General features: G+C 39.7%; 2 protein-coding genes and 1 long non-coding RNA gene across 10 annotated transcripts; 2 read left to right on the top strand and 1 right to left on the bottom strand.

The window, feature by feature from the left end:
- Positions 1-58,085: 58,085 nt before the first annotated feature.
- Positions 58,086-112,268, bottom strand: EFCAB11 (EF-hand calcium binding domain 11). Of its 5 annotated transcripts, none has more exons than XM_083350220.1 (6): positions 111,709-112,250; positions 106,999-107,094; positions 103,008-103,053; positions 101,575-101,676; positions 100,571-100,661; positions 58,086-58,455 (listed from the first exon to the last, which is right to left on the bottom strand). In XM_083350220.1, the coding sequence occupies exons 1-6, from the start codon at positions 111,784-111,786 to the stop codon at positions 58,362-58,364; spliced, it is 507 nt and encodes a 168-aa protein (XP_083206346.1). In that variant the 5' UTR covers positions 111,787-112,250; the 3' UTR covers positions 58,086-58,361. The 5 variants fall into 5 exon arrangements, with proteins under 5 accessions (XP_083206346.1, XP_083206350.1, XP_083206349.1 ...); XM_083350224.1 differs by lacking the exon at positions 111,709-112,250 and adding an exon at positions 111,322-111,400; XM_083350221.1 differs by lacking the exon at positions 58,086-58,455 and adding an exon at positions 71,256-72,384 and having other exon boundaries at positions 111,709-112,268.
- On the top strand, positions 58,416-59,081 carry LOC310632795. Its single transcript, XR_014490915.1, has 2 exons — positions 58,416-58,520; positions 58,577-59,081. It is a non-coding gene; the product is annotated as an uncharacterized lncRNA (long non-coding RNA).
- Positions 112,269-112,562: 294 nt separating the features above from the next.
- On the top strand, positions 112,563-143,782 carry TDP1 (tyrosyl-DNA phosphodiesterase 1). 4 transcript variants are annotated; one of them, XM_083350215.1, is made up of 15 exons: positions 112,563-113,508; positions 114,911-114,954; positions 115,711-115,766; positions 116,993-117,089; positions 118,452-118,486; positions 125,215-125,307; positions 127,968-128,138; positions 128,560-128,638; positions 130,529-130,711; positions 131,658-131,706; positions 131,788-131,854; positions 132,905-133,012; positions 133,693-133,795; positions 138,643-138,751; positions 141,284-143,782. In XM_083350215.1, the coding sequence occupies exons 1-15, from the start codon at positions 112,989-112,991 to the stop codon at positions 141,355-141,357; spliced, it is 1,788 nt and encodes a 595-aa protein (XP_083206341.1). In that variant the 5' UTR covers positions 112,563-112,988; the 3' UTR covers positions 141,358-143,782. The 4 variants fall into 4 exon arrangements, with proteins under 4 accessions (XP_083206341.1, XP_083206343.1, XP_083206340.1 ...); XM_083350217.1 differs by lacking the exon at positions 130,529-130,711; XM_083350214.1 differs by having other exon boundaries at positions 131,658-131,854.
- Positions 143,783-144,179: the final 397 nt, after the last annotated feature.

Below are 144,179 nucleotides of genomic sequence, written 5' to 3'. Positions count from 1 at the left end.
CAGTTTGGCGGGTCGAATCCCGAGTGCCACATAACAGAGTGAGCGCCTGTTACTCGTCCCAGCTTCTGCCAACCTAGCAGTTCGAAATCACGTAAAAATGCAAGTAGAAAAATAGGGACCACTACGGTGGGAAGGTAATAGCGTTCCATGCACCTTTGGCATCTAGTCATGCCGGCCACATGACCACAGAGATGTCCTCGGACAAGCGCTGGCTCTTTGGCTTTGAAACAGAGATGAGCACCAGCCCCTAGAGTCGGAAACAACTATCACGCATGTGCGGGGGAACCTTTACCTTTACCTTTACAGAGCACTTATAGAAGCTGTCCATGCATACTTTAAGATCCTCCCTCCTGCAGGTACTTGACACTGGGCCAAGATAGCTCTAAAACTAAATGCTTTGTATAGTCAACAAGTGCAAGGCATATTTCAAAATCCCTTTAAAGCCTTGAACATAAAATACCCGGTATGGAAGATAACTATGACTAAAGAATCCCAATAAGGACAAAACCAGTTCAATAGTGCTTTCTTCAGGTCAGTAGTTAATATAACATCTAAAGGGTTAGGACGCTGAGCTTGTCGATCAGATGGTCAGCAGTTTGGCAGGTCGAATCCCGAGTGCCACATAACAGAGTTAGCGCCTGTTACTTGTCCCAGCTTCTGCTAACCTAGCAGTTTGAAAGCACGTAAAAATGCAAGTAGAAAAATAGAGACCACTACAGTGGGAAGGTAACAGCGTTCTGTGCGCCTTTGGCGTCTAGTCATGCTGGCCACATGACCACGGAGACGTCCTTGGACAAGCGCTGGCTCTTCGGCTTTGAAACGGAGATGAGCACCAGCCCCTAGAGTTGGAAACGACTAGCACGCATGTGCGGGGGAACCTTTACCTTTAACGTTATCCTGAATGTACTTCAGGAATTCTCTTGTGCTTGTCACTGGAAGAACATATTGGTATGTATGTTATTAAGATAAGAGAGAAATCAACTGTTTTAGTTATCTCTTTGGATGCCAAGAAAACAAGGTTATTCCAAGGATCTTGAATACCTGATTATTCCTAACAGCTTCTCTTACTGACTGTTTAATTTTGTGAAATTTAACTGCAGGTATACTGAAGCTAAATCCATTTCTTTGCTAAAATACTTAAGAATAACTTGATATAAAATTAATTATTGAAAGTAATTTAGTTGAATTTTAAAGACTATTAAATAAAATTTATCTTCAGTGAATCAGCTGAGCAGAAAATAGAGACAGCTGTAGGATTTTGAAATCTTCAAGCACATTTTGCTATATTGATCTTAGCTCTTCATTCTCTTCGGCAAGCCTGAATATGACAATTCCTCTCTTTTATTAGAGAATTAGTTCATCTAGGTGAAAATTTTATGCATTTCTATAAATAGTAGTAAAATGTAAGAACACCTTTTAAATTCTGCTCTATAATTCCAATGGGTCTTGGATCTTTCTGATGTCGGCAGCCATTTTGCAGTGCTACTGTAATAATTTTACATATTTTGAATCATTAACTTGTCTTAATCAGAACATTATTCTAAGCTTATTGCTTTAAAAAGGATGAAAATGTAGTGAGCTATATGCTTTTAAATAAATTTAGACATAAAGGTAGAGAATGGCATTTTAATAGTTCTTGTTAAAAAGCTATCTACCAACAGAAATGAAAAGATAATTGCCTGAGAATGTGGAGAGCTGTGGTAAGACAGAAATGGGTAATTCTGGGCCAAATGGCTAAAAAACATTCCTCCAATTACACACTCATATCATGTTCTTTCAGAAATGTGATGTCCGTGTTTCTTCATTGAAAGGCTGCCTTGTATTGACTATGAAGTTAGCTGGTGGCCAAGATCTTTCTACTAGAGTTATTTAATTCATCTTGCTGTAGTTCAGTTGGCTGATAATTTGAAGAAAAACATTCTTAAATCTCTGGGGTAAGTATGATGCTGCCAGACTGTAAAGAAACACTTAGTTGGGGGTGGGAATGATTTGAAGAGTATGAGCTTGTTGGTTTTAGAGGTTATTGTTGCCTTTTGTTGGCTTTTAAATGAAATTTGGCTGGTGTATTTGCATCAGAAAAAGAATCTTCTCTGAAGCATTCACTGTAAGCTCTTTGGCAGTTTTGTTCAGCTCCTCACCAGTTCTTTGTTTTCTTTGTTGTAGTTTTACCACAGAGGAGAGAAAGTCTTCTCTGCAGGAGAAAGTGCTTCGCCAGGATGCTAAGGAGGGACAGATGCAGCTCACCTAGCTTTTGTAATCCTATCCTCACTTCTGCAGACAACATCCTACATCCACCCAAATAAGCATGTGAATTGGGCTTCTGGGAAGTAAAGACTGTTGTCTGACCATATTTAATTATTTGCTTTCTTTAAAAATATTTATTTAAACATTTTAATGAAATAGTAAACGGTTTCATGCACACATTTAGCATTAAGGGCTGATAGAGGCAATCAGCTGACAAGTTTACATAAGAAGTTACATTTATGCATTTAATCATTGGTTTGAAACATTGCATCTTAAATGTGTTGTTCATTTGCTTGTTTTCATATGATCAAATGGAGTTCTTCACATTGCATATTTTGTAACAACAAGAACATTCAAATATGTGCTGACACAACTAAATTCATTATAGATTTCAATAACATCCACTGTATAATAGTTCTGCACTATATCTATGAATTGAACATGTAAAGTTTATAAAGGTGTGATGGATCCAGTATTGGTATGGCTGCCTCCCGAAGCGGCAAAGGATACAAAGAGTTGCTCATATCTGGATAATATGAGTAACAGGTATATTCAAATAATCCAGATATTTATTATACTAGAAAAATTAGTAGTAGAAAACTACTACTTTCCTGTTCAATATCTAGTTTTGGAATTGAAAATAGGCTTATCATATCCACAAGAAATTTTAACCGAATGGTGAGAAAGACATGGAAGTGATTGTGGAGCTGGCACTGTGTATTTTAAAGACAGCATTGAATCCAACAAATAAGAACTTTGAATTAAGGCAACATCTCCCCAGAATTGTGGGTGAGGCTTTATAGCAGTAATTCAAAGATAGCATTGGAGAACACTTGTGGTGTCATTTTAAAAAAGATTTGTCCATTGGAATGGTAACCAAAGGCCTGTTTATATAATGCCACTCAACATTTGGACTAGTCCTCCTAAAGAGATGTGTTTATGCTATTCCAGATAGTTTTAGAAACTGTATTAAACTGCTTTATTACACGAAGCATGTTATTAAATGAACTGGTTAACTTCTTAATGGCTATTTTTATACATAGTATGTTATTATGCTTATATTAAATGGTATAACACCTCTTCTCCGCGAGCTGCATTGGCTTCCAGTTGCCCTCCGGGTGAGATTCAAGGTGCTGGTGATGACCTATAAAGCCCTAAATGGCATGGGCCCGGATTATCTGAGGGAACACCTGCTGCCAGTGTCAATTTCCCATCGTCCTGTGCGCTCCCACAGGGAGGGCCTCCTCTGGGTACTGCCGGTCAAGGATTACCGGCAGGTGATCCCCAGGGGGAGGGGATTCTCTGTGGGCGCACCTGCCCTATGGAATCAACTGCCAACGGAACTTCGGATTGCCCCTGACCTTCGTTCGTTTCGCCAGGACCTAAAAACCTGGCTCTTTGAGCTATCTGACCTGGACTGAGGGGTTTTAATGATTTTAAATTGTGATTTTGACTTATTGGGGCTATACTTAATTTTATTTTATTTTAATTTTATATTATATTGTTTTTAAATTCTGCCCTGTAAACTGCCCTGAGTCCTTCGGGAATAGGGCGGTATATAAATCGAATAAATAAATAAATAAATAAATAAATAAATAAATAAATAAATAAATAAATAAATAAATAAATAATATTTTGTAATGCATGTATTTTAATGGAGTCATTCTTAGGTTAAAAAAAATCCCAGGGGGCTGTCTTGTAAACTGATTCTAGATATGCTGTTTCATGTTGTATCCATTTGCAAGCATCCTAAAGAAACCTGTAGGTCTGACATCCTTCAGCTTTTCAGAAGGCAGAAAAAACAATGTTAATGGTCTTAACCATTCATTTTTGTCTGTACATTTTTTTCTATTTAACTATGGCAGAAAAGCACTCTCTTTAGAAGAGAATCTTGTCTTCATCTAAATAGAGAATCCATATTTCTGTTAGCTTATTATAACTCTTAACAGTCATTCATTTAAAAATCTATATCCCTGATTCATTTGAACCAGCTTGAAGTTCCAAATGTTGATACTTGTTATGCTCCATCTCTATTACCTTTAGAGAGTTTTTTAATTGCCTGATATTTTCTCACGTTAAAGATGCTCTGTATACTCAATTCTTTATTTTTTTTCTTGAGAAGCAAAATACATTTTTCTTAATTATTTTCCTAAATACTACTGTATTGCTTCCTAAAATTATTCTGATGGAGATATTGTCTTATTTAATTCAGAATGATAATTTGCCATGTGTGGAAAACAATGGTTAGGTTCACCCACTGTACCTTGGTTTATTTTATAAGTCATAATTGATTGCGTTCCGGCAAAATGCTAAGCTACAAATAATGATTTACAAATCAGAATGACTGGCTTCACACCACACCTTAAGCCACAAATGAAAGAATCACATTAAGCTTTGGCTTAATCAAGGCCAAACATAACACAGCTAGCTTTAAGTACTGCAGTTCAATGTGCTACATTTGATTTTATCTCTTGAGGAGGCCCATTTAATCTCTTATAGGTTATACTTCTTACATAGATAGATAACCACCAGTTAATTCCAGAAAAAAACTCTAGCCTTCCAGTTCACAGTGACTACTACAGCATTTTAAATAAGTGCTGCCTTTAAACCAGCAATGTAAGCAGATCTCCCCCTTTCCTTTCTCATTTTATTTTTAGCCTGTTCTTTCTTGTTCCCCTCTCCCTGTTCCAATTCTTCTTCACCCTATGCCTTCAAAAGCTTCTTTATGGATGTTAAAGAAGAAATGGCTTCCAGATTAAACATTATTACAACCTGATAGTTTTGAAGTTCTGATTTTTCAACATTTCAGAAATTAAGTGTTATATATTGAGTGTTAATTGTTAAACAGACAGCTCAGCTGGGCATCAGCTGTGTAACACCTGGCAACAACAGGTGGCGTCGTAACTCCAGTCCTATTGGTCAGGCCATTCTGGCAGGACCCTTTTAGGATGTGGATTGGTCGCCGGCTTGCCGGCAACAGTATTTAAAGGAGCTGAGCTGTGGAGACTCTGCCGGTTCCATCCACAATAAACCTGAGCACTGACCCGGTGTCATGTCATCTGTTCCTGATCGGTCTACCCACAATACTTAACAGTGGCAACGAGGATGGGATTCTGCTTGTAGAGCTGAAGCGCTAGCTGAGTCACTAGAGCTGAAGCACGAGCGAACGCGAGAAAGGAGGGAAGAGAAAACTCTCCCGACTAAATTCCTTCCCGGCAAAGAGCAGTAACCGGACCAGGACAGAATGACCCAAATCGGACATGTCCGCGAGTTTGATGTCCGTAACCCGGGACAATGGGAGTCCCACTTGGGACAAGTTGAGAGGTATCTCTTCATGAACAAAATCACAGAAGATAAGGCGAAGGCAGCAGCGCTGCTATGCACTAGCGGGCCAGCTGTGTACGAAGTAGCTGTCGAGCTATGCATCCCAGATCCTGTCACGGCACTACCCTACGCTGACCTCGTCAGCAAATTGAGCCAACACTTCATGCCTAAGAAGTCTGAAATCTACTGGCGACTCCGATTCATCCAGAGGAATCAACTTCCAGGTGAATCAGTGATGGATTTCGTGGCTGCCGTGCGACAAGCCGCCCGAATATGCAGATTCCCCGACCTGGAAGATCAGATTCGGGACCGAATTGTGTTCGGCCTGAGTGACGATCACCTCCAGCAAAAAATAATCGCAAAACCAACCCTGAGCCTGTCAGAGGTAATCAATGAAATTATGGCTCAGGAGGTGATCAATGAAAAGAACGCGCTCAGACACAACAGTAACCTGAACAGCTCCGTGCATCAGGAGAACGCTGCAGCCAGCGGAGAAGGGGATCAGGCCAACAAAACAGAAATCGACGCTATTCTCCAGAGGCTGGAGAAGTTCAACAACCGACGTGACCACATCCAGACGCAAAAGAAGCCGGTGGGGGCCAACAGAAACTCGAGAGTCCCAAGCCGCAATGCAAGTGGGAACAGCCAAAATTGTGCCAGCTGCAGGGGCAATCACCCCAGAGCATCCTGCCGGTTCCACGGAGCCAAATGCCATGCATGTGGTAAAACCGGCCACATACAGTCCGTCTGCCGACCCCGAAACTGCGACAACGTAAACGACATCGATGAGCAGCCTGCAGGTTCCAGTACCCCCTTTGAAACCCCAGGGACCTGGGCACCCCAGATCATAGAAAATTTGGAAGTGGCATGCCAGTCAGCGATCCACCCCCTGCTCAAACCAAAAATCCAAATCACTATTAGTATAGAGGGAATCCCTTGCCAAATGGAAGTGGATTCCGGCTCGCCAGTTTCTTTAATTTCATCTGAGACCCTTTCTTTAATTTGTTCTAAGAGCAGGCAGCGGATTGGCATAAGACCCACCAAAATTAAACTAACGGACTTCCAACGTTCCCTGATTAAACTAAGTGGACAAGCCACTGTGTTTGTCAAATATAAGGGATTCCAGGGTCAGCTAGAAATTCTAATCACCAAGGGGAAAAGACTAATCTAGTGGGCTTAGATTAGTTTGAGGCCCTGGGCATTTGGCTAGGGGGAATAAACAGCGTCCAATTTAATAGCCTAGATTCTGTCTGTAGCGCGTTTACAAACGTGTTCGGGGGGGGTTGGGAAAATACACCGGGCCCCCAGTAAAATTGAGACTCAATCCAGAAGTCCTGCCCGTTAGAATTAAAGCTAGGAGGGTCCCGTTCGCTTTAAAAGAAAAAGTTGAAAGCGAGTTAGATAAATTAGTAAGGCAGGGAATTCTGGAACCCGTAGAAGGGGGGGAATGGGAAACTCCTATTGTCACCCCCCCTAAAACCGAATGGTAAAATAAGAATTTGTGCGGATTATAAGGCCTCAGTAAACCGGGCCTTGAATCCGCATGCTTACCCGGTCCCCTTGGTGAAACACGTCCTCGCAGCAATACAGTCCAGTGCCATCTTTGCCAAGCTCGACTTGGCGCAGGCGTATCAGCAACTTCAGGTTTCCCACAAAACAGCTGAAATTCAAACAATTGTCACACACAAGGGAGCCTTTTGCGTAAATCGTTTGCAATTCGGAATCGCTGTAGCTCCGGGGATTTTCCAGGAAATTATGGAAAAAACGCTGAAAGGTATCCCTGGTGTGTGCCCGTATTTTGATGATGTGCTGATCGCCGGGGAATCGGAGACACAGTTGGCTGACAGGCTGAGAGCAGATTCAGGACTTAGCAGATTCAGGACTGCCGGTTTGAAACTACAGAAAGACAAGTGCTGTATTGGGGTAAAGTCAACCGAATTTTTAGGGTTTAGGATAGATGCGCATGGCATCCACCCCACCAACTCGAAAGTAAGAGCTATTAAGTTGGCTCCTACTCCTAAAAATAAGGCGGAATTACAGGCATTCTTAGGCTTGATTAATTTCTACCATTCATTCTTACCCCATAAGGCAACTATTGCAGAACCTCTGCATAGGCTGCTAGACAAAAACGCCCCCTGGAAATGGTCCACAAAACATGACAATAGTTTCAAAACCCTAAAACACTTGCTCTCTAGAAATTCAGCTGTCACTCAGTTTGTCGAAGGAAAACCTGTATGCCTGGCATGCGATGCCTCTCCTTATGGTGTGGGCGTGGTACTCAGTCACTTAGAAGACACAGGGGAGCAAAAGCCAATTGCCTTTTACTCCAGGACACTTACACCAGCAGAGAGGAACTATGCGCAAATTGATAAGGAGGCGTTAGCCCTCGTAGCAGGGGTTAGGAAGTTCCACGACTACCTGTATGGTAGTAAATTCGTCATCTTCACTGATCACAAACCCCTGTTGGGGTTATTCACAACCAACAAAATAACACATCAGATACTATCCCCCAGAGTCTTACATTGGTCCGTCTTCCTGTCTGCCTACTCTTATGACTTGAAATATAAACCTGGAAAGGACATGGGACACGCGGACGCACTAAGCAGGCTGCCCCTGTCCATTGTCGAGCCAGACCCTGCCCCGGCCTGCAACATCATTACCATTCAGGAGCTCCCTGACTCCCCCCTCCAAGCCAAGGATATAGCAAGCAGCACAGCTAGCGATAAAATCTTAATCAGGGTATCAGCATGGGTAGCCTCAGGCTGGCAGGCACAGAGCCCAGGAAAGGACTTTCAACCATACTTTACCCGAAGAAATGAACTAACTTCACATAAAGGATGTCTAATATGGGGAAGTAGGGTTATAGTCCCTGTCAAACTGAGAATTAAGGTATTACAGGCATTACATGAAAGGCACCCAGGCATTGTTAGAATGAAAGCCCTGGCCCGCAGCTATGTTTGGTGGCCGGGTCTCGACAAAGAAATTGAACGGCAGGTTGCGGGGTGCTATCAGTGCCAAAAAACCAGGCTTGAGCAACCACACCACCCAGGGTATAAATGGGAACCAGCTTCTACGCCCTGGTCAAGAATTCATATTGACTATGCAGGCCCCTTTCAAGGCCACCTTTTCCTTATAGTTGTGGACAGTTATTCTAAATGGTTAGAGGTAGTGCCTGTGTCTAGCATGACCACGTCCAAAACTGTGCAGGTGCTGCAGGGGCTCTTTGCAACACATGGCCTACCTGATGTCATTGTGTCAGACAACGGCCCACAATTTACATCTACTGATTTTCAGGCTTTCAACAGAGCCAACCTGATTAAGCACATCACATCTGCCCCCTTCCACCCGGAGACTAACGGCCTTGCAGAACGCATGGTAAGGTCAACAAAAGACACCCTGAAACGAATTATTACCGGAGACTGGCATCAAAGACTGGCACAATTCCTATTAAGTCAACATACCACTCCATCCACTACCTCCGGCAAAAGCCCAGCTGAACTGTGTTGGGGCCGACGCCTCATTACTAAACTGGACAGACTGCACCCTGACCGTGTGGCAGCGGAAGTGGAGCAGCGCACGACCGTGAAGGAGCTGACAGTGGGGGGCCATGTGTGGGCCAGAAATTACGCTGCTGGGGATTTTTGGGTTCAAGGGGTGGTGATTGATAAAACTGGGCCACTGTCATATGTTATTGAGGGGGAAGGGGGCCGACAGTTTAGAAGACACTTAGACCAGTTACGGAAATGGGCCCCAGAAAACCAGCACGAGGGTGAGGCCAACATCAGAGAGTCAACATTAGGCCCTGCAATCACATTAACACCTGAAAGGCCCTCACAAGTGTATATGCCAACCACACATACCAGGGATAGACCAGAGACTAGTGAGGCATCTCAGAACCCGGGGGAACAGCTGTGGGACCCCGATCCCAGACCAAGGGATAGCAGGGAAGAACTTAGCCAGTCTCCAGATGGGGCAGAGCTGCTGTTAAGACGTTCAAATAGAATCCGCAAGCCCCCAGCATATCTGCAGGATTTCGTAAGGTCATAAGTCATCCACAAGGGAATGAAGAAGAGTTATTATTATTGTTATTTGTTCTTGTTGGGGGGGAAGGGAATGTTATATATTGAGTGTTAATTGTTAAACAGACAGCTCAGCTGGGCATCAGCTGTGTAACACCTGGCAACAACAGGTGGCGTCGTAACTCCCGTCCTATTGGTCAGGTCATTCTGGCGGGACCCTTTTAGGATGTGGATTGGTCGCCGGCTTGCCGGCAACAGTATTTAAAGGAGCTGAGCTGTGGAGACTCTGCCGGTTCCATCCACAATAAATCTGAGCACTGACCCGGTGTCATGTTATCTGTTCCTGATCGGTCTACCCACAATACTTAACATTAAGTATTGCCCAAAAGGAATGTGAGATGAAGTTGGGAGCAAGGAAGGCCACAGAGGGACTTGGTAAGTTTACTCCTCTATTTATTTCTTTTTGTTCCTTTATTTATCTCTCCCTCCAAAATGGATTCTAGAAAGTTTGGCTGATGGTCTTGAAGAATTCCAAAACAATTTGTCCTTCTTGACTGAAAGGAAGAATTTGGCTCTGAGGGTTTTGTCACTAACTTTCTTCTGCCCAATGCTGATACCTGCACTGAATTTTCCTAAGAATTTGGCGACTTAGCACAGGAAGCTATTACTTAAATTATCCACTATCCTTCAGAGCCTTAGCAAAATCTACTGTGTTTCCCTGAAAATAAGACCGGGTCTTTTTTTTTGCCTCCAAAAGTGGCACCAGGTCTTATTTTCAGGTGGTGTCTTTTTTACTCACCTCCTGACTGACAGCCCTGCCCAGCCGGTCCACTTCTTCTGCAGCCGAAGGAGCAGCTTCATAGCTGCAGTGGCCTTTCCAGAAATGCAGGCCTGACTGAGAAATGCAGATCTGGCTGCAGAAGATGCCTCAGAAGAAGTGGGCTGATGAGGAGAGGCCTAGCTGCAAGGTAAGTGGATGCAGGGCGCATGGGGCAGATCCACACCCTCACCCCTGCCCTAGCTTGATTTTTAAGGGTGTGCCTCATCCCAAAACTAGGGCTTATGTTGGGGGTAGGGCTTATGTTAGGCCCACCCCCAAAAATCAAGCTAGGGCTTATTTTCAGGGTAGGCCTTACTTTCAGGGAAACAGGGTAGATAGCAATATCTACTAAAGCTATCTATAGTCCCTGATTAAACCTGCAGACATCAATAGACTTAAAAGATAGTCTATTATAGGACATTTTCCTGGGAATGGAGTTCATATTTGCCACTGACTAATTTCAGTGCACAGCCACTTTCAAAAAGAGAGGTGAAAAAGTTGGTCAAACTAAAGCTTGGGCATGCACATACACATAAAGCTTTCTCCTATGCTCCCAGCAAGAATAATAGTGGCTATTGTTCCATCAATATTACCCCATTTAGCATCGCATTCTCAGCTGGGTTATAGGGGAGGTGAACAGTTAATCCCAATTAACTAAACTATATAATTATTCCCAAAGTGACCTGGTCTGATTTGAGACTGAATTCTCTTTCTGTATCATGCAGACTTCTCTGAAAGTCAGCTGCCTATTCTGTGGAAATAATGCTCTCTGGTCTTCCATCACTATGGCTGTTCTAACTTTCCCATATCTACATGAGAAAGTGAAAAAGAAACAAATTGGTGGGATAGCTAGGCATCCCTGAATCTGTCTATGATGGCTTTGGCCCCACTGGAATTGTGTGGATTTTAAATGCTTATTAAAGAAGCAGGAAGGATGGAAAGAAGGGACATCCAGGAAAATTATAACCTGACCACTGGTCAACCAAACAAACCATGCTACACAAATTTATTTATTTATTTATTTATTTATTTATTTATTTATTTATTTATTTATTTATGGGACTTATATGCCGTCCTATCTCCCGAAGGACTCAGGGCGCCTAACTACAATAAAATACAACGATACAAAAGTTAAAAAGAATTAAATTAACAGCCCCAATAAAATAAATTAAAATTGAAGTTAAAAATTAAAAAACATTTTAAAATCCCTGTCATCAGTCCAGGTCAGCCTGATGGAAAAGAAGTGTTTTAAGGCCGCGGCGAAAGGACCGGAGATCCGGGGCCATCCGGAGCTCAAGAGGAAGTTGGTTCCATAGGGCTGGCGCTCCCACAGAGAAGGCCCTCCCCCTGGGGGTCGCCAGCCGACATTGTCTAGCCGATGGCACCCTGAGGAGGCCCTCTCTGTGTGAGCGTACTGGGCAATGGGAGATCGTTCCCGGCAGCAAACGGTCCTGCAAATATCCCGGGCCTAAGCCATGTAGGGTTTTAAAGGTAAGTACCAGCACCTTAAATCTCACCCAGCTATATGGTGCTAACTCATCCAGATCTGATGGCATTGTTGAGTAAACATAGCCAACAGCCATGGCTAGATTTGTGTAACATGCTACATGTAAAATATGGTTGTCATTTTATGTCTCAGTGTGTTGTGTAACTTGTAGCCAGAGTGGGTAGTTTATAATCAATGTGTTATGCAAATCTAGCCAATTATATTAATCCAGTAAACCATGGCTGACAAATATTATACAAACACAGTCATTATCTTAAGATACTATGAAATCACATGTACCTGTCCTCTCCGTTTCTCATTAAGGGAATGTCACAACTGGTGTAAAAAAGTATATTTACATGTGACATTTTGCCACTGTAGAATCACATGCATGTGGATAACTTTTCTCAGCTAATTAATACGTACCAGGTTGCTGTTAACAATCATTAAGAAAAAAGAAGATAATACAGTGGCCTGTGATAAAGCTATAACACAGAATGAATCTGAGCATCTAAAAACATGACAGAAAAATTAAATGAATTTAAATCATATGAGATCAGTCACTAAGATTTTTTTAAAAAACAAATTTCTTTTGGGTTTTTTTTCTTAAGGGATTAATACTGTCAAAGAATCGTTAACTGCAAACATCTTCTGTTGACTCAGGTAATTATTATTACACAATTGATCAGGGCAACTTTTAAAAGCAGACAAAAAGCACAATCTGTCATTGAGTTAATTTTATTTGTATCTTTATTAAAAATACCTCCAGAAAGATGCCTCTTACACCAGCATATTCAGCGGAAGGTTGAAACTAACCCAACTGATTCATGTGTCTCTTTATGCATGTGAGAAACCCAACTTTAAGGATAGGGGAAGGATAGTAACAGAAATCCCATTTGTTGAATTATTATAAAGTATTGAAGAGATAGATTAGATTAGATTAGATTAGATAAATGGATACTATTTCTTCATCTTTAAAAATAGATTTTATTTTTTAGTAATAATAGTTTTAAATATTTACTGACTGTTGTAATTCAGTAATTTGGAGGTTAGAGATTATAGGTTAATTTTTAACTAAGAAAGCTCACATTCATTTATCATTTTATGGGATCACACCACTGCAAAACCACATCCTTAACTAATGTCATTCAACAGTAGGAGTGACTTTGGAATCTCAGTTCAACAGATAATTTTCTACTTTGTTCCCCAGAGCTTTCACATCAGAGCTAAAATTTATCATTTGGTTGTTCAAAGCAAACATCCTGAAAAGGACTTCCAGTTTGCCAACGCTCCGGTTATGGACGTCTGGAGGACGGCTCTTGTCTTCCACGTCCAGTTTTGCATTGCTGGGGGGGCCTAAAAGGGCCAAAGAATCACTCTGGAGGGGCGACCAGCAAGAAAGGGCCTTTGCAGAAACGCAGGGGAGCCGCAACCCCCCGTTAGTGCTTGCATTCCCTTTGAACCGGCGGACAAAAGACCGGCCATAACAACATGGCTGGTTACTAGGCTGCAGACAGCTGAAGTCACTCTTACCACCAGGCAACATTAAAGCAGCGTGGAAGAGACTGGTAATATTCCTCTCTGATATTCCAATCTTCCTTTCACCTAAATAAGCTGCTAAGTACTTTCCCCCCTGTGGAGAGGGAGGGGGAGTTTCAACCTTCAAAAGAGTGGCGATCTAGCCTCCAGGGGTTTTTTTTTTTAAAAAAAAGTTGAAAAAACGAATTGACCTCAACTAGAACTTTATAATTTCTGGACTAAAAGCTTTTGACTACCTACTTCTTACTTCCTACTTTTATTTGAAAATTTGGCTTTGTTCTTCCAAAATAGAAGAAATAACTGAAAGAGATTTACAGATAGTACCCTAAAAGAAACAGAAAGGAAATTCTTTAAGCGCTTGGGGGACACTCAGTGGCTAAACTTGAAATTGCAATCTGACACTCTTAAAAAAAAAAGCAAAACAGAGAGAGAAGAAATGTGGCTGACTCCTTAGAAAAACAAGATAAGACTAACCTTCAACACCAGATGCGAGACTTCACCATGGAAGAAATACAAAAGCAAATCTATGCTATGATGAAAATAACCTACCAAACTTATCAGTTCCTGTCTTCAGCCGGCAATGAAATAAGAGCTTTTGGAGGAAAAATAGAAAGTGTCTTGGAGAAGCAAACAAATTGTGATTACAAGTAATAATTTATTGGGGCAGAACATAATAGAAGAAATTGAACAATTAAATACATTGATGGAAGAATTAACTACTCAACAAGCACAGACATTTGAAGATAAAACTGAGAAACAATTAGAAGAAAAATTACACAGTCCAGGACAACTATATCAAGAGATGAAAATAATGAGAGGACTTGGTGCTTTTATTGGACATATTGGAGAGTCACTTCAATACAATATAATAATACAAGAATTCTTTGATGACCCTGAAGCAAAGAAGTGAAAAATGATATGGCAAAGGAAAAAAGCAAGAATAAGATTGAAGAAGAATGGACATATCTAAGAGGCCTGAAACGGAATAGTAAAATAGACAGGATTGTATCTGGATTATGAGAGATTGTTTTGATTAGTAGATTAAAATACTACCTAATTAAAAACAAACAAACAAGCTCAGATGTATGAATATTAACAGTTAAATTGAAATATTGAGCTGTTCAAATGAAATTGATTAAGATGCATATATGTTAAGAATGATATAATGTAATCAACATACTTGGATGTAATGATATGAAAGTATGTATTAAATGTTGAAATGGGAGAAATTTATGGCTAATTTTTGATATGTGGAAATTATAATGAAAACAAGAATATTATATTGTATTACCAACTTGTTGATATGAAAATGAAATAGATAAGAAGTGTATTTATATTACCAGGTATTAGAATTGTGTAAAGGGAAGGGAGGTCACCTAGAAATATAAAAATGAGAAACTTTAATATCAATGCAAAATTAAAGCTGAAAATGTATATAAGGTGTTTGATGTCTTAAATATGGAATGTTAAAATATAAAATATATTAAAGTATTGATAAATGTAAGAAAGCTACTAAATAACTGATGGATAACAATAAGAAGTATGTTTATTTAGATAAGAGATAATATGTATTAAAGGGAAAAAAAGAGGAAATTCTGGTTATAACAAATTGGAGATTTGTAATAATATGTATTTGTACAAAACGGAACTATTGTAACCCAGACACCATGTTGCTTTTTAAAGATACTATTGTAATATTGGAAAATCAATAAAAAACTTATTAAAAAAATCCCGAAAAGGCTGAATTTTATTTATCTCTTCATTCTACAAATCTGGGAAACTATAACTCTTAGTGGAAGAAGATCAAGAAGAATTGCGTGCTTAACAACATCTAACCAAGTGGTTAGAATAATCCCTCTCTCTCTTCAATTAACTCTATTTGGCCTAAAAACTAAGATTTTATAAAACAAATGATATGTAACTAGCTAAAAAGTTCACATGACATAGTAAACCACAAACTGCCCGATCATTCATAATATATGAATAGTGACTTATACACTTTAAACTCAGAAAACTGACTTGAGTAGAACATTTATGAGCTGATCATGGATACCATGTAACCAAAGGAATTACTTAACTGATTTTTAAACTTATATTTGTAATCTTTTGCTTGTGAATTGCCTTTCCTTGGTCTCCTTATTTTCCTTCCCCAAAATGTATTCCTTTTTATGCCTAGAGATTTGAATACATTGTTTTAAATGGGGAATTTCTCAATAAACCTTTCTCATTTGCAAGACTGCATGGTTGCACAGCTACCCCTTGTGTTCACAGGTTTTGTTCCATGTTTCTGGTTTTAGGCAGGAAGATCTAAAGAGCAGGGCTGAAGGTAGAAGGCCTGAACAGAAGGGCTAAATGTTGTCCAATTGGATAGACCAAGATATTCAGTATTTTCAACCTGTCTACTATTATTGATGCACTTATGACCATCACAGTGTCCCCCACTGGTCATGTGATTAAAATTCAAGTTCTTGACACTAGCATGTATTAACAATGACAGCAGTGTTCCAGGGTCATGTGATCACCATTTGTGACTTTCCTGGAGGCTTCTGTCAACAAAGTCAATGGAGGAATTTGGGTTTGCTTAATAACAGTGTGATTCGCTTAATGACCACAGTGAAAAAAGCAAAAGTGGATATGACTCACTTAATGATCGCTTTGTTTATCAATTGAGGTTTCAGTCCCAATTGTCGAGGACTATCTGTAACAGTTCCAGGATGAACTGTGATGGTCATGTAGAACATAGACTCTTGACAACTATATAGGAAATATAGTAGGAGCTATAACTTAGAAAGCATATTTTACATGTAGAAGAACCAGTTTGGTGTACTGGTTAAATGTTGGCTTAGAAACCAAAAGACTGTGAGTTCTAGTCCTGCCTTAGACATAAAAAAAACTACAGTAACTGGCCCACTTTGAGGTAGTCTCCTTCTCTCAGCCCAACTGACCTCATAGGGTTGTTGTTATTGTGGGGAAAATAGAAAGAGGAAGTACTATTGGTGTATTTGCTGGCTTGAGTTACATATGAAAAAAGGTGGGATAAAAATCTAAAAATAGAGTTCAGATTCAGTCACTGCCCTCTCCAGGTATGCATGAAATAAACCCATATCTGAAATTCTGTCATCGCCAACAATGCTCCCCATATTTCTAAACTGCATGTCCAAGTCAATGTCAGGGATAAAATCAATGGATTGAAAAATAAGTGCTCTGATTTTTATTCAGATGAACTAAAGCTACGTGGCCCAACAAATCTGATGCAGTCCCCAGGAGGCGAAATGGAAATTTTATACCGAAAACCTCAGATAGCCAGCTGAATAATATGAAAGGTTTCCTCGATTTCTGATTATCCCGTGAGAAAGCTCTTGTTCTGCCAAGCCATTTTCCCAGTCTTTTAATGCTACCTTATAAATCACGTTTTGTGCAGAGTGCATAATCTTACCTTGTAATATGCTGCTGGAAATGAATCAAGCCCCATTCAATAAAAGGCAGCAAAATAGATAACAAAAAGAGCTGGCAGATCATGGGGGAAAACAAATCTGCCATTCCCTTTAAAAGACAAATGTTCTGACTTGATAGCAAATTGGCTACTTTATTTTCTTTGGGAAATTGAAATTGCACATTCCTCTGTAACTGGTAGTATAGCTTTATAATTAATAGTTATTGCTATACCTGTATGTGTGTGCCTCCAAGTCAGTTTCTGACTCCTGGCAACTGCCTGGACTAATCCCTGCAGGCTTCTTGGCAAGGTTGTTAGGAAGTGGCTTGCCATTGCCTCCTTCCTAGGGCTGAAAGAGATTGACTGGCCCAAGACAGAAAAAAATTCACAGATTCCCACAATCTCTTCTAGCCATCCAATGCCTTAACCACCACACCAAACTGACCCTCTACTACTATACTGATCTTACATTCATTCGCTTTTATAAAGCCAATTAAATTAAATTAAGTCAGCTAAATATTGATGGCTCTCGTTACCTTTTTTTTTTTTGCATCATATATGATGATAGCCACATATGCTATAGATGAACTTTATGCTAGGTGACAGCACAAATGTGACACCCACATCTCTGTTGAGTAAATCAGTGTTTTAGAATTAAATGAGAAAAAGAGAAAAGTATATCATACAGAATTTCATATATTGTCTTATCCTGTCTTTTCCCCTAACACTATACCATAATTCCTTCCATTTAGCATTGTTTTATCTCAAAAAAGGGATAAATTAAAAATTAAGATGAGAAGAATTCGACATTGGTTCATTGCAAGCATTGAGAAAGTAATGTCACATCAATAATATCGATATTAATAATGTTGCTGCTTTGTTGGACAACACAGTACTCTGGATAGAAACTAAAGAGGAACTTTCTGATGAGAAGCATAGTACTGGTAGCCACAAGCAGCCTCAATAGCACTTTTCCTATTATAATAGACAGGTGAGCAAAGAATTTTTATTTTAAAAATTGCATCAACTGTAATAGGATAGAAATAAGCCCAGCTAAGCTACTTAACCCCAGATGAATTTCTAGCTTTATCAATAAGCACTGCCAGTTTAAGTATATACTGCTCTACCTTAAGGATGTAATTTTCTGCTTCCTGAGATTTATGCTCTGTGATAGCAATTCCAGATCTGGGCTGCAAAGTCCAGGTGACCATTCAAAAGGCAGAAAACTCTTTGTTGCTAGTGACTGTCTGGATTTTTCCAGCCCAGATTTAGTAACCCTGGTGATTGTTTGCTTATTTATCACCTCTTCTGCTTGTATATCACGAACAAATAGATTTTTATATAAGTCCCTTGTACTCAGAAGCTCTTGTTTATGTAAAGCAGCCCTGGGGTATAAAACAATCTACTGCAGACACTGAGTAGGAGTTTCACCTGTTTTGGAGTGGCTAAATAGGAAGAAACAAACGAAGGAACACCCTCCTCCAAGCCTGTTGCTCTTGTTGATGCAATGTCAGCTGAATGGTGCATTATTTCCTGAACACACCCCTGGGAGACTTGTGTTCAGGTGAATAGGCAAAGAGGAGCTTCCAAAGTGTTGCCATCTGTGACTGTCACACTTTAGCCACAACCAGCAGCCATGGTTTGGCAAGAGGCTAAAGGATGTCAACCAACAAAACAAGAGCTTGTTGTAAAATAAAAGCATTTCTGAGTTATTATATACCTCCTTGTAAAAAGAAGAAATCTGGTAACGCCTTGAATTATATAAAAAATATCTGCAATGCTTCTATGCACTTTTTAAATTGCCTCTGTGAGCAGGCACCATTACATAACCATAACTCCACTGAAAAGATGAACATTTTGTTTCATGTTGATGGAAAATTAAAATGAAATTAAGAAAAGGTCAAATCCAAATGCAAACTAGATGGTCGAATGCATTGATATAGACACAATATTCAAGCAGATAACAATCAGGTATAATTGAAATCTGGAAGGAATGAAGAATGTTGTGAAACACAAGACTCATTTGTATTAAAAATTCAGTTGATTTCATTTACCACAAACAGCAAATATAAATTGATTAAAATGAAATTAAAATACTAACCAATTAAAGAAATCTGTGATTTTGTTATTTCAAAATGCCAATGTTATCCAAGAAACTCCAAAGCTATGAATATATGAAAATAATATTGTTCATGCTATAACCAAGAATATGGTAATGTTGTGAGTTGTGAAAGAACCATTATCCAGAAACAATTGGTAGGTATAAAATTGATCTGTACAGGTATGTAAGGGATCTATGTGCTATTGATATATAGAATTTATAGTGATGAATGGTTGATGGTTTCAACCTGGTCATCATTGTAAAGGCAAAGTTGTTTCCTCAAAGGAATCCTTCTATAGTTTATAGGACAGAAAACTGAATGAAGATGTACTCCAGGTACTATAGTACAGTACCGTATATTTCAACCAATAAAAAGATTTAGAACCCTAGCAAGGTCAGATTGTCTTCCTATATCCATTATAAACAGCTCCAAAAGACTTATCACTGGCTTGCAGTCTTCCAGTCTCCTGTGTGAGTGTCTGGGATAAAATATCTTGACTATATTTAGCAAGGCATCCCTTCTATCTTTTGAGATATTCATAAATCAGGACTTCATTCCTTCAGAATTCACTGAAATATCTTTCTTGTAAAATACTTGTCCCACTACCTTGGACCATAATGAAGGATGCTCACAGTCAAATTCCAAAATGAGGTCAAGTGTTTTGTTTTGTGCGTCAGAATGAGGTATGCCCAATTGTCCTTCAAGATGTTTCTCTTCTATCTTTGAAGCAGTTATTTATATGGGTTTTTTTTGTTTAAAAAGACATTATCTTCATGTCCATTTTACGTGCATTCAAGCTTGCAATAAGCTTTTTTTTCTTGTTCCAAATAACCATTTGAAATCAAACCACAATTTAGAGAAATGGCAGCTTAGATCAACAGAATTTATACTGGTTAAATGCTTTTGTAATTCCCACAATACTTACTGTAGCTCTCTTTGTTGTAAGTAAGGAATTCAACTAAAAGCAGGGAAAAATGAAAACAGAAAAGATTTTTTCTAAAGCAGGATTATTTTTATTGAATGAAAGTATAATCTCATATGATGGTCTTTTCCTGCTGGAAAAATGGGTAAAGTTGGTAAAATATATAAAACACACTCCCACCCAATCAGAACACAGCTAAGCCTCCACCCACAGAACACACCCCCTCTGGCAGTTTAAAAAAGAAGAAAAAACAGCCACTATCACACACTTCTCCCAGAAGAACGAAACTGAAGTCACCAGCCTGAGGATGACGGATGAGATTTCGTTGAAATGTTACCCTGATACCTCCAATTCTACGTGGGAAAAACCCGAATGACCAAAGATCTACATACAAACACCCGCGAAAACCACAGAAAACAAATATATATATGGTGGCTTGGTGGGTTAGGATGCTGAGCTTGTCGATCAGATGGTCGGCAGTTTGGCGGGTCGAATCCCAAGTGCCGCGTAACAGAGTGAGTGCCTGTTACTCGTCCCAGCTTCTGCCAACCTAGCAGTTCGAAAGCATGTAAAAATGCAAGTAGAAAAATAGGGACCACTACGGTGGGGAGGTAACAGCATTCCGTGTGCCTTTGGCGTCTAGTCATGCCGGCCACATGACCACGGAGCCATCCTCAGACAAGCGCTGGCTCTTCAGCTTTGAAACAGAGATGAGCACCGGCCTCTAGAGTTGGAAACGACTAGCACACATGTGCGGGGGAATATATATATATATATACTATAGACAATATATATATTGTCGATAGTAACTAGAAGAATTTCTGAAGTGGTATGCCTAAATCATTGTGTATTGTATAAATGAGAACAATCTTGGTGTTGTGACATGCAGAGTGGTAGAGATAAAAAGACTTCAGCTGCCTTAAAAGGTCTTTCTCACATTCTACTTCTGCTCCAAATTTGTATACACTGTTCAATAAAGGGTCTTCAAATGTCCAATCTTCTTGCACTAATTAACATTCTATCTGGACATCAGTCTAATGCACATGTGGAAATTAGATTTTTAGTAAGGAGACAAAAATGATATCATGTAATACAATTATTTTCTACAGTGGGCATGGGAACATTTAATATCATTTCACATTTAAATTTTTGTACCTGATGCTCAATTTATTTGGAGAAAAAATGTTTCAAACTAATTAGCAGATTAGCTACTCCGTGGAGGTGAATACAATATACATTTTAAGTAGCTTAACATGGAAACAGAAATATCTTGATGCAGCTGAAATATCTTTCTTTGAGCCTTCTATGTTCCAAGATCATTGTTGCAGACTTGGGTATATCAGAAGAAATATAAAAACAAACTGAATGCAGTAAAATGGGCTACTTAAGAAGAATGTGTAGTAACACAAGAGAATGGCTTAAGAATGCATGGATGTTGAATGAATGCAGATTGAAATTAAAACCAAAGGACTTAAACAAAAGCACAATGAAATAGATCATATCAAGGAAATCATGGAGTGTAGAGCAAATATACAAAGTAAAAAATGAATGGATTGAGAAGGAGAGTAAGACTCAGAAAGTTATAGCCAGATGAATTTTATAATATCCTGAACAAGTGGAAAGATGTTTAAAGAACTAAAGGCCATGTATGAAGAATTGTATGAAGTGGTGCAAGCAAAGTTGGCTGGCAAGGATGGAAAGGTATGGAGAAGTAGAGCAAAACTGATGGTGCTTTTTATGATTTTTGTTTTTATTTCAGACTTCATGTCTTCATGTTTGCAGAACATTATTTATCGTGAGAGGGAATAACATGACCAGTATCAATTCATAAAGAAATGATTTGCATTTTGCTTTTATTCTTTTCCATTGGGCATTTTGCTTTGTGGATGTCTAAGTCTAATGGCTGCTTTTCCCTCCAAGTATGGCAACTATTTGAGGGGAAAAAAATCAGGATAAAAATGCATGAAATAAATAATAAAGAACAGGATTCCCTTGTGCTTTACTAGGATTCTTTTCCATGTCAGAGCACTGCTGTATGGAGGGATGTAAAGCTTTTGAACATTGTGCCTCGTTGTTTCAAACTTTTGAGATATCTTTTTCCCCTAAATAAATATGTTGATGTTTCTTTCATAATCTAAGAACTGGGCTAGGACCTAATCTCATTGATTTAATGACTATCTACTTTTGTTAACTGAAACTGTTTCTTTGGCACATTCTAAATAGCTCTGGTGTGTGCAACCATCTTGTACTGATTAATACAATCTGTATGATGCTCTGCCTTCCTGTTCTGGCTCCAAACAGAGAGAAGCCACAGAGGCCAAGAAGCCAAATGGCTGTTGCCTGTTTACACTTTACTGGGTGAGCCACTGCTTTCAACAAGTGCCAATAAAGCCCAGAACAGAGGCAGGTAGCAGGTGTGCATGAAAATTGGTCCAAAGTATACAAAAGCTCCTAGCAAAAAAAAAAAAAAGCCAGAAAGGTCTCTGTCAGAAATTTGTTTACCTCTGTTTACAGATAATACTGTTTTTTTTAAAGCCCCATTCTTGAAGGCACAGGGCAAGGGGTCCATGTTCATTGTTAACACATGGCTTCATATCTGGACCCCTTATCCAAAGATAGGGATCTGCAGATGGTTAGGAAAAGGGAGAGGACCTCTCAGCTCCCAGGGATCTCTTTCCTTTCATTAACTTTCTTTCATGATAATAAGGGAAAACAGGCTAACTGTAGGAGATGGGGCTTTTTCTTAAAGAGAGGGGGAGATTCAAGGCAACTGCCCTTTGTGAAATAGTTTTAGCTGAAGTATAATTTAAGGTTTGAAATTATTAGTTGGAAATGTCTCATTCAGAGCAGTGGTGAAGCTAATCATTCAAAATATGAGGAGTGGACGCTTAAAGTATCAAATTTAGCAGAAATGGCTAAGATTTCTGCTTACTTGAAGGATCATTCACAAGAAAGATACATTTCGGTTTGGAGAAGATGGATAGATTATATTCAGAAAAAATATGGGACTAAAAAGTTCCATTTAGCTTATGAGTAAATTTTAGATTGTTATAATTTTTTTTTATATAAGTTGGATATTTTAGAGTGTTTGTAATTATGTTATAGGCGGGTTAAAGTGTATTATGTATTTGGTTATTTATATAGTTGATTAATGTTAGTTAGATTATGATTACTATATATTTGTAACCCTGTAACCAGCTTTGGGAAGTGGGGGAGGGGGGTCTAGGGGGGGGTTGGGGATGGGATAATATTGTAACCTTTATAAAAGTTTTCAATAAAAAAATAAATAAAATATGATCTCACAGTTACTTCAGTAGTACAATATTAAATTCCCAATTACTGGGCAGTTGACCTCAATGGACAAAAAGAAAAAAAATAGAGGAAAGAACATGGGAATTTCAAGGGAATATTGCTCCAGTTTTGAAAAGGCCACATAGAAGGATATAAGAGATTATGTTTAACTAGGTCAATTTCTAATCCTAAAGTTTATATTTCAAGTTATTTTCCAAGTGGTTTGCTAACTGCATATTTGATTGTCACCAGCATTAGGCAAGAATATTTGGTAGCAAATGTGGGATGTGTACCAACATTTCAGAGAAGCTATATGTGGTCCATACTTTGCCCAACAAGCTGTAGGCCTTTTAGAGTTTATATCAGCTTCCCCACAACCTGAGTGCCTTTCAGAGGTGAAATCCAACTCCCAAAATACCCTAGTCTACAATAGATCTGACATATCTATAGGGCAACCAGGCTGGGAGAATTATATTCCTCAAGTGCATCTCCTAACAACTGATTTCAAACAGCTTCAATAAATAGTATGTTTTTAATTTGTGTTAGGAAAAAGCATCAAGGAGAAGGTAGTTCTACACTCTAAATACACTCTTCTCAATGCTTTGCAGAATGGAAACAGGCCCTTGGAATGTACTGAAAGCATTTACATGGAATACCTAGTTCAGATTTTAATTTTTTTGCTATTCTTTGGTTATATTACTTTTCTGACAAAATTGCAACAGTTTTCAAATGCTTATGACATAAATCTAAGGAGGAAAACTCTAAGTTTGGCAAAATAAATATTCCTTCTTCTGAGATTTGTGAAAAAGGGCAGATCTTGAATTCTGCATAAGTTAAAAGGATAAAACTTAAACTTGATTCCTTCTTTCAGAAAAAGTAATTGTTTCTAGGGAAGCTGCAATCCATGTATCCGGGAGCTGTTTTAAAGCACTCATAAAAGTAAAACTGTCTTTAGGTCAAACTAAGTTCCATCTAATCTTTTTTATTCATATAACACAGCTTCCATTACTGCTTAGGGTTGGAATGCACAGACCTAACAGATTAATGCATTTCCTCTTCATAATTTATGTAATGGCAAGCTGAAGCATTAACCTCCCCACAACTGTTTCTCTGAAATTCCAATGTTGTGAATACATTGAACGTGCAAGGACACAGAAAAAGAATTAAACAAATCAAAAATGAAGTATTTGTCTAATTAAATAAGCAAAGATTATCCAGCAGCATGTTTATTCAGAAATAAGGACCATTTAGTTCAATAGAACTCAGATAGATAGATAGATAGATAGATAGATAGATAGATAGATAGATAGATAGATAGATAGATAGATAGATACAGTGCTTTTTTCTTTAAAAAAAGGTGCCAGAACTCAGAGGTGCTGTAACTGGGAGCGATGCCGGTGTCTTGCTACAGCATCACCACCCGTCCTTTGCACCCCCACCCCTGTGGCTCAGAGCCACAGGCCGTGGGGATTCTCCTCCCCACAACCGCCATGGGGATTCCCCTCCCCACAGTTGCCATGCCATGGCCCATGCTGAGCCCCCACATGGAGCTGCTTCAAACCCTGACCCAGAGCTGGCATTTCTAGGCCTCTTTCCAACCGCATCCAGAAAAATTTGTAACTAACATTGGAATTCTCAAGGCCATGTTTTGCATTTCCCAGCAATCTGTTACTGGAAGGAAAAAGCAATCCCTGCTGCGTTACTGATCCCAGAGAAGCATTTGCATGTATGCAGGTATCCTTAGGGTGCCATAGTTATGGATGAGAAATATTGGTTGCAAAGTTGGCATTTCTGGATGTAATGCAGATATTTTGGACTTATTTTTCTTTCTTTGCATGTTTGATATTTTTAAAAAGGCATATGCTACTGACTATGCTTATGCACATATGTAACATCTTTTGCTAGGATACATGGCCACTGCTTGTCCAGAATGTGAAAAGTGAAAGATTGTGACTAAACAAAATTTTAATGTACAGATAATACCACCAGAAATTCCTTTTTAATAAATGTTGTTATTGATGTTAAGCTCACCTTGGAAAACATCATATATTGTTATGTATATACTAGGTTAATTATTTAAAGACTGAAGTGCAACATAACTACATTCTAAATAATCTATTTTTCAAAACAGACAACAGTCCAAACAGTAAAAGTAAAGTCCAAATTAAGAGTATTTCATTCTTAAGAATTGTTTAATTTAAAGTGGTTTAGTTGTAATAAATGGTTATAGATTTAAAGTAGTTTTCAAGAGTATGAAGAAAAGATACTATTTTTTTCTAGCATCAGCTAAATTAGACATATTACATTGAGAAAAATGTTTTTCATTTCTTTCCTGTTACCTTTATTGATTTCATTGCAGAAATGTTAACATAGGAAATAGATTATTTTGTTATCTAATTTTACCTTCCAAAAGACAGAAGCAGATGAAAAATGTGAGGTTCTTTCCTGTTGGCTTTTTTGAATTAGCTGTTTTAGATTCTGAAAGTTTAGTTCCTAAAGAAGTAACCTTGTAAATAACTTTAATGTCCTCCTCTAGTGCAGGGTAGGCAACCTTGGCTCTTTTATGACTCAAGGACTTCAACTCCCAGAATTCCTGAGCCAGCATGGCTCAGCTTGGAAACCTCTCTCTTTCCCCTCAGCGTGCCTGGCTCAGGATTTCTGGGAATTGAAGTCCATGAGTCATAAAAGAGCCAAGATTGCCTACCCTCAATAGGCTTTCAAAGCCAATAGAGGGAGCTTTTTTGCAAAAAGAAAAGGTGCTGGAACGCCGTTCTGAGCATTCTATGAGGAAAAAAAGCCCTGGAGAGAGAGGGAGAGGGAGAGAGAGAGGGAGAGGGAGAGGGAGAGAGAGAGAGAGAGAGAGAGAGAGAGAGAGAGAGAGAGAGAGAGAGAGAGAGAGAGAGAGAGAGAGAGAGAGAGAGAGAGATTTCAATATCTGTAGTTCTTCCAAGTAATTTAATAAACAGATTTTTCAAAAAACATTCCCCAAGTATAAGCTGTTGTTCCTCTGGAAAGGGGGGAAACACATCTCCCACTCCCAAATAGAATGGATTAAACAACTAGGTTCCCTATTTTACATTGAAAGGATTGGATTATAAGAGGCAATATGGGTTCCCTTAAGCCTTGCTGATGCTTAGGATATTTATGATACCCTGAAAATCTTTAAAACCCTTATCAAAATGAATCTTGACCCCATATAGAGTGTGGCTATTCATATGTTGCCCAAAGCCTGGCATAGCTCTCAAGTTGATAGGTGATGCACAATCCAGAACTATAAATTTGGTATTTCAGATTCAACTCTATATATCAACTATTTGCCTATTATTCTAAGTATATATGAATATATTTTTATATAATTATTTCTATTTTATTCGAAAAAAGTTAAAATACAAAAAATGGGGAAAAAATAAAAAGAGAAAAAGCACAGAACAAGCAAGAAACGGTGCATTAAACCCCCCAATACATATACATATATTATCCCCCCTGAATATTCATTAATACACTACTACAATATTGGTTTCTCACTTCTTGCAAAACAGAACTACTAATTCTACTTACAAATTAAAGGCCACTCATCTAAATACTATATTCAGTGCTTTTTTTGTAAAAGAAAAAGGTGCCGGAACTCACACATGTCATACAACCCGCCTTGCCTACCCTACAAGGTTCCATCCAAAAAAGGTGCCGGAACTCTGTTCTGAGCGTTCTATGAGAAAAAAAGCCCTGACTATATTAATGGCAAAATAGTTAATAGGAAAAACAGTAATAATAAGAAAGGCAAGGTTAAAGTTTTTTGTTAAAAACTGTTTGTGGAATCCTGGCTGAAAAGCCCAACGAAGCAAAACACTGGAGACATAGCAATCTCTAATGTAAACTTTAATTAGGCATAACATACCGGTAGATAGAAAGAAAGCTAGCTCTGGCAATATGGTGGGAAACAAATAATTAAAAGAGTGATACTTTCCCTTCACCTTCAACAATTCAGGTCACATTGTCCAATAAATCTTCCAACTAGTGTTATGAGAAGAAAACTTCATTTCACCAAAACATGTCTTCAGCTGCTTCAGCTGTCATACTGATAGGGAATACCTGGTGGATCCCAAGCTGGATCCACCTGGATCCCAGGTTCTATTTAAAATAAAAAAGAATTGGTTTAACATCAGTGGATGTTCTGTCCACGGTCAATGCCAGGCTCCCCAGAAAGACTGATGGAAAATAGTGACATTTTCTGGAAAGTTAAAATTACTTCCATTCTTCTGAGGTTGGTAAAATTATTGGGGGCAATCTGCTGACTCTGTAAACCACTTAGAAAGGGCTGTAAAGCACTGTGAAGCAATATATAAGTCTAAGTGCCATTGTTATTGCTACATCTAAATATATGAAATTGCAAATGTACCAAGAGTTATGTACTGGGCTTGTGGTGATACACCACGTGTGTTGCTGGAGCAGCTAACGGCTCTCCAGCAACCCAGACTAGCTGTCTCCTGTCCTGCAATTGGCTAGCCCCAGGCGGCAAGAGTGGGTTTAAACCTATTGGCTGCTGCCTAGGGGCTAGACTATATATTGTGGCTGGTTGCAGCCCAAGTTTCAGTACAGTTCTAGCAAGAATAAAGTATGAGTTATCCTGTACTCAGCCTCATGTCATCATTCCTGCACCCAAGAGCCCACTATTTAACACCAAGCACAACCCATTAGTACCTTGGGTAGATTATTGTGTGACATGCTGACCATAGCAATTTTGGAAAGAGCTATAGTTTCAAGAACACTTAGAATATCTGGTGCAAATTCATTAATTAATTAATTTCACAGGCATTTATAATGCTTTAGTCTGTTAACTGAGTAGCTTGCAGTTTGACAATTGCAGTTAAAACCTCCAGTGAACCCAAAACAACAACAACAAAATGACAGCACTTCTTCAGGAGAACAGCCATTTTTTTCATTTTCTCTCCATAGGCCTTCTTAAATAGGTAAAGGTAAAGGTTCCCCCGCACATGCGTGCTAGTCGTTTCCGACTCTAGGGGCCGGTGCTCATCTCCGTTTCATAGCCGAAGAGCCAGCGCTTGTCCGAGGACGTCTCCGTGGTCATGTGGCCGGCATGACTAGCACGGAACGCTGTTACCTTCCCACCGTAGTGGTCCCTATTTTTCTACTTGCATTTTTACGTGCTTTCGAACTGCTAGGTGGGCAGAAGCTGGGACGAGTAGCAGGCGCTCACTCTGCTACGCGGCATTCGGGATTCGACCCGCCAAACTGCCGACCTTCTGATCGACAAGTTCAGCGTCCTAACTCACTGAGCCACCGCCTCCCTCCTTCTTAAATAGCCAGGACTTAATCAGCCCTCTGAAATACTAACAAAAGAAAGGTCATCTTATATCTAGGAGTAAGTTGTTCCTGAAGAGAAGATATCACTGAGAAGGTTTACCCCCAGAGTCCTGTTATTGGCATTCTTTTGGCATAGGAGTCAAACAAAAACCCTGTCTTGGAACTCATAGAGTAGACAGCCTCACCTATGAACAGTTCCCAGCCACTGAAGTATCATGAATTTACCCAGAAAGAAACTGACCACAAGGGTACCTCCTAAATAAGTTGTTACTAGCTAGGCTGCTTCATTTCAATCCAGTTGAAACTTCTGGGTGGTCTTCAAGAACAGGCCCGCAAAGATTAAATTGGAATAGCCAAACATGGGATTTTTAAGGGTGGGACTTTGAGTTTCTTTTTTATGCTTTTTTCGTTTCCCAGAATTTAAACATATTTTTGTATAGCTGTCTATAATACATGACCAAAATCTAGTGCAAAGTGTGTTCCTCCCCTTATTTTAAAAGCCAGAAAAATAAAATGGAAAAAATGCCAACCACATCGTCTCCACAAAGCAGGTAATATTTAAAAACTCAATCCTATTCCAGAAAAAGTAAAGGACAGATGATAGGGTAGCAGCGCTGTATTTTATATATTTCTCATGCTTCAGGTGGCACATAGTTAAGAGCCCACACTGAGATAGGAAATCAGGAGAAAGCACACTTTGAATACAAAAAGAGCTTTAGCACAAACCAACCTGGCCTCACAACAGACATAAAATTGGAGCATGATGCTGATAGTTCTCTGACTAGAAGTCCAAAAAAATCCTTGCCTCAGGGCAGGGGTGTCAAACTGCCGGCCTGCGGGCCAGTTGCATCATACAGAGGCCGCCCCCGTCCCAGGTCTGGCAATGTGAAAAAAGTCACAATACATTGTGACATGTCACATGACATGGCGAGTTTGACACCCGTGCCTCAGGGCATCAGGAAGCAACAGCTAGCATCACTCCACAAGAAGGGCAAAAGACCCCCACAGTGATAAGAAAAGCTGAACTACCGGTATTTCCTGCAATGCAAACTTGTTCTCAACTGTTCACTCATATCTCCCAGATTAGTAACAAGGATTGGTTTCTTCTGTGATCACATGATACATGGACATTGTTTGGTGGCATTTTCAGGGATTTGTTGGCAGTTTTTATGCCATTAAAATTTGCTGCAGTGTGTGCTTGTCCCCTCTCTTCCTGCACTAGGAATTTTTATGTTCCTGTAGCTTAGCTCTAGGATTATTGCAATATATATAAAAATATTTCTCTCCCACTCTTATTGTTTGGTTCTTTATTTGTTTATAAGATTGAAACTTAGCAGACACTAGTCAACTGACAAAATTCACAAAAAACAACCCAATCAATATAGTAAAGGCCTAAATCTAATCCCGAGTTAGGTAATAAAATTAATAAGCTAACATTTGTTTGCTATGGCATTACTGGTTATAATAATAATTTCAACATGTAAAAAACAAGAAAAAAGTGAAGGAAATGATTGGTCCATTAGTGGGTGAAAGTGGCAAGAAGGTGACAAGCAAAAGGGAGAAAGCAGAACTATTTAACTCGTTTTTTGCATCTGTCTTTACACAAAGGGAAAAAACAGACCAACCTATCAAAAATAGTGCCATAAAAAACAGAATAGAAACACAAGTTAAGATAGGCAAGAAAATGATAAGTGAGCACCTGTCCAGTCTAGGCGAGTTCAAATCACCAGGACCAGATGGATTACACCCCAAGGTTCTCAAGGAACTGGCAGATGTGATCTCAGAACCACTGAACTATATCTTACAAAGATCCTGGAGCACTGGGTAACTACCATAGGATTGGAAAAGAGCTGATGTAGTTCCCATTTTCAAAAATGGAAAAAAATGGATCCAGGAAATTACAGACCTATCAGCCTGACCTCAATACCTGGGAAGATTCTGGAAAAGATAATCAAACAATGAATCAGCGAGCACCTAGCGGCAAACAAAGTCATTACTAAAAGCCAACATGGGTTTGTCAAAAACAGATCATGCCAGACAAATCTTTTTGCATTCTTTGACCAAGTGACAAAATTAGTGGATCAGAGGAATGCTGTGGATATAATTTACTTCGACTTCAGTAAAGCATTTGATAAAGTAGATCACAACCTTCTACTTGATAAGATAGAAAAATGTGGGTTAGACAGAATCACTACCAGATGGATTCGTAACTGGCTGACTGGCCATAAACAGCATGTGGTCCTCAATGGAACCGCATCTAGATGGAGGGAAGTGTGTAGTGGGGTGCCCCAGGGCTCAGTTCTGGGCCCAGTGCTCTTCAACATCTTCATCAACAATTTGGATGAAGGGATAAATGGGGAACTCATCAAATTTGCAGACAACACCAAGCTGGCAGGAATAGCCAACACTCCAGAAGACAGGCTTAAGATACAGGAGGATCTGGACAGACTTGAACACTGGGCACTATCTAACAAAATGAAATTCATTGGTAAAAAAAGTAAGGTTCTACATTTAGGCAAGAAAAATGAAATGCACAGGTATAGTATAGAGGGTACCTTGCTCAATTGTAGTAACTGTGAGAGGGATCTTGGTGTCCTAGTGGACAATCACTTAAATATGAGCCAGCAGTGTGCTGCAGCTGCCAAAAAAGCCAACACAGTGCTAGGCTGCATTAACAGAGGGATAGAATCAAGATCATGTGAAGTATTAATACCACTTTACAATGCCTTGGTAAGGCCACACTTGGAATACTGCATCCAGTTTTGGCCACCACGATGTAAAAAAGATGTTGAGACTCTAGAAAGAGTACAGAGAAGAGCAACAAAGATGATTAGGGGACTGGAGACTAAAACATATAAGGAATGGCTGCTGGAATTGGATATGTCTAGTTTAATGAAAAGAAGGACGAGGGGGGACATGATAGCAGTGTACCAATATCTCAGGGACTGCCACAAAGAGGAGGGACTCAAGCTATTCTCCAAAGCACCTGAAAGCAGGACAAGAAGCAATGGATGGAAACTAGTCAAGGAGAGAAGCAACCTAGAACTAAGGAGAAACTTCCTGACAGTTAGAACAATTACCCAGTGGAACAACCTGCCTCCAGAGGTGGTGAATGCTCCAACACTGGAAGTTTTTAAGAGGAGACTGGACAGACATTTGTCTGAAATGGTATAGGGTTTCCTGCCTGAGCAGGGGGTTGGACTAGATGACCTCTAAGGTCCCTTCCATCATCATCATCATCATCATCATCATCATCATCATCATCATCATCTTCAAACTAGCTGATACAGATGTTACTGTTTTCATTTTTAAAAAAGATTTGAAACTGAGAGAAGATTCAGGCTTTCCTCCCATAGTTTTTCATTATCTCATCACAATGAAATCATCATTGCTGTACAGAAAATATTTCTTATTAGAATAATTAATTCTATTACAATAGTTTACATCAGTGTTTTTCAAACTTAGCAACTTGAAGAAGTGTGGATTCAACGCCCAGGACCTTTGTCACCTTAACGAGGTGGCTTACAGATTTCTTTGCTGTGCTCTTAGGGATTACTTAAAAAATTAATTGTTTTCTGATGTCCGACTGAAAAGGAAGATGCTAGTCCTAACTGCAGAGAGCAGAGAATTGGCTAAATGGTAAATTAACTTACCATTTTTACTATGTAGGTTGGTTCTGCCCTTAGCTGGTGGCCAGAAGAGCACACTGGAGGAAGGTAAAGCTCCTATTAATAAAATGGGTAACAAATAAGGATACACAGAACATTCCCCTTAGAAGAGGAGAAAAAGAAATAGGCTGCAAGGAAGGAAGCTGTCAGATTAAGTTTAGGGATATCAGTTGTTTGGGCCCCAGGATTTATCTGGGGCCAGCTGCTGCTGTTGCTATCTACACTTGGAAACAGATAGCAGTTCTGGAAAATACCTGACTGTTGTTGCAAGGAGATCAGTGGAGTTCCCATAGTTAATAAACCTATGGCAGAATTCTCTGAGTGGTTCTACCCCACTGCCTCTCCCACTCTGCAGAAGGAATCTCCTTAATTCTTTCCCAGTGTGTAGCTCTATAAGCATTGGGGTGAAGGAAAATAATGTGTTGCTTCTTCTTTCTTTTAATGTAGAAAGTTCAAACACTGTTCAGGTAACTGCTATTAAATCAAACAAATAACACTTACATCAAGATAAGATTGAATTTCTCATCCAGTTTATCCTACTCTATTGGCTTCTTTTGCAGGCAGTTTTCCAAACTGTAGGGAGAATATTGCCATTGCTCTATTGCCATCTAAAAGTCATTTAGAATTTTGCAGTCTGGATAAGATAGTCTTAGAATTCAATAAGGCTCAGCAACTCAAAACCTAACAATAAATTTATGCCTACCCCAAACATGAAATATTAAGCCAAATCTAATCCTTCATCTCTACTTCCTTCCTTCCTAGATTTTGCCCCAACAACTGAGAACCCAGAAGAATTCAACTGGTGACAAACAATTCATCTACCACCAATAAAAGCAAATTACAATTTGGGACACTGGTTGCTCTCTGGATTTGGTGTTCCTAACAGAGCAGTGGCAATATGATCTGAAATTGAGGGAGTTCGTATTGTCTGTCATGGTTGGATTATGCCAATTTGTTTGGGATCTTCAACATTGCAACCCACTACAGGGAATTTGGATCCATTAGATTGGTCCCACTGGTGACCGATGGACCCTGAGCTAATTCAAAGGCAGCTGTGCTTATCCCTGTTTATCTGCTGCATGGACTATCAGAGGCTTTGGTTGCCACTTGGAATAAGGAGAAGCTGAGGCCTTGGATTAGATTGCACCCATGAAACCTCTCCCTTATCAGGGATCCCAGCACTCCCCATGTTTATGGAAGAATTGATAGAGATGAAGTTGGAGAAGAGATGTCTTGAGCATCACTGACACTGTTAGAAATGAACTCAGCTGAACATGAGTTAGATCTACTATTAAGGCCTACTTTGTGGTAGTAAGTACATCGAGGTATCACTACTTCTCTGCCCTTATTGCATCTGCCCTGCATGGGGTGACCTGAACTCTCCTGGGTAAGGGGGCTCAAAGAACCTCTTACAGCGATATGCAGAAGAATATGTACAGTAAATAAAGGTAAAGTATATAAAGGTAAAGTCAGGTAAAGTAACTTGGATTAAGGTCTCACTCACAACCTTTATTATATGGGGTGTCACAGGGTTTGATGCTTCTCTCCTTTTTAACATCTACATGAGGCTGCTGGGTTAGCTCAGCCACTACTATTGGGTGAAGTGATGCTGATTGTACCCAAAACTGGACTACTGAAATCCTCTCCACATGGAACCACCCTTGAAAAGTATCTGGAAGCTTCAACTGGTAGAGAATGCACTCCTAAGACAACACATGTTACACCTCAACTCCACAAACTCCACTGAGTGCCAATTTGCTTCTAGGTCCAATGCAAGGTGCTGGTTAAAGTCCTTCACGTCATAGGACTGAGTTATCTGAGAGACCACCTCTCCCCAATTACACAGCCTGCCCCATTAAATCTCACAGAGTAGTAATGTTGCCAGTACCATTGGCTAGGCACCTTGATTTGGCAAGACCCAGGAAACATTCCTTTTCTACCATGGGGACTGTCTTCTGGGGAAAAAAATCCCCCCAAAATTAGATTAGCTCCATCCCTTTTGATATTCCATAAAATTCTCAAGTACTAAAAAGAGATTTGCTCAGGTGGATCCATTGTTGAGGTGGCCATTTTTTATCCTTGTGGTTTATAAGGGACAGTTGCTGAAATTGGGTATGTTTAGTTTAATGAAGAGAAGGATGAGGGGTGACATGATAGCAGTGTTCCAGTATCTCAGGAGCTGCCACAAAGAGAGAGTCAAGCTATTCTCCAAAGCACCTGAAGGCAGGACAAGAAGCAACGGATGGAAACTAACCAAAGAGAAACGCAACCTAGAACTAAGGAGATGTCCTGTGCAGAGCATACTGGGCAACAAGTGTTTTCTAGCAGTTTTGATCATTCCCAGCATCATCCCAAGGGACACTAATAATCTTAAGATCTTCCTTAAGTTTTGGCACCAGGTTTTCCAAAGTCAGTCCCATTTTCTCTTTCCTCTGGGGTGTATCCAATGTAGACCAATTTTTGGATGCCAGTCTTAAGGCATATGTAAGATATGCCCAACAGGCTGCATTCAGTGTTCATACTTCTCAATAGGTGTTCGAAATCCGATCTTTGTAGTATCTTTTTTATTATTGATGTGGTCACGATATGAGATGCGGAGGATTCCCCTCAAGCAGTGTTGTTGGAAAACATTTAACTGTTTAATCATCTTGGCTGTACACTTCCATGTTTCACAAGCATATATTGCAGTTGATATAACAACACTCTTGAAGAGTTTTATCTTTGTGGTAATACTTACGGCTGCCGTAGAGGCAGTAGGAGAGAGGATGTTTGAAGTTGTACATCTTAGCAACAATGCACTTTCACAGGTGCTGAACAGGGTTTCAAAATGGCACTAAGTGTCTGAAGGCTAGTAAGACCAACATCATTCTGAACAGTGGAACAAAACTATGTTTCCAAATCCCAGCAGTTATCCCTGGCTATCATATAGGCAGTATTTAAGAAACTGGATCAATTAGAGGAAATAGCTACACTTATTAAATTGGACTAGAATGACTGGATGATACCTATTGTCTTTGTTCAGAACAAAAATGAAATTGTGAAGGACTGCAGAGAATTTAAAATTATTATTAACCTTATGCTTTGAGTAGAATGTTATTCATTACTTAGATTGAGGAGAACAATTTACATGTGGCATAGGCTTACTTTATAGAGCAGGGGTGTCAAACTCAATTTCATTGAGGGCCGCAACAGCATTGCGGTTGCCCTCAGGGGGTGGGGTGGGAGTGGCCTACTGGGTGGGCATGGCCTACTGGGTGGGCGTGGCCAGCTCTACATTGTTCTCATCAAGGTTGCCTATGGGGGGCCTGGGCAGGAGTGGGACAGATCTGAGGGTTTCTGGCAGAAGGAGGGTCTCTTGGCCAGGGCCAAGGCAGTGGGGGCCGTTCCCTCACTGTTTCCAGGATGGCTTCATGGGCCACATGAAACCACTTCGTGGGCCGCATCCGGCCCCCGGGCTTTTTTTTTTAATTGAACAGTTTTACAGTACATTTTATCTTTAACAAAACAAAACAAAACCCCTCCCAACCCCCTCCCCTCTTCCCAACCCTCCCCAACACCTCCCTCCCTCCCCCTCCCCCCTCCCCGACTTCCCAGAGCTAAATACAAGGTATAAAAGTAGAAACAATTATAATCTACCATATGCAAACAACAATAAGCTATTAAATCTATCGCACTTTAACTCTTATAAAATGACTACAAGCAATATAAATATCACATCAATACTTATTCAAATGCTAAATGAAACTTTTTAGTCCCATATTTATTCTGGATGTAATCAATCCATTTAAGGGCCTTGTGTTTGACATGTCTGTTATAGAGGGAGCAAAGAAATGTTGTTACAAGTTACATTGAGGGCATTGCAGTTATGGGAAATGGCAGGACCTGGTTTGGTCGTTTAAGAATTGGTAAGAAAGTGACCCAGGGATGAAACATGTGAGTTTTCAACAGTGATGTGCATGGATAACAAAGCAACATGTGATGTAGTGCCAAAAAGTATAGACGGTGTTATACTATGAGTACTTTAGACTTTAGCAATGGTTCATTCATTTATTGAATTTATTAGTTATTAATAGCGTTTGCCTCATTTGGAAATAATACTTCACCTCATGAGTTAAATATCACAGAATGGGTAAGACTAGAATTGAATCAAGCAATATTAGAGATGTTTCCAAGAGACAAAGAAACCTATCACCTCAAAATAAGCATTAACATATTATGTCTCACAGTTGGAAATTTTATTGGCATGTGAAGTTTTTGCCTGTGGTACTGGAGCAATATTTCACACTTCAGATGTGATATCTAATGTTCAAGAGCAAATCATAGTCTTTCCTTTCAGATACATACACTGCCTGCACACAGAGAAGCTCTGATGGAGCTAGTATATTAAACTGCCCAGATTCAAAGTGCTTCCCTTTCACTTCAAGGTATCTCATTTTTTTCCCTTAGGGTCACAACTATTTCATAATTGTTAGTATTTGATGCAGGAAAGAAGGAAAGGGAGGAGGAGGAGGAGGAGGAGGAGGAGGAGGAGGAGGAGGAGGAGGAGGAGAAAGGGTGGAAAAGGAGGAGGAGGAGGAGGAGAAGTAGTAGTAGCATTAATAGATGTGTGTGTTCTTTCTTCAACCTGAGTCAAATGAATAACTTGCTTTTATACTAATGAAATTCCACTAGTGATACTTTCCATTGCATAGGACACCAAACTAGGGATGTGTAATGTTTCCATACAAGCTACTGGACAGCAATTTGGGGGAAAGTGGAATAACATGAAATAGTGAAAGAGAAGGACTGTCAGAGAATTTGACTGATGACCTGGCCCTAATGGGCAAATCAAACCACTGCTCAATACATTTTGTCAGAAAGGATGCAAACAGACTGCTTCAGAAGAGCTGTCGGTTCTGAGGGATTGTGTACTCAATTGTGATAGGTAAAAAGGATAATCTCAGAATGGCTCCTGATTGCAATGTTTCCTGAGAGTTGCTAGTTTCCTATTGCTGGAGAGTGAGTGACTGGGTAACCAGGGGCAGCAGAAGAAATATAGGGCTGGTAAGTTCCAGGGATGAGAAAATGAGCAAACAAAGAGAGTTAATGGGTGGTGTTGATAGAGTTAGTTCAGCAAGTTTGTTCAAAGGGGAATCCCTAACAATATTTTCTTTTTACAATGTAAACTTGCTGATTTGAAAATCTGAGAAGGCAATGACAAAGGAAAAAAAACAGACAGGGTTCTGTAATTATGACTTGTAAAGCTTAAGGTATGTTTGCATGACTGAAAAGAACCTAGTATATTTTTAATTGATCCATTTATTCAACAAATGTGTATTTGCAGCTGACGTAGACTTGCAGCTGTGCTTAAAAGAACAGCCAAAATATTGGTCACACTTCATCTACTGCAGGGGTAGGCAACCTTGGCTCTTTTATGACTGATGGACTTCAACTTTGAGAATTCTGGGAGTTGAAGTCTATGAGTCATAAAAGAGCCAAGGTTGCCTACCCCTGACCTAGTGACATAGCACGGTCATCTATCAGAAACAATGGAAGGATTACAGCAGGGGATGCTAGAAGAAGGAAATCTCTCTAAGGAGGAAATTTAAACAAAGGAGGTAAGCCCAGAGATTAGAATGACAACCAGAAGCGAAAATAATATTCAGCAAAACTGCTTTCAAGCATTTACAAAACAAAAATCACCAGACTCTGAGTTTCCAGTGGGTTTGGAAAGAGATCCTATGGAAAAGGAAACAGGCTTGCATAACCCTCTGATGACATAATCAGAGGAGATAAATTCATGCCCTTGAAGAGGTTGATAAGAGGAGTCACGGTAGGTGATAGCCCACTATAGTACTATGGAGGAGTGAAACAAATGTATGCTGGCTTGTCAGGGGCATATTTGCAAGAAATATGGATCAAGGAAGTGACAAATCACTGTCATTATTTATCAGATGCACGCTTTATGTCAGGTGTATTTTAACATGATTCCTGTGGGATTGGACATGATAGCCCAAATAGCCCCTTCCAACTATATAATTTAAATTAAAAAAAACAGGGTAGGTATAATTAGATCCACAGAGCTACTTGTGAATAGATTCACTTCAATGTTACAAGCCCATCCTTAAATATCTCCTGTGCAATGCTAAATAAATCATAGGAAGTTTATTTGTTAAGCTTGTAGACTTTCTTTTGGCTTAAAGAAATTCTTTATATTTGTTGACCAATGAAACATCTGCCAGTTAGTTATTTAGACTGAACTTCATATCCCATTAAGGGATGTTGTTGTTGTTAAAACCTGACTCAGAAGGATGTGATTAACAAGCAAACTGGATTGCAAATCAGACATCTTTTGTTAGTTCAGCATACAAATGGATTCAAGAAGCAATCCTTATTAGGTCATATTCTTAAAACACAAATGTAGAACTAGCTATTTATTTATCTATCAAATTTAGATGCTGCCCATCTCACTCTCACTCATAACTTGATATTGTCATTTTAATCAGAAGAATTAATGTCCTCAAGACTGTCAATGCCTCGGAGGCTTCAGCTGGTTCAAAATGCAGCCGCGCGAGTTGTGATGGGAGTTTCCCATTACTCCCATGTAACACCTCTACTCCGCGAGCTGCATTGGCTTCCAGTTGCCCTCTGGGTGAGATTCAAGGTGCTGGTGATGACCTATAAAGCCCTATATGGCTTGGGTCCAGGATATCTGAGGGAACACCTGCTGCCGGCATCAAGCTCCCTTCGTCCTGTGCGCTCCCACAGGGAGGGTCTTCTCAGGGTGCCGCCGGTCAGAGAATGCCGGCGGATGACACCCAGGGGGAGGGCCTTCTCTGTGGGGGCGCCTGCCCTCTGGAACCAGCTGCCTGTGGAGCTTAGGATTGCCCCCGACCTTCGATCATTCCGCCGAGACCTGAAGATCTGGCTCTTCGAGCTTTCCGGCTCAGGCTGAGTTTTAATTGGGTTTTAACTGGGGTTTTACATGTTGCAGGGACTTAGTTTAATCTTTTTTAAATTGGTCTTAATTTTTGTATTAATGTTTTAAAATTATACCCTGTAAACCGCCCTGAGTCCTTCGGGAAAGTGCAGTATATAAATTCAATAAATTAAATTAAATTAAATTAAATTTAGCAACAAGTGAAGCTTATGTTTAGAGAACACAAATCCTAGAGTGATTTAATTAGGTAAGAAGCACCTGAAAAGGCATCTGATATCATTAAGAGAAAGAGCAGTTAACATTTAGAATATCTATCTTTTTATGTCAGGAGGTTGTCTAAATCTGTAACTGACAGGAAAACTCATTAATGCAAAATACTGCACTTTAATTATGAGTTCTATATTATTACTGATCTCTTTAAACTGGTACAGTACTTTCTTCGGAGCTGTATCTGACCCTGGATTATGGATGAGACAACTAACATGACAGCCAGAGAGATTATTTTTCTTGCAGAGCAACTGGTGAAAGTGATTTACAGTGGAAGTCCAAAAGAGGAAGCAGCTAAAGAGAGGGCAAGGAAGATAGGTTAGGTAGGTCAAAACTAATTCTAATGATGGTGGTCTTGATCTACCTCAACTATCTTCCTTTCTCTCTCTTCAGAAATCCTTCCCAATAGAGCAATTAATGGCAAAGGATCTGTAGGTGTTTATGTATTGGAAGAAAAAGACATTCTAAATCACGAATGTCAAACTTTCAGCCCGCGGGCTGGATGCATCATGGCAAAACCGCGCCCACCCCATTGCCGGCAATGGGAAAAAAGTGATGATACGTTGCAACACGTCACATGACGTTACGAGTGACACCCCTGTTCTAAATGAATAAATTTCTGGGTTGATTCTCCACCTCCTCTCTTACCAGCATTTTGTTATTCAATTTCATTAGGTTTTTCATATATGAAAGGAATGGAAAATTTGTAATTTGTTTTTATGTACATTATCCATGTGTGTCATTTCATAGAGCAAAAATTGTTGTCATTCTGTTAACTTCAATCTGGCAGCAAATCCTTCCTCTCCCCCCTGAAAAAATGTCATCCTAAAGCAAGCATAGACAACCTTCAAATTACACTATCAACTTTGACAACCTTCAAATTACATTATCAACTTTTGACAGTAGAAACACTCAAACTTCACAGAATATTTCCTTGCTTCTCTGATGCAGAAAATGCCATATGAACTCTAAAACAAGTCCCAGGATAGCTTTAACATACTTTTAAAAGGACAAATACAAAGACCAAAATTAGGCACCCCTCCAAATTCGGTAAAATTAGAATGATTTAGAATAGAATACAGCTGGAAGGGACCTTGGAGGTCTTCTAGTCCAGCCCCCTAAGCACTGTCTCTAGCCACCACTTTAAGTTCACTTGATTTTCTGCCCTTTTTGTAATTTCAAGTAAATATCCAAAATACTTTCTTGCTATTTCAGCAAATAAAAATTGACTAAAAGATATGTTTTCATAGAGAAATAGCTTTGCAGTTGAGCTTAGAATTTGTGCTTTTTGCTTTTGCAAAGTCAAGAAATCTTTCATCTAATATAACCCAGAACTATCAAGTTTCAGCAAGAGATTTATAGAATTCTCATTAACTGAGATTTCCTGTAGGAATCCTGCTAGATTACCTGTGCTTACCAGAAAATCACCTGCTCCATTTGGTAGATTGAATTCAAAGAATAAAGATCCTCCCAAGAGATAAGTTTTATCACAGGGTTTTATCATCTGGTATAGGCCTGAATAATAAATAGAATTTCTCTGTGAGTGAGATGAGCAGTCTCTAAATTTGACAAATAAATAAATAAGCTGAATGCAGTCTATCAATCATATATGACATGTCTTAAAAGAATAAACAAACATCTCTGGTTTCTGAGAACTGTCTCTGACTGGAGAAATGGTTGAAATCATATTAAAAACTGTCCTAACTCACGTCCAGTCCTATATCGTTAAGTTTTGCAATTAGCCAGACCCTTCCTTAAGTCCTACTATGCTGATTCATCAGAACAGGAGGGAGATTCCTGGAGGAGATGAACAAAGGATGCCAGGAGTATATAATTCTCAGCAGGACCACCCAAGCCATGAAGATCATCTCAGCTGATCGGATAAAACAAGCCCTGGAGGTGCCTGATCACTGTAGTTACAATAGCAAAGGCATCATTTCATACTGTGCAGGAGAAAACAATGCTACTGCACTCCTGTATTTTACTAAGTAAATTTCATGGATGGAAAATATAAAACATCATTGGATGATAGGCCCTCAACTTGGATGGCACTCAACATGCTACTGAGGAAGAGGCCTGATATGATTTAACAATAAAAGTATAAATTATAAAGGAAACTGGAAAAGTATAAATTATAAAGGAAACTGAGAAGAATTATACAATGATTTTCAGTGTATTTGAGTGCACAGTGGTACTTAGAAATTTGTTAATCCTTTTGAATGCTCAATATTTCTACATAAATATATGGTTTAAAATGTGATCTGTTGTCCCCACACCTTATGTGTTGAGGAAAATTATCCAAAGCTAAGATAAATGAACAAGTATAATGGCTTTGATTCATTTGTTTAATTGGGTTCTCGATATTTAGTTTTAGGACTTGTGTGGAGGGTTCTCAAACCTTAAAACACCATTTTATATAAGCCTACTCAGGAATAAATTTTAATGAGTTCTTAGGACTTACTCCAATGCACACATGTATAGGACTGCAACCTTAGTTATAGCATAGCAGAAAGCTTGGGAGATGTGAATAATAATAATAATAATAATAATAATAATAATAATAATAATAATAATAATAATAATAATAGTTGGAAGGGACCTTGGAAGTCATCTAGTCCAACCCCCTGCTAAGGCAGGAAACCCTATACCATTTCAGACATGGCTGTCTTCTTAAAAACTTCCAGTGTTGGAGCATTCACAGCTTCTGGAGGCAGGTTGTTCCACTGATTAATTTTTCTAACTGTCATAAAATTTCTCCTTAGTTCTAGGTTGCTTCTCTCTTTGGTTAGCTTCCATCCATTGCTTCTTGTTCTGCCTTCATGGGCTTTGGGAAATAGCTTGACTACCTCTTCTTTGTGGCAGTTCCTGAGATATTGGAACACTGCTATCATGTCACTCCTCATCCTTCTCTTCATTAGACTAGACATTCCCAATTCTAGCAACCTTTCCTTATATGTTTTAGCCTCCAGTCCCCTGATCATCTTTGTTGTTCTTCTTTGTACTCTTTCTAGAGTCTCAACATCTTTTTTACACTGTGGTGACCAAAACAGGATGCAGTTATTCCAAGTGTGGCCTTACCAAGGCATTGTAAACACTTCACGTGATCTTGATTCTAATACATTCTTATACATTGATCCCTCTCTTAATGCAGCCTAGTACTGTGTTGGCTTTTTTGGCAGCTGCAGCACACTGCTGGCGCATATTTAAGTGATTGTCCACTAGGACACCAAGATCCCTCTCACAGTTGCTACTATTGAGCAAGGTACCCTCTATACCAGGGGTGTCAAACTCAATTTCATTGAGGGCCGCATCAGCATTGCAGTTGCCCTCAAGGGGCCGGGTGGGTATGGCCAGGGTGGGCGTGGCCTACTGGGTGGGCGTGGCTAGAGTGTGTATGGCCTACTGGCTGGGCGTGGCCAGCTCTACATCGTTTGCATCAAGGGTGCCTATGGGGGCCTGGGCAGGAGTGGGACAGATCTGAGGGTCTCTGGCAGAAGGAAGGTCTCTGGGCCAGGGCCAAGGCAGTGGGGGCCGTTCCCTCACTGTTTCCAGGATGGCTTCGCGGGCCGCATGAAACCACTTCGCTGGCCGGATCTGGCCCCCGGGCCTTGTGTTTGACATGTCTGCTCTATACTATACCTGTGCATTTGGTTTTTCTTGCCTAAATGTAGAACCTTACTTTTTTCACTACTTAATTTCATTTTATTAGATAGTGCCCAATGTTCAAGTCTGTCAAGATCCTTCTGTATCTTAAGCCTATCTTTTGGAGTGTTGGCTATTCCTGCCAGCTTAGTGTCATCTGCAAGTTTGATGAGTTCCCCATCTATCCCCTCATCCAAATCATTGATGAAGAAGTTGAAGAGCACTGGGCCCATAACAGATCCCTGGGGCACCCCACTACACACTTTCCTCCATGTAGATGCAGTTCCATTGAGGACCACATGCTGAGTTTGGCCGGTCAGCCAGCTATGAATCCATCTGGTGTTGATGCTGTTTAAACCACATTTTGCTATCTTATCAAATAGTAGGTTGTTATCTACTTTATCAAATGCATTACTGAAGTCCAAGTAAATTATATCCACAGCATTCCTCTGGTCCACTAATTTTGTTACCTGGTCAAAGAATACAATAAGATTTGTCTGGCATGATCTCTTTTTGACAAACCCATGTTGGCTTTTAGTAATGACTTTGTTTGCCTCTAGGTGTTTGCTGATTCATTGCTTGATTATCTTTTCCAAGATCTTCCCAGGTATTGAGGTCAGGCTGATAGGTCTCTAATTTCCTGGATCCATTTTTCCCCTTTTTTGAAAATGGGAACTACATCAGCTCTTTTCCAGTCCTCTGGTAGTTCCCCAATGCCCCAGGATCTTTGTAAGATATAGTTCAGTGGTTCTGAGATCACACCTGCCAGTTCCTTCAGAACCTTGAGGTATAGTCCATCTGGTTCTGGTGATTTGAACTCATCTAGGGTGATGGACAGGTGCTCACTTACCATTTTATTGCCTATGTTAACTTGTGTTTCTAATCTGTTTTTACAGTACTGTTTTTGAAAGGTTGGACTGTTTTTTCCCTTTGTGTAAATACGGATGCAAAAAATGAGTTGACTAGTTCTGCTTTCTCCCTGTTGCTTGTCACCTTTTTGCCACTTTCTCCCACTAGTGGACCAATCATTCCCTTAACTTTTTTCTTGTTTTTTATATGTTGAAAGAAGATTTTTTTTTTGTTATTTTTTACTTTTGTCTCAAGCCTTAGTTCATTTTGAGCCTTGGCTTTCCTCACTCCATCTTTGCAGGCACGGGCTATCTGCTGATATTCTGCCTTAGTTATGTGCCCCTCTTTCCACTTTTTATACTTCCTTTTTGTCTTTCAATTTATCAGAGAGTTCTTTATGCAGCCATGCTGGTTTCTTTTGAGAGCTGTTATTAATGTTAATGAATAACATTAATAGTGCTTCTGAATATATCTAATATGCCTAAAACAATCTCACCATTTCCAAATAATTTTCAAAACCATGCACACCCAAGTATATTAATCTCAGGATAAATCTTGGCTATGTTCTCATGTTATGTTAAATCATGGTATTGTTTTTTAAGTTTTGGCTCAGTGTAACTTGTAACTGAGACACTACTGCTTGTATGTATCATTATGGAAGATATTGTTAAGGATTCTATCATGATGCAGATAATTTTTTTTCTTTTTATAATAAATATTTAATAATAAATAAATATAATTATGCTTTCATCTAGCAGCAGTAAAACTATCCTGAACATTACATTATGAATTTTTGGTATCAGCATAATCCTACATCATGGCTATATAGGAAAGGAGAATCTAGTCTCAAAATTCAACCCAAGGTTTTTTGCAAAAAATATAGCACCAGGTCATCTGCAGAGAATGTTTTTGAACAATTTATTATTCAGGCTATGTTAGTGCTCATTTAATTATTCATTTTGTTTATTTATAGTGGAGCTATTACAGATAATATGGTGAAAATCTCCAGCAACCTCAAACACCAGATGCTAGTTTTCTATCTGTAGTCCCATAAGGCAAATCTAAGCACCAGCAAGAGAACTTTAAAATAAACCCAATTACTTTTCTGCTAGCATGTTAATTTGCATAAAATAAAATCAAGCAAAGAAGTAACGAGCTTGTAATCATTGCTCCTTCCTTCCTTCCTTCCTTCCTTGCTTGCTTGCTTCCTTCACACATAGAAACATAGGAAAGTGTCTTATTCTAGGTAAACTGTTGGCCTCATAATTACGAACAACAGAAGGTGTCAATCTGGTGCACTCAATATATTTTGGAGTCTAAGACCCATCGGCCTCTACCAGCATGGCCAATAGCAAAGGCAGTTATCCAAAATATCTGGAGGAGTCCAAATGGCTTACTACTAGTTTACATTGTCTGGCAGCAGCTCCCCAAGGTGACTGGCAGAAAATTTTCCCAGGGTTACCTGGGATTCCAGGGACTTCTTTTTTCCACACCTTGTTAAATTCTATGAAAGCCATTAAACAGAAATCTTGAATGAATTTCTCAAATCCAGGTATGGATCGATTTATTGAATGGAAGAACTAGTTAGTGCAAAGTCCCAGTTCACTAATAGCAGTTGAATTCATGTAACTTGAGTTTCAGGAAGGAAGAGGTTTTCTCAATGGGTTTAAGAGATTTTTCCATTCTTTGGCTGAAAAGATCATCGCAAAGAGTTGTCCAGTTTGGATACATTCAAAATACTTTGAGGCTCTTGATAAATAAAATAAAAATCCTCAATAATCTGCCTTTAATGTAGAGATGCAACATTGATCTTGAAAAAATGCTGGAGACTTTATAGATCAGATAAGTTTAGACTAGCATGCTCTGAATATACTCTGACCAAGTGCTAATTACACAAGCATGCTAGCTCATTCAGATTAAACTGGAATTTTCCAAAAAATCTGCTTTGTTGTGACTGATGAATCTTCCTAATACTGTATGTGGTTTCATATTAAAGTCAGTAACCAGCAGCACATATATTCATACAATACTTTCTTCGGAGCTGGTAAGGTTACCATTCTTATCCATTTAGAAAATATTTTCATAGATATGGCATTTAGGCATACTAAATAAACCATATGAAGCAACTCAGAATTAGAAATATGGCAGAAATAAATAAAAATCTTAAGAATTTTTAAATAAAACATTTACTGCATAATAACATAATTTACATAATAAAATAGAATTTCTAGACACAAATATCACCGCATTAAGAAGATAAACATAACAAAGCTTTCTAAGGATTCTGAAGCGACATGTGATTGCTTTTTTTCTTTTGAGCAAATTGGTGTGTTTTTCTCATGGAAAAAGAAATCAATATGACAGACTTTCATTATCCTCAAATCTCTCCATATTGTCCCTCAAGTTATTTGCTACATTTCCATCCATTTGCAAGTAATGGGTTGCTTGAAAAAGCCTCTGATTTGCTCTTCACAAGCAAAATACTATGAAGTTCAGCTTCTCCCTTTTTAGTCAGTTTTAAAATGGCATATTTTTCTGAAATTCTACAAGATTTCTGAAACTAAGGTTTTGAGTTTCCTTCCTTCTTTCATCCAATAAAAAACCTAGCTTCTAAAAAACCTTTATTTTTAAATACTAAAAAGGTAAAGGTTCCCCCGCACATGCGTGCTACTTGTTTCCAACTCTAGGGGCCGGTGCTCATCTCCATTTCAAAGCCGAAGAGCCAGCGCTTGTCCGAGGACGTCTCTGTGGTCATGTAGCCGGCATGACTAGACGCCAAAGGCGCATGGAATGCTGTTACCTTCCCACCGTAGTGGTCCCTATTTTTCTACTTGCATTTTTACGTGCTTTCGAACTGCTAGGTTGGCAAGAAGCTGGGACGAGTAACAGGCGCTCACTCTGTTACATGGCACTCGGCATTCGACCGGCCAAACTGCCGATCTTCTGATCGACAAGCTCAGCGTCCTAATCCACTGAGCCACCACATCCCTATATTTTAAATACTAAATGATTAGTAATACAATTACATCGGATTTTGTATTTTTATTATAAGCAACTATTATTTAAATTAATTCACAATTTGTACTGGTATATAATTTATACATGCTTAAAGTTAAATCAAGTGATTATACCTCATTACCTCATTATTTTTATTAATCTAGATACAACAAAAATAAACAATTTTACCAGTTTGTATTAAGTTCCACCCCTTCATGGATTACTGCCTTGTCGTGGCGAAGGGGCTTGCGTAATTCAATGAAGCTATGAGCTATGCCGTGCAGGGCCACCCAAGACGGACAGGTCATAGCTGAGAGTTCTGACAAAACGTGATCCACTGGAGAAGGAAATGGCAACCCACTCCAGTATCTTTGCCATGAAAACCCTATGGACAGTACCAAAAGGCAAAACGATATGACGCTGGAAGATGAGCCCCTCAGGTCGGAAGGCGTCCAATATGCTACTGGGGAAGAGCAGAGGGCTAGTACTAGTAGCGCCAGAAAGAATGAAGCGACTGGGCCAAAGCCGAAAGGACGCTCAGCTGTGGATATGTCTGGTTGTGAAAGGAAAGTCCGATGCTGTAAAGAGTTTTTCTCCATAGGAACCTGGAATGTAAGATCCATGAATCAAGGAAAGCTGGACGTGGTCAAACAAGAGATGATAAGACTAAACATCGACATCTTAGGTATCAGCGAACTAAAATGGACAGGAATGGGTGAATTTAATTCAGATGACCATCAGGTATACTACTGCAGGCAAGAATCCCTCAGAAGAAATGGAGTAGCCTTCATAGTCAATAAAAGAATAGGAAAAGCAATACTGGGATACAATCCTCAAAATGACAGAATGATCTCAGTTCGAATCCAAGGCAAACCATTCAATATCACAGTAGTCCAAGTCTATGCCCCAACCACCGGTGCTGAAGAGGATGAAATTGACCGGTTCTATGAAGCCCTACAGCACCTTATAGAACTAACACCCAAAAATAATGTCCTTATCATCATGGGGGATTGGAATGCTAAAGTAGGAAGCCAAAAGATAACTGGAATAACAGGCAAGTTTGGCCTTGGAGTACAAAATGAAGCAGGGCACAGGCTGATAGAATTTTGTCAAGAGAATACGATGGTCATAGCAAACACTCTTTTCCAACAACCCAAGAGACGGCTTTACACATGGACATCACCAGATGGTCAACACAGAAATCAGATTGACTATATGCTCTGCAGCCAAAGATGGAGAAGCTCTATACAGTCAGTAAAAACAAGACCAGGAGCTGACTGTGGCTCAGACCATGAGCTTCTTGTTGCAAAGTTTAGGCTTAAATTAAAGAAAGTAGGGAAAAGCGCTAGGCCAGTCAGGTATGAACTAAATCATATCCCTGTTGAATATACAGTAGAGGTGACAAATAGATTTAAGGAATTAGATCTGATAGACAGAGTGCCTGAAGAACTATGGACAGAGGTTCGCAACATTGTACAAGAGGTAGCAACCAAAACCATCCCAAAGAAAAAGAAATGCAAGAAAGCAAAATGGCTGTCTGAGGAAGCTTTGCAAATAGCTGAGGAAAGGAGGGAAGCGAAAGGCAAGGGAGAAAAAGAAAGATATGCCCAATTAAATGCAGAATTCCAAAGAGTAGCTAGAAGAGATAAGAAGGCCTTCTTAAATGAACAATGCAAAGAAATAGAAGAAAACAATAGAATAGGGAGGACCAGAGATCTTTTCAAGAAAATTGGAGAGATGAAAGGAACGTTTCATGCAAAAATGGGCATGATAAAGGACCAAAATGGCAGGGACCTAACAGAGGCAGAAGGGATTAAGAAGAGGTGGCAAAATTACACAGAAGAACTATACAAGAATGAGCTTAACGTCCCTGATATCACAATGAGGTGGTCACTGACCTCGAGCCAGACATCCTAGAATGTGAAGTGAAGTGGGCCTTAGAAAAGCTGAGCAACAACAAAGCTAGTGGAGGTGACAGTATTCCAGCTGAGCTATTCAAAATCTTAAAAGACGATGCAGTAAAAGTGCTACACTCAATTTGCCAGCAAATTTGGAAAACTCAACAGTGGCCACAGGATTGGAAAAGATCAGTTTACATTCCAATTCCAAAGAAAGGCAGTGCCAAAGAATGTTCAAACTATCGCACCATTGCACTCATTTCTCATGCTAGTAAAGTTATGCTTAAAATTCTACAAGCTAGACTCCAACAGTATGTGGATCGAGAACTACCAGAAGTACAGGCAGGATTTCGAAGAGGCAGAGGAACTAGAGATCAAATTGCTAACATACGCTGGATCATGGAGAAAGCTAGAGAGTTCCAGAAAAACATCTACTTCTGCTTCATTGACTATGCTAAAGCCTTTGATTGTGTGGATCATAACAAACTCTGGCAAGTCCTTAAAGAGATGGGCATACCGGACCATCTTATTTGTCTCTTGAGAAATCCATATGCGGGCCAAGAAGCAACAGTGAGAACTGGACACGGAACCACTGGTTGGTTCAAAATTGGGAAAGGAGTCCGGCAAGGCTGTATACTGTCGCCTTGCCTATTTAACTTATATGCAGAGCACATCATGAGAAAGGCAGGGCTAGATGAATCAAAAGTTGGAATTAAGATTGCCGGAAGAAACATCAACAACCTAAGATATGCAGATGATACCACTCTAATGGCAGAAAGTGAAGAAGAACTAAAGAGCCTCTTGTTGCGGGTATAGAAGGAGAGTGCAAAAGTTGGGTTGAAACTAAACATTAAGAAAACCAAGATCATGGCATCTGGCCCTCTCAATTCCTGGCAAATAGATGGGGAAGAAATGGAGGTAGTGACAGATTTTATTTTCCTGGGCTCCAAGATCACTGCAGATGGGGACTGTAGCCAAGAAATTAAAAGACGCTTGCTCCTTGGGAGGAAAGCCATGGCAAATCTAGACAGCACACTAAAAAGCAGAGACATCACCCTGTCAACAAAAGTGCGTATAGTCAAAGCTATGGTCTTCCCAGTTGCAATGTATGGCAGTGAAAGTTGGACCATAAGAAAGGCTGAGCGCCAAAGAATTGAGGCCTTTGAACTATGGTGCTGGAGAAGACTCCTTCGAGTCCCTTGGACTGCAAGGCGATCAAACCGGTCAGTCCTAGAGGAGATCAACCCTGACTGCTCTTTAGAAGGCCAGATCCTGAAGCTAAAACTCAAATACTTTGGCCACCTAATGAGAAGGAAGGACTCACTGGAGAAGAGCCTCATGCTGGGAAAGATTGAGGGCAATAGAAGAAGGGGAAGACAGAGAATGAGGTGGCTGTATGGAGTCACTGAAGCAGTAGGCGTGAGCCTAGATGGACTCCAGAAGATGGTAGAGGACAGGAAGGCCTGGAGGAATGTTGTCCATAGGGTCGCGATGGGTCGGACACGACTTCGCAACTAACAACAACAACAACATTAAGTTCCAATATAAATAACATTTCTCTGAACTTCTTTGGCCATTGCCTTATTGATGGGATATTTTATATTGTTACCCTTGTAACCAACTGCTTATGCTACCAACTTTTAGCAAATTAATATCATTCCTTGAATATCTGGCTTTTTATGTAACTTAAGCCAACAATGAATAGATCACTTTAAAATATATCTCACTAATATTTTCTACTATCATTTCCTCATAGAACCTTAAAAACAATTTTCACTTAAATGTTTATAATCTGTATAAATCCATATATACTACCCAAACTTTTATCAAGCCCTTTTGAAATAGGTTGGCTATTGATACTATTTTATACTATGAAACACTATAGTACTACTTTTGAGGCAAAAGTTGATGAAAATGGTTCTTTAGATTTGAACACGTGAATTATAAGGGGGCATACATATACCTACTGGAAAGCCGGTTTGGTATAATGGCTAAGGCACCAGGCTAGAAACAGGAGACTGAGTTCAAGTCCCCACCTTAGATGTGAAGCCAGCTAAGTGACTTTGGGCCAGTTATTCCCTTGCAGCCCCAGGAAGAAGCCAATTGCAAATCATTCCAAAATTTTGTCAAGAAAGCTTGGCATTCTGGGAGTTGAAGTTCACAGTCATAAAAGGGCCATAGTTCCCTGCCCCTACACTAGTCTATAAAGTTGCCAGGAGTCCAGACAACAACATTCCTTTCTTCTAGTTGTATTTTAAGACTTCATTAAAATCAGCATAAATGAATTTCCCATTTTTGTTGATACATTTATAATGTGGGTTGTATTCTTTAAATAATGTGTAGGTAAAAGGTAAAGGTTCCCCCGCACATGCGTGCTAGTCGTTTCCGACTCTAGGGGCTGGTGCTCATCTCTGTTTCAAAGCCGAAGAGCCAGTGTTTGTCCGAGGACGTCTCTATGGTCATGTGGCCAGCATGACTAGACGCCAAAGGCGCACGGAACGCTGTTACCTTCCCACAGTAGTGGTCCCTATTTTTCTACTTGCATTTTTATGTGCTTTCGAACTGCTAGGTTGGCAGAAGCTGGGACGAATAACAGGCACTCACTCTGTTACGTGGCACTTGGGATTTGGCCCGCCAAACTGCCAACCTTCTGATCGACAAGCTCAGCGTCCTAACCCACTGAGCCACCGCGTCCCTCAATAGTAGGATTTGCCATTCCTGCATTTTTCACTCTGTTCTTTACTATAGAAAATCCCTCCACACTGAATTAGAAGGGAGTCAGGAAAGAATGTGGCAAGGAGCAATCACAGAAATAAATAGTATCCTAAACAGTTAATAATAAAATTAGTTCACAGGATTAACTTGGAGGGGGGATAATACTGTGAACTTTTAATGTTGTAAGTTATGGTAATCGTGTGTATTGGACGGCCATTTAAATTTGTAATATTTTATAATAGAGATCGAGGGTAGATTAGCTTTCCCCAATCTGGGGCAGCCTTCTTGATGTTTGGAATGATAACCAGAGTCTTCATAAATGCTCATGTTTTAAGAGCGCAAATGTGAAAGGTTAGAAACTTTATTTTTTCACTGAGTCTGGGAATTAATAACTGACTGCAAATTGCAATTATCAATTTTGTAAGAGCAAACCAGTTGTTAATTTGTAATGTTTTAACCTACAGTTCTAAGAAATTATTTGAAAGTTAGTGTCCCCTAAATAAGGTTTATTAGGTTCTGCTCTTGGTTATTTTTAAGAAAACTTTCACAATTAACTCCAGCAGAAAGTGAGCTCTAAGAATGGCAGAGCCTAGACAGGCTGATTTCACAGTGGCTAAAATACTTGAATGCCACACTAACATGTTATAGAATTGTAGAATTGGGTTTGCAAGACTCATCTAGTTTAATCCTTTTCAGGAAAAACAATTAAACAATCGGCAAGAAATGGTTTAAGCCTCACCTCTTTAAAAAATCTCCTAAGATGGAGAAGTCACAACTTCCACAAGTTCTACTATTATACAGGTCATATCTTGACAAGTGGCAATGCTGATATTAATGTCAAACTCTTGACAGTCGAAACCAAGATTCTAAGAGGTTTCTTTAAACAGATTTATTAAAACAAAGAAAATTAGGTTCCAGAAATTTTGTCAATATTATAACTGTTAAAGGTAAAGGTAAAGGTTCCCCCGCACATGTGTGCTAGTCGTTTCCGACTCTAGGGGCCGGTGCTCATCTCCGTTTCAAAGCTGAAGAGCCAGCGCTTGTCCGAGGATGTCTCCGTGGTCATGTGGCCGGCATGACTAGATGCCAAAGGCGCACGGAACGCTGTTACCTTCCCACCGTAGTGGTCCCTATTTTTCTACTTGCATTTTTACGTGCTTTCGAACTGCTAGGTTGGCAGAAGCTGGGACGAGTAACAGGCGCTCATTCTGTTACGCGGCACTCGGGATTTGACCCACCAAACTGCTGACCTTCTGATCGACAAGCTCAGCGTCCTAACCCACTGAGCCACCGCGTCCCTATTATAACTGTTAGGATCCAATTTATCTCCAAATTTATTAGGGTGGACTCTGAGGCAGTGGCGTAGCGTGGGGGGTGCAGGGGGGGCCGGCCGCACCGGGCACAACATCTGGGGGGGCACCCATTAAGCTCGCCGGAGGGGGACGATTCTGCTTCACCGAGGGTCGGAGGAGCGAGCGAGTGGGCGGAGCATAGAAAGCAACCGCATTCGCTGCGCCCAGCCAGAGCGGGATCCCGTCCTCTCGCGGCTGCGGATCGCCTCCTTTCTCGGGTGGGGGTGGGGAGGCTTGGCGGCGTCTCGCCTCCCTCTCTTTCTCCCACCGCGGCTCTCCTCCGCTTGGCTCTCAACCTGCAAGCCCGGCCCCCCCCCAACCCAGCTCCCGCCCCCGTCTCCTTTCCCAGAGGTAAAGGTAACAACTGCAGCCGCCGCACCTGCGGCTGCTTGCTGCTCCTCCTCCTCCTCCTTCTCCTCCTCCTCCTGCCGTATTGACTCTCTGTGGCCACTCGGTTCCCTCTGCAGGAGGCGATCAGGACGCCCCCCCGACACACGTCACCAGCAGCGAGTTTTCAGCCAGTCCAGCGAATCTTTGGGGCAAGGTGCCAAAGAGAAGGAGGCGGCTTGGCTTGGATAAGCAGCGTCTGGGCAGAAAATAGGTCAGGCGCCACAGCAAGTATGAACTCCTGGGGTTCAGTCTAAGCAGGCAAAGCTGCAGGGTGGGTTGGTTGGCTTTTCCGGCTTTGGAATAACCTTGGGAAGCTGTAAGTTGGAAGTCATTGTTTGTTGCCTAACATGTTGGGTCACCCCACACCACATGCTAAGCCATAAACCGTGGTTGGTATCCAGGGTTTAGGACAAGATGGAGAAAACTAGCCAATTGTGGGATCATAAATCTTGATGAAGCCCATCATCGCTCCATCTGATGTATGCACTCAATCTACAAACATAGTCCAAGCCTATTCACATGTTGTAAGGTCATTCTCTCGTGGGGTTTATCTTGACATCCACTAAGAGTGGAACAAACATGCCCCATTAACCATTTTCAACGCCATGTCCTCTCTTTGTCTCATCCTAAATCACAGCTGAGGCACCTTAAAGTTGCCTTGTTTCAGTTTTAAACTAGCATTTTCCCTCTTCTCCAGAGACCCTTTTTTGCCTTGAACCTAACTCAAGGGTAGGCAACCTTGGCTCTTTTATGACTCATGGACTTCAACTCCCAGAATTCCTGAGCTAGTGGAAGAGACTCGAGTGCTAAAATCCATGGGTTAGGGGGCGCAAATTACTTGCCTTGCCCCGGGTGCTGACAACCCACGCTACGCCACTGCTCTGAGGTTACATGCACTCCTATGACACATGGACATGCAGCATAAAGACATCTGTCAAATAGCAGTCCCTATAGCCAGGAAGAGAGAACCAGCCTTCCATTGCTGGTTTTGTGTGAATTCATGTGCAGAGTGTGAATTTGGGTAGGAAGATTAATATATGACCTTCAAAAGAAAAGCAGGTGCTGGAGGCAACATTAAAGAAGTTTCTGCTTATGCAGAACTACTGCATTTATGTTCACACAAAAATAATGTGAATATGAAAAGTTCTAGCAGTTCATTGTTTCAGGTTGTTCAGAGTGCACAATGCACTCGGTACATGTGCATTGTTCAGAGTGCACAATGCTTGGTATATATGACCTTGATTTCTAATGCTGAGATTTAAACACAGCAAGTGTCCCTAAACAGTAACAACCAAGAGCATACACAGAGTGCACGTGCACAGCTACATTCAGCAAGCAGTCAGTACTATCACATCCAAGGTATTTCTTACTGATGGCTATCTGGACCGAGATGCCCTACGCACAGTCACTCATGCGCTCGTGACCTCCCGTTTAGACTACTGCAACGCTCTCTACATGGGGCTGCCCTTGAGGACCACTCGGAGGCTTCAGCTGGTGCAGAATGCGGCCGCGCGAGTTGTGATGGGGGTCTCCCGATACTCCCATGTAACACCTCTACTCCACGAGCTGCATTGGCTCCCGGTTGCCCTCCGGGTGAGATTCAAGGTGCTGGTGATGACCTATAAAGCCCTAAATGGCTTGGGTCCGGGATATTTGAGGGAACACCTGCTGCCGGCATCAAGCTCCCTTCGTCCAGTGCGCTCCCACAGGGAGGGTCTTCTCAGGGTGCCACCGGTAAGAGATTGCCAGCGGACGACACCCAGGGATAGGGCCTTCTCAGTGGGTGCGCCTGCCCTTTGGAACCAGCTGCCAGTGGAGCTTAGGACTGCCCCCGACCTCCGTTCATTCCGCCGGGACCTGAAGACCTGGCTCTTCGAGCTCTCTGGCCCAGGCTGAGAATTTTAATTTTAACTGGGGTTTTATTTATTCAGAGACGGATATAATTTTTTTAAATTTGTTTTTAACTTTTGTATTTTTGTTTTTAATCACCCTGTAAACCGCCCTGAGTCCTTCGGGAAAGGGCGGTATATAAATGTAATAAAATAAATAAATACAAATTTGCATTTGTTGATTCTGGGAGGTATTGCCTTCAGGGCTGTTGTTCATTCATCACACTTTGTGTGTTGCGTTCTCTTGTTTTGGCTCTTTGGTCTGTGGAAAACTCAAAGTACATTTAAAAATGCAAAGATTTGTATTAGGTGGCCTGGTAACTGTAGGGTTATTCATGGACACTGCATTCTTTTCATGCTGTTATGCAATATTGATTCAGCCCATAGTGCATTAAGCTTATAAACATGCTTCAGCTTGGGTGTTTTTTTCACTTGCTGCAATTCTGTTTTAGCAATTCATGTGAAATCTCCAGCCACAGAAAAGATAATGATTGTATTATGATTTAAAGGGTTGTCTTGTGGGACATAAAAATCAACTATCTAATCAGCCCATCCATCTAGAGCCAACCAGTTTCTCTTCACATTTCTTTCAATTAAAATAGCAATAGCCCAGAACAAACAGTTGCTTCTGAGAGGCTATAGCTAAGATTACCAGATCTGGACTGCAAAATCTGGATGACCAATAGATGGCAACAAGGAAAATAATAATGATGATGATGATGATGATGATGGATGATGATGATGGAAGGGACCTTGGAGGTCATCTAGTCCAACCCCCTGGTCAGGCAGGAAACCCTATTCCATTTCGCCACCCTCATTGCATCCGCAGATAACCGCCCGGCCGCCCTGTTTAGGGTGACCCGTTCCCTTTTAAATCAGGGGACGGGAGAGGACCCCTTGCAGGGACAGGCCGAGGAGTTTAGTGAGTATCTGGTGGATAAAATCGCTCAGATTCGGGCTGGCTTGGACTCCGACTGGGCAGTATCTGACGAAGGGGAAACAATGGTTGGGCCGATAATATTTGGGAAGAGTTTGATCCTGTGACTCCGGATGAAGTGGACAGGATCATGGGGAAATTAAGTGCCGCCACATGTTTGTTGGACCCGTGTCCCTCCTGGCTGGTTTATGCGGCTCGGGAGGTTACACGAGGCTGGCTCCTGGCAGTTATCAATGCTTCCTTGAGTGAGGGGTGCTTCCCTGCCACCTTGAAAGAGGCGGTGGTAAGGCCCCTCCTCAAGAAACCTGCCTTGGATCTAGCTATTTTAAATAACTTTCGTTCTGTCTCCAACCTTCGCTTTCTTGCGAAGGTTGTTGAGAGCGTGGTGGCACGGCAGCTCCCTTTGGTCCTGGAGGAAACTGAGTATCTGGATCCATACCAATCAGGTTTCAGGCCCAGGTACAGCACGGAGACGGCATTGGTCGCGCTGGTGGATGATCTCTGGCGGGCCCGAGACAAGGGTTATTCCTCTGTCCTGGTCTTTTTAGACCTCTCAGCGGCTTTTGATACCATCGACCATGGTATCTTGCTGCGACGTCTTGAGGGGTTGGGAGTGGGAGGCACCGTTTTATGGTGGTTCTCCTACCTCTCAGGCCATTCGCAGACGGTGTTGGCAGATCATCCGTGGTTTCAGGGTGAGGTATCATCAATATGCTGATACCACCCAGCTTTTTATCTCCACCCTGAACCAACCCAGCGATGCCCTCGATGTGATGTCCCGTTGCCTGGAAGCGGTATGGATTTGGATGGGGAAGAACAGGCTCCAGCTCAACCCGGCCAAGACTGAGTGGCTTTACGTACCGGCATCTCGACTTGTCCAAGAGGTTCCATCTTTGGTTATGGGAGAGGTGTTACCTCCCGTTGATAGGGCACGCAATTTAGGCATCCTCCTGAACTCACGACTCAGTTTTGAAGATCATATTGGAGTCATGGCCAGGGGGGCATTTGCCCAGGTTCGCCTGGTGCGCCAGTTGCGCCCCTATCTGGACTGAGTTGCCCTACGTACGGTCACTCATGCACTCGTTACCTCCCGGATAGATTACTGCAATGCTCTCTACATGGGGCTGCCCTTGAAGACCACCTGGAGGCTCCAGCTGGTGCAGAATGTGGCCGCGCGGGTAGTGATGGGAGCATCCCGATACTCCCATATTACACTCCTCCTGCGTGAGCTGCATTGGTTACCGGTTGTCTTCCGGGTGAGATTTAAGGTGCTGGTACTTACCTTTAAAGCCCTACATGGCTTAGGCCCGGGATATTTGCAGGACCGTCTGCTGCCGGGGACGACTTCCCATCACCCAGTGCGCTCACACAGAGAGGGCCTCCTCAGGGTGCCGTCGGCTAGACAATGTCGGCCGGCGACCCCCAGGGGGAGGGCCTTCTCTGTTGGAGTGCCAGCCCTGTGGAACCAACTCCCCCTTGAGCTCCAGATGGCCCCGGATCTCCGGTCCTTTCGCCGCGACCTCAAAACTTTCCTTTTTCATCAGGCTGACCTGGACTGACGACGGGTTTTTTAAATGTTTTAATTTTTAATTGTTTAATTAATTTATTTTGGGGCTGTTTATTTAATTTCTCTTAACTTTTGTATTGTTGTTTTTATTGTTGTTAGCCGCCCTGAGTCCTTCGGGAGATAGGGCGGCATATAAGTCCCAAAAATAAATAAATAAATAAATAAATTTCAGACAAATGGCTGTCCAGTCTCTTTTTAAAGACTTCCAGTGTTGGAGCATTCACCGCTTCTGGAGGCAGGTTGTTCCACTGATTAATTGTTCTGTCAAGAGCTTTCTTAGCTCTTTCCTATTATTATTCTACTGGCTGCCCAGGTTTTGCAGGCAAGAAGTCTGTTCTGAATCCCATTGTTTCCTCTTTACAAAACACCCAGAACCAATCCCACTTCCACATTATCTGAACTCAGAATAGGAAAACCGGATTTAGTTTGTCCAGATTGTGGTTGGCCTGTAATGGGCATGACAGAACTCTGGGAATGAAGTGTTCAAACAAAGTGGGTTTTTTTGTTTAATTAAGCAGTTTTTCATTGTTTTTCTTTTTTCATGTTCATGCAGTTCATCAGCTGTATCAATTAATTTTGCATAATTATTGAGGAAGAGGAACCAAAACTAAAGAAGTAATTAAAGAAAATCAATACATGTCATGGAAGTTTGAAAGGACAGGATTGCTTTGTTTCCTCGGATCCTGTGTAGATTTGCTAAGGCTGAAGAAAAATGTTTTGCAGCTTTTGGAAATGGTAGTTCTTTTGCAGGTTTATAACAAATTGCACTTCAGGTAAGATGAGACAAATTTTCTTGTCCATACTTCATCGCCGATTCAAATTCATTGAAGCTAATACGGCCATCAGAATCCTGATCAACCTCCCTATAAAAGAAAAAACATCTTGGTACTTTAATTAATGAAATAAATCTATATTTTATAGCATGAAAGTATGTGATTCTGTAAGGCAAAGACTAATATCTAATTGACAAATATTTAAGGCCAGCGCTGCAAATGTACAAAAGGACTTTTACAATAAAACTCCCTTTCCTTTCGTCCACAGTATGTCTTTGAATCTATTCCAAATTGCTGGCAGTGAAGAGGAATTCATTCTCCCAGAATTTCCAATTCAAGGTAGATGGATACTTTCCGATAAAAACTACCAGCATGAATCCTGTAGTGTTAAGAATACAGTGTGCTATGTACATTGTTAAATGCTCAGGTAATGAATATATTATCTAAACCAGGGGTGTCAAACTGCCAGCCCATGGGCCAGACGTGTCACGACGAAAACGTGCCCACCCCATTGCTGGCAATAGGGGAAAAGCTCCAATACGTTGTGGGACATCACGTGATGTCGAGAGTTTGACATGTCTGACCTAAACTCAGAACAGTGCATACATTTGAAACTTTTAAATGTATCTCTGCATATAGTATACTGTATAGCCAGTTAATTAATAAAATAAAATAAAATAAAATAAATAAATAAAAATTATGGAGAAATATCTAAAAACTGAACACCTGAAAGCAAAGACTGTTCATGCAGTCTTTGGAAGCTACTTTAGGGGGTCTTAAAATACTTTTTTTTTAACCCTGCCTTTATTATTTTTATAAATAACTCAAGGTGGTAAATATATTTAATACTCGTGAATGAAGACAAATATACGTGTCCCTGGATAATATTGCAGGATCCAATCTGAGTCAATCGCTGGAATAAAAGGCTTATTCTTCCAAGCTTTCAGGCTTGCACTGAAAGGGAACTTCTCTCTCTCCAGAACGCATGCACTGGGTTGTGCTACGCATTGTATTTATATGGTGCCTGGCTGTGTGTGGCTTTTACTTGTTAATTAGGGTGTTGATGGCCAGCTATTAACTCATTAGTTGTTGTTTCCTTGTGCATCCTGTCCTTGATTCCTAAGTAAAGGTAAAGGTAAAGGTTCCCCCACACATGTGTGCTAGTCCTTTCCAACTCTAGGGGCCGGTGCTCATCTCCGTTTCAAAGCCGAAGAGCCAGCGGTTGTCCGAGGACGTCTCCGTGGTCATGTGGCCGGCATGACTAGACGCCAAAGGCGCACAGAACGCTGTTACCTTCCCACCATAGTGGTCCCTATTTTTCTACTTGCATTTTACGTGCTTTCGAACTGCTAGGTTGGCAGAAGCTGGGACAAGTAACAGGCGCTCACTCTGTTACATGGCACTCGGGATTCGACCCACCAAACTGCCGACCTTCTGATCGACAAGCTCAGCGTCCTAACCCACTGAGCCACCGCGTCCCTTTGATTCCTAAGTATCTGGTGGCAAATCAGCACTCCTACTGACTGACAAGGCTTCAATAATTTCTCTGGCTATTTTTGTTCCTGCAAAATTGAATGCATGTTCATTGCAATCTGAGGCTACCAATGAGGTCAGGACCCCTTGTTTAACTGCTCAGTCATTTTCTTGCAAACATTAACTCCCTCCCTGTTTGTCCTACATAGTCACAGGTGCAATCCATGCAGGGAGTTGGTAAATTATATTAGAAGTTTCTCCCATCTCCAAACAATCTTTTTAGTGAACTAAGGGCTGACGATGTATTCATAAAATAAAGATTATACACTGCTGAATATAAAGTTATTTGACTTGAGGGGTCCTTGGTGTTCTCTGAAAACAACTCTCCCGGTTGTTTTCTTGCAGATGTTTCATTACCCAAACGCTGGTAGGGAGTTGGGTTTGCTCTTAATTTATATCCTAGTAGTGACTTGCCTTCTCAGTGTTGGAGGGAGAGGTCTTGGGGTTTTTTTGGTTCAGCTGTTTATTGTTTGGCAGATCCTTGATTGGGGTATTGTCTACTTCTTGGTCATTGGTTTGATGTTAATCATGGTGTTAATCTCTGGTCATCTAGGTGTTGATTGCTGGTGGAGAGTTGTTTTGGTCTTTTTGTTCCTTTTTTGGCTTTTTGATCATCTCCTTTGAATGCTGTGTAGATGCTATTTATCCCTGCGTGCCAGTTGATAGCCGATTTGTCAGATTGCCAGGCTTCCAGTATTTCTAGTGTTTTTTATCTATCATGGTTACAGTTCCCCAGTTTTCCATAGTTTTCATCTATCAGTTATTTCACTATTTTTTACTACGATTTTTAATTGCTATATTGACAGTGGACAGTAAAAGTCAAAATAGATCAGCAGCAGGACAGAAGCAGAGCCAACAGAGGCACCAAATCACATATTTTATCTTTTTTGGTGTGCCATACTGTAAGCAGAAAAGCAACACTATTGTCAATCACTTGATTTCAAGTATATTCCTTTTTTTAAAACAATAAAAATAATAATTAAGTTTTCTTCTGTACAAGTAGCCCTCAGGTTATGACCACTTGTTCAGTGACCATTCAAAATTATAGTGCTGGAAAAAATGGACTACCAGTGCCAGAAATTATGGCCATTGCAGAGTCCCTGCAGTCACGTAGATCAAAATTGGAAGCCTTATTCCCCAACCATTAGGTAAATGGCTGTCTCTAATGATCGTTTTTATATTATCTATAACATGCTGTTAAGTCTTGCTAATTATTAGAAACACAATGCAGAATTAGATGGAATTTTGCATTGATCTAGCAAAGGTTAAATAATACGGATAAATAAAAACAGTGAATCAATAGAACGTGTCTTAATAATTACAACTATTCACCTTGTAAGCTACTCTACTTTGCTCATTCTTGACTGTTTGTGAAACCAATTATTTTGTTGTTGCTGTGTATTTTTATTTTTCATTCTGAATTATTATGTTGATGTTTGTAACTGTATTCATTACCCAGAGTATGTGCTTCAAACAAACAGCCATATAAATTAAATAAAATATCAATAAATAAACAATTAGAATTTGTGAGTTTCCAAGTATTATCTAGTTCAAATGACTATAATGAAAATGACGTTTCACTTAAACGTATTTTTGAAGTAGGAGAATATCTCTTTGATTCAGTAAACAGAAATCAATAGACTAGAATAACTGCTGTTTTTTATACTGTACATCAACCTTTCCTAATAATTTTTAAAACTATTTTTTTTTCATTCAGCACCTAAGGCTAATTTTTTGCTAGAATGGTAGAGGTAATTAGTACACAACTTAACTCAATGCAGTATATAAATTACTCTCTTATTATTTTAGGTAATTTAAAGCATCCTGAAACACTTCCCATCCTCCTGGCTGCATAAAGCCACCTCTCCAACTGGAATTTTAAAATCTGTGTATTGTCTAAACAGCATAAAGAATTACTTTTGGTATGCTGTCTCCAGTTTCTTGATTAATTAAAAGGCATATATTATAAATGTTGCAATTGTGCCCCCTCCAATTAATAAACACCGTTTCTAATGCAACACATTCTCTCGCTCACTTTTCAGTGTTCTATTTCCAGATAACATTTTGGATATTTGAGACATTTCTTTAGCTGCTGATCTACGGGATAATTCACTGGTGCCTGGAAATCAGAGTCAGGGATTGGCAGCTACAGAACAAGAGTATTTTATACCTAGAGAATGGATCCCAGAATTTGCCAACCACCAAGTCTTGGTGGAGCCTTGGTGGAGCAGTGGGCTAATGCCTCCTTAAGTAACACCAGCTGCCTGCAATTAGTGCAGGTTCGCATCCCACCAGGCTCAAGGTTGACTCAGCCTTCCATCCTTCTGAGGTAGGTAAAATGAGGACCCAGATTGTTGGGGGCAATAAGCTGACTTTGTAATAATGCCGCTTGGGGTGTGTGTGAAAGCCCTAATAAGCAGGCATATACATAGAATGAAGGCTACTGCTAAGCTTGTAAGCCGCCCTGAGTCTTCGGAGAAGGGCGGGATATAAATGGAATTTTTTAAAAAAAAGTCAGATAATTGGTTACCAAACCCAGAATTGTCAGATGAAAGCAGTTTTAAGCATGAATCCTCCCCAGCCCTATTTGGAGAAACTGGAGAATTCATAACTGTAATTTTCTCCCTGCACAGTTGCAGTTGATCTGTACATTACGGAACATATTCAACTTGCAACCATCATTTTAGTTGTTTTCATTCACTGGACAGAACAAAAACCATTGCATCTAATGGTTGCTGTGTTTTAGCACTACTGGCAGTGGGATGCATTTTGTACCCTTCCTCTATGCTGTAATGATCACAAAACATGTATTAGCTGCTAATTGTGTCCCCCATTCTATTTAACATTTGCATGAAGACACTGGATGTTTATCATCAGGAATTATGGGGGTGGGGGGAGGAGGCTGGACTAGAAGACCTCCAAGGTCCTTTCCAGCTCTGTTCTATTCTGTTTTATTCATCTCTTCATAACTACTGGAAGCATCTTCTTCTCTTCTGAATCTCACTTGTTAATTAAACAAGCCAAAAGTATAAACCACAATTTGAAACTGGATTGTTTGGATAAAACATGGTAAAAATATCAGTTTCACCTTATTTCCATATAAAAAAATCATGGTCAGTTGAAAACAAGAAAATTACTTCCATGCCTCCTCTCAGTCGTGCCATGACTGCAAGATTCATTCATGGAGCAACAAGTCACATATTCTTTCAGTCAGAATAAAAACTGCATTATTAGATCAGTACAAGGAGGGTCTATGGATATCCACTGGCTGTTTGTCCTGGGACTGCCTCCAACATGATACCAATAGCTGCTGTCATCTTATAAAAAGGTAAAAGGTAAAGGTTCCCCCGCACATGCGTGCTAGCCGTTTCCGACTCTAGGGGCCGGTGCTCATCTCCGTTTCAAAGCCGAAGAGCCAGCGCTTGTCCGAGGACGTCTCTGTGGTCATGTGGCCGGCATGACTAGATGCCAAAGGCGCACGGAACGCTGTTACCTTCCCACCGCAGTGGTCACTATTTTTCTACTTGCATTTTTACGTGCTTTCGAACTGCTAGGTTGGCAGAAGCTGGGACGAGTAACAGGCGCTCACTCTGCTACGCGGCACTCGGGATTCGACCCGCCAAACTGCCGACCTTGTGATCTTATACTACTCAGCATATTGACTTTCCAAGGATTTTTAACTGGTAATATTAGTCCATGGATAAAAATTAAAATATTTCTTTTCTTCCTGAAGGAGATTTTTAGAATCTTAAAACTATAGGTGGCAGTATTGTAAAATTACAACTGTGCCATTTGGCATTATAATACAACTATTTCCTGGAATGTTAGGGAAGAAGATAATGTTAAAAGGTCATCTATTTCCACTGCTCTTTCAACCAGATGAAAAGGCTGACAAACGTACAATCCTTTTTCTACTTGATAAAGGGACATTTTGCTGGCTACTATTATTTCATCAGCAAATACTGATGATCCCTTTGAACTATCAGCAAAGAATAAAACAAATAAGGCAATAGTGTTGATTAATTAGAGATACTGAACTGATGGCTTGCTAAATTAGAATATTATTATTGTTTTCTTTTCCTCGGACCCTATAGGTCCTTATAATTTTCAGGAAAACTCACACTATTTGTCACATAGGCAGGAAAGATGGATCCTTTTGTCTGATCTACCTAGAAACCTGAGATTTGCTTGATTTCTGAAGGATACCCAGGAAGTTTCTCAAGGCATTAATAGTCTATTTTGTCAAAAGTCTAGTTGGCCTTTGGAACATGTAGTCAAAACAAACTGATTTTACTGCCTGAAATTTGTAAGGATCTAGATGAATTAAAACAAATTTAGATGCAATGCCAGCAAGAGAAAGTATGGATGCAGAAGCCAAAATATTCCAATAGATTTTACCATTAGTCCTAAATATAACTTCTCTATGCAGAAAAGGATCACAATCTGGGATCTCTCTTGGACTCATAGCTTCTGCTAGAAAAGCAAATCGAGGCTATGGCCAGGAGAGCCTTTGGACTAGAAAGGGCCACAATATCTATTGTGGCAGTGGTGGGATTCAGCCAGTTCACACAGGTTCGGTAGAACTGGTAGCTAATTTTTTGTTGTCTTCAGCGAACCGGCTGATGCCCTAGCCCAGGGGTAGGCAACCTTGGCTCTATTATGACTCGTGGACTTCAACTCCCAGAATTCCTGACCACAGAACAGACTTCCGGAAGTGGCGCCCACGCAAACAACTGGTTGTTCAGGTATTTGAATTCCACCACTGTATTGTGGCCACTTCTACTCCAGGAGGCTCTTTTGAAAGTCACTATACCTTTGACACTTTATGCTGAACATACCACAACTTATCTTATGCTAAACACACCACAACTCATTCTATATAGGGCTGCCTTTAAGTTCCCTTTAGAAGATACAGTTGGTCCTGAATGCAGAGCATGAGTACTAACAGGCATGTCACTATTCGCCCATATAGCACTACTGTTTTGGGAGTTACACCGGTTTCCAGTTGACTTCAAAGTACAATTCCAGGTGTTTGGTTGTCACTTTTAAATGTCAGGACCTAGGTATCTTTGAGACACTTTCTCTGAGTGGAACCTGCCTGTCCAGTAAGATCTATGATGTAAGGCATTGCAGGGTGCCAACTCTAGGAGAATGTTCTCACAAAAGCAGGGTGAATCCCTTCTCCAAGAACAGCATTCTACTGGAGATAGGGGGGAAGCAACAGCATGGTATCCTTGCTTTGTTGCAGAAGAATATCATTTGCAAGCAGACAAATTTTTCAGTCTCCATCAGCTCTTCGTCCAGGTGAAAAGTGTTTGGGTGCCTATGGGGCGCTTAGAAATGGAGTGATTTGCTCTGTTTCCAAGCGCCCCATAGGCATCCAAACACTTTTCATCTGGAAGCTTCATCTGCTTGCAAATGGGGCGTTTGGAAATGGAGCGAGTAGTTTGCTCCATTTCCAAGCACCTGATATGAATGCAAATGAAGCTTTCAATCTCCGTCAGGTTTCCATCTTGGTGAAGTGTTCCAGTGGTTGCGGAAAGGAGTTTGAGGGGAAAGGAGCAGGAAACAGGCACCGCAAACACTTTTTGCACCGAGAATGAAAGAATCTGGGGTCTGTGATCTTGTGAGAGTTCAGGCCCGTATTCTCTGCAAAACAGGATGTATGCCTGAACTCACACAATATTACGGAACACAGTATTCCATCCTCTCCCTCAAAGGCAAAAAAAACTGCAGCGGACAGGAGACAGATCTTTGCAAGGTAAGTGAATCCAGCGTGGCAGGAAGGGAGGGGGAAGCAGTTGTGGGAAGCAGGGGGGGGGAATAGGGTGAATGTTGCAGAGCCTCTGCAGTCGTTTCATAAGGGCAAACAACTGCCGTGGTGCTGCAACATTTGTAATTTCGGGACTTGCTCGTAAACACTAGGGGGTCCTTATCGTGTAACCTGAAACGGGCGCTAAGAGAACACTCGTAACTTGGGGATTACCTGTACCAGGATTATGGAAATTGGAAGTACAACAATGTTTAACACTAAATAAGAATTGGGAAAAACTATACTATACTATAACTATACCAGCTTATAATTTTACAATATTTAAAACAGACATATAGCAATAGCACTTTAGACTTATATACCTCTTCATAGTACTTTACAGCTCTCTCTGAGTGGTTTACACAGCCCACAACAATCTGGATCCTTGAAAGGATGGAAGATTGAGTCAACCTTGTGCCCTGTCAGGATCAAACTCCAGGCTGTGGGTGGAGTTAGCGTGGATTGAGAAATTATAAAATGCATCTTTCTACAAGTTTAAACTGCAAGCTGTTATTGCAGGACTACTGAATTGTCAAACTGACTGAACACTTTCTCCAAGAAGAGCTGCTGGGGGAATGAAATGACCCACCAGCTGATGTTTCAAGAATGGCAGCTTGTTCAGTAATTTATCTTTTTCTCTAATAAATCAGCCACTCTTATCTATTTCTAATACTTGTTCCTTTATTGATGAGGCTCCTACATTGCTCTCCAATTTAGTCAGATACATGAGTATTAATTTCACTTTTAAAAATTCATGTAAATTCATGTAAAGAAAACTAAATAAATATTTAACAAATGTGGAACAACTATAAAAAAGATTATGGTCTTGTAGAATAATATAGTATAGACCTAATAATATTGAACTGTTATTTTGAGAAATGAAACTGTCAAAAAACATTTTAATAGCAATAATATCATCAAGATCTGTAGATACTTACTCTCTAAAATAGTCTGAAGTGCTCTCCAGTTTTCAATGACAAGCTAATTTTAAATGATGGGATTAAATAAGAAAGGCAATATATTGTACTCAAGAAAAGGGTTCAAAGATTAAATAGAAGTGGTTCCTTTTTAATAGGATCCAAATTCAATGTGTTTAATGAAAGCAATATTTTATTATTTCTGGGCAATCAGTTTAAAGAAAAATAAGACGTAAGAAAACCATTCTCATTAATGATAAAGATACTCATAAACATTTTCAATATAAACACTCATGTGCATATAAGTCTTCTATTAAATTACAGGTAGATTCAACCTATAACCTTAATGGTGCCTGCCCATTACGGTTGTATGTCATAATGATTGTAAAATGGTTGATCACATGATCAATCCAATTTTATGACATTTTTGGCAAATCACTGTGATTGTTAAGTGTATCCGCAGTCGTAAAACAAACCAATGATTTGCTATGGGCATGGTTTTGTCCAAACCTTAAAGTGCTGATTTTCAACAAAATCATAGTATAATACAATCACATGATTGTGGGATGCTGTGAATAGCTGCAAATGCAGCCATGTTGCCAAACACCTGAAGCTTGGTCATGTAACCACAGAGGGGGCTTGAATGTCGAACTGAGAATTCAGGTCACAAGTCCCCTTTTTTGGATTAATTGTAACTTTGAACGGTTGCTGACAGGTCATAAGTCGAAGACTGCCTATGAGATGAAACCATTTGGTCACCACATACACACAGTGACACTATGTTCCGCACATGTGAAATGATCCTAAAAGTCATTAAATCTTTACTGAAAACCAAAAAGATGCCTATAGTTTTTAAATGTAAAAAAATTGTTAGTTCAACTAGTTAACTAAGTCAGTTAAAATGTTAATCTGTGTAGTTAAAATGTTTTTAACATTTGATCCTGATTAGTCCTAAAATAGCAGAAAATGGCAGAGGGATGGGTATTTCCACAATTGCCCTATCTCTAATGACTAAAAATCTGCCCCTTTATGATAATGTTACCACACCAAGACTTCTGCTGAAGGGCATAGCCTTTGGCTTTAAAAAAGTTTCCTAATACCAAATTAGAAGGTGAAAGTAGGTGTGGTCTTACTATAAATCCTTAGAAAGACCTCACTTGGAATACTGCATCCAGTTTTGGCCACATTACAAAAAAGATGTTGAGTGCAAAGAAGAGCAACTAAGATGATTAAAGGCCTGGAGACAAAAACATTGTTGCAGGATTTGGGTTTGGCTAGTCTAGAGAAAAGAAGAGCTAGGAGTGACATGATAGCAACATTCCAATATATGATGGGCTACCACAAAGGGTGTGTGTGTGTGTGTCAGCCTATTTTCCAAAGCACCAGAAGGCAAGACAAGAAACAATGGATGGAAACTAATCAAGGAGAGAAGCCACCTAAGGAGAAACTAAGGAGAAACTTAGAACTAAGGAGAAACTTCCTTAACAGTGAGGACAATTAACTAGTGGAACAATTTGCCTTCAGAAGTTGTGGGTGCTTCATCACTGGAGGTTTTTAAGAAAAGATTGGATAGCCACCTATCTGAAAGGGTATAGGGTCTCCTGCTTGAGTAGGGGGTTGGACTAGAAGACCTCCAAGATCCTTTCCAGCTCTATTTTTATTGAGATATTGGACTGTTGCCAAATTAAAGCTGTACTGCATCTTCATCTTAAACTGTAATGGAGTCCAGATTGGAACATATCCCATAATTGTCCATATAATAAATTTACAGGACAATTCTTTTCCAATTTAACACCAAACAGAATTATTATGAAAGTTCACCCTCTTGACTCTCTGATCTTCAGCAAGATCTGCCATGGGACCAATTTGCAATCTTGTAGAATCTCTCTTTAAAAAAATTTATTTTACAAGTACTTGTGTGCAAATACTGTACATATCTCAGCTTTCTGGAGGGCCCTATTAAAGCATTAGTAGAAATAACATATTGTTTGAAAATAGCACATTTTAGAATAGAACAAACCTCAGGACTACAGACTCAGTTTCTCTTGTTCTAAAAGCATGGGTCAGTTTTGTGATACTTGTATGTATTGTGGCAAATGTCTCAGATCATGAAACTTGTTCCTGTTCTTAAAATTTGCAATGTTCATTGTTAATTGTATTTTTTTATTAATTTAGCAGAGGGGAATAATTTTATGATAGTTATTTTGATATCAATGAGACCTTATGCAACATTAAACTTTTCCATTTTTTACAATCATTTTACTGCTGCCTCATTTTTTAAACTATAAAATCGTAATTTGTTTATACCACTCAACCAACCAACAACATTTCTTAGTCCTTCATGCACATATCCAGCACTTTTTTCATCCTGTGATCAAAGATCAAGAAACATGCATTTCTTCATGTATCCTTTCCTTCTAATAACATACTTGAGGACCATCTTAACTCCAAAATGATAAGAAAATACGGTTCTCTAATTCTTGTAAAACCAATCTTGCCACTACATTATTTTGCAGATATTCAAAGCAGAAGAGGGCTACTATACTGAATCTTCTTGTATCCTGGTTTCCACATCCTCCAATGTTAATGATTTATAAGATCAACTACTCCTGTGGAAGTGATATTATTAATTGCACTAAATTATTGCTTTAAACAGTGATCCTAGAAAACTGCTAACAAAGAATATAACACTGGGTAGAAAATTACATTCCTTCTAACATTTGTTGCTACAATGAATATTAGAATCAAGCTATAGAAATATACTTTATAAAACAAAATGCTACATGGCCTGGGTCCGGGCTATTTGAGGGAACACCTGCTGCCGGCATCAAACGCCCTTCGCCCAGTGCGCTCCCACAGGGAGGGTCTGCTTAGGGTGCCGCCGGTGAGAGATTGCCGGCGGGTGACACCCAGGGATAGGGCCTTCTCAGTGGGAGCGCCTGCCCTCTGGAACCAGCTGCCGGTGGAGCTGAGGACTGCCCCCGACCTCCGATCATTCCGCCGGGGCCTGAAGACCTGGCTCTTTGAGCTCTCAGGCCCAGGCTGAGGAGAAATTTTTAATTGGGGTTTTAATGTATACAGGGTTAATTTAATATTTTTAATTTGGTTTTTTAACTTTTATATGGTGGATTTTTAACTCCCTGTAAACCGCCCTGAGTCCTCAGGGAATAGGGCGGTATATAAATGTAACTAATAAATAAATAAATAAATTTATAGTCATTAACAAAAACCATTATTTAGGTCAAAATAGAGTTGCTCACATCTAGATTTTCTTAGAGTATATTATTTCTTTCCCCTAATGAGTGATCCCCCTTAACTGTTTAAATATAAAAACACTTAAAAGGTTTCAGACTGCTAGATAATATAGACTGCTATCATAACTGTCCTCTTAATAAGAACAGATGGAGCAACAGAACTTTATATTCAGCATATGCAATTGCACAATATATGCAGCTTTTAAAACTGATGTGCTCTAATGTTTATTAACAGAAGAATGTGCTTCATAGCTACAAATCAGAAAATAGAAATTGTACTATAGTAATCTATACTTTCAACATCTGCTTAATTATTGGTTAAATTATGTCAGCTTTGTTCTCAATACAGCAGTAAGAGACAAATACAAATGTATGGATGCTTTTGCTCTATTAAAATAAAGCACATCCACTCCAGCTTTTTCAAATTCCATTAATTTCATTAGAAAGAAAAGGATATTCTGGGCACTTTCTCACAAAAATCTAAATAATTTAATAAGAGTTAGGATTTCTCGGGATCCTCTTTGTAAGTGTACTCATTAAAATATTCAGCTTTACAAAACAGATTCATTCTCTTTTGATGTACAGGTAAAAACTCGTTACGGGCAGGATCATGTGAAATTTGAGCGGGCCACGAACAAGGAGTATATATCGGAGGTGGTGACACTTTGAGAGCTGTACGCAACGAAATTTCATTTTGATGTATGCTGATTGGTGTACATTCAAAGTGACAATAAAGTTATCATTATCAAAAGCAAAATACCTTCAATGGCAACTATCATAATTTATGGGCTGCATCAACCCAAGGATAATATCATAATTAGGTGATAGCAGTGCTCTATAGCATAAGGTATATGATAGCAGTGCTCTATACTGCGTTACTGAGGCTACATTTGAAATACTGTGTCCAGTAATACAAAATGATGCTGAGGCCCCAGAAAGAGTGTAGAGACGAGCAACTGAGGAAAGACATGATAGCAGTCTTCCAATATTGGAAAGGGCTACCACAGAGAAGAGAGCATCAGTTTATTCTCCATAGCAACTAAGGGTAGAAGGAGAAGCAATGACTGGAAGCTTATCAGAAGGAGGTCCAACCTGGAAATAAGGATGAATTTCTTTACAGTGAGAACTGTTAAGCAGTGGAACAGCTTGATTCCCAGGAGGTTTTCAACAAAAAAATTAGACAACCATTTGTCTGAGATGGTATGAGGACTCCTGCATTGGGCACAGGATTGAATTAGCTATTTGTGAACTTACAAGTTCATTTTGGCTTGGTTTCATTTGAAACCATTTGAAAGAACAAATTTCTTTCAGTGAAGCTGGTGGAGCTTTTATTATGAGAAACGAATACATAAGTGTAAACTTTAACTAAGCATGTTTATTTTTATACATCCTATCTTCCATTCAACTGCTGTTATTTAAAACAAATTTATATTGTTTAAAGCTATCACTTTTCAGGGAGATATTGGCAATATCTTTTTTTAACCACAAACTGACCCTAATAGTTAGGAATATCATCTTAAACCCTGAATATCTTACTTACTGCTAAAAACTGATTTACCATCTGTGAAAATGCCTACTGTTGATGCTAAGTAGATGCCAAGCAATTTTATATTAGCATAAAACCATGTGAAAGAGATATTTTATAACTGTACAAACAAAACTTCTACAAATTCAAATCAATACATTTTAACATCAAAGCAAGAATATAGTCAATAATAATACACACACGTATTTTCAATTTACAATATTTATATCTTTCATAGTTTCTCATAATGTGAGAAATAGGTGGTTAATTATTACTTTTCGTTATCAGAGTGTTTTATAAAATCATACCGAAAAAAGTATTTTTCTTTAATTTTCTTCATCTTTCAATTTATATGTTAATTTTTCCATTATCACACTAGACTAGACCAATACGTTATCATACCAATTTTTCTTATATGCCCCTTCTAGATGTTTCCAATATTTTTCTAGATTCCAGATTTGTATTATGTGTGTGTATCTGTATACACACACACACACACACACACAAACTAAAATGTTGTGTCTGTAAGGTTTAACTGGACAAAACAGTAAATCATAGGGCAACAATTTCTGAACCAAGGCACTCCAAATGGGCTTACTGAATGCACCCCAAATCCAGCAACCATGACTCCCGTGGGATTCAAATTTGGCAAATTTGTGATTGCTTCAGTGCTGCTGCGCCACCACCAGGAGATTCGATACACATGTCTCACCCTAGCCATCCAGAGGCTGAGTAAACTAGCCCCTCCTCTGACTAGTGGAGATCAGGTAAACTGGTCCCACCCTAGCCCTCGGGGAGCTGGGTAGATTGGTCCCCCCCCATTAGCTGCTGAAGGACAGTCTTTTGCAGTCAAGCCAGCAGGCAGTCAGAAGTTGGAAGTTGCTCCTGCTCCCACTGCTTATTGGCCTTGGTCATTCTGTTGCTCTGTTCAGGCAAGGAAATATCTCTGAAATGATGGTTCAGTGGGTCACAGGTTCTCTGTTCAGAAAGGTAAAAGGCATAAATGATTTCTCTATGCTTTAATTAGCAATTAAAGCAATTTCCTGAGATATCATATTCTAAAATTTATTAAATTTTGACTTGTAATGGAATGTATGAATGACCTTGGGGAAAGAGAGGAGATACAGCCTAAGAAATAATCAGTCAAGAGAGGCAGAAGTACATTGCTGGAGATTATGAACAAGTGTGTTTTATTCATATATACAAAATAGTAGCCAGTTTGTATCATCTACTGAAGAAAATAAATTTTAATTTGCGGATGGTTCTCTAAATAGCTTTCCCTTTATACAAAGGAAGATAAAATACAATGTCCCATAAATAATATAATAAAATAAATAAGATGCTCTCATTCAGAGCATCACAAACACTAAAAAGAAAATGTTTCACTTCTGAATTTGACACTGATTGCTATCTCTTCTCTAACAATATTTCCACAGAATGAAAGCAAATGCCTGATGAGCACCAGCATTTTAAAAAGGTATATTATAAACCAAACTAACTATATTTGACTAAGTGAAAACATAACCTTTTGGTCTACATTTTATTATTCCATTACTTAAATGTTTCTTTTTGCAATTTTATTTTCATCCATGACTGAAAACATTTTAAACCTCAGGATCAAAACCAAATTCCATTTCTGAATGAACAATGTAAATAAGATACAACAATAAAAGCAGACAGTCAATCAATACTGTCAACAAGGAGACTATATTCTTTGAAATAAAAATGTGAGGTATTTGTTCAGCTGAGTTTTCTTGCTGGTTTCATTCATATACCTAGCAACATGGCTACCAGAAAATAAACTAACAGTGATATTTTGATACTTGAAATAAGTTGAAAAGCTGTACCAAAGATGCTTTTCCAAAAGACAATTGGACTTTTTTGGGGGGTTTTTCCCCTTGATAATGTTTTTCTTCTCATCCAAGAAGCTTACTCCCCACCATCCAGTTAGAATTGTAGAAGCAGTTTCTTGGACTAGAAGTTAAATGTTTTCAAGGACACACACCACCACCACTAGCCACCAAAAGTCCAGTTGCCTTTTGGAAAAGCACCTTTGGGACAATCATGACCTGGATGATTGAGAATCTCCACAGATATACATACTATGTATATGTACTGCAAAGCTGTTGTGTTTTATTTTCAGTACTGACTCTTGACTCAGATTAATTTCACTTACAGATTTCAATCCCTGGAACTCTGAAGGGAGATAGAAAACCATCCTGAAATAACTGCTAAAATAAACCAAGTTTGAATTAGAAATGAGGAGTCCATAGCCCTGTTTAGGTATTATCCAATTCTCCTTTTTAATGCTAACTGTAGTAGGCAAAGCATATTGCTGACTATTGCCAGGACAAGACTGAGAAGATGTCTTGTAGATGCCAGCATATCCTGTTGCTAACAAAATGCATCTTCATGTATAGAGTGGATGTGGGTTAATGAGGGCCAGCACCTACAATTTTACAACAGGCATCATGATTGCCATCAATAGTTTTACACACAAATTGTTATAAGGATGCCTAACATTTTCAAAGTTCAATACTAATGTGGATCCTTGGCTAGCACTATCAAACTTAACCTACCTCAGTATTTCTCAACCTTAGCGACTTTAAGATGTGTGGACCAACTTGTATAATTCCTTTGTGATTGGCAAGTTCTAGGAGCTGAAGTCGACACATCTTGAAGTAGCTAAGATTAAGAAACACTGGCCTACCCCAAAGAATTATCTGTTAGGATATCCGCACCTAGTGAAACTGCACTTACTTGTTTTCAAATGGTTGCTTGAAAAGCAAATGGGTGTGCAATGCATACAATGGTAAAGCAATCAGATGTCTTTCCAACAACTGTCAGGAGGAAAGACTCATGACCTAGGCCTTTTCTAAGCTTAAACCACTTTTCTTTGTAACAGTTTTCTTGAGCCTAGAGAAAGCGATGCTGTCAGATTCTATTCATGGGGGTTTTTTAGATTACATTTTTAAAACATTCAAAATGTATTTAAGTTATTTTTCATATCATTCTATTTCTCAGCAGTAATAAAATACTGCTTTGGTTAAGAAAGGGTAAACTAAGGAGATCAGTGTCTATAGATCAGTGTCTATAGCTGCATTTTATTCAGGATGTGATTCCATAGGCTTGTATTTTATTTTTATATGTACTCACAGATATTATTATGAAACACTATACAGTCATGCTTTTAAAAAGTAACCTATACACAATATTTTTACTAGTCAATTTTACAGAAGAATGGTTTCTTGCTTTTTCCAGAACATCAAAACAACTACCCATATTTTCTATCTAACACTTTCATATCTGTTATTCAGCAACAATATAAGTTAACTAGGGTAATTTTTTCACAGGTAATGGTTTCTAGTAAGCAGTGGGAATTGTTATTCCCAACTGCAGACAGTGTTGTAGAATAGCAGTTTTCAAAAAGTTCTAAGAATACTCATGTAAGCAATATCCCCTATTGGCAATAGACAGTTATTAAATATTTCTTGCTGTGTGAACTTTCAAACTGCTGTGCAAAGCAAAATGAATTCAGCCTTTTCTAAAAGGAAGAAGAAAAGTGTTGCTTCTGCCCTCATAGGTCTATGATTATGAAATGACAGAAAAATTAAAGGTAGAACGGACTGAATTTTCAAAGATTTCTCTACTACATACATATTTATGGGATATTAAGTATATTAAAATGCACAAAGGGAAGTGAGCTCCACATTCAATCTTACTTATACTTTGCCAGTTATTTGTAAACAGTAACATTCTTGTTATTAACCAACATAACCTCCAATTTAAAAGTTTTTCACATATTTTCTTAGTAAAAGTGGTAAAAGTTACAAAACCATTTCAAGGTGGGGAGGTGGGACTATTGTGGTTGATTTTGTGTGGGCTGTTGTTCTTTCTATTAATAATAATAATAAGTTGGAAGGGACCTTGGAGGTCATCTAGTCCAATCCCCTGCTCAGGCAGGAAACCCTATACCATTTCAGACAAGTGGCTGGCCAGTCTCTTCTTAAAAACTTCCAGTGTGGGAGCATTCACCACTTCTGGAGGCAGGTTGTTCCACTGGTTAATTGTTCTAACTGTCAGGAAGTTTCTCCTTAGTTCTAGGTTGCTTCTCTCCTTGACTATCTAACAAAATGAAATTCAATGGTGAAAAAAGTAAGGTTCTACATTTAGGCAGGAAAAATCAAATGCATAGGTATAGTATAGGTGGTACCTTGCTCAATAGTAGTAACTGTGAGAGGGATCTCGGAGTCTTAGTAGACAATCACTTAAATATGAGCCAGCAGTGTGCTGCAGCTGCCAAAAAAGCCAACACAGTGCTAGGCTGCATTAACAGAGGGATAGAATCAAGATCAAGTGAAGTACTAATACCACTTTACAATGCTTTGGTAAGGCCACACCTGGAATACTGCATCCAGTTTTGGTCACCACGATGTAAAAAAGATGTCGAGACTCTAGAAAGGGTACAGAGAAGAGCAACCAAGATGATTAGGGGGCTGAAGGCTAAAATATATAGGGAATGGTTGCTGGAATTGGGTATGTGTAGTTTAATGAAGAGAAGGGTGAGGGGTGACATGATAGCAGTGTTCCAATATCTCAGGGGCTACCACAAGGAAGAGGGAGTCAAGCTATTCTCCAAAGCACCTGAAAGCAGGACAAGAAGTAACGGATGGAAACTAGTCAAGGAGAGAAGCAACCTAGAACTAAGGAGAAACTTCCTGACAGTTAGAACAATTAACCAGTGGAACAACCTGCCTCCAGAGGTGGTGAATGCTCCAACACTGGAAGTTTTTAAGAAGAGACTTGAATCATATTCGGAAACCAGAAGTTTCCGAGCAGCGAGAAAAAGCCGGGCCGGCAGACATTTGACAGTTGACAGCTGTCAAATGGCCGCCCGAAGCTACGACGCATGCGCACCGCCCGGCCGGCCGCCATTCCCGTTGACAGCTGTCAAAAGAGCGGCCGGGGGCCATCGCGCACGCGCCAGATTTGACAGTTCCCGGAACTGTCAAATCCGCAGTCTACAACTCGGTCCTCCGAACTGAGCTAAGCGCTCAGCTGAGAGGAATTCCCCGACAGCCGCCGAGCTGTCAAAGTACCGAGCGTTGATTGGCCGTCCTCCGGACAGCGGGGAAATACAGTTACCCGATTGGTTAAATCGTTTGACAGTTCTCTATATAAACCCGGAGTGTTTGACAGTCAGCTGCCGGGAGCTGAACCGAATAAACTTTTTGAACCTTGCCTACGGTCTCGCGCCTGTCTTTGTGAAGACAATTCACCTGGCGATGAGGATGGGATCCCGGTACTATAGAGCTGCCAACTGAGCCGAGTCACCCCGCGAAGGAGTTCCGATCCCTCCCGCTGACAAGTCACTGCTGAAGCCACTTGGAGGGCAAAGGAACCCTTTTCAGCAGCTTGAACAGTACTGTGGACCCAGACCATGGCAAACTTAGGTCACGTCAGAGAATTCGACGTCCGCCATCCTGAAGGATGGGAGTCGCACTGGGGGCAAATTGAAGGCTACCTCGTTGTCAATAAGATAACTGAGGACCGCCACAAAGCTGCCGCCCTCCTCTGCCTCAGCGGGCCCGCCGTCTATGACATCACCGTAGGGCTTTGCAGCCCTGACCCCATCGCGACCGTCCCGTACGCCGTGCTGACTGACCACCTCAGCAAGCATTTCATGCCCCGTCGGTCCGAGCTATACTGGCGCCTCCATTTCGCCCGCCGCCGCCAGCAACCGGGCGAGACCACCACGGCCTTCATCGCGGGGGTACGTCACACCGCCCGTAGGTGCCAGTTTCCCGACCTGGAAGACCGTATCAGAGACCAGGTTATCGCCGGTCTCTCTAACGAGCGGCTCCAGCGGAAGCTGGTGGCCAGGCCCACGATGGATCTCGCTCAACTCACGTTAGAGATCATGGCCTACGAAGACAGCCACCGTGAGGGCTCTCCGGTGTACAGAAGCAGCCCGGCCGGTTCAGTCCACCACGCCAGGGAGCCGGACGACGAGCAACCTGAGACCTTCACCGGCGTCGATGACATCATGTCCCGTTTCAGCAAAATGAGCGCCGATCACGGGAAGAACCGCAGGCCATCCAGACCAGCCGGTCCGGTTTCAAGACCCACCGCCACAGGGCCGAAACCAAAGTGTGCCAGCTGCGGCGGGGCCCACGCCAGAGCCACATGCCGTTTCAGAAACGCCAAATGCCACGGATGCGGGAAGACCGGGCACATTCGCTCAGCATGCCGCAGTCTGAACCGGGAAACCCTCCACGAGCTTGAGGAAATTCCGGCAGGTAGGACTCAGGTCCCTTCCCCAGCCAAAGGAATTCCCCGGCCCTCAGTCTTGTCCATACGAGCCAAAACAAAAATGTCGCCCATCCATCAGTTACAACCCAAAATTAAAATTTGGGTTAAAATTCAAGGGGTGCCCTGCGAAATGGAGGTCGACTCCGGCTCCTCAGTTTCAATAATGTCTTGGGACACTCTCAGAAAAATTGGGTTTAAAAATAAACGCCGTATCCCCCTGCAGCCCTCTAAAATACTCCTCGCAGATTTCCAGGGAGCCGCTATTCAGTTAAAGGGGCAGGCACAAGTAAAAGTAGAATACAAAAAATTCCTGGGACATTTAACGATCCAGATCACTGAGGCACCCAGGTCCACCCTCCTTGGGTTAGACTGGTTTGAGGCTCTGGGCATCCACCTAGAGGGCACCAACCGTATACAATCCCAAACATTAGAACAGGTTTGCCAGGCGTTCGCGGACGTTTTCGACGGGATGCTTGGCAAATACACAGGCGCCCCTATAGACCTCAAATTAAAACCTGAGGTAGGTCCCATCCGCATCAAAGCAAGAAGGGTCCCCTTTGCGCTGAAACATAAAATCGAGGCCGAACTAGACCGTTTAGTCAGCCTTGGGGTCCTGGAACCAACAGACGGGGGAACCTGGGAAACTCCCATAGTCACACCAGTTAAACCAAATGGTGACGTGAGAATATGCGCAGACTATAAGGGGACTCTAAACCGCGCATTAAATCCCCATGCATACCCAGTGCCAGCTGTCAGGGACGTGCTGTCAGAAATTGGATCCGGCTCAATATTCGCCAAACTCGACCTAGCGCATGCCTTCCTCCAACTACCTGTCACCCAGGAGACAGCTGAGGCACAAACCATTGTCACACACCGAGGCGCTTTCAAGGTGAACCGCCTCCAATTCGGCATCTCAGTGGCTCCTGGCATCTTCCAGGAAGTCATGGAGAAAACATTAAAAGGAATCCCAGGTGTATGCCCCTATTTCGATGACATACTCATCGCAGGGGAATCAGAAAACAACTTAGCAGACAGGCTACAAGAAGTATTATTAAGATTTAGAAAGGCGGGGCTAAAACTTAAACGGGAAAAATGTTCTATAGGCGTCCCATCTGCAGATTTCTTAGGTTACAAAATTGACTCACAGGGAATCCACCCCACGAACTCAAAAGTCCTTGCTATCAAAGCCGCCCCTACCCCAAAGAATAAAACTGAGCTCCAAGCCTTCCTTGGACTTTTAAATTTTTACCATGCCTTCCTGCCAGGGAAAGCAACGATCGCAGAACCCCTCCACAGGCTGCTTGACAAAGGGGCAGCCTGGCAGTGGACAACAGCCCATGAAAACAGTTTTAGAACACTCAAACAAATGCTTTCCAGCAATGCCACTATTTCCCACTACCAAGAAAACAAACCCCTCTGCCTAGCCTGCGACGCATCCCCATACGGGATTGGAGCAGTTTTAAGCCATTTAGACAGCAACGGCACCCAAGCCCCAGTGGCATATTATTCCAGAACTCTTTCCAAAACGGAAAGAAATTATGCCCAGATAGATAAGGAAGCCCTGGCAATTGTGGCAGGAATAAAAAAATTTCACGATTACCTTTATGGCCGCCCCTTTGTGATCTACACCGATCACAAGCCTCTGTTAGGACTATTCACCTGGGACCGTCAAACCCCCCAAATCTTGTCGCCCAGGATGTTGCGCTGGACAACATTCCTCGCAGCATATTCCTACCAGCTAATATACAAGCCAGGACACCAAATGTGTCACGCTGACGGCCTCAGCAGGTTGCCACTACCCCACACAGAACCAGACCCAGCCCCAGCAGGTAACATCCTAGCTATTCAAGAACTCCAAGAATGCCCACTGACAGCGAATGATATCGCTGCTGCAACTTCCCAAGACAAAACACTCAGCAGAGTGTTAGCATGGGTACACACCGGCTGGCAAACCTCCTCTCCGGGCACAGAATTTCAACCGTATTTCTCTAGGCAAAATGAGTTAACGTCACACTTGGGATGTTTGCTATGGGGGTGCAGGGTAATCGTACCACTTAAACACAGACCAAAAGTATTGCACACTTTACATGAGGGCCACCCTGGCATCGTAAAAACAAAAGCCCTGGCCCGCAGCTACGTCTGGTGGCCAGGAATAGACCAAGACATAGAAAAATACATCGCAGGCTGCTATTTGTGCCAAGAATCTCGCCCACTCCAACCCAGAGCCCCAATTCACAAATGGGAACTCACAAAAAACCCCTGGTCCCGCATCCACATTGATTATGCCGGACCTTTCCAAGGGCAGGTTTTCCTCATAGTCGTAGACAGTTATTCCAAGTGGCTGGAGGTTCTCCCGGTTCACAGCACAACCTCTGCCGCAACCATCCAAGCCCTCAGGGGAATCTTCGCCACACACGGTCTCCCCGACGTAATTATATCAGACAACGGCCCTCAATTCGCTTCTCATGACTTTCAGATCTTCACGAGGAGCAATTGTATTAGGCACTCGACATCGGCTCCCTTCCACCCATCGTCCAACGGCCTTGCGGAGGTTATGGTGAGGACCACCAAGGACGCCCTCAAAAGAATCATCACGGGGAACTGGCACCGTCGCTTGGCACAATTTCTCTTAGCCCACCATTCTACCCCCTGCACCTCCACCGGCAAAAGCCCAGCCGAACTACGATGGGGCCGCCGCCTGGTAACAAGGCTCGACAGACTCCACCCCGACAGACCGGCAGCCGAAATGACACCAAACACCCAGCCAAAAGCATTCGCCAAAGGACAAAGTGTCTGGTCCCGAGATTATGGGGGAAGGGATAAGTGGGTTCAGGGGATTATCCTGGACCAAACTGGACCATTATCATACACAGTGGACACTGGGGCAGGACTCACACAACGCAGACACACAGATCAGCTCCGACCGAGGTCACTCCCCAATCCCCCTCTGCAACCAACTCTAGGCGAGCCTTCACCAAACGACACCCCCGGACCTGATGGACTCTTCCTCCCCCAGGACCCACAGCCACCGACCGAGCCCCACCCAGAAGCAACTCCTCCGGCCACGCAACCCGAAGGAAGCACCCTTTGTCCCCGACGGTCCAGCCGAGCCAGAAGACCTCCCGCATACCTCGCAGACTTTGAATGGAAGGGAAACCCTCCATCTGTCAAAAAATCTGTTAACCATACTGTGTTAAAACGTTCAAATGTTAATAGGCATAACATACCTGTTCTAGGGGGGGGGAAAGGGGGTGAATCATATTCGGAAACCAGAAGTTTCCGAGCAGCGAGAAAAAGCCGGGCCGGCAGACATTTGACAGTTGACAGCTGTCAAATGGCCGCCCGAAGCTACGACGCATGCGCACCGCCCGGCCGGCCGCCATTCCCGTTGACAGCTGTCAAAAGAGCGGCCGGGGGCCATCGCGCACGCGCCAGATTTGACAGTTCCCGGAACTGTCAAATCCGCAGTCTACAACTCGGTCCTCCGAACTGAGCTAAGCGCTCAGCTGAGAGGAATTCCCCGACAGCCGCCGAGCTGTCAAAGTACCGAGCGTTGATTGGCCGTCCTCCGGACGGCGGGGAAATACAGTTACCCGATTGGTTAAATCGTTTGACAGTTCTCTATATAAACCCGGAGTGTTTGACAGTCAGCTGCCGGGAGCTGAACCGAATAAACTTTTTGAACCTTGCCTACGGTCTCGCGCCTGTCTTTGTGAAGACAATTCAAGACTGGACAGCCATTTGCCTGAAATGGTATAGGGTTTCCTGCCTGAGCAGGGGGTTGGACTAGATGACCTCCAAGGTCCCTTCCAACTTTATATTATTATTATTATTATTATTATTATTATTATTATTATTATTATTATTATTATTATTTTCCATCCATTGCTTCTTGTCCTGCTTTCAGGTGCTTTGGAGAATAGCTTGACTCCCTCTTCTTTGTGGCAGCCCCTGAGATATTGGAACACTGCTATCATGTCACCCCTCACCCTTCTCTTCGTTAAACTACACATACCCAATTCCAGCAACCATTTCCTATATGTTTTAGCCTTCAGTCCCCCAATCATCTTTGTTGCTCTTCTCTGTATTCTTTCTAGAGTCTCGACATCTTTTTTACATCGTGGTGACCAAAACTGGATGCAGTATTCCAGGTGTGGCCTTACCAAGGCATTGTAAAGTAGTATTAGTACTTCACGCGATCTTGATTCTATCCTTCTGTTAATGCAGCCTAACACTATTATGTCTTCAATTGTTTAAACTGTATAAGGGATGTTGTAAATCACCTAGTTTTTTGAAGTGGCATGGTTATAAATAAATTTCTAAAGTTCAGGGACTGCAGAATGTTTTGTTTTAATGAAGGTTTAAGTCAATAGTGAATCTTTTCAAGTGTGATTGTGTCACCAAAATACTCTAAAGCAGCGGTGTCAAACTGCCGGCCTGCAGGCTGGATGCATCACAGTGAAACCGCGCCCACCAAATTGCCAGCAATGGCAAAAAAAGTTGTGATATTTCACGAAATGTCATGTGACATTGCGAGTTTGACACCCCTTCTCTAAAGCAAAGCATAAAATCATCCAGGAAGTTAAATTAATCAATTAATAAAAAGGAGGAACATCAGAGGGCCCAGGATGCAGCCCTGTAACACTCAACTTGGTAGTGCTCTCCAAACTGATACAGAGCCATTGATGAGTACACTGTTGTTTTAGATGATGAAAAGGTTTTTGATATGGTTCATATTGAATTCGTGAATTGCATTTTAAGAAGATATTGGTTTCCCAAAGGCACTTTTCAAAAAGCAAATGAACTTTCTTGGTTTTTTCCTTGAAAATGTTTTGCTTCTCATCCAAGAAGCTTCTTCAATACTGAACCTTTTTGGATGAGAACTGAAGCTTCATGGATGAGAAGTGAAGCGTTTTCAAGGAAAAAACCAAGGAAGTCCAGATGACGTTTGAAAACCAACTTTTGGACAACCATGACCTGGATGACTGAGAATTTCCACAAAATATAGGTTTCTACCATCTTTTTAAGCTGGATTTCAATTTGGTTATCACAAAACTATATGTCTTTCAACCTAAAAGTTATATGGTACTTGTCAAGAATGCTATTATCTCCTTCAATTTTCAATTTGTTTTTTTAACCATTAGCTTCATCTTTTAGAATACCAAAATTTTAAGAATGTGGTGGTATTTAATACTGAATGTAAATTGTTCTTATATATCTATGGAGATTCAGTCATCCAGGTCATGGTTGTCCCAAAGGTGCTTTTTCAGGAGGCAACTGGACTTCCTTGTTTTTTCTTTGAAGATGTTTCACTTCTCATCCAAGAAGCTTCTTCAGGTCTGTCTTGATGGTGGGGAATGGAAGGATTTATATGCCTTGCAAACAGCTGGTCATTTACATTCTTTTAGAGAGTTGCTGAGGCCACTTGGAGGTTTATCTGTGTCCTCAAAGTCACCTGAGTGGTGCAAATAGGTGTGGAGCCTTCTTGGACTGGAGATAGATGATGCTGTATCCCTCCCTCTCTATTGAGAGAGGGCTGTTCAATTTTGACATTGATGGCATGTTTGACCCATCTTTCAAACCAGTGGTTCTCTTTGTCCAAAATGTAGACTTTGCTGTCTTCAAGAGTGGCCTTTGTCTTTTAAATGCAGATGGACTGCTGAATCTTGTCCTGATGGGTTTGTCTTCCTGTGTCTTGTATGCTGATGACATGACTATCCTTGAATGTAATGTCATTACTACAGCTTATTGACGTTTCATAATATGATTTATATTCTTACTATTCCACTAACTAGAATAAGTCTAAATGGTTGCCTTTGGGATCCACTGTATCTCTAGACTACTAAAAGGGATTATGATTGCTAATACTGCATGGATAGATTCAGGTTTATGTTATTCTTGAAGTAAATCACAATATGTTAAATATATCTAAATATATACAGGCAATTTCAGTAGACATAAAGGGATTGTTAAAACATCCACTAAATCTCTAGGGCAAGATTAATATATATTTTAAGAAGGATTCCTGTGTTAATCCCTATTAAATATTCTATATGGATAGATAAATTAATGAGGATTTTTTTCAGTGGCAAAGTCCCTCAAATATCTTTGGCTAAACTGAGAGAGACTTTTTTAATGATGATTTAGCCTACCAAATTTCAGTTGTATAACTGGGCTTTTATTTTAACATGTAAGTTTTTTTCTAGGACAAGACTTTATATGAGAATTCCTTTTAAGAGTTTAAGTAAATAATACTTATCTTAGTAGGTTTTGCAGTCCAGAAACATTAGAAAAGAATTTTCATCTCCAGTTTTTAATATGAAGGCAATTATGTTTTAATCCCAACTCACATGCTAAACCAATATGAACAAGCCATATTTGAAAATAGTGGAAAATATGTACTGGGTTGAAATGTTTTAGTAAAATAAGGGATGAATACTTTAAACAAGCTAATTGGTTTTTGTAAAGACTTTGAGAGATTGCTATTTAAAATGATTTAACTATAACATTCACTTAGCTGTGTGATAACTCAACAGGTACTAAACAGTTTGGCCTGAATGTTTTAGCAGAGCATTGAATTGAAACAAATCCAGTTTTATAAGAAATTTTTTTAAAAAAATTAAAGTTAGAATTAGTTATATAACTAAATTTTAGAATGTAGAATTGGAAGATCTGGTTTTGGAGATCAATGAGTCAAAGGGTTAAAGTTATAAAATAGCAATACAATAGCAGATTTATATACTGCTTCACAGTGCTTTACAGCCCTCTCTAAGCCAGGGGTGTCAAACTCAATTTCATTGAGGGCCGCATCAGCATTGTGGTTGCCCTCAGGGGGCCGGGTGGGTATGGCCTGGGTGGGCGTGGCCTACTGGGTGGGCGTGGCTAGAGTGCATATGGCCTACTTGGTGGGCATGGCCAGCTCTACATCGTTCGCATCAAGGGTGCCTATGGGGGCCTGGGCAGGAGTGGGACAGATCTGAGGGTCTCTGGCAGAAGGAGGGTCTCTGGGCCGGGGCCAAGGCAGTGGGGGCCGTTCCCTCACTGTTTCCAGGATGGCTTCGCGAGCCACATGAAACCACTTTGCAGGCCGGATCCGGCCCCCGGGCCTTGTGTTTGACATGTCTGCTGTAAGCGGTTTACAGAGTCAGCATATTGCCCCCAACAATCTGGGACTCATTTTACTGACCTCAGAAGGATGGAAGGGTGAGTCAACCTTGAGCCAGTGAGAATCGAACTGCCAAACTGCTGGGAGCCAGCTATCAGTAGAAGTAGCTGCAGTACTGCATTCTAACCGCTGTGCTACCTCGGCTCATCTAAATATTCTCCTTATGATTTAAATATGAAAATAATTCATCAGAAAATATTCATGTTTATTTTTAAAAGACTGCACTTTAGATTTATTTTTGTGCTGGTGCTATAAGAAACGTGAAAACTCTTTAACTCATATAGCATGGTCTTATCCAGCTACATCTATAGTTCCCCAAAGTTTATGCCTTAAATAATAACACTAGTATCACTGGTGGCCAACACCTGACCCATCACAAGACCCTCATTTGACACACCTGACCCATCACCTCACCCATCACAAGACCCTCATTTGACACACCTGACCCATTACCTGACCCTGACCTGATGGGACCCTCAGCTGACGTGACTTCACAAGACCTACTGACCACCTGAAGCCCTTATAAACAGAATAATACTGACATCCCCTAAACTCCACTGAAAATGTAACCTAGCCTGGTAACAAAACACTTGGAAACCAACCCACAAGTTGAAAGAATGAACCCCCACCTCTCAAATAACAAAGCTAGTCTTAAAAGGTGCTACCAAACTCCTGGATTATGGAAGCCAGAGTATATAAAAATCAACCTCTCCATCTCATAGATAATAGGATGCAAAATAACAAGAAAATTTTGGTTTCTTTTTTGGAAAGATTTTTTAATTTCATACCTCTACTTTTAACCTGCTAGTTATGGACATATTAACACACAGTTCATTTTTTGAATTATCTTTTAGTCCTTAATTCATATTTTTACTGCTTGTTGCTAAGAAACATGCATAAGACTATGATAAATGAATATATTATAGACACATCTCAGACACTTCCTATTTCCCATATGTACTATTTTATTTCATTTTTTACTTCCTATATTTTTTTAATGTTGTTTAAAGATATTTTGACCAATATGCTAATAATTAATATAAATGCCACCACTAAATATAAAACTATTTGATAGTATAAAAAAAGAAGCTGAAGTGCTCTTTGAGTATTTATATTCAAGTACCGTATTTTTCGGACCATAAGACACACCTGACCATAAGACGCACCCAGTTTTTACAGCAGGAAAACAAGAAAAAAATATTCTGAACCAAATAGTATCAGTATACTAAAACAAGGCTTTTCAACCTTTTCATCCATTGTACCACTTTTAGGACAAGGCAATGTCCGAGTACCACCAGTCACCCAGCAAGGTGTCAAAAACTTGACACCCCCCCAAAAAAGGAAAAAAAATGATAAAGTACAGGTAGTCCTCGACTTACAACGATTTACTTAGTGACTGTTCAAAGTTACGATGGCACTGAAAAAAGCGACTTATTTATTTTATTTTTATTTTATTCGATTTATATACCGCCCTTTCCCGAAGAACTCAGGGCGGTTTACAGGGTAATTAAAACAAGGAATACAAAAGTTAAAAGCAATTTTAAAAAATTACATCAATCCCTGAAAAAATAAAAACTCCAATTAAAATTAAATTAAAATTCTCAGCCTGGGCCAGAGAGCTCGAAGAGCCAGGTCTTCAGGTCCCGGCGAAATGAACTGAGTTCGGGGGCAGTCCTAAGCTCCAGGGGGCAGGCGCACCGACTGAGAAGGCCTTCCCCCTGGGTGTTATCCGCCAGCAATCTTATGACCATTTTTCACACTTATGACCATTGCAGCATCCCCAGGGTCGTGTGATTTACATTCGGATGCTTGGCAATCGATTCATATTTATGATGGTCACATTGTTCCAGGGTCATGTGATCGCCTTTTGCAACCTTCTGACAAGCAGTTAGTGGGGAAACCAGATTCACTTAACAATCATGTTACTAATTTAATTTCTCTCTCCTTCTCTTTCTCTCCCCCTCCCTCTTTCTTTCTCTCTTCCTTTCTCTCCCTCTCCTTCTTTCTCTATTTTTCTCTTTCCCTCTATTTCTCCCTTTCTCTCCCTCTATTTCCCTCCCTTTCTTTCTCCTTCTCTCTCTCCCTCTTTCTCTCCCTCTCTATTTTTCTCTTTCCCTCTATTTCTCCCTCTCTCTCCCTTTCTTTCTCTCCCTCTTTCTCTCTCCCTCTATTTCTCTCCCTTTCTCCTTCTCTCTCCCTCTTTCTCTCCCTCCCTATCTTTCTGTCTCTCTCTCTATTTCTCTCTCCCTCCCTCTCCCATTGTCCCTTCCTTCCTTCCTTCCTTCCTTCCTTCCTTCCTTCCTTCCTTCCTTCCTTCTCTCCCTCTTTGTCCTTCCCTCTCTGTGTTAGAGCAGTACCCACGGAGGCGGCCCTGCAGCCCGGCTTTCTCTTGCAGAAAGCAAGCTGAAACGGAGTGAGGGAGACTGCCAGGAACGCGATCTCGCGCGGTTTCAGTTTCCCTTGCTACAAGAGAAAGCAGGCTGAAACAGAGCGAGGGAGATTGCAGCAGTGCGAGATCGCGTTCCTGGCAATCTCCCTCACTCCGTTTCAGCCTGCTTTCTCTTGTAGCAAGGGAAGCTGAAACCAAGCGAGGGAGATTGCAGGAGTGCGAGATCGGCGTTTCTCAGCACATGCCGATTTGTGCTCCTGGCAATCTCCCTTGCTTTCCACTTGCGGAGGTTGGGGCTAGCCATACGGATCACCTTCGGACCATAAGATGCACCCTCGTTTTCCCCCTCACTTTTGGGAGGAAAAAGTGCGTCTTATGGTCCGAAAAATACGGTATTTTCACAAATAAGTGTTTTATTAACTGGACAAAAGCTTGGCTTGCAGTGCAACTCAGCCATCACATACTTTTGACAACTGATTGTTTAGCTTGACATTTAAGGCGTTGTCCAAAATGTTTGTTCTTGTATATACTCCATACTTGCTGTATAATGTAGCTCTTCTGGATTATACCCTTTTGAGGTAACTGCTGAGCATCTGTAATACCATCTCCCTGATTTTAGCAATTGCTTCCCTCAGAAAAGTCCTTTGGAAATAAATACACACTCTGCAACTTCACTGATCAAACTGGTTTAAAGAAGACAGAACTTGTCCATTAAATTGGCCAGTCCAAATATTCATTTGTTCATGAATTCTCATCCTTATAAACTAGTGAGCTAATGAAACTACCTGCGGTCTTTGTTTTTCAAACTATAACAACAACAAAACACACCTACATAGATTAATATCAAAAGCAATTTCTCGCACACCTCAGCTTAATGCTGACCTTGACTTCACACCTTTACTTTTAACATTAACATTTACTAATAAAACATTTCTTCTCTATTCTCCAAGTATAAATTTTGGAATGAAAATAGCACCATTCCCACACAATAAACCAGGGGTGTCAAACTGCCAGCCTGTGGGCCGGTTTCATCATACCGAAGCCGCGCCAACCCCATTGCCGGCAATGCAAAAAGAGCCGCGATACATCGCAACATGTCACATGGCATAGTGAGTTTGACACCTGTGCAATAAACAAATACCAATATGTTTGGCGTACTCCACTGATGAAACATTAGTAAAAATACAATGAAAAAAGAAAAATAAGGATAGAAAAGTCAAAAGCCAAGATTGCTAACTGTAAGGAGTAGCCAACCAAAACATGGCAATGGAGACAAATTATGAAATTATACAAATTTCTAGGACTCTAGAAAACTCTATAATGATGGGAAAGGAGGAAGAAAAGAAGTCGATCAGCAGACGGATTACTCCGTTGCAGCTGTGATATGTGAATAATTGGAAGACCTTAAGAACAATTATTAGGTACAGAGTCATAAAGAAAGTTTATCTATTATGGTCAGAGTCAACACTGATTTGGTGGCACAATCAATCAATCAATCCATTCAAAATATACAGGCAGTCCCTGACCATGTTTTATCAATCTCAAATTCTTTGCAGTTATGTGTAACAGTGCCTTCTTGTTGGAACAAAATAGGACAAATGGGAGTTGAATGGTTCTGATTTTTATTTGTTATTCTTTACATTTTGTCCTTTTCAATGAACTCGAACTTTAAAATGCTCTTTTATTTTGAATAAAAGATAAACCCTAGGCAACTTGTAATAGGAAGGCTTTTTTCTAGACTATTAGGCCACAATCGTTCTGATACAGAGGAGGACATGCAATGCAGTACCACTGCCTACTGAAAAACTAAGATGCATTTCAGTCATATACACCAAAGGACAAAAGATTCAATACCTAATTTTGGTGTATGGGGGGGCGAAGCTTATCTGCTTTTGACTGTTTATACAGAAGACAGCAGATCTACTTTTGACTCAAAAATTTGGAAACATAAAGGAACACCAAAATAAAGTTTTAAAATAACTAAAAGGAAATTCAATTAATGTAAATGGTAGATGACTAAAATCATATTTAATATTTTTACAAGATTCCAAACATTCTAATGGTGTGAATAAATAACACACATTGCAGTTTGCACTGAATGCACAGTGCACATTGCAATAACAAAATTAAACAAAATCAATAAACGGTTTGAAAATTGACTGGATATATTTAATTCCCCCCCCCTTATATTTGTTTCCAGAAAAAAAGCAGAAGAAACATCCCTGTTTCCCAGCTTCATGTCTGATATACTTCCTTACAGAAATAGGGAAAGAGGAAGTCTTTTTCCCTGGAATTCTAAAAATTAATGTGAGCTACCATTCTGCAGCAACAAATAATTCTTTTCATAGTAAGGAATGAGAATATCTTATTTATTTGGGACACAGATGAACTTTGGCCTAGTAAAATACATTTCAATTCTACAGAATAAGCACAAAATGTAAGAATTATGAAATACTTTAAAACTCACATTAAATTAATAAGGGATAAATTAGCACATAGGTAAAATATGTAAGCCATTAGAGATTATTTTGCAAAGATTAAGCTATGTGAATATTGCTTAAGAAAGAAAATCATCGAAAAGCTACTGCAGAAATCACCAAACTGGAATGAATTGCACTGTATACCATGTTTCCATGGCAACTAGCCATAGGAAGATTAATGTTTCATATTCACTCTGCAGTATATGTCTAAATAAACATTTCATAGACAGCACAAGATCTTGGTTGAGGGTATCCCCACAAAATCTAATTATTTTCATATTTTTATATAATTTGAGATAATTTTGAACAGGAACAGATGAAGACAATGTGCCTCCATTGTGTGATCCTATTCATCTAAGCATGTCAACTTAAAATGAGAAACAAAATAGCTTCTGTTCAAATATTATCTTGCATATCCTGATCAAAAATCCCCACAAAAGCAGCAATAGCTAACAAATCTGCATTTGCTTCATGGAATACGCAGCAGACGTAGGAATTGCTATGTGGTGAGGCTTAGGCCCTTACAAAGTACCCAAGAACATAGTTTTTGAAGAAGAGAAGTTCATTAATAAGGGGTCCTTGGTGCTCTCCGAGCTTGGTTGTTTTCTTGCAGATACTTCATTACCCAAACTAAATAACATCATCACTGCAAGCTCATTATCCATCATGAATGCCAAGACAAAAGTTTACTTTAATGAATTAAAAAATACACACACACACACACAAACACACAAATGTATAAACACACATGTGTATGCATGTGTGTGTGCATGTGTGTATGCATGCATGCATGTATGTATATGTATATAATAGTCCTAAAAATATGAGTCTCTGTTATGTACATATTTAAAACCAGAAAAAAACTGAGCTTTCGTCAGCGCCTGCTGACATCATCAGAGTATAAACTAGGATTGGGAAGCATGTTCTTATAGTCTCTGTGAGGCCAGTAGTTTGGCTAATGAGCGTGTAACAGAAGCGGAATAGACCTGTTACACGCTCATTAGCCAAACTACTGGCCTCACAGAGACTATAAGAATGTGCTTCCCAATATACATACATACATACAAACATACACACACACACACACACATATATATACATACACATATGCACACATACATATACACACATACATATACACACATACATATATACATACATGTGCATGTGTGTGTGTGTGTGTGTGGTGTGTATGTATACACACACACAGAGAATATTATTACAGAATCTAGTTGTTTTGCTTCAGATACTGTGAAGCTTCCTCCCAGAAGGTAACAAAGGAAACCGGTCATGGAGAGGAAGCATAGCATCCCAGACAATACTGTAGACCAGGGGTGGCGAACCTATGGCACACATGCCACAGGCGGCATGGAGAGCTGTTCTTGTGGGCATGCACGCCATATCTAATTTTTATGTATTGCCCTGTTCACCGCCTTGAGTCTCTTGAGAGAAGGGCGGTATATAAATTAAATTAATAAATAAATAAATAATAAATAAATAAATTGCCAGGCTCCTCCCCCTCCCCGCACATGCGCAGTCCAGGAACAGCTGCAAGAGCTGGGCGGGGTCAGGGAACCTATAAAAGGAGCAGTTTGGGCAGGAGACCAGTGGGGGGTTTACAATCATTTTAACAACCAGTTCTCTGCCTTGCTTTCCCTCTGTCTTGGTTGGGCTGGGCTGCTCAGGGGGTCAACTGGGGAGGGGGCAAGAGGGTGGGGGTCATCAGGTCCCAGCTGGGGGAAGGCGAGGGGGTCTGTGGGGGGGAGAGCTGGGACACCTCCGCAGAGGAAAGCCGCCCCCCTGCCGGCCGAGCATCTCATCCACACTGCATCATGTAGGATTGCATAGAAAAGGCACCAGGCAGGGGGCTGGGGGGGATCGGCAGGGGGGAATCAGAGCCACCATCTCCCTTCCACAGTGCAGCCCCATCGGCGTGGGCAGAGACAGCCCTGGGACAGCCAGAAAGGAGCCCTCACCTGGTGCGGGCCCTGTCTACACGGTGGTTCTGACGGGGGCTATGGCTGTTGCTCCTCCTCCTGCTCTGGGCCTGTTGACCGGCCAACCACACAGGGAAGCAGGAGGTGGTTGTGGTGATGCCTGCATCGCCTGGCCGCAGATCTGGAAGTGAAGCTATGCCGCCATTCTCATGCTGGGGGGGCAGCAGCGGGGGAAGGTGACTGTGGAACACGCCCTCTCCTCCCCGCTGCCACCCCACATTGTCCCACATGCATGGCTCGGAGGCACACATGGGACAATGTATGGCAGCAGCGGCAAAGGGTGGCCGCATGCCAGATCCTGCCTTCCCCCACTACCGCCCCCACCAGCGCGAGGATGGTCGGCAAAGCTTCGCTTCTGGATCTGCTCCCTGACGCTATCAGTTCCTGCACACAAAGGCCAGTGAGCAGCATGCTGGCTGTCCGGCATAATGGCGGACTGGACACAAAGCCCCATCAGCACGGGCAAAAAGGGCTCCAAGACAGCCGGAAGAAAGCCCTTGCCCGGCCTGGGAGCATCCACTCGACGGATATGATGGGGATGGCTTCTGCTGTTCTGACTGGTCAACCATGCAGGGAAGCAGGAGAAGGTGGAGGGGAAGCCAGGGGTCTGGAACCGCCTCATCTACTCGCCCACCCGGCACCCGGCAATGAATAAATGGGGTTTGGGTTGCAGTTTGGGCACTCGGTCTCTAAAAGGTTCGCCACCACTGCTGTAGACCCTGGGTTTTAAGAAAGATTTTCTTAAACTCAATTTTTCCTTTTGAGTAACCAGCTATACGTAATCATAATCATAATAGTAAAGTTGGAAGGGACCTTGGAGGTTGTCTAATCCAACCCCCTGCTCAGTCTCTTCTTAAAAACTTCCAGTGTTGGAGCATTCATAGCTTCTGGAGGCAGGTTGTTCCACTGATTAATTGTTCTGTCAGGAAGTTTCTCCTTAGTTCTAGGTTGCTTCTCTCTTTGGTTAGTTTCCATCCGTTGCTTCTTGTCCTGCCTTCTGGTGGTTTGGAGAATAGTTTGCCTCCCTCTTCTTTGTGGCCGCCCCTGAGATATTGGAACACTGCTATCATGTCACCCCTCGTCCTTCTCTTCATTAAACTAGACATACCCAATTCCAGCAGCCGTTCCTTATATGTTTTAGCCTCCAGTCCCCTAATCATCTTTGTTGCTTTTCTCTGTATTCTTTCTAGAGTCTCAACGTCTTTTTTACATCATGGTGACCAGAACTGGATGCAGTATTCCAAGTGTGGCCTTACCAAGGCATTGTAAAGTGGTATTAATACTTCACGTGATCTTGATTCTATCCCTGTTAATACAGCCTAGCACTGTGTTGGTTTTTTTGGCAGCTGCAGCACACTGCTGGCTCATATTTAAGTGATTGTCCACTAGGACTCTGAGATCCCTCTCATAGTTACTACTATTGAGCAAGGTACCCCCTATACTATACCTGTACATTTAGTTTTTCTTGCCTAAATGTAGAACCTTACTTTTTTCACTATTGAATTTCATTTTGTTAGATAGCGCCCAGTGTTCAAGTCTGTCCAGATCCTCCTGTATCTTAAGCTTGTCTTCTGGAGTGTTGGCTATTCCTGCCAGCTTGGTGTCATCTGCAAATTTGATGAGTTCCCCATTTATCCCTTCATCCAAATTGTTGATGAAGATGTTGAAGAGCACTGGGCTCAGAACAGAGCCGTGGGGCACCCCACTACACACTTCCCTCCATGTAGATGCGGTTCCATTGAGGACCACACGCTGTTTACAGCCGATCAGCCAGCTACAAATCCATCTGGTGGTGATGCTGTCTAACCCACATTTTTCTATCTTATCAAGTAGTAGTTTGTGATCTACTTTATCAAATGTCTTACTGAAGTCCAAGTAAATTATTGATATACACATAAGCATAATGCTCAGTTTTCCTATTTTGTCAATTTAATATTGCCATCTTCCAGCTGAAATCAATCGTAGAGATTCCCCCATTGCCCCAATAAGTATCTACAGGAAACATACTCATATATTTGTGTGTATCTGTCTGTCACCCAGACACACATGCAAGAGAGCTCTCCGAAAAAAGGAAAGATCAGGGAAATAATAATGTTAATTTAAATATGTTAATTTTTTGTAAAATATTGGCAGACAATATTTAATTTAATTGCCTATCATATGTAAAAATTATTCACTGCTCAGCATATTCATATACACACACGCACACAATACACACAGTACACATACAAACATTTATATATACATACATACACACTATTTTTTATTAAAAGAAGAAAGTAAAGAAAAGAATGTAATGAGTTGTTATAAAAAGGAAGCTGAATTTGGAAAAAAGAAAAAGAGATGAACTGAAGGATGAAATAGCTGAACACATAAAACTATGGATGCTTACTCCACACAAATTCCTATTGAGTGTAATGGTTTCTTTTTCCAAGTAAGTACACATACCTTGCTGCTATATTTAGGATGGAATTGCTTAGGCTAGCTCATTCGATGTGATAACAGTGGAAGAAATCTTTGATGTATAGGAGAAAGAGCTCTTCCTAGTATGCAATACATATAATTTTGTTGAGCTGTAAAGGACAGTGGTTCTCAACCTGTGGTCTGTGGACCCCTGGGAGGCCGTGATGTTTTCACAGGGGGGGTGTCTGCAAAGGTCTGAATAAATGTTATGGTTTAAATCTTGAGTTAAGTCTTGATGGTCCATGGCCATGGTCGATGGCCACAAAAGGTATTTAAAGGAGATCCATGGTGAAGAAAAGGTTGAGAATCACTATTTAGAAGACGCATAGGCATATCTGCCATTGAGCAGAAGAGGGGCAGAAGCCAGTGCTATTGTATCTACCTGAGAACAAGGAAACAAATGAGCAGAATGTTTTTCTTAGAAAACATTTCATTTCTCATCCAAGAAGCTTCTTCAATTCTGACTGGATGGTGAGGAATGGAATTCCGTCCATTCCCCACCATCCAGTCAGAGCTGAAGAAGCTTCTTGGATGAGAAGCGAAATGTCTTCAAAGAACAATAAGAAAGTCCAGTTGCCTCATGAAAAAGGTGAGCACAAGATGTTGTGATTACTGTAAATGCATCCCTGTTGCCAAACACCCAAATCATGACGACATGACCGCAGAGACACTGCAAGAGCCACAAGCTTGAAGACCAGCCTTTTTAGTGCCACAGTGACTTTGAATGATCACTGAATGAGCAGTCAGTAATAAGAACATACGCTGGATCATGGATCATGGAGAAAGCTAGGGAGTTCCAGAAAAACATCTACTTCTGCTTCATTGACTATGCTAAAGCCTTTGATTGTGTGGATCATAACAAGTTCTTAAAGAGATGGGAGTACCAGACCATCTTATTGGTCTCTTGAGAAACCTATATGCGGGTCAAGAAGCAACAGTGAGAACTGGACACGGAACCACTGATTGGTTCAAAATTGGGAAAGGAGTCCGGCAAGGCTGTATACTGTCGCCCTGCCTATTTAACTTATATGCAGAGCACATCATGAGAAAGGCAGGGCTAGATGAATCAAAAGTTGGAATTAAGATTGCCGGAAGAAATATCAACAACCTAAGATACGCAGATGATACCACTCTAATGGCAGAAAGTGAAGAAGAACTAAAGAGCCTCTTGTTGCAGGTGAAGAAGGAGAGTGCAAAACTTGGGTTGAAACTTAACATTAAGAAAACCAAGATCATGGCATCTCGCCCTCTCAATTCCTGGCAAATAGATGGGGAAGAAATGGAGGTAGTGACAGATTTTATTTTCCTGGGCTCCAAGATCACTGCAGATGGGGACTGTAGCCAAGAAATTAAAAGACGCTTGCTCCTGGGGAGGAAAGCCATGGCAAATCTAGACAGCACACTAAAAAGCAGAGACATCACCCTGTCAACAAAAGTGCGTATAGTCAAGGCTATGGTCTTTCCAGTTGCAATGTATGGTAGTGAAAGTTGGACCATAAGAAAGGCTGAGCGCCAAAGAATTGAGGCCTTTGAACTGTGGTGCTGGAGAAGACTCCTGCGAGTCCCTTGGACTGCAAGGCGATCAAACCGGTCAGTCCTAGAGGAGATCAATCCTGACTGCTCTTTAGAAGGCCAGATCCTGAAGCTAAAACTCAAGTACTTTGGCCACCTAATGAGAAGGAAGGACTCCCTGGAGAAGAGCCTAATGCTGGGGAAGATCGAGGGCAATAGAAGAAGGGGACGACAGAGAATGAGGTGGCTGGATGGAGTCACTGAAGCAGTAGGCGTGAGCTTAAATGGACTCCAGAAGATGGTAGAGGACAGGAAGGCCTGGAGGGATGTTGTCCATAGGGTCGCGATGGGTCGGACACGACTTCGCAGCTAACAACAACAATAAGAACTACCTGTAAATACCTTGGAGAGATACAACTTATTGCAGCCTATTTCTTATCCACTAGAAAATTTTATGGCTATGGTAGGAACTATCCTTATTTCTTGGACCAGAGGTGAGGAAAGCGCATCACAACTTCTTGGAAATATACACAAATTAATTTCCATTTAGACAAAATAGCAGTCAAGGTATGATCCATCAAGTGAATTCCATGAATTCAAATAGCTCAAAAGCCATGAACACAGATCAAAGGTACATTTGAATTCATAATGCTATTTGTAATAAACTGATTATATGGATACAAATGTGAATAAGAGTGTATATTGAAACCTGCAGGAACTGTGGATTTTGCTAGAACAATGCAAAATTTCCATGCTTGTAAGACCCGCCTCAGTTATTCCTCACAGAAGAAATAATACATGAACAGATCACTAGATCACTAGAATCTTTTGTTTGCAAAGTCATTATGACTATTTGAGACCAGCAAGCAGGTACTGAAACACCAAAGTATGTTATGAACTCTGTCAGTTAAAGAAAGTTAGAGTTTGGTATTTGTGTACCATTCCAATGCTGTGGTTTTTGCTTTATTTTGTAGTGACAGTTTTGATATATGTTTAGAAACTAAATAGAATAGAATAGAATAGAATAGAATAGAATAGAATAGAATAGAATAGAATAGAATAGAATAGAATAGAATAGAATAGAATAGAATAGAATAGAATAGAATAACAGAGTTGGAAGGGACCTTGGAGGTCTCCTAGTCCAACCCCCTGCTTAGGCAGGAACCCCTATACCATTTCAGACAAATGGTTGTCCAATCTCTTCTTTAAAACTTCCAGTGTTGGAGCATTCACAACTTCTGGAGGCAAGTTGTTCCACTTATTAATTGCTGTCACTGTCAGGAAACTTCTCCTTAGTTCTAGGTTGCTTCCCTCCTTGATTAGTTTCTATCCATTGCTTCTTCACCTACCCTCAGGTGTTTTGGAGAATAGCTTGACTCCCTCTTCTTTGTGGCAACCCCTGAGATATTGGAACACTCCTATTGTGTCACCCCTCATTCTTCTTTTCATGAAACCTGACATACCGAATTCCAGCAACTATACCTTATATGTTTTAGCCTCCAGTCCCCTGGTCATCTTTGTTGCTCTTCTCTGCACTCTTTCTAGAGTCTCAACATCTTTTTAACATCATAGTGACCAATACTGGATGCAGTATTCCTAGTGCAGCCTTACCAAGGCATTATAAAGTGGTATTAACACTTCACATGATCTTGATTCTATCCCTCTGTTAATGCAGCCTACAACTATGTTTTTTTTAGCAACTACAGCCCACTGCTGTCTCATATTTAAATGACTGTCCACTAGGACTCCAAGATCCCTCTCACTACTATTGAGCAGGTACTATCTGGACCCAGATTGTTGGGGGCAATTAAGCTGACCTTTTGTAAGGTCATAGGTCACTCACAAGGGGAAGAAGAAAAGTTATTATTGTTCTTGTTCTTGTTGGGGGGGAAGGGAATGTTATATATTGAATGTTAATTGATAAACTGACAGCTCAGCTGGACATCAGCTGTGTAACACCCGGCAACAACAGGTGGTGTCGTAACTCCCGTCCTATTGGTCAGGCCATTCTGGCGGGACCCTTTAAGGATGTGGATTGGACACCGGCTTGCCGGCAACAGTATTTAATGGAGCTGAGCTGTGGAGACTCTGTCTGTTCCATCCACAATAAAGCTGAGCTCAAACCTCGATGTCCTGTCATCTGTTCCTGACCGGTCTACCCACGATACTTAACATACTTAAAAATACTTAAAGTATTTTTTAAGTATTAAAAAAAACTTAATTGTTGGGGGCAATTAAGCTGACTTTGTAATAATGCCGCTTGGGGTGTGTGTGAAAGCCCTAATAAGCAGGCATATACATAGAATGAAGGCTACTGCTAAGCTTGTAAGCCACCCTGAGTCTTCGGAGAAAGGCGGGATATAAATGGAATTAAAATAAAATAAAATAAATAATACTATACTGTGCATCTGGTTTTTCTGGCCTAAATGTAGAACCTTACTTTTTTCACCACTGAATTTCATTCATTCATTTCATGTTCAAGTCTATCAAGCTCCTCCTGTATCTTAAGCCTATCTTCTAGAGTGTTGGCTATTCCTGCCAGCTTGGTGTCATCTGCAAATCTGATGAGTTCCCCATCTATCCTCTCATCCAAATCATTGAAGATGTTGAAGAGTATTGGGCCTAAAACAGACCCTTGGGGTACCACACTGCATACTTTCCTCCATGTAGTTGGTCAGCCCGCTACAAATCCATCTGGTGGTGATGCTCTCTAACCCACATTTTTTATCTTATCTAGTAGTAGTTTGTGGTCTACTTTATCAAATGCCTTACTGAAGTCCAAGTAAATTATATCCACAGCATTCCTCTGGTCCACTAATTTTGTCACTTTGTCAAAGTATGCAATAAGATTTGTCTGGAATGATCTGCTTTTGACAAACCCATGTTGGCTTTTGGTAATGACTTTGTTTGCCCCTAGGTGTTCACTGATTTGTTGCTTATCTTCTCTAGAATGTTCCCAGGTATTGAGGTCGGGCTGATAGGTCTGTAGTTTTCTTAATCTTTTCCTTTTTTGAAGTACTCTTTTCCACTACTCTGGTAGTTCCCCAGTGCTCCAAGATCTTTGAAAAATATAGTTCAGTGGTTCTGAAATCACATCTGCCAGTTCCTTCAGAACCTTGGGGTGTAATCCATCTGGTCCTAGTCATTTGAACTCGTCTACGGTGGTCAGGTGCCCACTTACCATTTTCTTGCCTATTTTAACTTGTGTTTCTAATCTGTTTTTATGGTACTGTTTTTGATAGGTTGGACTGTTTTTTCCCTTTATGTAAAGACAGATGCAAAAAATGAGTTAAGTAGTTCTGCTTTCTCCCTGTTGTTTGTCACATTCTTGCCACTTTTTCCCACTAGTGGACCTATCATTTCCTTAACTTTTTTCTTGTTGTTTACATGCTGACATTTTTTTTGTTATTTTTTACTTTTGTCTCAAGCCTTAGTTCATTTTGAGCCTTAGCTTTCCTCACTTCATCTTTGCAGGATTGGGCTATTTGCTGATATTCTGCCTTAGTTTTGTGCCCCTCTTTCCATTTTTTATACTTGTCCTTTTTGTTTTTCAATTTATCAGAGTTCTTTATGCAACCATGCTGGTTTCTTTTGAGAGCAATTATTTTTCTTCTTTATTGATATTGTGCTAGACTGGGTTTTTATAATCTCACTTTTCAAAATATCCTAAGCTTCTTTAGTTGTTTTCTCCTTGAGGATTCTCATCCTCAAGAGGTAGACTAAAAGAAATCTGAAGTGAATTTACATTTTTATAATTATTAAATATATTTGATGATCTATGGAAAATAAAAGATTCACTTCTCACAAGATGTATTATTACCTATATACGTTGTTGTTGTTAATATCACTGTTAATATGAAAAAATTAAGAATTTATTTTAAAAAGCAGCATCATACCAAAGAAAAAAATCTAAGTACTGCATTGTGAAATAATTTACATTTATTTCACTGATTCTCTTTAAAAAGCTATTTAGCACCACCAAATGGCTTAGAAGATATATTGTCAATTTAAGTCCATTTTGCTGTTCCACATGCACTGTTAAGATTAATGTACATATCATAACTTATGTTTACCTATACACATCATCTAGAACCCCGCTGTTCTTGAATGAAATTAAACAAATAATTGTTTCCAGAAAGTTGCTTAAAGAAACGCTGTGATTTAACAAAACATGCTACAGATTACATAAAACTGAAATAGAGAATTTCAAATAGTAAGGCTGTAGAAAGGCCACTGAATAATTTTATAATTGAACCATTAGCTTCTAAGTAGCCAACTCTGCCATGTGTGTGTCTGGCGAACTGCCCAACTCATTTGAATTCTGAAGAATGAATTTAAAAAAAGGAATTCCTCCCTTCTCGCTCCTCCTATACAATACAAGAAAAACAGATGCCTAACTCCAGCCATAACTTTTTTGTGTTTTTAAATGAGGGTGGAATAAAATCTGCAAAAAGATTATCTATCAGGAGAGAGGAAGTATATGAAATGTTGTCGAAAGGATTGTATGGATTTTGAAGTTACTGCAGCAACAGCTTGTCAGACATCTTCTGCAGCATTCTCAAAGTCCCCTACCCATCCATTACCCTTTTCCAAATAACTTGACTGCCCTTCTTGCACCCACCATCTTCTTGATCTCTTTGGAAACTATCTGTAATAGGGTAATAGAGAAAATAAGGAAGGAGGGCAAAGTACAAGCAAGTATAACTAATTAGTGCATGCTGGGGAAGACAGCAGGGACAGAATACAGAGAGCTGACTATTTTGTAAGGTACTGTACAATGCCTGCAATAGACCAGACCAAACCATGCACTTTTTCAGAGCATCTCAAATAATTCAATTCATCCTACCTGAATGCTTCAACAATGATCCTTTCTGGTAACTTTGGCGCAACAATATTGAAAGCTTTTTTGAAATCTTCAAAAGATAAAAATCCTTTACCTTGTTGAAAAATAAAACAGAAAAGGGGATACAGCTTGAAAGATGCTTATACTTAGACGTACATTCACAAACCAAGACTGAAAACTTAAAACTGTTGATCCACAGAAATGAAGAGCTTCACAATGTTTTGGAAAAGATAATGTAAGCTTGTGCCTTTTAATGAAACGTGTTAATCAAGAAAAGGTGCTCTCACAGTCCTTCTGATTTTACATTTTAATTGGATAATATTATTTCTAACCTTGGTAAACTCTGAAGCATCTGGTTCATTAACTAAAGGCAAATGTAGAGTTCAAAAAAATCAGACTGGGGAGAATTATGTCCAATTTGTCCACAAGATAGTACAAGTAGTCCTTGCTTAAAGGTGGCAATTGTAGCTAAGCACTGGGGTTGTAAAGTCATGCCAACATAACAGCAGTTGTAGTAGTCTCAGTAGCTATTGTTAGGCAAATCCTGTGCGATCACTGCATCACCACTTGCGACCTCTTACCAATTTCTTCATTGACTTTACATGTCAGAAGGCAGTGAAGGTTGCAAATGATGATCTTGTGACTGTGGTATGCAGTGATGTTATAATTGCAAACCACTTACCCAGTGCCCAAATCAGAATCAGGTAACCAAGGGGCTGTTGTGACTGCTGCAAATATGAGGACCTGTCATAAATCGCCCTTGTTCCCTGCATTGTAACTCCGAATGGATTACCTGTTAAGTGCTTCAAATCCCACCCAAACAAGTCCAGAATTAAATTTGCCTTAAATAATTTCCCTGTAATGATATTGATGACAGGAAGAGAAAGATTTTTATGCTGCCCCAAGCTGGCCAGAAAAAAGGATATACGGTAATTAAAACATAATAACAAAACATTTTATCAATAAAATATTCAAATAAAGTTATTTCACACTATGGGAAAACTTACATTGTCTGTCAAAAGACATGAATATCTGTCTTATTTCACTATGGTAAAAGTGTGCAACTTTCTTTGTAATCATAAGATTTACAAATTCTTCAAGTGATAATCCTAAAAAAGATAGGATTAGTCATGTATCAATAGAAGTAAATAATTATTCTTCCAACAGATAAAATTCAAGCATGATAGTACAGTCTATGTAATCTTCTACATGAGTTTTTTTTTAATTTTATTTATTTATTCAATTTATTTGCTGCCTATCTTGCAGTTCAGGAGACTCTGAAGTTCATTGTAATATAGATAGATGATAGATAGATAGATAGATAGATAGAGATAGATAAATAAACTTAAGCACTACTACATTGACCATGTGTACCTTTTTCAAAATAAGTGTAATATTTGCTAGAGAATACCATTTATCAGACACCTATGTATAATAGTAATGCAAACTAACTTTATTACAAAATATGCAACTATATAATGAATATTAATTTAAGCTAAAGTGTTCTTATAAAAATTAATAGACTACTCATGACCACATTGTAGCAAGGTTTGTGATCAAATCAAAATTAGTAATTACAATTAACCATAAAGAAGAAAAATGATTCCTTTTTCTGATGATAAGAACATATGACTCCAAGTTGTTACTACAAGTTCTCACTTCCCTTCTAGATAACTTAAGTGCCCTCTGGTATATGTTAGAATAAAGATGGGAGACAAAAATCCTGTAATAATCTGAAAGTGAAAGTTAGTAGGAAGATTTAATTTAAAAATAAAATAAAAATTAGCTTTAACTGAATAAAACGTGGGTTAGTGGACATTTTAATAAAAATCAGTATAAAAATAAGAAATCACAAATATATTTTGCAGCACAAGAAATATGAACTGAATTGTTATCCATCTATCCATCTTAAAATCCTGAACCAAACCCATTTGTTTTGTTTCCATATGATATTATTTTGGCCAATTAGAACCATCACATATGATTATTGTTTCACTGAACTGTAAGCAATGTTACTCCCATAATTAATTTATAAAAATGTCATATTTACAAATAGGTTTAGGGTTTCTAGGATTTACAATATTAATGTGGACATTCACTTCTATCTTCCCAGTGCGCTCAGGACACTGGGAAATAATCTTGAGCAGATCTGGGAAATATAGTGGGAGCATAAAGAAAAGAATTCCTGTTGCTTAACCATATTAGGTTTGGCTCATATTCTGAAGCAATAATTGCACTACGCATATGCAATTCCCCATCTTCCATATTTTTAATATAAACTATCACAACTAAAAATAATTAAAATGAATACTTGCAAGTTGATGTCCAAAATGTCTGTAATATTTAACAAAAGAACTACATCAACTTTTCAAACCCTGTAGTTTTTGATTAAGCTCTTATCATCAGTGCATAATAATAGATTTTCATGCTTATATAATACCAAATGGATTTTGTTTCATAGAGGCCATAGCTGAATCCACTTCCATCTAAAATAGAAAAAAGTATTATGAACAAAAGATCCTTTAAATGCTCACATATAAACTAATTCTTCAGAATTATTAGGATAAATACGTAATTATCTAATTAATTTTTTATTCCACTTTATTTTTTATTTACTTCATCCTGTGCAATCTAAACATTAAGAGCGAGATCAGTCAATGTTTATAAACCTTAACATCTCACAGATTCTAATTGAAAAGTCAAACCCATAAATTTATAAAACCAAAATTAATAAAATTTGAAAGTACTTAATTGGGTAGTAACACTAGTAACAATGTCTCCAGTAATATATGCTAAAAATAGATTAAGAGAATCATTTTTTCAAATATCAAAATTAAAATTGCTTTTCTCAAGACGTACTCTGGTAACTTTACAATTAAAATGAAAAGTTTAAGACTTTTCCAGGCTCAATGCACCCACTGAAATGAAGTGAACCTAAGATAGGTATGACCAAATAAATGCCAATTCAACATATTAAATCAAGTTCTTTTAATTGCATTTGTTAAATGTGGGTTTAAAAATCGGTGTTAATATTTGGCTTAGCATAATATGCTAAAACAGTGATTCTCAACCTTTTCTTCATCACAGATCCCCTTTAAATATCTTTTCAGCATGGCCACAGACCACCAAGACTTAACTCAAGATTTAAATCGTAACATTTCTCCAAGCTTCTGCAGATCTCCTTGTGATGACATTGCAGCCCCCACTGTGCTAAACCAAAAATAACATAAATCAAACTACGTTAATTCAGGTATAATCTGTAATTCATATTCCTCATGCAGTACTAGCAACATTACTAAATGTCACTGAACATGGATTACAATTTTTGCTGGCAATCGATGATTTGCTATTACATCAACACTATACAATAGTTTATATTTTTCCTCTGGGTTCCATTACTTAGGTAGGACCTATGAGATGTGCCTTTTCTGTTGCTGCTCCTGTCCTCTGGAACAACAACTTTGGATTTGTCTGGCCCCAACCCTGCTGATCTTTCAAAAGACATTAAAGACTTTTTTTCTCAAGAATTGGATCTGGGGGTGATATGACCTGCTGGATGATATTTCCTGGCACTTTATGCCTATCTACCTCTCTGTTCTGGTTTTTGTTTTATTCTGTGTATTGCTGAGTTATTATTGTTCAATAATGAAGTATGCTGACATGAGATGACTGCCTGGGCAATGTGGGTAGCTATATAAATCAAATAAATAAATAACTCAAACGCGGCAGTGGGAAATCAGACTGTACAGTAGAACAATATAGGCTCAGGAATGGCAAAACGTAGTTCCATGTTTAAGGTGAAGTAAACCAATACAAATATTAAATAAATAAATATTAAATGAAAATTAAAACCAATTTTGTCAAGATCAACATTCTCTTCTAGCATCAAAGGAAACTAATTTTGATAAAAATGAAAACTCTACTTGCTACTCCTATTTATATTTGATTAATTATCGCTGTAGTTTATACTAATACACTGAGTGAAGGTTTGATTTGTTCAGATCTGCTACACCAGATCTGATCTGATTTGATTTGATTACCTCCTCAGAATTCTGATCAACCCTACATTAGTCCCAAACCACAGTGCTTCTCACTGATTTTTTTTTAATCTGGAAGTTATTTCTGCTTTTTTTTCCTCCATGAGTTGCACTGTCAAGCCCCTGTGGGCTTGCTACTAATGGGAGGGGGGAGGGGGGACAAGATCATCGGATGGAGGCGTCCGGAGGCAGAGGATGGGACCAGCAGCAGAGATGGCAGCGACAGCCTTTCCCTCCCTCATACCTGTATGCTGGAAGGGGGACCCTGTGGAACGCAGCTGCGAGGTCGTCCTGCCAAACAGCTGATCGGCACGGAGAAATGGCGGGGAGCTGAAATCCTGCCTCGCTTCCTTGCCACCATACCGGCGCTCATGCCAGATGCTGGCTAGGTGGGTGGGGCCGGCTGGGAGGCATCTATTTAGAGTGCTGGGAGGCGGTTACTCCCAGCACTGACTTTGTTTGCTGTTTGTTTGAATACTACACGGCAGAGCATACAGTAAATAAACTGACCACCTATGAACTCAATGGCTTGTTTCTTGTTGGAGCCAGGGGTGGGGCAAGGACCTCTGACATGCGCTTTCAACTTCAATAGTCCTCCAAACCAGCTCTCAGCTCATGAATGACACAATACTAGGATTCAGTTGGAAATCCCAATATTAGTATTTAATCAGCTTTTTTTCTAGTCCAGGAGTAGGCAACCTCGGCTCTTTTATGACTCATGGACTTCAACTCCCAGAATTCCTGAGCCAGCTATGCTGGCTCAGGAATTCTGGGTGTTGAAGTCCATGAGTCATAAAAGGGCCGAGGTTGCCTACCCCTGGTCTAGTCAATGTAATTGAAAATAACCTAGCTTGAGATTGGATTTTAAGTCCAGTAAAAGACAAATGCTTACACAGTATTCTAAAACATTTTCCCATTGGCTGAAACCATCAGATGTTCAGTCTTTTAAATTTATATAGAGGACTGAGTACAAATCACACAGAAAGAACATTCTTCTCTTAGCACAATTTGTCTCATGGCAACTGATATTTGCACTCAATACTGTAAGATATTTGTCAGCATAACTGTCTTTTCATTTAACACAGAAGGAAAAATTCTGTACACTTATAGTGACAGCGGTAGAATGAAAACCAAACAAAACTGAATTTACCACGGATGATATTGCAGTAAAGCTAAATGGCATTTTAAAGTACAGAAGCAGTCTGTCTATGGAGATTCTAAGTCATCCAGGTCATAGCTGACTCAAAGGTGCTTTTTCAAAAAGCAACTGGACTGTTTTTTCTTAAAGGAAGGAAGGAAGGAAGATGTTTCGTTTCTCATCCAAGAAGCTTCATCAGTTGCCCTTTTCTTTCTCAAGAAAAACAGTCCAATTGAAAAAAGCACCCTTGTTACAGAAGCAATCCTTTTCATCTATAAACCAGATTGCTTCCGCCATCTTTTGAGAGGCAGGAAAGTGCCTCTTTACTGTTTGAGGTGCTATATACAGTTTGTGTTCTCTCCTTACTAAAAAATTTATAACAAGGCTTACTCTGGGTACACCTACTGACTTCTACTACCGTGTTTCCCCGAAAATAAGACCCGGTCTTATACTTTTTTTGCCTCTAAAAGAGGCACCAGATCTTATTTTCGGGGGATGTCTTACCCGCTTACCTTAGGACCACTGCAGCCAGGCCTTCTATGCCCCGACACCTATCGTGCTGCTGCTTGAGTTCTTCTGCGGCCACTTGTGGCCTCACACCACATGGCACATCATGCTGCTACTGCTGCTTGCAGCAGGAGGCCGCGTAGCTCGTGCCGATTGTGCCGCTGTCGCCGCTCGCAGGACGCCATGTGGCTTGTCACGCCAATTACATCTGTGCTGCTGCAAGTGGCAGGAGGCTGCAAAACTCATTGTGCCAATCGTGAGTGTGAAATCGGCACGATGCACCACGTGGCCTCCTGCCATGATTGGCATGATGAACCTTGTGGCCTTTGGCTGTGAGCAGCGGCAGCGGCACGACTGACGTAATACGCCTCGTGTCGAGGTGTGGGAGGCCTGACTGCAGTGGTCCTAAGGTAAGCAGGTGCAGGGCGTGGGGGCAGCTCCATCCCCCCATCCTTGGCCTAGCTTGATTTTTAGGCGTGTCTCTCGCCCCCAAACTAGGGCTAATTTTTGGGTAGGGCTTATTTTCGGGGGAACACAGTAGCTTTGGGAGGCTGAAGCTTAAAACAAGGGGCATTGAGAAGCTTATCTGCAATATCTCAAAAAGACAGCAAGAACCAAGTGTTTTAAATTTTTAAGTAATTCTGAAAAAATGTTCTTTGAAAACTTCATATTAATAGACATTATTTAATGTCTAGTGTTCAGGATATTGAAAGAATAAGCCAATCCTCAATATAAGAAATAAATGGTACCTTTGAGGGCTTATAGCCAAAAAGCATCACTATAGCAACTTTATAATCTTCTCGGCTTAAGTATCCTTTGTTGTTTTCATCACATGCCTCAAATGCCTAAATAAAAAAATAAACATAATTAGGATTTTAAAAGCTCACTATTACTTATCTTGATATATACTAGCACTGTGAAAATCCTTCAAAATGTCCTTCAAAATATATAACATATGCCAATGTTAAAACTTTTAAAGCAACAAAGTCTTTTTAAAGTCTTAGTTAACTGCTTCAGAAGCTGTTCCCGATTCTATCTGTATGTTTGTGCATGAAAGAAACATAGTTATTTTACCATAATTTTAAATTAATTTATTTTTAAACGAAGTGGTTTGCAAACTTAAACAGCTCCATTTTAAAATTTGAAATTTTATTGTCTGTAATGTAATGTATAATGCTATGTATATGCTAGCTAACCCCTGTTCTGTGGGTCATTGTTTCAGAGATATTTCCTTATCCAAACAGTGAAACCAAACGATCACGGGTTGGCAAAAAAACAGTGCAAAAAAGAAACCATCAGAGGCAACTGAACTTTCTTGTTTTTCTTTGAAGACGTTTTGCTTCTCATCCAAGAAGCTTCTTCAGCTCTGATTGGATGATGGGAGTATGAATGGATTTCCAGAAAACATTGCAGACTACAAGAACCATTTGAGCTTCAGTTTGAGATGCAGACAACATAGAGTCATCCCCAACCAGCCTGCACCTATCTTCAACAGTGAAGGGACACAGGGCAGAAAACATCCTGCAGCCAAGAAAGCTGTACACACATTTGCACTACTCAGGTGACCCTGAGGACACAGGTAAACCTCCAAACGGCCTCTGTGACTCTCTAAAATTAATGCAAATGACCAGCTGTCTGCAAGGAATATAAATCCTTCCATTCCCCACCATCCAATCAGAGCTGAAGAAGCTTCTTGGATAAGAAGTGAAACATCTTCAAAGAAAAATCAAGGAAGTCCAGTTGCCTCCTGAAAAAGCACCTTTGGGACAACCATGACTTGGATGACTGAGAATCTCCACAGACACTGCTCTCTTGAGGTTTCTTTCTAACTCTTTTGTCCTCTTCACTTGAAACCAGTGCTTTTTTTGTAAAAGAAAAAGGTGCCGGAACTCACACATGTCATACAATCCACCTTACCTACCCTACAAGGTTCCATCCAAAAAAGGTGCCGGAACTCCGTTCTGAGCGTTCTGTGAGAAAAAAAGCCCTGCTTGAAACTATTTTTTCATCAAAGCTAATGATGCAGTGAATTTGGCAGTCCTAACCATTTAAGACCAATAAAAAAGAGTTTATAATGAAGATTCACAACTTGGAATATCTTTCCTCAACAATTGGTACCTATTATTTTCAGTAGCTGCTAAAATAATCACAACATAAGAAAATGTCAAAGCAAATCCTGAACTGAATAATAGTGGTAATGCAGTTCAGAAATACTTTTGATATTCTTTGAATGTATATGAAAGAGATTAGAGAAAGTACACATGAATCTAATAATGCTGTAATTCTCATTAAATAAAGATCTCAGCCTCTTTTAGTTACATGCAGCAATCATGCAGCAACATGCTTTAAAATAATCCAAAGAGAAAAGAAAAATGACAAATTGCCTACTGATCATCACTAGAAACACTTTGTGAAGAAAACTGTTAATGAAATCCATGAACAAATTATCAAGTCCTGAAAACACACCAGGGCTACTTCAGAGTCTTTGAATAACGATTAAAAGAAACAACCAATAAGCTTTGTTATTTTAAATTTTAGATATCAATTACAAATTCATTCGAGATTATAAGACTTGAGTGAGCATAAAGCAATTATCACATTCTAGACAACTGGGAAAGATGGATATAATTCTAACTTTCATTGAAATTTTAATACTGATGTTAGTACAATCCATAAACAAGCTTCCTACCTGGCTAGAATAAAACTTTAAAAATCCCCATCTTCCAGGCATAATGCATGTCTAAAAATGTAACATCATTACATTAATTCAGATTAAAGTTCATTCAATATATGGTGTATGCCCATGGTATCACATAGTACAGAAACAGCACTAATTGATGATCTTTGATGATGCATCTGTCCTGGTTGATCTCTCAATCATGATATCCTTCTGGACCAACTATGGGCTTTGGGATTATGAGAAATGATGCCGCAGTGATATTAGGTCATCCATCAGTATGGGGTTAGGTAAAATCAATAAACTGATTATGGTTCTACGTCTGAGACCCTATTCAACCAAGTAATATTGTCAAAGTTTAGTCCTAGTTCTTGGAATCTGCGATGATCTGGATGGAGGCAACAAACTCAAGCTCAAACCTGGGTTCATGAACTTACCATTCCTAGGGATTTTGCAATTAATACACCTCTATATAGAATTGATATGCAATTTGGAGAAGTTCTTGGATTCACTGTTTCAGTTTAAGGAGCAAGTTGCAGATTTATACAAATCCAACTTGTGCACCAGTTCTACCCATTCCTGAACTGAGGGCCCTATTCACAACCATTCATGCATTAGCCACCCCTCATTTGGATTCTGGCAAATCACTTTACTTGAGTACGCCCTTAAAATCCATTTGGAAATTTTAACTGGTGCAGAAAAAGGCAGTACAAGCAGATTATGATATATCCATATAAACCACTCTACCACTACCAGCAGGCTTCCAGGTGTAATTTAATGTGCTGATTGTCATATATAAAGCCTTTCATGTCTTAGGCTCTGTTATTTGATGGACTACTTTTTCCCTTGGCTTCTGCCTATATGAAGAATAACTGCAGGAACCAGGTGTATTTAATTTATTTAAAAGAAGGATTAGCAATATCTTCCAATATCTAAGGGGCTGCCTCAAAGAAGAGGGAGTCAAGCTATTTTTCGAAAGCATCTGAAGCCAGAACAATAAGCAATGGATGGAAACTAATCAAGGAGAGAACCAATCTAGAAATAAGGAGAAATTAATTAGAATAATTAATCAGTGGAACAGCTTGCCTTCAGAAGTTGTCGGTGCTCTCTCACTGAAGGCTTTTAAGAAAAGACTGAACAACCATTTGTCTGAAATGTTAAGGGTCTGCTGCTTGACCAGGAGGTTAGATTAGAACAGAAGCCCCAACCCCAATCCATAGACTGGCACCAGGTTGCAGCATGCCAGCAACCAGGCTGCGCAAACAAGTGAAGCCCCATTCACAGGATGCAGGCATGTGAAACCACATCCCTCCAGTTTGTGGAAAAAAACTCTCTCCTGTTGAACTGGCCCGTTGCCCAGATTAAAAGATCTCCAAGGTCTTCCAACTCTGTTGTTGTTATAATCTGTTAATCTGACAGTTCCCATACTTTCGATCACATCTTTCAAGCATGCCTCTCTTACTTGATTTGATGGAGCAGGCAGACATACCGGTAATTGGGAAGAGGCAGTCCCACAGTTTACTACTCATGTTTGTTTGTTTGTTTGTTTATTTATTTATTGGACTTATATCCCGCCCTATCTCCCGAGGGACTCAGGGCGGCTAACAACAACAAAAATTAAAGGTCTCTGTACAGTAAATTAAAATTTAAAATTGAAATAAATTAAAGATTAGAGTTAAAATTGTAAACATAATTAAAATCCCTGTCAGTCCAGGTCAGCCAGGTGGAAAAGGAGTGTTTTGAGGCCGCGGCGAAAGGACCGGAGATCTTGGGCCATCCGAAGCTCAGGGGGGAGCTGGTTCCACAGGGCTGGCACTCCCACAGAGAAGGCTCTTCCCCTGGGGGTTGCAAGCCGACATTGTCTAGCCGACGGTACCCTGAGGAGGCCTTCTCTGTGTGAGCGTACTGGGCGATGGGAATTCGTTCCCGGCAGCAGATGGTCCTGCAAGTATCCCGGGCCTAAGCCATGTAGGGCTTTAAAGGTAAGTACCAGCACCTTAAATCTCACCCGGAGGGCAACCGGTAGCCAATGCAGCTCACGCAGGAGGGGTGTAATATGGGAGTATCGGGGTGCTCCCATCACTACCCGTGAAGCTGCACTCTGCACCAGTTGAAGCTTCCGGGTGGTCTTCAAGGGCAGCCCCATGCAGAGAGCATTGCAGTAGTCTATACGGGAGGTAACGAGTGTGTGGGTGACTGTACGTAGGGCATCTCGGTCCAAAAAGGGGCGCAACTGTTCCATGTCAGGCTTTACAGGGGAGAACCAGCACTTCATATTGCACTTGGAAACATATCAGGAGCTTAAGGATATGTTGAGTAGCACCCATAACTGCCTGTCCTGCTGCATTCTGGGCCAGCTGAAGTTTCTGGAAATTCTTCTAAGGAGAATGCATACTTGGGATAGTGCATTGCAGGATCCACTCCGGAGGCCATCAAGGCAGTTCCTCCCAGTCCAGGAAAGGGTACAATTGGCACACAAGACGGTTGTATTTTGGCATGTGTTTGGGGGAAACTGTTTTTTTTTCCCTTCTTCTTCTAGTGCAGGGGTAGGCAACCTCGGCTCTTTTATGACTCGTGGACTTCAACTCCCAGAATTCCTGAGCCAGCTTGGCTGGCTCAGGAATTCTGGGAGTTGAAGTCCATGAGTCATAAAAGAGCCGAGGTTGCCTAACCCCTGTTCTAGTGTTTCCTTGGAATGTATCCTTCGCAAGTTGCATTGGTAGGGTTAAGGATCTTTAGCAGTTGGGGATCTTTAGATAAAAGCCCCATTTAAACTACCTACCTTAACCCATCGCTTCTTGCGGTACTTCTCGGCTGGGCAATCTTTCGATTTCGCTGCTTCTTTAGGAGCTGCGCACATTGCCAGCAGCAGAGGCACCGCCAAACTAGCACGAAGCTCTCCTTAGCAACGGAGCCACACTTCACACACAAAACGCGGGTTTGCCAGCGGCAGAAGGTGTGAGAAAGACCCGTTGGAGGAATCGGGCGGGGGGGGGGAAATAAAGCCGGTGGTTCATATCGTTAAGTTCTTGATAAACGGCCCGATCATCGGTAGCAACGGGCTGTCCATCATGGGCTCAAAGCTTTACCCGGAAGAGGAAGTATTTTTCTCCCTTGTTCTCTTTTTAAGTTTCACTGGTGGACTGGCTAGTGAAGAAGAAGTTCCCTCCTGGGGTGTTTTGGGGAGTTATTTTCTCTTTCTTGACGTCTGCTTTCTTCCACTTGGAGCTTGTTCAGGTTTAATTTCTGGCGCGCAGTGCAGCTGCGGTTCCCTGCCTTATACCAGGAGTAGGCAACCTCGGCTCTTTTATGACTCATGGACTTCAACTCCCAGAAATCCTGAGTCAGTTATGCTATGCTATGCTGACTCAGGAATTCTGGGAGTTGAAGTCCATGAGTCATAAAAGAGCCGAGGTTGCCTACCCTTGCCTTATACCAGGGGTAGGCAACCTTGGCTCTTTTATGACTCAAGGACTTCAACTCCCAGAATTCCTGAGTCAGTTATGCTATGCTATGCTGACTCAGGAATTCTGGGAGTTGAAGTCCATGAGTCATAAAAGAGCCGAGCTTGCCTACCCTTGCCTTATTATACGAACAGATAGATCCCGCGATGGTTCCAAAGTGTGCGACGTGGCTAGCGATGGATTTAAGTATATAGAAGTGGCGAACGATTATTATTATTTTTTTTAAAAAAAAACAACTAAATTCAGAACGTTGAATTATCCTCCTGTACTGCCTCCTGCCCGGCATGTTTGATTAATCTCTTTTATATCGATTACGGCTTGCCCCTGGTGAACTAAAAAGATAGAAAACGAGTTTGCCTGTTGCAGACTTAACTGCTTTTAGGAACGGAGGGCAAGGAGTGTGTAAACAACCGAATACGGTTGCAATTCTCTTTGGATGGCCCTGAATGGGAATGTGCGAAAGCCGAAGGCATATAGCATGATAGCTAATTGACTGAAGGGGCTTCTGCACTGTGAGAAGGTGGGAGAAGTAGTCTCCTCGCTCCTTTTCCGAGAGGTTTCTTTCTTTCCCCTCCCCCCCCCTTTGATACAGGCTATCATGTTTCAGGAAAGTCAGCATGGGAAATGGACATTGTCCAGTAGTGAAGACAGTATGGACGAGTTAGCTGATTCTGAGAAGCCTTCTACCTCTGTGATGCAGAGAGGTCAGGAAAGTAAAGAGAGTAGCCACTCTTGCTCGGAGGCAAGGAAAGCTGCTCACAAGAGAAAAATGTCTCCTCTGAAACATGTAGCTGGAAACTTTCCACAGGAGGAGGAGGCCTCAGATCAGAAATCTGCCCGGGAAGACTTTGGCTGGTATCTTTCCAGTAGTGAAGATGAGGATCTTAAAGCCTCAAGTGGAAATAGAGATGCAGTAAATACAGTCAGAAAAGCAGAGAGGGATACACCCATGGAGCTACCAATAACTTGTAAGGCTTCATCAAGTTACAAGTCTGCAGACCCATCTGAAGTGCAGGACACATGGGATCTGTTGAATGGGCAGAACCCTTTCAGATTCTTCCTCACTAAAGTCAAAGGAATTAAGTCAAAATACAATTCTGGAGCCCTTCATATAAAAGGTAAGCAATATCAAGGGAAAAATACTATGGGGAAGATGTACCTAAAAGTGCTAGAAGATGCTTTGTTTTTCTAAAACAATTATACATGTTGTAGCTGGCATATAAGCAATGTAATGCAGTAACAACCTGATACCCTAACATTATACCCAGGGAAACTTTGCCACCTGATCAAGCTTCCTATATGTTAATTTTTAAAAAACAATTGATTAAAAAGAATGGGAAACTAGCAGCTGTAGAATATCAGTCTCAAGGATAGTCTGCATTTTCAACAATGCCTCTGGGCTCCACATAGACCTTAAAGGTATTAGAAACTAAATTGGTGGGTTCTTCAAAATGTTCCTACTGACCCAGAAAGCCTGGAACAGCTTAAGAATTTCTTACATAATTACCAAATTGGCTTCAACAATCAATTATATTATGACCAAAAGGCCCAAACAGTTGAATTTTTCTGAGTTTTATGATTGGCATTGCAAAATACAAATGAACTCAATTGAAAATAATAAAAAATAAAATATAGAAACAATAGAATTGCTAAATCTTCGATATCTGTGATGGTTTGTTTTTGTAAGTTATATTTTTTAAAATGTATTTATCAAAGATACTAAACACATATCTTAATTTAATGCCTTCCTTATTTTGCTACCAGCATATGCCAATTGGTTAATTTGCAGGCAGATTCTGTTCTTATCATATTTTAGTTGAATATTTTGCTAGAAACATTCAAAATAAGGCCCAACAAGTCCAAGTTCTAATATTGTTGAAATTATGGCTGCAAAAACCTTGCCAACATGTACTGAGACACTCTTCTGAACCTGCAACTTAGACTGTGACAGTTCTGATGTTCTTGGAAATGAATACTCAAACTGAACATTGTGATTAGCTTTTTAGTTATGGACCAGAAAATCTTAATTTTGTTTAAATAAATCGTGAAATTTAAGCAAGCTGCATATTTTCTAATTTGGATAAACTTAAATATTGCTATTAGTTGAAAATAGACCCAGTTACTTTCAGTTGGCTGCAGTGGGGGAGACTTTTTGTTGCAATTTAACATGTAACCTGCATGTGGCATGTGAATTGCATTTACAAAATATATTAAACGATGGTTTAACCAGTGTAAATAAATAAAAATAAAAGCAGTTGGCTGGACTCACTCAGCGTGGTAAACATTCTTAACCATGAACCAGAAAATTATGTCACTGATTTTGTGTTTGGAATAAACATTTCTTGCTGTCATGTGTGTGTTCCTACATCATGGTATAAGTCCTGTAATTAGTTTGGTTTGAATTTCCTGTAATGTATGAACCTGACCTAGGCAAAATCTAGGCTTAGTTGCTTGATGTTGTTACCCATTTCAATAGATATGCTTACTATACTTGCAATACATCTTTTTTTCTTATAACAGATATTTTATCTCCTCTTTTTGGGACCCTTGTATCTTCTGCTCAGGTACATTTTATTTTCTTGTCCTTTTAAAATAAAAAGGGAGATCTTTTCTGCAGTAATCTCAAAATTCAGAATAGTCTTGTGGAAATGTATAATTAAAATAGCTCTGTATTTTAAAAAGGTCCAAAAGCCATGGTAGAATGATAATTTTATTAAAAACAGCATCACAAAATAGGTGGTAGTTCTAAAAGACATTAAATCTTGTGTGTATGTGTGTGTGTGTGTATACGGCTAACCTTTTATTTCAGTGGTACTAAAGAATAAGTATCATTTATGAGTTTAGTTAGATATTCACTAGAAATCTATTAACTAGAGGTGGCAAATCAATATTTGTAATGTTTTAACTTAAGAACTACTTTTGTAGTCCTGATCATTAATGCTTGTCAGGATCTCTGAATGTAAAAGTCTAACCAAACTAATTATGATATTTTTAATGTGTTTTTAAATTTTCTTAATTAGGAACCCAGACTTACTATTCTACAGTAAATCAAGTGTGCAATTAGGCTCAGTTAGGAGAAACTATGATATCTCAAAATCCTGGCTTAAATTTTTCATCTGTTTTTGTACATTGTATAGAATGGCATTTGTTAATTTTTTAATATATTATTAGAATGTTTGTGTTTTTATGGATAAGGCACCATACAAGTCTGTATAAACATAGGTACAACTTCTAACATGCTGTCATTCATAGGCATAATATTGCATTCCCTTCCCTTTTGATTTCTAAGAACTATTTTCATTTTTTTTCCCATGGCAAAGTTTAATTTTTGTATAGATGTGGAATGGCTGGTCCAGCAATATCCAAAGGAATTCAGGTACATAAAAGAGCTTCAGTGTTTAATTTCAGCTTCCATTTCATATTTTTAATTCATGCATCCTAAGTTTACTGTTGTGGTCAGTATTGTGGGATAAATGTTATTTGCTACACTGAATAAGAAAAATGAGCTTAAGAATACAGCAACAGTATCAATGCTTCATGAGAAGATGCCACTCTTTGAAGAAAACAAAGAGAAAACGTATTTTTACACTGAAGAACTTTAAATTTTTAGCACAACTTTTATTTAATAATATAACATTTGATATATATTTATAAAAATATTTTCTCTTAAATAATTTATAATCTTAATTTAAAATAGTCACATTGAAGCAATGGCTATTTTCAGTGCTTTCTGGTAGAAAGGTAGCATTTACATGTAGTCCCCACTCTGTGTAAGATTTCTGTTCTAGAGAACTTAGGTAAGTTGACGTTTAGGTTCCTTGAGTTGTGCATTGTGCAGAAAAAAGCAGGGGTTATTTTCATAACTCTTTCTGTCATGTTCAAATTATGTTATTCAAGGGTGATAGAACCCAGAGATTGTTACTTGCCTACCTGGTATTCAGATACAAGAAATCGTAGCCAGTATTGGCTGACAGATATGATAGAAAATTCTGGAGATGGAGTCCCAGTGCACTGTGAAACAAGTTTCTCCGATCTATGTACAAAGTTGAGCAACACATAGAAAAGGGAACCACCTCTTTTCCTTCCCTATGAATTCTGTAAGGAAATACATCTGTTCATTTTTGTTCCCTTTAATTTTTCCTACCAATCTTTTTAAATTGTGGGGTGGTAAATTGTGTTCTCCTCCTTAAATCATCACATTTATGAAGATGGGGTTGAAGACAAATGGAAGGGAAACTGGAGAGTGGTTACAAATTTCTTTCAGAGTTTAGAATGGGAAAGGGAGGATACTATACCTGATTTTGTGCTTGCTGTGCATAGGAGCTTTCTTCGTGCTTGCATTTGCTTTCCGGGGAATACTACCTAATTATACAATGTTAGAGGTTAGCATTTTTGAAAGTGGGAAGATAAAGTTGACCCTCCCATGCTGCTGTGAATGCAGATTGCATTTTTAAAGTGGAAGGAAAAAACATGTGAATAAAGCATTTCATAATTATACTTGAAAATTTAGCTCAACATATTTCTAAAATAATTAAGATGTTTCAAATAAGTAATAATTAGAGACTTGTGCAAGTGAATTTTTATTTTATTTTTTAATCTTAGGGACAAACCTTTATTAATAGTCCATGGAGAGAAGCGAGAATCCAAGGCTGAGCTACATGAAGATGCTCACCCATATAAAAATGTTCGTTTATGCCAGGTAATTACTTTTACTACATTTACCAAAAGTATATAGTACTCTAGCCTTAAGATACTATTCTGTAAATTCATCATCTAGCAAGCATGCTCAAAAACTCCTTCCCCCCAATGTCTTCATGTTCAACTTTTGAATTTTGTTTTTCTGTGTAGCATAAGTCTTAATGTGATTATGTAAAGCTTTTATTCTGTTTTTTAAAAAATACTGTGTTTCCCCAGAAATAAGACCCAGTCTTATTTTATTTTTTCCTCCAAAAGAGGCACCAGGTCTTTTCCACTCACCTGGCAGCGGCCGCATCAACAGCCCCGCCCAGCCAGCCCACTACTTCTGCAGCCAAAGGAGCAGCTTCATTCTGCAGCTGAGAATGAAACTCTGGCCTACATTTTGCAGTCAGAGGCCTTTCCGAAAGGTCTCAGCAGCCGAGAACCGAGCTACGGAAAGGCCTCTGACTGCAAAATGCAGGCCGGGGGACACCGCAGAAGAAATGGGGTGGCAAGGAGAGGCAGGTGTCAATTCATGGGAGGCCTAGTAAGTGGGTGCGGGGCATGTAGGGCAGCTTTGCCCCCCTACCCCCTACCCTAGCTTGATTTTTAGGCATGCATCTCGCCCCCCCCCCCAAACTAGGGCTTATTTTGAGGGTAGGGCTTATATTAGGCCCATCCTCAAAAATCAAGCTAGAGCTTATTTTCAGCATAGGTCTTACTTTCATGGAAACAATTCATTATAACACAATATTAAAAAATTGAAGTATAATGAAAGGCACTAGTAGTATGAAGGATGTCTTTTTCCTAATTTTTCATGTTCTCTAATGTTTGTATCTCTTTTTTCTTGCATAATAAATTTGCCTGGGTGACCTTGGGCCACTAACACACTCTCAGCCCAACTCACCTCATAGGGTGGCTATTGTGGGAGAAAGGCATGTTTTCTGCATTGCGCTATTTCTAAAAATAATAAAGGCAAGATATAGATAAAATAATGTTCTACTTAAACCTTCCCCAACTTGGCATTTTTTGTCTATATTAGGACTGCAATTCTCAAAATTCCCAGTAATTACGACTATAGCTAGTATTTGCTGGAAACATTGGAAATTGCAGCTTCAGCTCATCTGGATGGCGGTGGCTTTGAAATACAATCTGAGAAATTTGAAATGAATGTGTGACAATTGTACAAAATGATTTGAAATATCTTTGAATCAAAGATTATATTGTGTAGTATTAGCTATAAGAAGTCTATTGTGCAGTTTGTGCAGCAGCCACTGGAGAGCAGTAAAATAAAGCAAAAGGATATTTTTTTTCGTATCATTTCCATATAATGACAGGGCCCCTATAATGAAAAACGTATTTTTAAACAATATTCTTGTTGTAGGCAAAATTGGATATTGCCTTTGGAACCCACCACACGTAAGTAATTTATCATAAACGCTGAATGTCTGCCACAGAAATATCTTAATTACTTTGATAAATGCCACTGCAATTTAGAAATAATTCAAATGTGTTTGGGTACTGAGAAAATACAAATAAAATGCCAATTATCTTGGCATAAATACCAATTACCTCTTCTATTTATTTTCTCGATTGCTTTTGCTTTTGCTTTGTTTTAGGGTAATTTTTGAATAATAAACCTAATTCATTTAGTATTCCCCTTCCAGAGTTCTCAAAAGTAGCTACTTGGTGAAGGCTCCTTGAGAGTGCTATCAATATATGGGAAGGTTTTCTCCTGCTTTATTATAAGATGATGAGCTTATAATAAAAGGTACAATCCTATAAATCTCAACCTATAAATATAGGTGTCAGCTATACTAATGGTTTATTTAAAATAATTCAAGCTTATATTGCCTTCAGATACATTTTAATATTGATGTGTTTTGCGTCAGATGCAGCTGGACCTCAGTTACATTTGTACATATAGTTACATACATGGTCTTACAACCATGGATGCTTTGAAAATGTATCAGAAGGAGGACTTTAATGAGTGGATTTCATTTTAAAAATTTGGGTTTTCTTCTCAGGCGTTCACAAAAGCCTTAAAAGGGATAGGTTTGTTTTAATGAATAGCAGATAGATGATCCACTAGTGCAAGACCCAAAGCACTTTTTATAACTGTCATGAATACATACATAAATACATGCCAATTGCCAAGCTCTCAAATTTTGATCACATGTCTATGTGGATGCAGTTAAACCAAACCCAAACCTGGCACCATAGCTAAACTTTCACATGCAGCCCAAAATTTCATCTCATTAATCTCATTTTATCCCGAGTGGTAGAGCTCCCGAGTGGTAGAGCTCCAGAGGTGGAGCTCTCACCTCACAATCAGGAGGCTGTGAGTTTGATCCTAGGTAACGGCAGATATTTTTGTTTCTTGGCGCAAAGAGAAAATATCTAGTGCGAACTCCATGTAGGCATCAGGAAGGGCATGTGGCCAGTAAACGCTCAGCTCTATTCAGCCACCCCAACTCCACCCCGATGCAAAGGATTACATGATTGTTTTTTAAAAAATATCCTAACCCAGTGCATAGGAGAAAAGCCAAGCCTTAAATGTTCTTCAGAACATTAAAAGGGTGAGGGCCTACTGAATTTCAAGAAAAAAGAGTGTTCTATATGGCAGGGGCTGCTAGAGAAAAGGCATGTTTCCTAGGTCCCATAAGATGGCAACATTTAAAAGAGGGAACTAGGAATATGCTCATTCCACCCAATCTGGTAGGACAGGCAAATATCCTGATTTTTTATTTTATTTATTCATATCTCACCATTATTTTTACAAATAACTCAAAGTGGTTCTTGAGACAGTCCTGTGGATAGCCTGGTCCCATGCAATAAAGGATTTTAATGGTAGTAACCAGCACCTGAAATGGTTAGTAATCAGCACCTGGAATTGTACCCTGTGTTCCTACGTTTAAGTTACAAAAAATTGGCATGATTGAATGACCCCAAAATGTTTGCCTTGTTTTAGCTAAATAGCACTGTTGTTGTTAGTTGCGAAGTTGTGTCCGACCCATCGCGACCCTATGGACAATGTTCCTCCAGGCCTTCCTGTCCTCTACCATCTTCTGGAGTCCATCTAAGCTCACGCCTACTGCTTCAATGACTCCATCCAGCCACCTCATTCTCTGTCGTCCCCTTCTTCTATTGCCCTCAATCTTTCCCAGCATTAGGCTCTTCTCCAGTGAGTCCTTCCTTCTCATTAGGTGGCCAAAGTATTTGAGTTTTAGCTTCAGGATCTGGCCTTCTAAAGAACAGTCAGGGTTGATCTCCTCTAGGACTGACCGGTTTGATCGCCTTGCAGTCCAAGGAACTCGCAGGAGTCTTCTCCAGCACCATAGTTCAAAGGCTTCAATTCTTTGGCGCTCAGCCTTTCTTATGGTCCAGCTTTCACTGCCATACATTGCAACTGGGAAGACCATAGCCTTGACTATACACACTTTTGTTGACAGGGTGATATCTCTGCTTTTTAGTGTGCTGTCTAGATTTGCCATGGCTTTCCTCCCAAGGAGCAAGCGTCTTTTAATTTCTTGGCTACAGTCCCCATCTGCAGTGATCTTGGAGCCCAGGAAAATAAAATCTGTCACTACCTCCATTTCTTCCCCATCTATTTGCCAGGAATTGAGAGGGCCAGATGCCATGATCTTGGTTTTCTTAATGTTTAGTTTCAACCCAAGTTTTGCACTCTCCTTCTTCACCCGCAACAAGAGGCTCTTTAGTTCCTCTTCACTTTCTGCCATTAGAGTGGTATCATCTGCATATCTTAGGTTGTTGATGTTTCTTCCAGAAATCTTAATTCCAACTTTTGATTCATCTAGCCTTGCCTTTCTCATGATGTGCTCTGCATATAAGTTAAATAGGCAAGGCGACAGTATACAGCCTTGCCGGACTCCTTTCCCAATTTTGAACCAATCAGTGGTTCCGTGTCCAGTTCTTACTGTTGCTTCTTGGCCCGCATATAGATTTCTCAAGAGACAAATAAGATGGTCTGGTAAGCCCATCTCTTTAAGGACTTGCCAGAGTTTGTTATGATCCACACAATCAAAGGCTTTAGCATAGTCAATGAAGCAGAAGTAGATGTTTTTCTGGAACTCTCTAGCTTTCTCCATGATCCAGCGTATGTTAGCAATTTGATCTCTAGTTCCTCTGCCTCTTTGAAATCCTGCCTGTACTTCTGGTAGTTCTCGATCCACATACTGCTGGAGTCTAGCTTGTAGAATTTTAAGCATAACTTTACTAGCATGAGAAATGAGTGCAATGGTGCGATAGTTTGAACATTCTTTGGCACTGCCTTTCTTTAGAATTGGAATGTAAACTGATCTTTTCCAATCCTGTGGCCACTGTTGAGTTTTCCAAATTTGCTGGCAAATTGAGTGTAGCACTTTTACTGCATTGTCTTTTAAGATTTTGAATAGCTCAGCTGGAATACTGTCACCTCCACTAGCTTTGTTGTTGCTCAGCTTTTCTAAGGCCCACTTCACTTCACATTCTAGGATGTCTGGCTCGAGGTCAGTGACCACCTCATTGTGATTATCAGGGACGTTAAGCTCATTCTTGTATAGTTCTTCTGTGTAATTTTGCCACCTCTTCTTAATCTCTTCTGCCTCTGTTAGGTCCCTGCCATTTTGGTCCTTTATCATGCCCATTTTTGCATGAAACGTTCCCTTCATCTCTCCAATTTTCTTGAAAAGATCTCTGGTCCTCCCTATTCTATTGTTTTCTTCTATTTCTTTGCATTGTTCATTTAAGAAGGCATTCTTATCTCTTGTAGCTATTCTTTGAAATTCTGCATTTAATTGGGCATATCTTTCTTTTTCTCCCTTGCCTTTCGCTTCCCTCCTTTCCTCAGCTATTTGCAAAGCTTCCTCAGACAGCGATTTTGCTTTCTTGCATTTCTTTTTCTTTGGGATGGTTTTGGTTGCTACCTGTTGTACAATGTTGCGAACCTCTGTCCATACTTCTTCAGGCACTCTGTCTATCAGATCTAATTCCTTAAATCTATTTGTAACCTCTACTGTATATCCAACAGGGATATGATTTAATTCATACCTGACTGGCCTAGCGCTTTTCCCTACTTTCTTTAATTTAAGCCTAAACTTTGCAACAAGAAGCTCATGGTCTGAGCCACAGTCAGCTCCTGGTCTTGTTTTTACTGACTGTATAGAGCTTCTCCATCTTTGGCTGCAGAGCATATAGTCAATCTGATTTCTGTGTTGACCGTCTGGTGATGTCCATGTGTAAAGCCGTCTCTTGGGTTGTTGGAAAAGAGTGTTTGCTATGACCATCGTATTCTCTTGACAAAATTCTATCAGCCTGTGCCCTGCTTCATTTTGTACTCCAAGGCCAAACTTGCCTGTTATTCCAGTTATCTTTTGGCTTCCTACTTTAGCATTCCAATCCCCCATGATGATAAGGACATCATTTCTGGGTGTTAGTTCTATAAGGTGCTGTAGGGCTTCATAGAACCGGTCAATTTCATCCTCTTCAGCACCGGTGGTTGGGGCATAGACTTGGACTACTGTGATATTGAATGGTTTGCCTTGGATTCGAACTGAGATCATTCTGTCATTTTGAGGATTGTATCCCAGTATTGCTTTTCCTATTCTTTTATTGACTATGAAAGCTACTCCATTTCTTCTGAGGGATTCTTGCCCGCAGTAGTATACCTGATGGTCATCTGAATTAAATTCACCCATTCCTGTCCATTTTAGTTCGCTGATACCTAAGATGTCAATGTTTAGTCTTGTCATCTCTTGTTTGACCACGTCCAGCTTTCCTTGATTCATGGATCTTACATTCCAGGTTCCTATGGAGAAAAAATCTTTACAGCATCGGACTTTCCTTTCACCACCAGACATATCCACAGCTGAGCATCCTTTCCGCTTTGGCCCAGTCGCTTCATTCTTTCTGGCGCTACTAGTACTAGCCCTCTGCTCTTCCCCAGTAGCATATTGTATTGGACGCCTTCCGACCTGAGGGGCTCATCTTCCAGCGTCATATTGTTTTGCCTTTTGGTACTGTCCATAGGGTTTTCATGGCAAAGATACTGGAGTGGGTTGCCATTTCCTTCTCCAGTGGATCACGTTTTGTCAGAACTCTCTGCTATGACCTGTCCGTCTTGGGTGGCCCTGCACGGCATAGCTCATAGCTTCATTGAATTACGCAAGCCCCTTCGCCACGACAAGGCAGTAATCCATGAAGGGGAAAATAGCACTACTATGTACTATTCTATTCTATTCTATTCTATTATTCTACTCTACTCTACCCTACCCTACCCTACCCTACCCTACCCTACCCTACCCTACTTCATTTTTTTAAAGTTTAGGCTACCCACCTCACTATAAAGGGGCTCTGGGTGGCTTACAAGATAAAAACAACAATATCAAACATTAAATATTAAAATGATAAAATTAATATTAAAATGAGCAAAAATCAACTAAGGAGGAATAGAATGGGTTGGAGCTGCTGTCAGAAAGACTAGATTGGCAGGAACACATGACAGCTCTAAACGAGGATCGATAATGCTAGTGCCTATTATTTTTATAATGTATAATGTTTACTAATCTGTTTCCTTTAGTGCATTTGTCCAGAACTTCCAAACTTTGTACAAATTTTCTTCCTAATTACCAACTGCCACTATATTGAGCAATCTGAGTATATTGTAGCATGTACTTCGTTCACTGTATGCTATATGGTACATAGAAGGCTTATGCAACAAGTTACAATACCATTTTAATGCTCTTGCAGCATTCTGAAAGGCTCCACTTAAAATAGGATTTTATAATTCTTAGTTAATGACAACTATACTGGTTCTATTGGCTATAGTGAGGGCCTGTCTAAAGCATTACTTTTGCTTTAAAACTCGTACTGATTATTTGAAAGATCAACTACACATATACAATTTTGTTACAACAATTTGAAATGTGATCCTGTTATGGCCAGCCACTTAAAAAAATGCTAAATAAATCTAATAGGCACATGCTCTTTTTGTACTCCTATTTTTGTGACACTTAAAAAAGTAATTAAGTCACCATAGTTTGTTAAATAGAAAATGTCCGATATTGCCCTGATGTTTTCTTCCAGTTAGGTTGCCTTAGAAACTGGCACCTGAGAATCAAAATGTACTGAAATAAAAATATACCTAGTCATATAAGTGACTCACTGCATGATTACACATGGTTCTGCTAGTGTTATAAATATTTATAGTTTAGAAATTAAAGCAAAAACTTCTTTAGAATATGCTTCATATGCTGCAAAATACTGCAAACAGTAAAGCCTTAAACAATAATAAAACAATACTTTTGGGTAGGGCTTTTTTTTCTCATAGAACGCTCAGAACGGCATTCTGGCACCTTTTTTTTAAAGAAAATAAAAGCTCCTTCTGAAAGCCTATTGCAGGGCTAGGCAATCTTGGCCCTTTTTATGACTCGTGGACTTCAACTCCCAGAAATCCTGAGCCAGCCATGCAAAAAAAGCTCCCTCTATTGGCGCCGCCCCTCCTGCACCCGCCAAGATGAGACTTCCGGCACCTTTTTTTTTTTTTTAGAAAAAAAGCACTGCTTTTGGGGAAAATTGTTTTAATAAGTATTAATTACCAATTTGTAATAAAATATGCAGCAACAAGTAAAAATTGACAAGTGAAGCATCTATAAAGGTGATGTCCCAAAAAATATTAATGTAACATAGTGTAGAGCAACAAGGCAAAAAAAAAATTCAAGCAGAAAATAATAGGAAAGGAAGAAAAGATTTGGACACCTTTATGGTTTTGCAGGAATGTAAATGGGAGGTTGGGGAAATAAAGCACAATTAGTCTTGCAAGATTCTGTTACAATAGTCTGTCTTAATAAATGTAATTGTCCCTTCCCTGGAGTCTGCTTCCTGGTCTGGTCTACATATGAGACTGATAAAAATAACATTTGATCCAGCCAATCAGTTGGAAAATCAAAACTGGAATAGATCCAGATTTATGAAATATTCTCACTGTTGAAGGAAAATTATAGCAACTCAAATGGATCAATATCATTGAAACTTTTATAGTTCTATTGCACCTTTTATGTAAATATGCTCTTCAGTTTTAGCCTGGGTCTTTTTTAATTTTTATAGTAATTGATATGCCATTTGGGGGGATATTTAAATTACTTTTATAGGAAAATGATGTTGTTGAATTATGAAGAAGGTCTTCGAGTGGTGATACACACATCCAATCTTATTGATGATGATTGGTACCAGAAAACACAAGGGTAAGAAAAAATTATAATTTGATATTTTGGCCCATGACTGCATGCCACGTTAATATCTTCACAACAATCACTGAGTTGCTTATTCTTAGAGGACACATTCTTGTTTATGTATTAGTTATTTCTTCCAGAGTTCAAGCAGTCTATGTAATATCACTTCTTCTAGTTTTTCCCACAAAAGCAATCCTATAACAACTGAAAGAGAGCAAGTGACCCAAAGTCACCTGGCGAGCTTTATTGCTGTGGGTGGATGTGTGTCTGGGTCTTCCTGGTCTTGCCCACAACCCCACATCTTAAATGCATTATCATACTGGATTTTACTGACTTAATTTGTGTGATTTCAAAATATATCAGCAAATTTTCTGGTCATGCAGATTTAAAAAGTATTTGTAATAAATCCTATTTTTTAATCAATTAAAGAATCATAAACAATAGTTAATAATGTTACCCAGAGAGATGCATTTCAAAATAAAAGGCCTTGAATGATATAGATGACTTCTGAAATTATAGCTAATTAAATTACTATATAATTTCCGGGGGGGGCAGGGTGTGTTCTATGAATTCTCTACAGCTCATAGAAAAATGCTGTGAATATATTCTCTTATAATTGATGTCTACGACTGTGAAGGCAGTGCTTTGCTCTATTTCTCATACCACTCAGAAAGATAAAGGGCCGTTTTATTCAGGATCAAGAGTATTTCCTGAATATAGAATGTTTGCTTTTAGAGGGGAAATGATAGAAAATATTTGGCTATTTTCTACATAATAGCTATTTGGCCATCTATATGCCCCATTTCATTCATCAGTATAAACAATATAATTCTAGAACTGCTTTAATATCCTAAGATTGACTTAATGAAAGTTGTTTGGGTCAGACTGTCCTGAACTTCTGTGTCTATGCATGCTTATCTTTTCTTGCTACAGAGATCAATTATGGATGAGGAAACTTTAAAAAAATATTATGCACTTTATTACTCTTGCCATGTTCTGTTTAATGATATTAGGAGGAAACCTGCGGTTTTATAAATCTTCATTCCCTCTTATTCTTCCTCTTTAACACTTACATGGGAGCTACACATTTACCGACTTCCTTTTCTTTCTCCACCCACTGACAGAATACTCAACATGGTGGGAAAAGTTTTATAACAAGACAAGATGTATATTTGCAAATAGGTTGAGGATCCATTAGGTTAACAGAAGCCATTTCCTTTATAGAACTGAAGGAAATAATGAACTACTTAATAATATTTCCTGTTAAGGTGTCTTTGAATATTTATACTTCCTTTTTTTACAATATAGGCATTCCTCACTTAACCTCCTCTATCAGGACCAGAATTTCGGTCGTTGTGCAAATGAGAGTTAAGCAGAATGTCACATGACTGGTTTGCTGATTGAGTGCAATCCTGGCACTCCCAGTTGTAGTTGCTAAGCAAATACACAGAGATTGTTAAGCAGATGGAGTCCCAGATAAGGACCACAGGATGGGAGGGGAACACCCTGGGAGGCTCCATTCAGGAACTGAAAATCCTCCTTACCAAAATCCAAGCAAGATTTTTAGCTCCTGAGAGAAGAGACACTTGCGTGGAGCCTGCACCAGGCCTCCTTCACTTACCTGAGGCATTCTGCACTCCTTACCTTACTGTGCTGCTATTCTGCTCTGGAGCTGAAAATCCTGCTTGGATTTCAGTTCCCTCTTGTCCCAAGGGGCTGGCTGAAAGAACTGCCTCCCTAAGGATGTCAGCTGTACATTGAAAGGAGCTATTACCATGGGGTGCAGATTTGAGGTCTGCTTCTGCCCTCTGATGTCAGTTTTTCTCTACATGTGGAAGGGAACTTCTTGGATGGGGTGGACGAATAGAGCTTAAATCATCAGGATCCGAGCTCCATTTCTTTTCAAGGAGAGAAGCAACCTAGAACTAAGGAGAAACTTCCTGACAGTTAGACCAATTAACCAGTGGAACAACCTGCCTCCAGAGGTGGTGAATGCTCCAACACTGGAGGTTTTTAAGAAGAGACTGGACAGCCATTTGCCTGAAATGGTATAGGGTTTCCTGCCTGAGCAGGGGGTTGGACTAGATAACCTCCAATGTCCCTTCCAACTTTATATATATTATTATTATTATCTGATTGAAGGAGTTCAGTTCCCCTCAGCAGGCAGCAATTTTAGCCAGCCCACAGAGATGAGAAGAAGTCCTCTTGGCAGGTGGCAGCAACTGGCAACCATTCCTACCAGCTTCCCCACAGACTTTCTGTGGAAGCTGTCAGAGAAGATTGCAAATGGTGATCACATGATCATGGGACATTGGCAATTAGCCAAAAGTGCAAACAGATTGCTAATCACCCAGATTGCTATCACATAGGGGGACCACATGACATGCGAGGGGAGCAGAAGGACATTTTACAATGGCCAGAAGGACTTTACAGGTCATAAAATACACTTTCTGAGGCCGTTGTAACTTCTAACAGTCATTAAAAGACTGCTTGTAAATCAAAGTCTGCTTGTATGGTTTCAAGACACAATAAAAGTTCATAACTCAAGTTTGATAGAATATGAAGGATGTCATAACTGAGTAACTTTGCTTTGCAAAAAACACAAAAGTTTTTAAATTACATACAATGCACTAGTTAATGCTATTTTATTGCTTTATCTTTTAATATTTTAGAATATGGTTAAGTCCTTTGTATCCAAGATTGCCTTCTGGGAGTGCTGAGTCTGATGGTGAATCTCATACAAATTTTAAGTCAGATCTAATAAGCTATCTGGTATCTTATAAGTCTGCTACTCTGATGGAATGGGTTGAAATAATTAAGCAACACGATCTTTCGGAGACAAGGTATATAATTCAATGTATGCTTATATTAAACAATTTCTCATAGTTCCAATTATACAGAAATCTCACAGTTTCATTATACAGGTAGTTACATAAAATAGTGTTTCAATATAAACAATTTTTAAACTATAAAATTGCATTCATTGAAATAGGTTACAGCATTGAAGATGCATTTTTGTAAGTTGATTACTAAAGGTAATGTCAGTATTTCTTTTGTAAACATTTTTTTCTTATGTTCAGTAATTTAAGATTCTGAGTAGAGGCTTTTTGTGAAGATGTGTCTAGGTTTTTTAATAAGCAGTAATGTAATTTGGGAAAACTATTTTAAAGTACACTGTATTATATGCAGTATAATTATGCTATAATATGTATTATAATACAATTTGGGAAAACACCAAATTTTGTGTGGTTATTTTTTATGCAGGGTATATCTTATTGGGTCAACTCCAGGTCGATACCAAGGTAATGCAAAAGAAAAATGGGGTCATCTTAAACTGAGAAAGGTACTAAATGTTTATGCCTGTTATCTTTCCTGTATTTCTGAGAAACATTTGTAGAATTATAAAGAGTTGGAATATTTCCAAGTAAATTTTTGTAAATTTATTTATTTATTTATATTTCATGTTTCTAAATTGCCCATCTAGACCGCCCATCTCCCTCAAGGAGGGAATTTGAGTGGTAAAGAAGTAATCTTATGAAGAGGTAATCTTATTACTCGTTATTGTTGAAAATTTTATTGCTAGCAGCTTTTCTAATAGATAACCTTCAGACTTTCTTTGAAAACTGTAAAGAGGATTCATCATCCACACGTAAACCCAGTTTGTTTCAGTGTTAGATATTTTGGACTCTCGAGTTACAAAAAATATACAGTTGTAAACAAAAATAAAAAGAATAACAACAAAAAGTAAAATAAAAGGGGAAAAGTATGAACCATCTAGGCATGTTACCTATATTTCAAGTTTTAAATATATGGAAATTTCAAATTAGAATAAAGCATATACTGTAAAATATAAATTCTGTGTCAAACTAAATATTGCATCATTTTTTATTAGTGAAAAAAGACTTTCAAAAATGGATTATACATTTTAAATTCAACCCTTAATAACTGCTTTTCCAATTTTTCAAAATAATTTTCTCAGCAGTGAACAGTTCCTCAAAAACAATCAAATTCTAACATTTCTTGAACATATGTCAACATAATATTAACATCTTTCATTATCTAGCTAGCTATACAAATATTGTTCCAAAGACACCTAATTTATAAGACCAAATCATATATATTAATGTTGCCACAAGTTTTATATACATCCTTTCAAATAAATTCTTCCGGAAATCCAATAAATTTGAAATGGAATCTGTTGGTGCTTGGTTTCAGAAATGGACTTCATCAGAAGATATAGCATCTCAGTTTTCTTTGAAGCAGTTGTATTTGGTCCATGTTGAGATATTAAAACATGACTGAGTTGATTATTTTGCACTGATGTTAATTAGGGAATACAGAAGTTCCATCTAAAGTTGAGAGAAATCATAAAATAATCATTACAGAGTAATTATTCTAAAAGAATTGTTCAAGATTTTATCCATACATTCCAATAAAACATCTCACCATTTATTTTTAACCTTGAATTCATTTATAATGTTAATTTTCCATGGGCATCAGAATCTGAGATACAACTGATATCAACCTGAATAATTGCTAAGACTTTAATTGAATTAAGTAACAATTTTTGGATGAATCACTAAAAATTGACACTTTATTAAACACTCATTCCATATAAATTTGGATTATCAGAATTGATTGATTGATTGATTGATAATCTGGTAAACTAAAATTCCAAAGGTAGTTTTAAACCCTTGTTGGCCTGCTTTCCAGAAATATTAAAAAGCTCCTGCTGGTCAGTCTACCATTGTTTTTACCACACTGCATACCATCTTGAATTGTTCCAATTAGGCAGTCCTGTATGGTTGTTATTGTTAGGTAACTCAGAAGTTTATGCCAAAAAAGTGTAATTGATTGCTGCAACAATTGGTGGTTTCAATTCATTGTCCTTCATTTTACAAAGGAATTAGAAACTTAGATTTTATGTAAAAATTGAATGCTGGTTTTCCCACTAGTACCAGTGAATATGTTAGCCTGAGTCTGCTATCATGCTGGCTCACTAAGAGTTAAAGCTCAACATATCTGGAAGATATTCAGGAAAGTAAGATTTCAGCACAAATGCCTACAATAATTGCAGTCTGCACCGTTGGATAAAATATTGAACATATGGAACTAATTAAAGAGCATTGTCTTCATAAATAATAATTTGTGTTTCATCTGCTACTTAATTGAATAATTGAATGTGCTAAAGTGTTAATATTTTATTGGTGTTGTTTGTTTTTTCCTCAAACAGCTTCTGAGGGAACATGCAACACAAATACCTGATCAAGATCTTTGGCCGATAATAGGACAGTTCTCAAGTATTGGATCAATGGGAATTGATCAGTCCAAATGGCTGTGTTCAGAATTTAGAGAAAGTTTGGGGAGTTTAGGAAGCAATTTGAAGACTCCTCCAAATGAAATTCCGATCCATCTGGTATTGGCTGCATGATACATATATACGTGGGGGTCTGGACATGTGAGAGAGTGTGTGTATTTATAGTCTTTATAAACGTTAGAATAGCAAGGCATCTGCTACTGGGACATTTATTTACAGAATATATTACCATTAAAAATGCACCTGCCCACACACACTGATATAGATATATAGATATATATATCTTCTAGAATCCAGTGTACAGAAAAATAATGAGGTTTAGGCCCTTCTATGCAATTTATATATAACCAGGTTTTCTTGAAAAATGAATGGATCAGAGGCCATGCTGCTACCATTGATTCTCCCTTAACCCCTCACCCAGAATGACTAGAAATTGCTGGTTTTGAATTATTTTCGCGGGGTTGATGGCCTTAAGGGCAGGGATTCAAAATGGGGGGGGGTCTTGTTCCCATCTCCACCCTTAAAACTGGGGGGAAATCCTAACATATGAAACCAGCTTCCTGAATGGTTGCTGTGGAGAGAGAAATGTATGAACAGCAAATAATGGCATTACAGAAATTTTTAAGAATATAGTCTGGGTCTGTTAGTTGTTCATCCTTACTATAAATACATTGTTCATCTCCACAAAATCTCGATTTTAGTTTTTTAAGCATTCAGATTTCAAAATGTTTATTTAACTCAACGAATCTTTGTCAAAGCAGGCACTGTGATTTAGCCATGATTTGAATAAACATACAAGTCTGTCCAGAAGCTAGTTTCTATGTTACAGATTTTTTTTTATTGTAACCGAATCTCAAGAAAACATAACGGATGAGTTTTCAGCAAACTAATAGTAGCATCAAACTTGATTGGTATATATTCACACTCTCTTACTTGGCAATATTTTGATGGTAAATTGTATAACATGGCTACTTATATCAGCCTGAAACAATCATGATGCAATTGTTATAACTACCTGGTATTACATTTGCTTTTATTTGTTTAGATTTACCCAAGTGTTGAAAATGTGAGACAGAGTTTAGAAGGTTATCCAGGTAAAATATATATTCCTGCCTTTGATAATAAAATTAGAAGGCCACATGTCAAAATTAAATACTTGACCTTTTCTTTTTCAGCTGGGGGTTCTCTTCCATATAGTATACAAACTGCACAAAAGCAGCTTTGGCTACACTCTTATTTCCAGTAAGTAAAATGCTATCTTTATGGTTAGTGTTTTAAAATAAAAAAGTAGTCAAACCTTAAAGACTTAACACTTACTGTGCCTTATGTTTGTAAAATGTTTTAGAAAGATAGTATTAGATTTGGCTTAGAATGTTCATCATAAAAATCCAAACAGAGATTATATAGAGTTTCAGATGTACTGTAATTATTAGCCTTTTAAAAATTACTTAGTTATATGCCAATTAACTGATTTTCCAAAAATGAAACCTAGTAGACATCTCATATTTCAAACCAACCCATAGTGGAAAAAAGTAATTATTTTTCTCTTGTGTACAGTAGTTTTGAAAATTCCCTCGTAAGCTTGTGAAAAGCTGCAAGTTGAATATAATTAATCTAGCCGTAGCAGGACAAAAAAATATGTCCAGAGATCAAATGCCAACATATACACATCAGTAAAAGTTACATTTTTTTCTTTTCCATATAAATCCCTATTGATTTCATATACATCCATTCATGTATATTATACTCCACAACATTTTGGTATGGATTTATGTTAAAGTATGAACAGTTAAACTGAGAAAGGAAAGCTAAAAAAATTTCTGTGTTCTTATTTAATCCTGGTCTATAATTACTGGAATTGTTGATTACAGTTTTGCATGTGATTGGTAAGGATATCTAAATCAGCCTTCCCCAAACTGGTTACTATTCCATGCCACAGAAAATTGACCCAAACTATAATTGAAATAGTATCTTGTCTTTTCTATCAATGTTGGAACATTTATTTGTATTACTTTAATACATCTATGTACCTGAAATCAACCAGATTCTTCAGATGTGTTATGTTTCCCATTATCCCCTGCCATCAGGAGTGAACCTTTTTAGTTAGGGTGGATAGAAGCTATTAACCATTATACTTTGAAGTCACCACATTAGAATATTTCAGGTAACATTCAATTCAAAAAAAGGAGGAATAAAATACTTACTATGGATATCACATCCTAGAAATTAGAATCTAAAAAATGTATTTTGTGGTTTAATCTGAAAGACTCATTTCTTTTGTTTTAACCCAAGCAAATGGTCAGCTGAAACTTCAGGTCGTAGTCATGCAATGCCACATATTAAAACTTACATGAGAGTATCCCAGGATTTCCAGAAGATTGCATGGTTTCTAGTGACAAGGTAATTCTTTTACAGATAGTCCTTGACTTATAATTGGGACTGCAATTTTCATCACTATGCAATGCAGTCATAAAGCAAGATGTCATGTAACTGCATCGCTTAGCAACCACAATACCAGCAATTCCTCTTGGCATCTGGTGTGGAGAATGTCGGACACAGTTCAGAGAACAATGCAAGAGGCCGGGGAAGGAAGGCTGACATAGTCAGCAGCTGGGTGCACCTCATCAGGTGAAGATCAGCTGGGCATAGTAGAGATTGCAGAATGCAGGGGGGGGGGACTGGGAATTTGCACTGAGGTGGCAGGCCATGATGTTGTTACTCAATAGAGGCTGCACAGAGACTGAAAGAGGCTTGGAGGCAGTGTCGCTAAAGGTCCCCGGCCTCTAATTCTACCCCAGCACTGCTGCCATCACCAACAAATGCCACTATGATGGAGGGAGTTGGAGCGCCCTTATGGTTGTAAGTGCAGGTAAACTGCCAAGCACCCAAATTTTGATCATATGACTGCTACAAAAAACATAATTTCAGACACAAGTTGTAAGTTCCTTAGTTCAGGGCTGAATAGTCTTTTAAGTCAAGGACTCCCTATGTTTTTTTTTCTATTCTTTTCTCTCCAAATTCTTGCATTCTGTGTATAAACAAAACTTTTTTTCTTCTCTTTCTTGTTTATGCCTGCTCAGTGCCAATCTTTCCAAGGCTGCTTGGGGAGCTTTTGAGAAAAATGGCACCCAGCTGATGATCCGATCGTATGAACTAGGAGTTTTGTTCCTGCCTTCAGAATTTGTAAGTTCATTCTAATCCTATACTGGGTTGCAATGAATGCAGATAGAGCCAGTTTGCTTTTTTATTCACTGCTCAAGAATGTCAGAAATGTATTTGCATAAGAAAGTAAAAAGAAAAGTATTTTTCTATGTGTAGCTCAGTTCTGAAGAAAATTATTAGTTACCCAATATTATATAGGCTCATTTAATGGCTGTATTAAATTGCAAAACTAAATTGTACTTTAATACTAGGAAAGGAGGCTTATCTGAATCACCAATTTGTTCATTACTCCCAGTCATTTAATCACTCTTCATCCTTTATTCAGCTGGATAATTTTTTTCTGGAGAGTGACTACACTTCAATCTTAAAGATAAATTGTGGGTGCTTTGAGGGCGGCATTCAAATGTCCAGTGATGTCATTGAAAACACAAGCTTTCAGCCTTTTATTTGGGAAGACAAATGTGGATGAGGCAAAAATGACTAAATGATATGCTGCAGAAATTTGCTTGCAAATTGATTATATAACCTGGGATGCTCTGGATGTAAAAATACTCCTAGTTGCATCTTCTTAACCAGTACCATATACTCAATCCAGTGCTGTCTCTATCCCTTCTCTTGGGAAATGTCATCAACTGGGATCATGGAAATGAATCTTTATATTTATCTTATGGACCTTTATACTTAATCCCAAGCAAAAATTTGATGCTTTTGAAAGGTTTTGGTTATAATTCCCAGAATTCCTTGATACTGGCTATAATGGTAGTGAATGTTACAAGCTGTGCTTAAAATGTCATAAGCAAGGCAGGTTGCCTTCCTTTCTTTAATCTTTTCAGTTCCTGGATGGAATGTAATATTCCATTTTTGCTTGATAGTTTTTCTTAATATGTACTTCTATTATTTGTGGGGTGAAACAGGGTCTTAGTATACTATATGCAAGTACAACATTGGATATTAAATATTATCTTTTGGTTATTTATTTAGAAAAGCATAAGACAACCACTCAGGTAAAGTAAGAAAAAAGTAAAAGCCATAAAATATAGTTTTTTAAAAACCCAAATTAACTACTAAAAACTAGTCAAATATGCAAGACCCATTATCCCAGACCTCAAGAGATAAGCTTTTTTAAATACAACCATCATGGGTATCAACTGTATCTCTGTTGAGATGATATTTCTTTTCCAAGAATTCAGTGTTTCCTTGTTGTTCTTGTTGTTGTTAGCTGCGAAGTCGTGTCCGACCCATCGCGACCCTATGGACAACATTCCTCCAGGCCTTCCTGTCCTCTACCATCTTCTGGAGTCCATTTAAGCTCACGCCTACTGCTTCAGTGACTCCATCCAGCCACCTCATTCTCTGTCGTCCCCTTCTTCTATTGCCCTCGATCTTTCCCAGTATTAGGCTCTTCTCCAGTGAGTCCTTCCTTCTCATTAGGTGGCCAAAGTATTTGAGTTTTAGCTTCAGGATCTGGCCTTCTAAAGAGCAGTCAGGATTGATCTCCTCTAGGACTGACCGGTTTGATCGCCTTGCAGTCCAAGGGACTCGCAGGAGTCTTCTCCAGCACCATAGTTCAAAGGCCTCAATTCTTTGGCGCTCAGTCTTTCTTATCGTCCAACTTTCACTGCCATACATTGCTACTGGGAAGACCATAGCCTTGACTATACGTACTTTTGTTGACAGGGTGATGTCTCTGCTTTTTAGTGTGCTGTCTAGATTTGCCATGGCTTTCCTCCCCAGGAGCATGCGTCTTTTAATTTTTTGGCTACAGTCCCCATCTGCAGTGATCTTGGAACCCAGGAAAATAAAATCTGTCACTACCTCCATTTCTTCCCCATCTATTTGCCAGGAATTGAGAGGGCCAGATGCCATGATCTTGGTTTTTTTAATGTTTAGTTTCAACCCAAGTTTTGCACTCTCCTTCTTCACCCGCAACAAGAGGCTCTTTAGTTCTTCTTCACTTTCTGCCATTAGAGTGGTATCATCTGCGTATCTTAGGTTGTTGATATTTCTTCCGGCAATCTTAATTCCAACTTTTGATTCATCTAGCCCTGCCTTTCTCATGATGTGCTCTGCATATAAGTTAAATAGGCAGGGCGACAGTATACAGCCTTGCCGGACTCCTTTCCCAATTTTGAACCAATCAGTGGTTCCATGTCCAGTTCTCACTGTTGCTTCTTGACCCGCATATAGGTTTCTCAAGAGACAAATAAGATGGTCTGGTACTCCCATCTCTTTAAGAACTTGCCACAGTTTGTTATGATCCACACAATCAAAGGCTTTAGCATAGTCAATGAAGCAGAAGTAGACGTTTTTCTGGAACTCCCTAGCTTTCTCCATGATCCAGCGTATGTTGGCAATTTGATCTCTAGTTCCTCTGCCTCTTCGAAATCCTGCTTGTACTTCTGGTAGTTCTCAATCCACATACTGCTGAAGTCTAGCTTGTAGGATTTTAAGCATGACTTTACTAGCATGAGAAATGAGTGCAATGGTGCGATAGTTTGAACATTCTTTGGCACTGCCTTTCTTTGGAATTGGAATGTAAACTGATCTTTTCCAATCCTGTGGCCACTGTTGAGTTTTCCAAATTTGCTGGCAAACTGCACTGTCTTTTAAGATTTTGAATAGCTCAGCTGGAATACTGTCACCTCCACTAGCCTTGTTGTTGCTCAGCTTTTCTAAGGCCCACTTCACTTCACATTCTAGGATGTCTGGCTCGAGGTCAGTGACCACCTCATTGTGATTATCAGGGACATTAAGCTCATTCTTGTATAGTTCTTCTGTGTAATTTTGCCACCTCTTCTTAATCTCTTCTGCCTCTGTTAGGTCCCTGCCATTTTGGTCCTTTATCATGCCCATTTTTGCATTAAAACGTTCCCTTCATCTCTCCAATTTTCTTGAAAAGATCTCTGGTCCTCCCTATTCTATTGTTTTCTTCTATTTCTTTGCACTGTTTATTTAAGAAGGCATTCTTATCTCTTCTAGCTATTCTCTGGAATTCTGCATTCAATTGGGCATATCTATGTTTTTCTCCCTTGCCTTTCGCTTCCCTCCTTTCCTTAGCTATTTGCAAAGCTTCCTCAGACAGCCATTTTGCTTTCTTGCATTTCTTTTTCTTTGGGATGGTTTTGGTTGCTACCTGTTGTACAATGTCGCGAACCTCTGTCCATAGTTCTTCAGGCACTCTGTCTATCAGATCTAATCCCTTAAATCTATTTGTCACCTCTACTGTATATTCAACAGGGATATGATTTAATTCATACCTGAGTGGCCTAGTGCTTTTCCCTACTTTCTTCAGTTTAAGCTTAAACTTTGCAAGGAGAAGCTCATGGTCTGAGCCACAGTCAGCTCCTGGTCTTGTTTTTACTGACTGTATAGAGCTTCTCCATCTTTGGCTGCAGAGCATATAGTCAATCTGATTTCTGTGTTGACCGTCTGGTGATGTCCATGTGTAGAGCCGTCTCTTCGGTTGTTGGAAAAGAGTGTTTGCTATGACCATTGTATTCTCTTGACAAAATTCTATCAGCCTGTGCCCTGCTTCATTTTGTACTCCAAGGCCAAACTTGCCTGTTATTCCAGTTATCTTTTGGCTTCCTACTTTAGCATTCCAATCCCCCATGATGATAAGGACATCATTTTTTGGTGTTAGTTCTATAAGGTGCTGTAGGGCTTCATAGAACCGGTCAATTTCATCCTCTTCAGCACTGGTGGTTGGGGCATAGACTTGGACTACTGTGATATTGAATGGTTTGCCTTGGATTCGAACTGAGATCATTCTGTCATTTTGAGGATTGTATCCCAGTATTGCTTTTCCTACTCTTTTATTGACTATGAAGGCTACTCCATTTCTTCTGAGGGATTCTTGCCCGCAGTAGTATACCTGATGGTCATCTGAATTAAATTCACCCATTCCTGTCCATTTTAGTTCGCTGATACCTAAGATGTCGATGTTCAGTCTTGTCATCTCTTGTTTGACCACGTCCAGCTTTCCTTGATTCATGGATCTTACATTCCAGGTTCCTATGGAGAAAAAATCTTTACAGCATCGGACTTTCCTTTCACCACCAGACACATCCACAGCTGAGCGTCCTTTAGGCTTTGGCCCAGTCGCTTCATTCTTTCTGGCGCTACTAGTACTAGCCCTCTGCTCTTCCCCAGTAGCATATTGGACGCCTTCCGACCTGAGGGGCTCATCTTCCAGCGTCATATCGTTTTGCCTTTTGGTACTGTCCATAGGGTTTTCATGGCAAAGATACTGGAGTGGGTTGCCATTTCCTTCTCCAGTGGATCACGTTTTGTCAGAACTCTCGGCTATGACCTGTCCGTCTTGGGTGGCCCTGCATGGCATAGCTCATAGCTTCATTGAATTACGCAAGCCCCTTCGCCACGACAAGGCAGTAATCCGTGAAGGGGAGTGTTTCCTTAGTGGTATTTTAAATGTGATATGCATCACCTCCAGTCTTGAAAACCACTCTATATTCGTGGTTTAATGGAATTAACCTCAATATGATGTAAGACAAGCATGTCAAACTCGCGATGTCACGTGATGTCGCACAACATATCAGCACTTTTTCCCCATTACCGGCAATGGGGTGGGTGCAGTTTCAGCGGCAGTTTGACATGCCTGATGTACAACATTTCTTCATTTCAAGTTAAGAAAGTTAAGTCGTTTTTTTGAGGTCTTGCTTAGTTTAAAGAAAATAATTACTGATTATTTTGATTATACATTAAGTTTGATTATACATTAATTATTTGATTATAGTTGCTATTTAGACAACCTTCCTAATAGACACACATTGGCAGCATGTTACTAACACCACGATATTACTGTATTTGTTTTTTAATTTTGGTTGAATGCAATACTTTTTTTTTAGGACTTGAATACAGGGTATTTCCAAGTAAAGGAAAACATGTTTTCTAATACACCAGTATTGTCATTTCCTGTCCCTTATGATCTGCCCCCTGAGAAGTATGAAAAAAAAGGTAAGGCATTCTCCTTCTATATATTTTTTTTCCTGCATGTAAGTAAAATTAATCATCTTGAATGAATGTAAAAACATTTAAAATAAAAAACATGCAGTCATCAATTACTGGGAAAAGAGAATTCAGAAAGGCTAAAACAGAGAAGTAGGTAGAATTTTGTTAAGAAATTCCTTAACACATTTCTTAACTACCATGTTTCCCTGAAAATAAGACCTGGTCTTATAATTTTTTTGCCTCCAAAAGAGGCACTAGGTGTTATTTGGGGGGGGGTGTCTTACCTTAGGACCACCACAGCCAGGCCTCCCACTCCCCAACACCTCTCGCACCACTGCTTGACTTCCTCAGCAGCCGCTTCCCGCCACTTGCAGCTGGTTGCTGTGTGGCACATTATGCCTTTGCTGCTACTCATGGCCAGAGACCGCATGGTGCTTCATGCTGTTGCTGCCACTTGCACCAAGAAGCCACATGGTGCTTTGGGCTGTTTCTGTTACTCGCGGCAGGATGTCGCATGATACTTCATGCCATTGTTGCCACTCACAGCAAGAAGCCGCATGGTGCTTTGGGCCATTTTCGCTGCTTATGGCAGGACGCAACAGGGTGCTTTACACTGTTGCTGCTGCTTGCGGCAAGAAGCCATGCAGCTCTTCAAGCCATTGCCACCGGTCGTGGCAGGAGACTATGTGGCGTCCTGCCACAAGCAACGGCAACAGCCTGAAGCGCCATGAGGCATCCTGCCGTGAGCAGTGGAAATGGCCCAAAGAGCCACATAGCATCCTGTCGCAAGCAGCAGAAACAGCCCGAAGCACCATGTGACATCCTGTTGCAAACAGTGGAAATGGCCCAAAGCAACATGTGGCGTTTTGCCAAGAGCAGCGAAAACAGCCCAAAGCAACATGCTGCGTTCTGTAACCCGGAAGCACTATGCAACTTCCTGCCACGAGCGGCGACACTGGCGTGACGAGCCACAGCTTTACAAGTGTCGGGGCGTGAGAGGCCTGGCTGTGGTGCTCCTACCAGTAAGGTAAGAGGATGCAGGGTGTGTGGGGCAGCTTCACCACCCCCACCCCAGCTTGATTTTTAGGTATGCACCTCGCCCCCAAAATAGGGCTTACTTTGGGGGAGGCTTATATTAGGCCCACCCACAAAAATCAAGCTAGGCCTTACTTTCGGGGAAACATGGTAGATATTCCATATATTAGCTGCTTAAATTACAATTGTTACAAGATTCCATTTTCAAACCCAGCTGAACCCTCAAACCTTTGCACATTATTACCTCTGTCAGTTGTTGTTACAAGCTTTTTGTAATAAGGATGAGATACAATTTGAATACAGAATACTGCTTCAAGGGTTAAGATTATCAGTGTTACAATTCATTTGTGCAATAGCATTACTATTGAACATACATTTCACTTGGACTAGAAAAATTAACAGTCAGCATCCTATTACTGCATTCAGTGCACAAATATGCTCTTGTTATTGAACTGCAGCTCCTCCTGTGTGTAACAAACAATAGGCTTATTTTGTATTTCCTTTCAAATTAAATGGGATTTTAAAATATTGTGTGCAATAGAATTGATGGACTTTAAAAACTAACACATGGAAATGGAAGATAGGATCTCTGGAAAGATTATTTTCAAAGGCTTTAATACATTTATTAGTATTCATCACATTTCTATTTTCTAATGAGCAAAGTCTAACACAGCAATCAAAGGTCACATTAATTTATCCTACGGCAGACTTTATTATTATTCTTTATATACCTCCATACAATTCAATCCCCCTCCAATCTCAACAGTTTAAAAATGAAAGTACAAAAACAGAAAAAAAGAAATTCCAAATATCCTGAACACAAACATGCAAATGAACAAAACAGGTGCTCAAAATATTATCCTGCCCAACCTAATGAAGCATGCACATCACTGCCTACAACACTGTATTTTGAACCAGTATAGATTTCCAGTCATCTTCAAGGACACTCCTATGTTGAGCACATTGATTAATGATGTGACTGAAGCATAACTGTTTGAAGGGAGTCCCAGTCCAGCAAAGGATGCACCTGTAAGTCTAGATGTACCTATGCAAAGGCCCTCTTCGTCACAGCTATCACCTACTATCTGTTGTTTGAGTATGAACTGTGAGTCCAGATGAACCCAGATTGCATGCCACTTTTGAAGTGCAACTCCATTTAAGACCAAATACAACCAAAGAACGTTCGATTCTGTACTTGCTTTTAGGGTAATTGTATATAACATTGCTCACTACTTAAAGATGGTTTTAAAAAGTTGGTGGTGTGTTATGAAGCAGTAAGTTTAAAAGCTAATTATATTTCAAATAAAAGTTTTTGATGAACATTTCCATAGTTTCAAAGTAGCAATACTGGATTATTTAAGACTAACTGGTTGCTTAGAAAATGGCTAGGCTTTAAGTGGTTAGCTTTAATATAAAGAATTGTAGGAACAGGAAATCTGATTTAATTTTTCTCAGTTCATTTTCATCTGTGGTACAAGTCTGTCCTGTTCTTTTGCTTTGCAGACCGCCCATGGATTTGGAATATTCCTTACACCAAAGCTCCTGATACACATGGCAATATGTGGGTTCCTAAGTGAATAGTTTAAAGTAATTCTGAATCTTTATTCGGAATCATTTGAATACCTGTCAGATTTTATGCTTTATATCTGTACATTTTATTATATATCTGTACACTTAAAAAATTGTTTGAATAAAATAAAAATAAGCGACTGGATTATTAACAGCATTTATGAAAAAATAACTGCTTTGAAGATTAGCAGTTGTAAATCTCATGATCAATCATACTTTTGAAATTACATGTATGCAGATGGTCCTTGTTTAGTGACCATAATTGGGGCTACCAACTCAGTCATTAAGCAAAGTGGTCACTAAATGAAATAGCTAATATTCTTATGATCTTACTTCATCTTTCCTTTGCTTACAGACCTGACAAGTCATAAATATGAGAATTGATCATAAAGGTTTTTTTTATTACTAATAGAACATTTTTCATCACTGCTGTAACTGAACGGTTACTTAAATGAGGCAATTGCTAAACAAGGTCTACCTGTAAATTAGAAAATTTTGAAACAGCCATGTCAGATAGTTGTCTTTTTTAGCCAGAATATCTTTAATCCTTTTGGGGAGTTTTGTGAAATTCTGAATGTGATAAAAGAGAAAGTTTACAGAAAATTGAAATAAAAGTATCCAGCTGTGTTAGCAATAAAAATGAAATTATATATATATTTGCAAATATTAGTCTGATGTTTTTGTATAATTTCTGAAGAGCTGTCTTTACTTTGCCTTTATTTATCTTTCTCCAAGACTGTAAATTGTTATAAGCATATAGTATAAAACATAATTTGGTGCTGTTGCAATGATATATCAGACATTTTAATTAGAAAACAAAAACTTACTTCACAGAAAGATTTTTGAAATCATGTATATTTCATATTCCTTTACTAGCCCCCTATAGATTCTCAAAAATTCAATATTTATTTATATAACATATTTATTGTGAGCCAAAAACATGAGTCTGGGCAGTATACAACAGAGAATTTTTAAAAAAACAGTAAATATATAAAGCCATAATTAAAACTATCATGAGCAAAGATGATGATGTTATCCTGCCATAATAACCAGAATTTTCCTGGGAATTCCAGGCCTGATGGGGATTCCAGTTCTTTCTACAATTGATAAGAATGTTGTCAAGCAATAACATTCGATTTCAGATTCCAGCTTCCTTCGAGCAAGCATTTGCCGGTGTATTAGGCTAATAAAGGACTTTTAAGGTAAACAATGCCTCAGAGTCACTTGAAAAGCTCATACATCCAAAACGACCAAATGTCATTGGTTATACAGATATAAAACTAATACTTTCATTTTACTTTTTTATTGCTTATAAAACTGAATTGTTGGTTTCCTTTCAAGGGCTGCATTTCTTAAAGAACTTAAACTTTATCACTGGAAAATATAAGTGTGTTTTCACCCCAATTCTAACTCCTGGTTACTCACAATGATTGATTCCAAATGTGCTATGTTTAGCGTTGAATTGTATCAGACATATTTAACCATGATGGGTTGTAATGCATGAATAAGACATCCTCTATCTGAAGCAAATGAAAGCCATAATCAAAAGGGCTTTCATATTAAGAAATATTTTTGAAGCTACATATGTGGGGCAACAAACTAATTTTAAGAAGACTGCAACTAATTTGCTGTTAGAAATGAAAATATCATTGTGCCTTGTTCCAAATGTGCTTTCCAAAAGGCAACTGGACTTTCTTGGTTTACCTTTTTTAAAAAAACATTTTGTTTCTCATCCAAGAAGTTTCTTCAGTTACTCAGAAGTGAAGAAGCTTCTTGGCTCAGAAGCAATTTAAAAAAAAACAATAACCCAAAAAAGTCCAGTTGCCTTTGGGTAAATCACCTTTGGGACAATCATGATCTGGATGACTGAGAATCTCCATAGACATCACTGTGTCTTCTATATTCTGGTTATACTATAGTTAATTGAGTATAAAATGAAAATAGTGTAGGTAACATGCACGTTTGCTATATCAGGAAAATAGTAAAGCCTTCACATAGGTTTATGATGTATAATGTATTAAGGTATAAAGTGTGCGTCATAAATTGCTGGTAATTTGTGAAAACAACTTTTTCCTGCAATGACAGTATTTAAAGTTTTGTATAAAAAGTTGGAAAAAAAGCAAAGTGATAAGACCTGGGTGAAATTTGCTTTTGATTTCTTGGCTATGCATCTCCCAAGTTCAAAATGCATGTTCTTTTTTAAATCATCAAACATATGGGGGGGGAATCAAGCAGTTTTTCCCACAAGCACACTAGGGGCATTTTACTTATTTTTAAATATAATATGTGGTAAATATTGTCTATTGGATGATAAGATAACACATAGCGTGGCGAACTAATACCTACTCATTTTGTACTCCCTATGGAAAATAAAAAATCAAGGATTACTTGATGCTTTGTATCACAGTATGTATATTCATAACAATGCAGAATAAAAACCTTGAATGTTTTGTTACAAGGTCAGAATACCTGAATGTAATTGATTAGCATTGTGTCCATAAAGTTGGTGTCAACTTTAAGCAAACACACAGATTTTCTCCATGATGATCTGTTCCTTACTTGGTATATTTTAATATTCATATGTTTGTGAATTAGGGAGAAAAGCCAATAATGGAGCAAGAAACATTCAAATCACTGGGATTACTCATGAGTACATTACATAATTGATTCAAGATGTTCAGCTATATTAGTGCTTTGAGAAAAAAAGCAGTACTGTATTTTTTTAAGGTGCCACAAGGCATACTGTTGCTTTTATATCATTGGACTTTATGGTAAATATTGATCAAATTTTGGAGATTCAGTGAATCATCAGGTACCACAGGTGGCCTTT

Source organism: Vipera ursinii (genome assembly GCF_947247035.1).
Source record: "Vipera ursinii genome assembly, chromosome: 1".
NCBI classification, from domain to species: Eukaryota; Metazoa; Chordata; class Lepidosauria; order Squamata; family Viperidae; genus Vipera; species Vipera ursinii.
Note: the sequence above shows the minus strand (reverse complement) of the source record. Positions and strands in the feature narration are given on the sequence as shown.

Coding starts and splice junctions, on each gene's coding strand:
- EFCAB11 (XM_083350220.1), bottom strand. CDS start 111,786: ATGTGCGCAGCTCCTAAAGAAGCAGCGAAATCGAAAGATTGCCCAGCC. Junction 101,677..103,007: donor TATGAAACAAAATCCATTTG/GTATTATATAAG, acceptor TATCTTTTTTAG/GATTATCACTTGAAGAATTT. Junction 100,662..101,574: donor CATGTCTTTTGACAGACAAT/GTAAGTTTTCCC, acceptor TTTTTCAACAAG/GTAAAGGATTTTTATCTTTT.
- TDP1 (XM_083350214.1), top strand. CDS start 112,989: ATGTTTCAGGAAAGTCAGCATGGGAAATGGACATTGTCCAGTAGTGAA. Junction 114,955..115,710: donor CCCTTGTATCTTCTGCTCAG/GTACATTTTATT, acceptor CCCATGGCAAAG/TTTAATTTTTGTATAGATGT. Junction 131,855..132,904: donor TGGCTACACTCTTATTTCCA/GTAAGTAAAATG, acceptor TTTTAACCCAAG/CAAATGGTCAGCTGAAACTT.